General features: G+C 44.3%; 1 protein-coding gene across 1 annotated transcript; it reads left to right on the top strand.

Moving 5' to 3' along the window:
• The first annotated feature begins 46,075 nt into the window (after positions 1-46,075).
• On the top strand, positions 46,076-118,674 carry ADRA1A (adrenoceptor alpha 1A). Its single transcript, XM_060787261.2, is given in 4 exon segments — positions 46,076-46,496; positions 58,020-59,701; positions 117,343-117,548; positions 117,550-118,674. Coding segments are annotated over 3 exon segments (1,395 nt in total). The 5' UTR covers positions 46,076-46,496; positions 58,020-58,812; the 3' UTR covers positions 117,850-118,674.
• The last annotated feature ends 25,505 nt before the right edge of the window (positions 118,675-144,179 follow it).

Here is a 144,179-nt window from a genome sequence, read left to right as displayed (position 1 = left end):
ATTTAAACTAAGAAAAAGGCTTTCTAGGACCACCAAGTACTGTGTCTTTTAAAAGGCTTCTTTGAGGAAAAACAAGTGAGGTTGATTTAAAAAGAAAAGGGACTAAATCTACAAATGCACGCTTGACTCAGGCTTAAGTTTCAAAAAAACAAGGAAAGTTTATTTAATGTAGTACAGAATGAAGTGAATGCAGTTTCATAAGCTTGGCTGTTACAGATAAAATGTTCTTGAAAAGCGTAGCGGTTGCATGAGAATGGTTCTGTCTTTTCTTGGTTACAAATATAAACCCCAGCTATTCCTTCTCTAAATAGCTGGACCCAGTTTGCCACAGCTCACTTGGCTGGCAAACTTCAGGCAAACTGCCTATTCTAATCACGAACTCCTAAAACTCTAATCCTGCTCTAACTCTAACATCAACCAGACTGACTCCCTAAAAACAGCTTCTTTCTTTCCCTCCAAACAAGCCAACTCCGCCCCCCTTTAACAAACCAATCCTGGCTGTTTCCAGGCTGGCTCAGGCCTAGGCCACTCCCCCTCTCTGAACTGGAGTTTTCCCTAAACTAAGATGGCTCCTGCTGCCCTCTGCCAGGCCCTCCAAGCTGAAACCAACCAGCCCGCCTCTCCCAGGCCCTGCCACCCCGGCTGGCAAGGTAAGGGATCTTCACACTAATCAAGGTGGTCAGTTGAAATATTCACACCTAGCTCCAGCAGACAAGAGTCCTTTGTCTCACCCTGGTCATTCCACAGATATATAAATCCTTTTTCCTAGTTCCAACAGACCTCACTACCTCTGAGGATGCTTGCCATAGATGCAGGTGAAACATCAGGTGAGAATGCTTCTAGACCATGGCCATACAGCCCGAAAAAACCTACAACAACCCAGCGATTCTGGCCATGAATGCCTTCGACAATAGTCTAATAAAACGTTCAAAATTTCATTATTATTTCGTTATTGGCAATTTTAAAAAAAAACTTTATTTGATTAGAACCATGGATTGCCATGCCTACTGTATATGCATTTGCTAAGTCACTGTGATTTTGTTTATACAGTAATTTTGCTCAGGGAAAATATTGTATTTTGAACTTACTCAATTTTTATTCAGCTTCACATTATACTTTCTAATTAAAATGCTTTCATTGGGCGATATTTTTTGTCATTCATTACCTACGAGAAACCTTTCCCTACAGAAACCTCTTTTCTATTGATTGCAGCCCAAATCCTTCATCACCCACCATTTTTGTCTCCCTTCCTCTGGAGAAAATTGTCTTGCCTTGTAACCCTAATGGGAACAGTATGATATATTTAATTCTACTTCAAATGTGATTTTATTTGACTTTAATGCCTTGTAAGAACAGCTAAACTAATAGGTCATTGGCTGCTGGAAGGAGACACATTTTCCTGGTTCTCACACAAGATGTGGGATGAACAATGGCCACAACACATTTATTGATAACAGGAACAAGGGTTGGCAGCCAAGCATGGGTCCTGGATCATGATCGGGCAGCCCAATACTGCCTGATCCCGCACACACCAGGCACAATACCGGGCAGACGCAACTCGGCACCCCTCGGACCACCAGGCGTCCCCCCTAACCACTAGGGGGGATACCAAATCAGATCCAGGGCCCATGCCCCACGCCACAACAAGGGGTGGGTGGGAACCGCACCCCCCTTGCCACCAACCCTGGAGCCTGCTCCCAATAAAGGAAGCCCAAATGCAAAACTAGCCATCTAAAAGTCCTTTTCTGTATCCAAGTCCGTTCTTGAACGCTTGAGGGGTTGCATGTAATGCGGGCGGAACTCCTTCATCCTGCCGCCCGCTGTCCTTTCATGCATGCCTCAGTCCCCGGACCATGTCCTCAGCTTGCCTCCTTGGCATGCTGACACTTTACTGCCGCTGTTCCACGCCTGTCCTGCGCGTCAATCCTTCCTTCCTTCCTGCCCATGGCCGCCCTGTCGATGGAAGAAAAAGAACAGCCGGCAGATCGGGTTCCTTCGAGGAGAAGGCCCGGCCTGATATAAGATGCATAAGCTGAGGGTTTCCAGTGCCCCATGGTTTTATGACATCAACAGGGACACCACCTGCAGCAGCTGTGGTGGTCGCTCCTATCCTAAAGGAGTGCCCACCAAATTCCGCCCGAGGAAGGCCCAACTACTGGAGGGATCCTCGGAAAACTGCCATAAACTGGTAACGGGTGAGAGGACTGCCATCTCGTTGAATGAAAAGGAAGCCAGGAGTAGAGCCACTCATGTTCAGGAACCTGGAAAGGGACTGCACAGGGCACAGATGCCCTGGATCCAAACCCCGGATGTACAGGGAAACCCCTTTCCCCCTTTGGTCTGTTTTGGCTGTTGCAGGCCGAGTGCCTGCCGGGGAGCCTGGGGCAGCCTTATGAAGGCTGCCCACCAGGTGGGAGAGGCCAGCTCAGGCCTCACCTGTGGTGGGTGTGGTCGGTTGGCCATTGGCCCCTCGACCTGCCGGCAAGAAACCTTCCCGCCATCAGAGGGGGCTTCTGGGAGAAAGAAGCCCCCCTAAGGCAAGAATGGCAGTGGGGGATGCCCTGCCCCACAACTTCTTTGGCCCGGTAAGTCAGGCCATGCCTTTCCTCTTATAGCATATTACTCCATGTGAAAATGGAACAGTGGTAAAGCTCACATTGCACAGCACATCAGATGTATTTCTAACTATGCAGAAATAGCTTGGCCCAAAAAGCAGAAGATTAGTTGAGTGTTCTGGTGCAAGTGCGTCAAAATAATACTCAATATAATTGCAATATCAGGCAAAAAGCAGACTACCATATAGTTGCTCTTTAAAGTGCCACAAGAAAAGAACAATCAACATAATGCTATTATGCAATCAAATATTTTGTATTTTCATTAATGATATTATGGGCATTAATCTTCATGAGAATTACATAATGATCATGCTTTTCTCTCTCCTTCATCATCTTCAGCAGAAAATTTTCCTGAATTTCTACACATAAACAGTAGGGCTGGGCAACCACGGAAAAAAATTGTTTCTAAACTTGATTCGTTTTTGGGGGGGGGGGGTTGCATTTCGTTTTTTAAAAGAATTCAGAAAATTTTCTTTTAAAAAGTTCGATATTTACAAAATTTCGAAAATTACGAAACAATTTCGAAACAATAACGAATCGATTCGTTAATGGCGGACGCGATTGCACAATACGCTAAAAAACCCTCCAAATGGGACAGGGGGAACTTCTGAAGCTTCCCTCTCCCTCTGTTGTTGACTGTTGGTGTGATAAAACAAACAACAACTATAAAACTTGCACCAGACATACGGAAATAATAACGAAATAATAACGAAACGATTTCGAAACAATTACGAAACAATACGAAATAAATTTTAAAAATTCGTTTCGATTTTTAGTTGCTCCTGAATGGTTCAATATCGGATCGTAAGCTACTTTAAATACGAATTATTAACGAATTATGAAATTAACGAACGAAACCGCCCAGCCCTAATAAATAGGATTCATCGTGTTCTGGATAATGTCAGACTTCTCCTAAAAATATAGGTTTGAAGTTTGAATACAGTTGTTGATCCAACTAAGTTCAACTCTTAGCTCTAGCCAGGAGTACTTCTGTATAGTAAGGCTTTAGTTATGCTCATTCCTAGACATATCAGATCTGCCATAGTGACTGAGGACTCAGTTAGATCCCATTAGGATTACAACCAGCCCACCTTTGCAAGTTTGACTTGGAGACCCATGGAATTGATTAAATTGTTCTCTCTAGGTTTTCCAGTGCCACTCAGTGGTCAACCTCTACCAAAAGAAGGAGGTTGACCATGGCTGGAGGATCTAGAGCAGTGGTTCCTAGATGTTTTGGTCCTCCAGATGTTTTGGACTTCAGTTCCTCATGTTCCCAACAGCTGGTGAACTAACTGGGATTTCTAAGAATTGAAGTCAAAATAACTAGAAGATCAAGGGCTGGAAATCATTGATCTAGAACAGTGTTTCTCAACCTTCCTTATGCCGTGACCCCTTAATACAGTTCCTTAATACAGAACTGTATTCTTTCTTTGAGTGTTTGCATGTATTCCAAAGTTCCATGCATTTTGCAATAAGGTGGCTTCCCTTGGTTTGCAGCCACCTGCCTATCATCATTGGGTTTTTTAGTTCCGCCCCTTTCCCCAGGGTTCAGGAAGGAAAGGGAGCCATTTTAGCTCAGTCTTACAGTTGAAAGCTTAGCTACAGGACGTGAATCAGTTTCACCTGTAGAGAAGCTTCGTTTCTTATGAAATTCCAGGGGAAAACAGTTCCAAAGGACTCCAGCTGGAGAATCTACAAAGCCTTGACTGGTAGGTCTACTTGGGACCCAAGAAGCAGTTTGGAGCCGGGAGTACAGCCCACACCAGCAAAGTTTAACCCCAAGGAGGGGTGAAAAAGGGTTTTCCTCTTAAAGAAAAGAAACAGTTCACGAACCCAGTTGCCTGTCCCTTGTGGACAAGATTAAGAAAGCCACCAGTTGGTTAAAAGCTTTGAAGTATTTGTTTGACTTGTTGAAGATCTGAGAAGTATTTGATTGTTTTGTTGAAGACTTAAGCAATAATAAAGGACTTTGTTAAACTTTTCAAGCTTCTAAAGACTTTGTATAGGAAAATCCTTAGAGCCTCTCAACTGAGGCACCCTGACTTCCCGCTGGGCGCAAAGAGCACGCCCTGTTCAAAAGCCAATTTCTATAGGCCCAGTGCGTGACAGCATAACACCTCCACCATAAATCCAATTGGGATGTCCCTTTGGATTCTGGACAGAATATGAGTTCTCAAGACTTGTTCTGTCACGCGCTGGGCTTGAAATGAATTGCCTTTAAAACAGGACGTGCAACTTTAGCCCAGTGGGAAGCCAGGGGGCCCGAAGAGAAATTCTTAAGGATTTTCACCATAAACAGTCTTTACAGGGCTTGTGAAATATAACAAAGTCTTTTATTGGTGAACAATCAACAGAAACTTCCTTTGTCTTCAAAAGGTTAAACAAATGCTTCCAGGCTTTTGTGCAACTGGTGGCTTCTAACTGTTACTTTTACTCTAAAGGAAAATCCCTTTCCAAACTTCTCCCAGGCTAACTGTGAACCTAAACCTAACTGATGTGGGATCCACTACCGGGTTGAACTGCGTCTCAAAGCACTGAGTGGACCTACCATAGGCCTGTAGTTACTTCAGCTGTTTCCCTGGGAATCTTTGGGAATCCTTTTGCTCTTAAGACTGTTCTCCCCTGGGAAGTCTTAAGGGTTGAAGCCTTTGTACAGGAGAAAGTCTGTACACATCCTGTACATTGACTTTCCTTGCTCCCTGGCCGCTTATCACCAGGGAGGCCAGGGAAACTGCGAGATTTTAAACTAACAGGGAGGAGGGGCACTTTCCATTAACGAAGTAAACGAAGCTATTCAGATTTTTGCTATTTCCGAATAGCAAAAATCTATTCAAGAAAATTCGAGAAATAATTTCAAGAAAATTCGAGAAATAATTTTAAAATCGAAACGCCAGCACCCTCTATATACAAAACGAGTTTAGAACCATTTTTTTCTTGAGCAACCAAGCCTAATATTTATACATGGCTCTCATCATGTCTCCTCTCAGCTTTCTCTTCTGAAGGCTAAACATCATTTGAGTTGCCCTTCTGGACATATTCCAGCTTGTCAACATCTCCCTTCAATTGTGGTGCCCCAAATTGGACACAGTGTGATTCCAGGTGTGGTCTGACCAAGGAAGAATAGAGGGGTAGCATGATTTCCCTGGATCAAGGAATTTAACGAACAAAGCTCTTTGGAGAAAGTGGAGTGACAGCTCCCCCCCTCCCCATGGCTAGAACCGGGCACAGCCTCCAAGATGCTGAAGATGGGAAAGCCGATTATATATATATATATATACACACACACACACACACACCTCTATTTATGTACAGTTGTCTGTCTTGTCGGTGTCGGCATGGGAAATTCATGGTTCTAAATGCTTCTAAAGTACTTACAAAACTAGGGAGCACTGGTGCTTTGCTTCTAAAGTGGCGCTAAAGCTAGTGCTTTGCTTCTAAAATGTTGCTAAAGTTCTGGTGGTGAAAATTTCAGAACTCTAACAAAACTTTCAAAATTTCATTATTATTTCGTTATTGGCGATTTAAAAAATAATCTTTATTTGATTAAAAACATCAAGTTACAATAGAAGAATATATCAAACATGTATAATATCGCTTAAAATAGATTTGAGAAATGATAGGGAGTAGAAAAAGAAGAAGCTATAAGGACACAGAGCGGGAGACAGGAAGGATAGGGAAGTGGGAGCAAGGAAGGGGGTGTGATACAAAGATATAGAATAGTGAAATAGAGTAGGGATAGAGTAAAAGTAAGAATTCCTTGGCTTCCTGGTATCTTTTACGAGGTTTCTTCCTATTTCCTTCTTTTTTCTTTTACTCTCTTCTTATTTTCTCCCTCTTTTTGTTTTATCCATGGGCTTATTCTTAAATAAATATTTTTTATTTTCTTTTTTGATAAGTATGCTGTAACCTGTTTCCAGTTCATTTCTTCCCTTGGAATTCCCTTGTTCTTTGATATTAAGAATGTAAGTTTGTCCATATTCCTTATGTCCTGATTTTTTGTCAGTTATTGGCGATTTTTATGACAGAACCAATTAGGAACTGCCATTTATAATGAAATTTTTAAAGTTTTGTTAGAGTTCTGAAATTTTCACCACCAGATCTCTTTAAAAGCAAAGTACCAGCGCCCCCTAGTTTGTAAACACTTTAGAACCATTTAGAACCATGGATTGCCCATGCCTAGTTGTGATCCACTCTGAGTTCTTTTCAGGGTGAGAAGGGTGGAATATAAATACTAGGCCTGTTTGATCAAGAAAAAATTTGTTTCTAAATTCGATTCTTAATTGGGGTGTTTTTTTGTTTCGATATTTAAAATATTTACAAAACTTTCAAAAAAAATGTTTTGTTATTTACGAATTTTCGTAAATATTTACAAAACATTTTAGAAACAAATTTTTTCTTGATCAAACAGGCCTATGTAGGGCAAATAGACATAATGTTTGTGTGCTGGGGAGGGACTGGGCTGGCATGGCTGCAAATCCTGTTTCTTGCCATGGGAAAGGCAAATTGCTTCTGCTGCAGTGGCCCATCCAAGGCCCAGAGAAGAGGCCTGCCTTCCTGGCTCTCTCCCTGCGAGGCCCGGCCAGCCTTGCTTCCCCTCCCATTTGCGCCAAGCCCTTCCCTGCTGGGTAGAGGGGCCCCTCCTCACCTTCTCCTTCTTCAGCTTGTAGGGCATCCCGGACCGTGAAGGGCTGCCTGTGGCCCCGCGCTCGGCCTTTCTCTCGTCTCTCGCCCGCTTCTCCTCCTCCTCCTCGCCGCCGCCTCCCTCCTCCTCCTCCTCTTCCTCCCACCTGTGTTGCAGGAAGTGCCGGGAGGAGGAGGAGGAGGAAGAGGGCGCAGGAGCGCGCGCGCGATCCGATCCGCTCCGGCTGCTGCGCCCTCCTCCTCCTCCTCCTCCCCCCCGCACTTCCTGCAACACAGCTGGGAGGAGGAGGAGGAGGAGGAGGAGGGCGCAGCAGCCGGAGCGGATCGGATCGCGCGCGCGCTCCTGCGCCCTCTTCCTCCTCCTCCTCCTCCTCCCACCTGTGTTGCAGGAAGTGCCGGGAGGAGGAGGAGGAGGAAGAGGGCGCAGGAGCGCGCGCGCGATCCGATCCGCTCCGGCTGCTGCGCCCTCCTCCTCCTCCTCCTCCTCCTCCCCGCACTTCCTGCAACACAGCTGGGAGGAGGAGGAGGAGGGCGCAGCAGCCGGAGCCGATTGGATGGCGTGCGCGCTCCTGCGCCCTCCTCCTCCTCGCGCCGCCCCTTCGCCCCGCCCGCCCCATTTACTGCTGGGGTGCTTGGGAGCGCCGGATTGGCTCCCAGGCACCAGCACTGCAGCACAGCAGCCTCCATCCCATTAACGAGCGGAGCTTCAGCTCGTAAAAAAAATGGGGCTGCTGCTTCGATATTTTCAAACCCTTCCGGGTTTGAAAATATGTTTTGATATCGCTTCGGATATGCAAAAAATAACGATTTAAATACGAAATAACGAATTAACGAAACGAAACCGACAGGCCTAATAAATACTGTACATAAATAAATAAATAAATATGGGAGGGGTGTACAGCCTACAGTGCTTATGATCTGCACCTTCATCCATGTTTCATCATTGAGCAGGGCTTGAAAATGTATATTTACCTTGAGTTTGTTTGGAGATTCTAGCAAGGGAGTGCAGCTATCGTAAACCCGGGACCGAAGACTGGAGACCTCGGTACACTCGTTCTATACCTATAGACTGGAGACCTCGGTACACTCCTTCTATACCTATAGACTGGAGACCTCGGTACACTCCTTCTATACCTATAGACTGGAGACCTCGGTACACTCCTTCTATACCTATAGACTGGAGACCTCGGTACACTCGTTCTATACCTATAGACTGGAGACCTTGGTACACTCGTTCTATACCTATAGACTGGAGACCTCGGTACACTCGTTCTATACCTATAGACTGGAGACCTCGGTACACTCCTTCTATACCTATAGACTGGAGACCTCGGTACACTCCTTCTATACCTATAGACTGGAGACCTCGGTACACTCGTTCTATACCTATAGACTGGAGACCTCGGTACACTCGTTCTATACCTATAGACTGGAGACCTCGGTACACTCCTTCTATACCTATAGACTGGAGACCTCGGTACACTCCTTCTATACCTATAGACTGGAGACCTCGGTACACTCCTTCTATACCTATAGACTGGAGACCTCGGTACACTCCTTCTATACCTATAGACTGGAGACCTCGGTACACTCCTTCTATACCTGAAACGTCATCCTCTTCCACTGAGCGCGCAGCTTCGGGAAGGACGCACATGGAGCGGTGAGGGAGGAAGGAGACACCCGCCTAGCCAGCCAGATCAGACGAATCAATCCTGGCGATCAATGAGGTGACAGATCTCGCAGCCAGATCGCCCTCACATCCAAAAACTCAGGAGGAGTGCAAAGTTTATGATTCTTCACTCTCTTGGTTCCAGTATTTCCAAATTAAAGAAAATTTTAAATTAGACAAGAAGCAAGGCTTTGAAAAGGATGAATCATTCTAGGATAAAATATTAAAAGTTGCCACGAAGCTAATTAGGAAAATATACCAACAAGTACTCATATGGGCAACAGAGAAAGAGCAGGTGAAAGAGATTATGGCAAAATGGGCCAGAGATATAGGCCGCTTTATCAGCTTAAAAGAGTGGGAAGAGATCTGGATTAAAAAATTCAAATTCACTTACTCAATTGATTTTAAAGAAAACTGGTACAACCTTTTTTACAGGTGGTACCTAACTCCAGAACAACTATCAAAATTCAATAAAAAAAAGAATGGACGGGAAATGCTGGAAGTGCGGGAAAGCCAAAGGAGACTTCATACACATGTGGTGGAGATGTAAGATAGTTAAGTCCTTCTGGCATCAAATTCATAAAAAAATAGAAACAATTCTACAAATAAAATTTGAATTTAAGCCTGAATATTTTTTATTAGGCATCACCGATTTCAAAATGGACAATAATACAAACAAGATCTTTTTCTACTTCATAACAGCGGCAATGATATAGTTGGCCCAATTATGGAAATCCAAGGAAATACCCACTCCAGGACAATGGAAACTGGAAGCTCTTGACATCATGAATATGGATTTACTCACACAAAGAATATCCCCAAACAGCAATAATGCCAAGAGAACGGATTGGAATAACTCCCTAAAATATCTCAAAAAGGAAAATAAAGAAAACCCTCAGATACAACAGAAAGAAGAAGATCTCACATAAGCCTGAAGGAACAAAATCTAGTTGATAACAAGGCACTGGCCTTAAGTCAGAGAATATTTCTACATCCTGGATAACTTGGAAGTGCACTTCCCCAAAGACTCCTGCCCTTCCTTGAATGTGAGAGATGAGTGTATGCGTGTGCAAGGATATGTGTGAATGTGTTTTCTGTGTGTATGTACTAGGGCTGGGCGGTTTCGTTTCGTTAATTCGTAATTCGTTAAAAATTCGTTATTTTTTTTTATAACGGAGCGATAACGAACCATTCTGGAGCAACTTAAAAACGAAACGAATTTTTAAATTCGTTTCGTAAATGCTTCGGATTCGTTATGTATTCGTTTCGTTATCGGTTTGAGGTCGTTTTGTTATTATTTCCGCATGTCTGGGGCAAGTTTTATAGTTGTTTTTTGTTTAATTAGTGAAAAAAAATTATAATATCACACCAACAGTCAACAACAGAGGGAGAGGGAAGCTTCAGAAGTTCCCCCTGTCCCATTTGGAGGTTTTTTAGCATATTGCGCAATCGCGTTCGCCATTAACGAATCGATTCGTTATTGTTTCGTATTTGTTTCGTTAATGTTTCGTAATTTTTTTTTACATTTACGAAATTTTGTAAATATCGAACTTTTTAAAAGAAAAATTTCGGAATTCTTTTAAATATCGAAACGCAAAAAACCCCAAAAAACGAATCGATTTTAGAAACAAATTTTTCCGTTGTTACCCAGGCCTAGTATGTACGTGTGTGTGTGACTCTCCTCCCTCCACCCCTCTCTTCCCACCCTCAAACCCTTCACTTCTATTATTTCCACTGCTCTATCCCAACCCATTGTTCCCCCACTTTTTATGTATACAGAAACTTGCATTAAAATAAAAAAATATATATTTGCCAAATTTTTACTGAAATCCATTGTCTAGCTTGGAGTCAGCTGCTTTCACGCTGTTTTTTTTTTTTTTCCCAATGGTAAAAAAATCAATCCTGTTACGTTCACACTTTCTCCATCTCTTTGTCTCTCTGTCTTTCACACACATGTACCTCTTAGGAAAATGGGTGTTGCTTTCTCGTCACTTCCCTGACATTCATTTTTATCCCTTGAGAGTACTACCAAGAGAGCATCCATTGATTTCATATCTCTACTGTGTCACAGTTCTCTTCCTCCCCAGTTTGTAACTTGCTCTGTCTGGTTCGAATTGAAAAGTGCGTATTTTCTCAAGAATACCAGTTCTGTTCTCAGACTGAGACACTGAATGCTAAAACCGAATCTTGTGTTTATTCGGTCCCACTGGTGTCTGTTACCTGTCAAAATGTGCCTTCTGATATCTGCTGATTCACCTTGCTTCTCCGTGAAAATAAACAAGGCTCCCAGATATGCTCACTGAACAAGGGGTCATGGGTTAGATGATGAGAAATTACATTCCCACAAGATGTCAGATTCTGACTTGATTCATCTCTGTAATTTCTAATCCAATTCTCTCTTTGTAATTCTCTGTTTATTTATTTTTAGAATAGACTGAAGGTCTGCTTTTCATTCCTTTCTTTCCTGAAGCATGAACTGAAAGGGAAGTTCAGCGTAGGGGTGACTGCGTTGAAATGATTGCAAGAATCACAGACATCCAAAACTCCATTTTTTGAGAAACGGATTTGAGAAGTCAAGTTGGGATAGAAAGAGCACCTTTCCAAGAGGGGAAACAGAAAGGTATGTTAGTGTTGTGCTGGTATAGCTGTACCAGAAGGTCCCACATTATTTGCTTTGTATTAAGTGTTTGCTTGCAGCCTAAGGCTTGGGATTCTGCAGAAGGGTGGCTTCCTGTTAAAGTTTGCAGTTATAGGGCAGGCCCCCTGTCCATCATCGTTAAGTTTGGTTCTGCCCTCTGTTCAGGACAATTGAGAAGGGAAGGGTGCAAACTTTACAATCTCGCCGTTTCCCTGGCCCCCCTGGTGACAAGCAGCGATGCGGAAGGGCGTGGCCTTCAGGAACAGCTGTTCTTAGCCACGCCCACCTCATTCCCCTGCCATCCATCACCCTTCTCAGTCACCCAGGGAAGGGAAATTGCGAGATTTTAAAAGTAATCTCGCAGTTTCCCTTCCCTGGGCGACTGCGAATGGCGATGGATGGCAGAGGGAGGAGGTGGGCGTGGCTAAGAACAGCTGTTCCTGAAGGCCACGCCCTTCCGCATCACCGCTTGTCACCAGGGGGGCCAGGGAAAAGGCCAGATTGTAAAGTTTGTACCAGACATCCGAAAATAATTCCGAAAAATGGGTAAATTGTTTCAATTCGTAATTACTCCTCACACTATTCCAGCATGGCTCAAAATTGTTTCAAAAGTCATTTTAATACAAATTCATTCCAATTTTAGAAGCTTCCGAACCAGATCAACCAAGCCTAATAAATATGTCAGGGGAAGTCATAGGAAGGAGAAAGCAAGCTTGTTTTCTGCTGCCCTGGAGACTAGGATGAGAAACAATGGCTTCAAACTAAAGAAAGGAGATACCATCTGAACACTAGGAAGAACTTCCTGACTGTGACAGCGGTTCAGCAGTGGAACTCCCTGCCCTGGAGTGTGGTGGAGGCTCCTTCTTTGGAGGCTTTTAAGCAGAGGGTGGATGGCCATCTGACAGGAGTGCTTTGAATGTGATTTTCCTGCTTCTTGGCAGAGGGTTGGACTGGATTGCCCACAAGGTCTCTTCCAACTCTGTGATTCTATACTTTCTGAATGGTATTCCTTAGATGTCTTGGACCCACTAATTATATGGGAATTATATTTCAACTCTTTCAAAAGCGCCAGGTTGACAGTGGTTTCTCACTTAATCTCTCTTCCTTCCTTGTCTCCATCGTCATTAAACTAACTCTAAATTTCATACGCAACGAAACATCTCTCCAATGGCAGCTCCTACTTGACAATCTAACCTAACCAGTACATCTGCATTCTTTGGATAGCTAACCTAGCAATGAAGCTCTGTTTCCCTCCTGCCTCCTCATGCCTTCACATTGATTGGCATATCCTTCCTGATTCTTGTACTGTTTCTTGCTATGAAAACCGCAGAATCTCTCGCTTCCTCTGACCTCCCAAAGTGTTTTATTTCCTGTTGTTTCAAAGCTGTTCCGAGATGTGTTGTACCGAAACCAGATCAACTATAGGACTGTGCGGTGATGCTTGGGAGATAATTATCTCACAAACATTGTTCTGTCGCACGCTGGGCCTGTAAAGAATTTCCTTTAGAACAGGATGTGCAACCTTTGCCCAGTGGGAAGCCAGGGGGCCCAAGGAGAAGTTCTTAGAGGTTTTCCACCACAAATAGTCTTTAGATGACTTGTGAAGTATAACAAAGTCCTTTATTAATGAACAATCAAACAGAAACTTCTCTTGTCTTCAGAAAGTTAAACAAATGATTTCAGGCTGTTATGCAACTGGTGGCTTCCTAAACTTGCCCACGAAGGACAGGCAACTGAATTCAATAACTTCTTTACTTTAAAGGAAAATCCCCATTTTAACTTCTCCCAGGCTGACTGTAATCTAACCCTTACTGATGTGGGCTCCACTACCGGGTCGAACTCCTTCTCGAACGCCGAGTGGACCCACCAGTAAAGGCTTAGATGTTCTCCAGCTGGAGTTCTTTGGTCTTTAGGGCTGTTTCCCTGGAAAGCATTTGGACTCTTGAGACTGTTCTCCCCCGGAAAGTCTTAGGGGTTGAAGCTTTTGTGCAGGGGAAGCTTGCACACGTCCAGTACATTAGCTTACCTTGCTGTGACTAACTAAAAAATGGCTCCCTTCCCTTCCCAATTGCCCTGAGCAAGGGGCGGGACCAAAACTTAACGATGATGGACAGGTGACTTGCCCTATCACTGCATCCAAAGGAAGCCACCTATCTGCAGAATCCCAGGAACCCTGGACTGCAAGCAAACATTTAATACTAAGCAAATAAATTTGGAGCTCCTGGGTAACAACGGAAAAATTTGTTTCTAAACTCGTTTCGTTTTTAGGGGGTCCATTGCGTTTCGTTTTTTAAAAGAATTCCGAATTTTTCTTTTAAATTTTTTTGTTATTTACGAAATTTCGTAAATTTCGAATTGATTCGTTAATGGCGGACGCGATTGCGCAATACGCTAAAAAAACTATGCTAAAAAACCCTCCAAATGGGACAGGGGGAACTTCTGAAGCTTCCCTCTCCCTCTGTTGTTGACTGTTGGTGTGATAATTTATTTTTTATCACTGATAAAACAAACAACAACTCTAAAACTTGCACCAGACATACGGAAATAATAACGAAACAATTTCAAAACGATTTCGAAACGATTTCGAACCAATTACGAAATAAATTGAAAAATTCGTTTCGATTTTTAGTTTATTTATTTATTTATTTATTTGCTTCATTTCTATACCGCGTTTCTCAGCCTTGTTAGGCGACTCAATGCGGTTTACACAATGTAATTATCACAACACTAACAGTTAAAAAACATCATATACAATAACAAAATACACAATTATTATCAATACATAATGCCTCGATAACAAAACAAAATCCATTCTCATAATCCTTGTGTCATTCCTATGTTCAATTTACCGTCTTCCTATGTTCGATTGCACTGAATTAGCCAAACACTTGCTCAAAGAGCCAGGTTTTAACCTTCTTCCGAAACGCCAGCAGCGAAGGGGCCTGTCTGATGTCAGTGGGTAGGGCATTCCATAGCCGAGGGGCCACCACCGAGAAGGCCCTGTCTCTCGTCCCCGCCAACCGTGCCTGTGACGCAGGCGGGACCGAGAGCAGGGCCTCCCCGGAAGATCTTAGTGTCCGTGACGGTTCATAGGTGGAGATGCATTCGGAGAGGTAGTTGCTCCTGCATGACTCAATATCGGAGTGTAAGCTAATTTAAATACGAATCAATAACGAATTACGAAATTAACGAACGAAACCGCCCAGCCCTACTTGGTACAGCCGTACCAGCACAAACATCATCTCACAATTCTATCGTTGTGTTGGAGGCAGGATTCCAGGGTGAATTATCTCTTCTTCATCACCTATTTGCTCAGTTTGGGGGTTAAAAGAAACAGCTTGGGCATTTGCAGATATCTGAAGAGAATTTGTATTCTGAAGCTGACTTGCAAGAGCAACTGGAGAGCTAGATGGGAAAGAGGGAGCAGCGTACTGTTTGTTTCATGTTTAATACAGTTATTCGTGATCTGAATGTTTCTCCATGCACCAAAGCTGAGTGTTTACATTTATAAATGTGCGGTTTTGCAGAAAACAAAACAGCCATGCTATCAAGCGAGGGAATGTTTTATTTCCAAGGAGGCAGCAACACTATATTCTCTTCTAGCAATACCTATCAAGCAGTTGTGAGAGCTGAATCAAGTTTCTTTTTAAGCTACAGGAACCTAGAAGGATGTGTGCCAAGCGAGAATACTTTGGATTGCCTTGTATAGACATTACTTAACAGAAAAATTATATAAAGGGAGACAATTCCCAATATGTCTCAAGTGGTTAATGGCATGAGGCATAGAAAAGCTGACAGAAACAAAGAAATCAAGAGCATCTGTTTGGAATTAGTTCACAAGTTGATGCAGTCTACCAGACGACCCTTGCCTATACATAACAAAAACAAGAGCAAACAGAAAATCAGAGCTGTGGGATACTGTGGGAATCGGATGAGCAGGAGGATTTATCTTATAAAATAAATAAACAGATATAGGATTAGGGCTCATGCAATCCAAATACATTGCCAAGAGGAAGAAAAATATACCCATGGTGCTCGTCGTGCAAATTGGCACGATTTCTTGTATTCTGCATAATTGATTCCACACAATTCTGTGTTTTTCTTTTCAATATCATTTCTAATCAAAGGACTGGAAAGAACCCTGGGACCCAGCCTTCAATCACATTAGCTGCATGTCTTGACGTTTGAATTGGAACTGGTCTTGGCCAAACATTAAGGTGCACACTTTCAGATCAAAGCAGATGTGACATTATTGTATTTACTGAATTTATACCCCCACATTTCTCCCAAGAGAGGATTCAAGGCAGTTATAATAACTTCTAGCTTCTGATAGCCCCATCTTTCATGATTTTGTCCAATTCAATCCTTCCCTCATAAAATTTGCTTTTGTCATTTGGGAATTGTAGCTGCTGGGATTTATAGTTCATCCACAATCAAAGAGCATTCTGAACCCCACCAATGATGGAATTGAACCAACCTTAGCACACAGTTCTCCCATGACCAACAGAAAATACTGGAAGGGTTTGGTGGGCAGTGTCCTTTGGTTTTGGAGTTGTAGTTCACCTACATCCAGAGGTCATTGTGGGCTCAAACAATGATGGACCAAACCCTGCACAAATACTCAATGTGCCCAAATGTGAACACTGGTGGAGTTTGGGGAAAATAGAATCTTGACATTTGGGAGTAGTAGTTGCTGGGATTTATAGTTCACCTACAGTCAAAGAGCATTCTGAACCCCACCAATGGTAGAATTGGGCCAAATCTCCCATGTGGGCCACAGCAACGTGTGGTAGGAGACAGCTAGTAAATAATACTTGCTGTATGCCATATACTTGCTCTATTAGTCTTTAAACACCACACTAATAGAGTAAAATCAGCAAGCGGTTTATTGAAGGATATATGTGAGCAAAGTAATAAAAATGATAAAAACTGTATAGTTCAAAGCAATGTTATTCCAAGATAAAAGTCAGTCCATAAGCCTCCAAGTAACAAGGCAAAAACACAAGGTCCAAGGTAAAGAATCTACAGAGCAAGGTAGCATGAAAATCCAAGGAACTTGGCAAAACCTGAAACATGATACTAGAAATCCACTTGGAGAAACAAGACAGTCAAGAAGTGTCAACATTGACAAGAATAAAATGGAACTTTCCTTGGTATCAATATAAAGCCTTTCCTGGCCCCTGAAATGAAAGGAAAGCGTTTCACTTGCCTTTGCAACCAAACAAGGCTTTCTTATCTTATCTCTCTTCTCCTGGAGATGAATTGACCTCCTCCTGAGAACTATGCCTCCGTTTACAATAGTCTAGTTCATCCTCATTAAATTCTGCATCTGACAAATCATCCTCGGAGAAAGACTGGTGTGGCCCATTCCCAGGAATTCAGCCCTGTGCATCTGCAAGAAAAAAAGCTTCATTCATCAGACAGCTCAGGCTTATCTCCTCGGGCCCAGCAAAACCTTTATCCTCATTGACAACAGACACAGGCCTAGAAGAAACCCTCATCCCCATTGACATCAAAACTCTCATCCCCATTGACATCAGACACAGTCACAGGCTGAACTACAATACTATTCATGGTGGAAAGTTGGATATAAATTATGGCTGGAACTCCGTATGGGATTTATATAGGTGGACTTACAACTGCAGGAATTTCAGAAGAAAATCAACCTGTGCTGCATAATTATACCAAAAGTTTTGATTAGGTAGAAAATGAAAAATTATGAATCAGTGTGTCGCTACGTTTGATTGTCCTGTTACATTACCTATACTCAGAATAAGTTACTACCATCGGGACAGAATATGGAGAAGCTGAATGATTTCCAATGGCAAGGAGTTCATTATATCACCAATTAACTTGCATGCGGAACATATCATAGGTAAAGCAGGATAAGACTCAGAGAATGGAAATGTGAAAAATGAAAGAAGGAACATTAGGAATTTGAGCTATGCTGATGACATCATATTACTAGCAGAAAATAGCGAAGATTTGGAGCAACGAGGAAGAAAGAGCGATGGCACCTTTAGAGGTAAACATTACAAAAAGGAAGCAAAAAATGATGATCTCAGGTTATATTTACACGGTTAGGCATTGAAACGGTTCAAGGTTTCTATACTTTAGTCATTACTCGGAATGGAAACTGCAAAAAGATTAGAAAACTAGAATTTGGAAGGGGAACTATGAATGAACTAAGCAGGATCCTGAGGAGTAAAGATATATCATTGACTACTAAAGCTAGAATTAATCCATGCTCTCATAAAATCTGGATGGTGAAGAAATCCATTTATTTGAAATGTGATGCTAGGAAACAGTTCTACAGATCCAATGGACTGCTGGAAAAATAAATGAGTCCAAGACTGAGACCAGATTACTTCAAACAAGACTGTTGTTGTCTGGACATATCTTACTTACTTGCTTACTTAGGCGATCCCTCATTGTCTGAGTAGGATTGTCTTCCAAGTGTAGTGTCCTGGCGGCAGGTCTGTAGGTGACTGTGCAGCCCTATTCTTGATCTGCATGTTCTCCTGCAGTGAGGGAATTGGTTTCCAGGTGCAAGGTGGTCTTGGTCGGGGTTGGCTTGATGCACCTTCCTCTTGACACATTTCTCTCTTTCGTCCTCCATCTGTGTCTCTTCAAATTCTACAGCACTGCTGGTCACAGCTGAACTGCAGCTGGAGTGCTCAAGGGTCAGAGCTTCCCAGTTCTCAGTGTCTATGCCCATTTTTGAGGTTGGCTTTGAGCCTATCTTTCAATCTCTTTTCCTGCCCACCAACATTCCGCTTTCCATTCTTGAGTTCAGAGTAGAGCAACTGCTTTGGGAGACCGTGATCGGGCATCCGGACAACGTGACCGGTCCAGCGCAGTTGGTGATGGAGGACCATTGCTTCGATGCTGGTGGTCTTTGGTTCTTCCAGCATGCTGACATTTGTCCGCTTGTCTTCGCAAGAGATTTGTAGGATTTTCCGGAGGCAGCACTGATGGAATCATTCCAGGAGTTTCATTTGACATCTGTAGATGGTCCACGTCTTGCAGGCATATAGCAGGGTTGGGAGGACAATAGCTTTATAAACAAGCACCTTGGTATCCCTCTGGATGTCCCGGTCCTCAAACACTCTGTGCTGCATTCAGAAAAATGCTGCACTCGCAGAGCTCAAGCGGTGTTGTATTTCAGTGTCAATGTTGATGTTTGTGGAGAGGTGGTTGCCAAGGGAGTGGAAATGGTCAACATTTTCTATTGTTCACCATTAAGCTGTATTTCTGGCATTGGAGAGGGATTGGCTGGTGACTGCTGGAAGAGCACTTTGGTTTTTTCGATGTTCAATGACAGGCCAACATATCATAATTCACTAGAAAAGACAATGCTTGGTAAGATAGAAGACAGGTTTCTCGTTCATTGGGCCAACATATGTCAAAGTAGAATTGCTGGCAATTAACGCCAACAAATTGTAATGAGACTTGAGAGTTGCTTGCTCAGAACTGAACTGAAATATATGTTTTTAAAAATAATGATCATTAAGAAGGAACATTTCATGATTTCAGAAATATTCCATGATATTAAACTCTGATCAGGAATCTTCAATCACAAGAACCACTGTGGAAAGTATGATGGTGGACCTCTTTAGTCACAGGTCTGCAGTTTGGGAGTCCTCTTGGACTCATCACTTACGCTTGAGGCTCAGGCGTCGGCGGTTTCCGGGAGGGCTTTCGCACAATTGAGACTCGTGCGCCAACTGCGACCGTACCTCGTGAAGGCTGATCTGGCCAGGGTGGTCCATGCCTTAGTCACCTCCAGATTGGACTGCTGTAATGCACTTTATGTGGGGCTGCCCTTGAAAACGGCCCGGAAATTCCAGCTGGTCAAACGGGCACATTGTTAACTGGTGCTCCTTACAGAAAGAGGTCAACTCTCCTGTTTAAGGAGCTCCATTGGCTGCCATTCATTTTCCGGTACCAATTCAAGGTGCAGGTACTTACCTACAAAGCCCTAAACAGTTTGGGACCCACCTACCTGCGTGACCGCATCTCCATTTATGAACCCACACATTCTCTTCGCTCATCCGGAGAGGCCCTGCTCACGATCCCACCTGCGTCGCAAGCGCAATTGGTGGGGATGAGGGAGAGGGCCTTCTCTGTGGTGGCCCCCCGACTCTGGAACTCTCTCCCCAAGGACATCAGACAAGCCCCAACATTGGCAGTCTTTAGGAAGAGCTTGAAGATGTGGTTGTTCCAGTGTGCCTTCCCAGAATAGGAAACTCCAAGCATCATGTCCCAAATGCACTTTATTAGAGATTTAAGATTGTCTGCACACCGCACCTATCTCCAAAAAACCTATCAATTTCACCTGTAATGCCCAGCATTTTAAAAATTTTAATCATTACATTGGCCCGGCCTTAGTTTTAAATGTGTCATGGTGTTATTGTCTAATGCTAATTGTTATTGTTTTAATGTTTATTGCCTGTTTTATGAGTTTATTTATTATTGTATTCGTTATGCTGTTGTTTTATTGATGTGTTGGGCCTCGGCCTCTTGTAAGCCGCACCGAGTCCTTCGGGAGATGTTAGCGGAGTATAAATAAAGGTTTATTATTATTATTATTATTATTATTATTATTATTATTTAGCAGCTTTGAGCAAATGGTTTAGGACACTGAATGAAATACACGCAGAAGCTGTACACGCCAACTGTGTGAGCCATTTATTTAAGGCTGCAGCGTAGTCATCTGTTCCCATGGGACTTCCTTGCTTTAAAGGGTCTTAAACAAGATATATAGCCAGCAACTAATGGAAAGCCATATTTCTCCACAAACGGTAGTAAATTGGCTGGGCTGCACAACTTTCTCATGTCCCACTTTGAAATGCAATACGTTATGATGTTGCTGACACAGAGTCGTTGCCCTCAAGGCAGCCGCAGATTGAATGAGCTTTACGCGTCGCTTTAAATAGAAAAGATATATAATATCTCCTCACTTCTTTTCCACACACACAAAGAAAATGTATAAAATTTATATCTGAGAGAGAGGGAGAAAGAGGGAGAAGACAGGTGATTAAAATATAGATGTGTAGTTAAGGTTATTCATTGTAGTGTCCAACATTATAAACCTCAAAATTAAATGGCTTATTTTATTTATTTACTAGCGGTCCCCTGCCACGCGTTGCTGTGGCCCAGTCTGATGATCTGGAAAATAGAGTAATGAGAAAGTGTTGGTTTCTAATATATGTGATGTCTTTATGCTTGTGGGTAATCAGTATTTCTTGTTGTTTCTTTGTCCATGTTGATGTGGAGAGTGTCTGGTTTGCCTACAATGGAAGATGCGACATATCATTGTCCTTCTTTAGGAGTCACTTTCAATTCTTTGATAGTGCATCTGTCATATACATGTGTGTGTGTGTGTGTGTGTGTGTGAATGGCTGGATGGCCCTTTGTCAGGAGGGCTGTGATTATGTTTTCTTGCCCTGATGAAGGGAGTTGGACTGGATGGCCTTAAGGCAGCGTTTCTCAATCTGGGAAGTCAAGACCAAGGGGGAGGGTCACCAGGGGGTTGTCAGAAGGGTCACCAAAGACCACCAGAAAACACAGTATTTTCTGTTGGTCATGAGGGTTCTGTATGGGAAGTTTGCCCCAATTCTGTCGTTGGTGGGGTTCAAAATGCTCCTTGATTGTAGGGGAACTGTAAATCCCAGTAACTACAACTCCCAAATGTCAAGGTCTATTTCCCCCAAACTCCATCTGTGTTTATATTTGGGCATGTTGAGTATTCGTGCCAAGTTTGGTCGAGATCCATCATTGTTTGAGTTCACAGTGCTCTCTAGATATAGGTGAACTACAACTCCAAAACTCAATGGCAATGCCCACCAAACCATTCTAGTATTTTCTTTTGGTCAAGGGAGTCCTGTGTACAGGGGCGGCTCAACCCATTACGCAAAGTAAGCATTTGCAGTATAGTTGATTTTGCCCAGGGGTGCTCTTGAAGTGCTCTTGGGGGAAAATAGACCTTGACATATGTGAGTTGTAGTTGCTGGGATGTATAGTTCACCTACAATCAAAGAGCATTCTGAACTCCACCATTGATGGAATTGAACCAAATATAGCACACAGAACTCCCATGACGAACAGAAAATATATATCAGTGATTGGTTTGGGGGGGGGGGGGCAGCGCCAAAATACAGTTTGCTTGCCGTTGAAAATTACCTAGGGCTGCCTCTGCCTGTGTGGCAAGTTTGGTTCAATTCCATAGTTGGTGGAGTTCAGAATGCTCTTTGATAATAGGTGAACTATAAATCCTAGCAACTGCAACTCCCAAATGACAAAATCATATTTTTTGAGTGATGGTCACTCCTTGTGTTGTGAGACATTTTGTTGCCAAATTTGGGGTGATTTTGTTCATTGGTTCTTTTGTTTTTAAGGTATTCATTACGCACAGAGCATTTATATATATATAGATTTATTGATTTATTTATTATTTAAACTTATATGCCACCACTCCCCTAGGGCTCAGAGCAGCTTACAAGAAACAAACTCGAATTTAACACAATTTAAAACAACATATCAGAGATCGAAAGCCTGTCGAAACAAATATGTCTTACAAGCCCTGCGGAAAGCTGATGAATCCCACAAGGCACTGATTTCTGGTAGCAGAGTGTTCCAGAGTGATTGTGCCACTGCTGTAAAGGCTCTGTGTCTGGTTGCTATTAGACGCAAGGTTTTAAAACTGGGAATTTCCAATAAATCTTGGTCCTCAGAACGGAGAGAAATGTGGGGTTGGTAGGGGGTGAGGCGGTCCCTCAAGTACATCGGCCCCAGACCATGCAAGGCCTTAAAGGTGAGTACCATCCCTTTGAAAGTGATCCGGTGCTCAATTGGTAACCAATGCAGCTGTAGTAAGATTGGGGTGATGTGGCATCTCATCGGAATTCCTGCAAGAAGCCGAGCAGCTGCATTTTGGACCAGCTTGAGCTTCCGGATCACCAACAGAGGAAGGCCAATGTAGAGGGCGTTACAGTAGTCCACTTCTTGTGCACTTCTAATGAAACAAGAGAGCTAGTTTTGTTGTCGAGAGCAGGAAAAATCGAGGGTCCCAGTTTCATCCAAGCATGAAGGATGAGTGAGTTGAATCACGTTCTGCAATTATAATCAGAAACTTGCTTATACGAGGGTTGAATGAAAAGTAATGCCTCCACCTTCGTTACTTGGGTTTGGATGGGAATATTTTAATAAATCAAACACAGAAATAATCCTTAGAATGTGCTCTTTAACTACCACTATTCACTTTTCCACATAATCCCCAGACATAATCACCATATAATCACCAGGGTGCCAGAAACAATATCATACGAAAGCTGACTGGCACAACCTGGGGATCACAACCAGATACAGTGAAGACATCTGCCCTTGCGCTGTGCTACTCTGCTGCTGAGTATGCATGCCCAGTGTGGAACACATCTCACCATGATAAAACAGTGGATGTGGCTCTTAATGAGACATGCCGCATTATCACGGGGTGTCTGCACCCTACACCACTGGAGAAATTACACTGCTTAGCCAGTATTGCACCACCTGACATCCGCCGGGAAGTAGCAGAAAATAGTGAAAGGACCAAGGCAGAGACATCTCCAGCTCATCCCCTGTTTGGGTATCAGCCAGCACGTCAACGACTTAAATCTAGACATAGTTTTCTAAGATCTACAGAGACACTCGCTGGAACACCTCAGTAAGCGAGAGTCCAAAAGTGGCAGGCTCAAACCCAGCACCTCAACCAATGGCTGATACCAAATGAGAGACTCCCTCCTGGGCACACAGAAGACTGGGCAACTTGGAAGGCAATGAACAGACTGCACTCTGGCACCACGAGATGCAGAGCCAACTTTCAGAAATGGGGCTACAGGGTGGAATCCTCGACATGCGAGTGCGGAGAAGAGCAAACCACTGACCACCTGCTGCAATGCAACCTGAGCCCTGCTACATGCACAATGGAGGACCTCCTTGCAGCAACACCAGAAGCACTCCAAGTGGCCAGATACTGGTCAAAGGACATTTAACCAACTACCAGAATCACAAGTTTTGTATTTTTCTATTTGTTTGCTTTGTTCTGTTAGAAATGTAATATAATGGACTGGTTGCTCTGACACGACAAATAAATAAACCAGACAATTGGATACATTTCTGCCAATGATGAACAAATTTTCTGAAGCTGTCATGGAAGAAGTCGAGACTCTGTTTCCACAACCAGTGTCTCACAGTTCTCTCAGCGTCTTCATCCGAAGCATCATGATGTCCCCGCAGATCTTTCATTATCAAATGGAAGTCAGACGGTGCTAAATCTGGACTGTATGAAGGATGTCGTATGGTGGTGAGATCCAATCTCTGAAGTTTCAAGTCTGTGTGCTTTCATTTCAGGCGTCAGCATCCTGGATACGGTTTTGTCGTGGCTCCGGTCCTTCCTGGAGGGTTGATCCCAGATGGTGAAGCTGGGAGATCCCTGCTCGGACCCCTGGCCTTTGACCTTTGGGGTCCCGCAAGGCTCTATTTTGTCTCCCATGCTTTTTAACATCTACATGAAACTGCTGGGAGAGGTCATCCGGGGTTTTGGAGTTAGGTGCCATCTCTATGCAGATGACACACAACTCTACTACTCTTTTCCACCTAACTCCAAGGAGGCCTCTCGGGTCCTGGACGAGTGCCTGGCCACTGTGGCTATCTGGATGAGGTTGAACAAGCTGAAGATCAATCCCGACAAGACAGAGGTCCTCCTGGTTGATCGAAAACCGGATTGGGGTATAGGGTGGCAACCTGTGTTGGACAGGGTTACACTCCCCCTGAAGTCACAGGTCCGCAGTTTGGGAGTCCTCCTGGATTCATCACTTACGCTTGAGGCTCAGGCGTCGGCAGTGGCCGGGAGGGCTTTTGCACAATTGAGACTCGTGCGCCAACTGCGACTATACCTCGCAAAGGCTGATCTGGCCGGGGTAGTCCATGCCTTGGTCATCTCCAGATTGGACTACTGTAATGCACTCTACATGGGGCTGCCCTTGAAAACGGCTTGGAAATTTCAACTGGTCCAACGGGCAGCGGCTAGGATGTTAACTAGTGGTCAACCCTCCTGTCCAAGGAGCTTCATTGGCTGCCATTTATTTTCTGATCCCAATTCCAGGTGCAGGTGCATACCTACAAAGCCCTAAACTGTTTAGGACCAGCCTACCTGCGTGACCGCATCTCCATTTATGAACCCACACATTCTCTTCGCTCATCCGGAGAGGCCCTGCTTGCGATTCCACCTGCGTCACAGGTGCGTTTGATGGAGATGCGGGACAGGGCCTTTTCTGTGGTAGCCCCCTGACTTTGGAACACCCTCCCCAAAGACATCAAACAAGCTCCTACGCTGGCAGTCTTTAGGAAGAGCTTGAAGACCTGGCTGTTCCGATGTGCCTTTCCAGAATAGGAAAACTCCAGCAATATGTCCCAGAAGCACTTTATCAGAGTTTTAAGATTGCCTGCACACTGCACTTACCCTAAAATCCAACATACCACCTGTCACACCCAGCACTTTTTAATCTGTACCCATTACAATTTGCCCGGCCCTAGTTTTATTGTGTTATGGTGTATTGTTTTTGTTGTTTCTGTTATTGCTTTAACGTTTTGATTTGCCTTAAGTTGTGTATTTGTTATGCTATTGTTTTATTGAGGCCTTGGCCTTTGTAAGCCGCATCGAGTCCTTCGGGAGAGGTTAAAAGGTAAAGGTAAAGGTAGTCCCCTGACATTAAGTCCAGTCATGTCTGACTCTGGGGTGTGGTGCTCATCTCCATTTCTAAGCCGAAGAGCCAGCGTTGTCCGTAGACACCTCCTAGGTCATGTGGCCGGCATGACTGCATGGAGCGCCGTTACCTTCCCACCGGAGCGGTACCTATTGATCTACTCACATTTGCATGTTTTCGAACTGCTAGGTTGGCAGAAGCTAGGGCTGACAGCGGAAGCTCACGCCGCTCCCCGGAATCGAACCTGCGACCTTCGATCAACAAGCTCAGCAGCTCAGTGCTTTAACCCACTGCACCACTGGGGGCTCCTTCGGGAGAGGTTAGCGGGGTACAAATAAAGATAATAATCATAATAATAATAATAATAATACCCATCAGGCACAGATCTTCTTATAATTAAACAAAGCAATAATGTGACCCACACGTTCTTGTGAAATGCTGATTATGCTTGAAATTTCTCTCTGAGTAATACGACGATCGTCCTGAATCAATCTGTCAACCTTTTGCTTGTGAAACTCAGTGGTTGCTGTCACAGGATGTCCAACTCTTTGTTTGTCACGCAAGTCTGATGTTCCCACCTCAACATCTTTAAACTTTCTTGCCCAACGACGTACAATACTCATATCAACACAATCACCATCAACAGCTTGCATTCTCTGATGAATCTCCTTTGCGGTGACACCTTCTGCTGTCAAGAATTCAATGACAGCACGTTGCTTAAGTCGCACTGACCGAACATGTGCAGGGTTCCATACTTCACACTTTAACAACGCAACCATTCAATGCTAAGGCTTTGCACCAAAATGGAACTGTAGAGGAGAATCTACCGAACAAGCCAGTACCTGCCGCATACCAGTACTGCCATCTGTTGAGGAGTTACAAAGGTGGAGGCATTACTTTTCATTCAACCCTCATATATAGACTAGAGAACAGCTCAGTCGATTTCTGTGAAAGTTGGCCATATAAGAGAGGGAGACTGAAAGTAATCATGCATGCTGATTGTGAGACAGAAAGGCCAAGAAATTCTTTATTTTAATGTCAGTTTGAGAAGTGAGTCCAGCAAATTGACATGCTTTTGTCAAGATTCCTCTTTCCGCAGACCTTGTTGGCCGGTGTGCTCTTTTGTACTGGATCTTCCAAGAAATTGTTTTTCTGCATTGATATGCATTGTTTTGCATTTGCCAATTTCCAAATGATGAGAAGTTCCAAAGCAGCATAGCCCTGTAAAAATTCCCTATGTCTCAGGACAGCACTATATCACAGGTTTTAAACGGGCAAAAATTCCTGGGAATTCAGAAGAGGTCCATATACAGCAGTGGTTCTCAACCTGGGGGTCGGGACCCCTAGAGGGGTCGCAAGGGGGTGTCAGAGGGGTCCCAAAGACCCTCACAGACAGTATTTTCTGTTGGTCATGGGAGTTCTGTATGGGAAATTTGGCCTAATTCTATCGTTGATAGGCTTTGGTTGTAGGTGAACTATAAATCCCAGCAACTACAACTCCCAAATGTCAAGGTCTATTTTCCCCGAACTTCACCAGTGTTCACATATTGAATATTAGTGCCAAGTTTGATCCAGATACATCATTGTTTGAGTCCACAGTGCTCTCTGGATGTAGGCGAACTGCAACTCCAAAACCCAAGGTCAATGCCCATTAAACCCTTCCAGTATTTTCTGTTGGTCATGGGAGTTCTGTGTGCCAAGTTTGGTTCAATTCCATTGTGGTGGAGTTCAGCATGCTCTTTGAATGTAGGTGAACTAAATCCCAGCAACTACAACTCCCAAATGTCGAGGTCTATTTTTCCCGAACTTCACCAGTGTTCACATATTGAATATTAGTGCCAAGTTTGGTCCAGATCCATTTGTTTGAGTCCACAGTGCTCTCTGGATGTAGGCGAACTACAACTCCAAAACTCAAGGTCAATGCCCACCAAACCCTTCTAGTGTTTTCCATTGGTAATGGGAGTTCTGTGTGCCAAGTTTGGTCCAATTCCATCCTTGGTGGAGTTCAGCATGCTCTTTGAATGTAGGTGAACTACAAATCCCAGCAACTACAACTCCCAAATGACAAAATCAGTCCTCCTAGCCCAACCCCACCAGTATTCAAATTTGGGCTTATTGGGTATTTGTGCCAAATTTGGTCCCGTGAATGAGAATACATCCTGCATATCAGATATTTACATAACAATTCATAACAGTAGCAAAATTACAATTATGAAGTAGCAATGAAAATAATTTAATGGCTGGGGGTCACCACAACATGAGGAACTGTATTAAGGGGTCGCGGAATTAGGAACGTTGAGAACCACTGATATACAGAGTGCCCCTGGGCAAAATCAACTATACTGCAAATGCTTACTTTGCGGAATGGGTTGAGCCGTCCCTGCGTGTCCTAGTCTCCAGGGAAACAGAACACAAGCTTGCCCTCTCCTCCCTATGACTTCTTTTCACATATTTATACATGGCTAGCATGTCTCCTCTTAGCCTTCTCTTCTTCAGGCTAAACATGACCAACTCTTTAAGCCGCTCCTCATAGGGCTTGTTCTCCAGACTCCTCAGAAGCATTCCTGTCATATTTATTTATTTATTTATTTCAGGTACTTTTACCCCGCCCTTCTCAACCCCCGGGGGGGGGGGGGGAGACTCAGGGCGGCTTACAAAAAAGGCAGAATTCGATGCCTATACAATTTACACACAATGTACAAAAAACCATAGTTACCAATGAACATAATTAAAACAATCAAAACATCGATATACAATGCATCCTATAAAACTATTCACATGGTCAGCGTTTGTCTTTCAGACTTCCAAATTCCATTCCATTAGTCATTTCCTGGTCATTGTCCAATTCCTTTCTCTATCTGCCCGATTGTCCGAATGCCTGGTCCCAAATCCAAGTTTTCCGTTTTCTCCTGAAGGAAAGGAGTGATGTCGCTGATCTGATTTCCCCGGGGAGCAAGTTCCACAGGTGGGGGCAACCACCGAGAAGGCCCTGCTCCTCGTCCCCGCCAACCTCACTTGTGATAGAGGTGGGGTCGAGAGCAGGGCTTCCCCAGAAGATCTTAGACTCCGGGCTGGAACGTAAAGGGAGATCCGTTCGGACAGATACACTGGGCCGGAGCCGTATAGGGTTTTGTAGGTCAAAACCAGCACTTTGAATTGTGCTCGGAACTGGATCGGCAGCCAGTGGAGCTAACACAACAGGGGGGTGGTATGCTCCCTGTATGACGCTCTGGTAAGCAGTCTGGCTGCCTCTCGCTGGACTAGTTGGAGTTTCCGAACAGTCTTCAAAGGCAACCCCACGTAGAATGCGTTGCAGTAATCTAATCGGGATGTAACAAGAGCGTGGACCACCTCATCCCTATTCCACTGCATCCAGACTATATTTTAAATTAAGGTAACACAGAGACTATAGCAAGGGAGCAGAGGGATAATTTATTGTTGCCTCCAATTTGAAAGGATCCAGTATTCAGGAGATTTTACCCCAGTTCCCAATTTTAAAAAGAACTAGCCGATTTATAATGGAGGTTGCCGATTAGGAACCAAATTTACCACCAAGTTAGAAGGGAGGCTGTTCAATTGCACCTCCTCCTTTATTAAGAAAGTAATAACTTAGTAGTAATTACACTGTATATACTGTAGCGTGACTGGAGATAAAAATGTAGATTTATTTGGTTACTGTTCCCTGTGTTACTCTTCACCACGTGAGGTAAGTTGTAATATTGTGAGAAATGGCACTTTGTACCCAGAATGGACGGAGCTGAGGCAATCTTCAAATAAAAGTTAACAATTTTATTAAGTACACAGCGTGTGGTTGCAAGACATAACTTTTGTTATAGAACTTAGAACAATACTTGGTTAGTTGAATGTTACACTCTTTCAGGTTACACAGGATCTTCCTGAGGTGAAGCACTTATTACAAAATAAAGTTTCAATACAGGGATGTCTCCCTTATCTGATCCTCCCTTGATCAGATACTTAATAAGATTATTCTTTAGCCTTTCCTTAGACTAAAAGAATACTGGCTATGTTTCCCTTATCAGCCTCTCTAGCCTAAGAAGCTTCCAGTAGCTTAATCTGGCTTTCCAAAGCCTCGAAACTTTGCTTCACAATTCACTCTCTTTCAGCTACAACCTCCTAATCCTTTCCTCTGCCAACTCCTCACCGTCAACTCTTAACTCCTGACTGCTCACTCCTCTAAACCTAAACCCTAACTCCTGACTCCTCACTCCTCTAAACCTAAACCCTAACTGCTGACTCCTCACTCCTCTAAACCTAAACCCTAACTGCTGACTCCTCACTCCTCTAAACCTAAACCCTAACTGCTGACTCCTCACTCCTCTAAACCTAAACCCTAAATGCTGACTCCTCACTCCTCTAAACCTAAACCCTAACTCCTGACTCCTCACTCCTCTAAACCTAAACCCTAACTGCTGACTCCTCACTCCTCTAAACCTAAACCCTAACTGCTGACTCCTCACTCCTCTAAACCTAAACCCTAACTCCTGACTCCTCACTCCTCTAAACCTAAACCCTAACTGCTGACTCCTCACTCCTCTAAACCTAAACCCTAACTGCTGACTCCTCACTCCTCTAAACCTAAACCCTAACTCCTGACTCCTCACTCCTCTAAACCTAAACCCTAACTCCTGACTCCTCACTCCTCTAAACCTAAACCCTAACTGCTGACTCCTCACTCCTCTAAACCTAAACCCTAAATGCTGACTCCTCACTCCTCTAAACCTAAACCCTAACTCCTGACTCCTCACTCCTCTAAACCTAAACCCTAACTGCTGACTCCTCACTCCTCTAAACCTAAACCCTAACTGCTGACTCCTCACTCCTCTAAACCTAAACCCTAACTCCTGACTCCTCACTCCTCTAAACCTAAACCCTAACTCCTGACTCCTCACTCCTCTAAACCTAAACCCTAACTCCTGACTCCTCACTCCTCTAAACCTAAACCCTAACTGCTGACTCCTCACTCCTCTAAACCTAAACCCTAACTGCTGACTCCTCACTCCTCTAAACCTAAACCCTAACTGCTGACTCCTCACTCCTCTAAACCTAAACCCTAACTGCTGACTCCTCACTCCTCTAAACCTAAACCCTAACTGACTCCTCACTCCTCTAAACCTAAACCCTAACTGCTGACTCCTCACTCCTCTAAACCTAAACCCTAACTCCTGACTCCTCACTCCTCTAAACCTAAACCCTAACTGCTGACTCCTCACTCCTCTAAACCTAAACCCTAACTGCTGACTCCTCACTCCTCTAAACCTAAACCCTAACTCCTGACTCCTCACTCCTCTAAACCTAAACCCTAACTGCTGACTCCTCACTCCTCTAAACCTAAACCCTAACTGCTGACTCCTCACTCCTCTAAACCTAAACCCTAACTCCTGACTCCTCACTCCTCTAAACCTAAACCCTAACTGCTGACTTCTCACTCCTCTAAACCTAAACCCTAACTGCTGACTCCTCACTCCTCTGAACCTAAACCCTAACTCCTGACTCCTCACTCCTCTAAACCTAAACCCTAACTGCTGACTCCTCACTCCTCTAAACCTAAACCCTAACTCCTGACTCCTCACTCCTCTAAACCTAAACCCTAACTGCTGACTCCTCACTCCTCTAAACCTAAACCCTAACTGCTGACTCCTCACTCCTCTGAACCTAAACCCTAACTGATTTTTAACTGTCGTTTTTTCAAACTCTCCCCTCTAAGCTCTTCCCACTTCCCTCTCTCCTGCATCGGTCTCCATGGCAACGCACATGGAGGACTCCTCTGACTTAGGCCACTCCAGCATTACTGCAGCCAATCTAAACACAAAGACAGTTAAAATCATACAATTTATAATCAACTCCTGTACACTATATAGCAGGCATGGGCAAACTTTGGCCTTCCAGGTGTTTTGGACATCAAATCCCGCCATTCTTAACAGCTTCAGACCCTTTGCTTTCCCCTCTCAGCTGCTTAAGCGTTGGTGAGTAAGCAGCATAGACTTTCCACCACTGTGATTAGTGGATGGAAGGTGTAATTTCCAGGCAGGTCTTCTATCTCCACCGCCTCTCCCTTTTGAGACGATAAATACTGTGTAGGCAGGCTTTCCTTCCAACATGCAACCAAAGTAAAAGAGAGGAATCAGGACCCCCACCGTGGGAGCTCTGTGGGAGGCAGCGGTGTCTGTCTGTGCAGCAGAGTTTGGTAATTGCAGAGAGGAAGCCGAAAGGGTGGTGAAGCATCCCCAATCTGTCCTTAGGGTTTTCTCTCCTTGAGCGTGATCTTGTTCAGAGGATATACTGAGTAGCCTTGGTTAAGTAATTACCCATTTCACGGAGATCAATTAGATTTATAATGTTCTCCTGAGGAGGACAAGTATGCAAAGATAGCTGCAGCAGCAATGGCAATTAATGCAAGGGAGAAATTTGGAGATAGCGGCTTAGTAATTCAAGAACCAGCATGAGGTTAGAGCCCTCACACATGTGTGACAGTGGAGTTGCAATGAGGCCCCTTCTATGCAGCTATATAAAATTGACACTGAACTGGATTATATGGCAATGTGGACTCAGATAACCCAGTTCAAGGAAGGTATTATGATTTATTTGCCTTTTTTGTACTCTCTTGTACAAATCAGTTAGCAATTCACATCACAGAAATGTAGTCAGCAGGCAGAGGTGGCCCTAGGTAATTTTCAAAGGTAAGCAAACAGTATTTTGCCCCCCCCCCCCAACCAATCATTGATATATATTTTCTGTTCATCGTGGGAGTTGTGTGCCATATTTGGTTCAATTCCATCATTGGTGGAGTTCAGAATGCTCTTTGATTGTAGGTGAACTATACATCCCAGTAACTACACTTGCTGCACTTGCTCCCTTGCCTGGCCCGCTTTGGGTCCGGAGGCGTGCCTGAAGAATCCAGCGTGTGCACCAAAAGTCACCTCTTCTCCTGACTTTCTCCTCAGCCATTGGGACCAAGAGAGAGAGAAAGAGAGAGAGAGAGGTGGAGATACCCACCTTTCCTGAAGGTAGGCGCAAAAATAAAGGAGGGAGCAGAAGTGGGAGATACCTCCAGCCGGAGGGGCTCTCTCTCCCTCTCTCTCTCTCTTGGTCCCAATGGCTGAAGAGAAAGTCAGGAGAAGAGGCGACTTTTGGTGCGCATCCTGGATCTTCAGACACGCCTCTGGATCCGAAGCGGGCCAGGCACAGTGGCTCCGCCCCTTGGCCCACCCGCAGATTGTGGAGAGGAGAGGAGGCGGGTGGAGCACCGGGGGATCGGGAAAGGGAGCTGGTCATGGGGAAGGGATCTAATGCGGAGAATGATTGAGCGCCGGCTCTGCTCGTGCACCCGGTGGCCAGGTGGAGCAGGAACGAGAGGGGCGAGGCGAGGCTCAAGGGCCCAGCTCCTTTAGGAAGAGGATCGCCCGGCAGCAAGGCAAGAAAGCCGAGGCTCCGCCCGGACTGCTAGGGCTGTTGTGAGCTGAGGGGGTGCTCCTCAAGTGGTGGTTGAGGGGCATTTACAGAGGCACCTCTGCGCCCCTGGTAAAAAAAAGTGTTCTGCGACCGCTTACTTCGCGTAATGGATGAGCCGCCCCTGTCAGCAGGGTTCCCAGTTTTGTCAGCAAGTGTGAAGCACAAATGCTGGAGAATGAGGCAAGAGAGGGCCCATCCAGACAGTACCTTTATCCCAGTTGATTCTGCAGTAAACAGGAGGGTGGCCAGACAACATTCCCTGTAAATGCAGAAGCAATCACTGCAAAAAGCAAAAAAACATGAGATTTCAAAGTGTGGGAATATTGTGGTTTTGAGCTGAATATGCGGATGTTTACATAACTGTATATCCCTGTGTAATGATTCTTACCGCGTAGGCCGAAAGAGAAGCCTAGAATATTAGTGGGGAGGCCTCCATTTTGATTTCATTCCACCACAGAGGAGAAGGCAAAAACTTTGTACATCTTTCAACAAGAAGAGCAATTGTCATATGTTCCATAGTTGATGGTAGTTGGTGGTGGTAGTCCTGGTAGTTGGTGATGGAAGGGTTAATGTAAGTCTTGGTTCTAAAGGGCTGAGTAGTTTTTAAGTAACAGTTTACAGGTAAAAGCAATTAAGGGTGGAGGCATGCAGGGGATAGTTTGCAGCTGGGTGTTACTGAATTTAAGGAGCTAACCTTGGGACTCATCATTGGGAGAAAAGTATTGTCATATTTTGGTGGTGGATGCTGCTGGTTTATTCCCCCAGGTCTGTTGGATTTTCAGTATCCTGACCTGTCTCCTGTAATCTTGGAACCCTGGAAACTTGAACCTTTGGACTAGCTTTTGACTACGGTATAGACTCTTGATCCCTGGACTCTGTTATTGAACTCTCGCCGTTTGACCACAGGACTGGACCCTTTTGACTACGAGGTTATTTTTGCTATCAGTTTTTGTTTATTCTGTAGCTGAGTGCTATCTTTGTGTTTTATATTTTGGACTATAAAAACAGCCAGCAAGTAAGTGCTGTTTTAATTAAACTGTTTGTTAAAACTGGGAGTTTGATTCATCTCTATCGAAATAAGGCAGAGCCCTGGCAACGTGACAGAAATCAGGAACAGCCATGTACAACCCATGAACAGCACCCTGTTGTTTGATGCCACTTCCAGCAGAAGTCCCATAGCAGCCATTTTCGGAGCCTCCAAATCTTGCAACAAAGCATCAAGTCTGGACAACAGAGGCAGAAATCCTGGGACCAACAGGTCTGTATATGGACCACTTCTGAAGTCCCAGGAATTTTTTTGCCCCTGTTTAAAATCCACGATTTAGTGCTGTCTGGAAGTGCCCAAAGCAAGGAGGGAAAGGGAGAAATTTGTAAAGTGACTAGTTCTCCAAAGATGTTATTTATTTTATGTTTTATGGTGTCCAAAGCAAATTGAGAGTATACTGCAAGTCGCTTCTGGTGTGAGAGAATTGGCTGTCTGCAAGGACGTTGCCAGGAGCGCCCAGTAGCGCAGTGGGTTAAACCCCTGTGCTGGCAGGACTGAAAACTGACAGGTTGCAGGTTCGAATCCGGGGAGAGGCGGATGAGCTCCCTCTATCAGCTCCAGCTCCTCATGCGGGGACATGAGAGAAGCCTCCCACAAGGATGATACAAACATCAAATCATCCGGGCGTCCCCTGGGCAACGTCCTTGCAGACGGCCAATTCTCTCACACCAGAAGCGACTTGCAGTTTCTCAAGTGGCTCCTGACATGACAAAAAAAGAAAAGGATGTTGCCCAAGGGGACGCCTGGATGTTGTACTATCTTGTGTGGGGCTCCACATGGGAAGCTGGAGCTGACAGATGGGAGCTCACCCTGCTCCCTGGATTTGAACCGCCAACCTTCAGGTTTCAGGTTAGCAGTTCACCTGGCACAAGGGTTTAACCTCCAAAGCCATATTAGCGAATAGTTAGCACTTTTTGGCAACAATGCAACCCATCCGTCCATGCCGATAGCTTGCTTAACCCGATGCAGAGAAATTTAGAATTAAATTAATGCAATGTCGATTCCAGGAACTTGAAGACCATATTCTGTGACCTGGCAAGTGCTTGTACAAAATAATTGCTTTCTCATACAGTGTGACTGAGAGATTTGATTTTCCTCATCTCATTATGATACAATTTTCAGAAGTATCACCCATCTACTGAATTTTCCTGGGGTGGGGAAAACTCGAGCATTTCGAAGTGGAAGGCAGATAGCCAAAGGAAGGCTGATCTGCGGGAACGTTTTCTCCTTTTCTATTCTTTCACTCTTTGCATCTGCCTGAACAATAATTCAGAATGTCAGTTAAATGGTGAGGTGTTTTTACACAAGGAGCAGACCGTGTGGATGAGGGGCTAATAATAATTCCTTCCAACATCTTTCTTATGCCGTTTGTCATTATCCATCTTTGTTAAGTTAGCTCCATTTTACACATGGGTGGACGAGGGCAATAAAAGGAGAGAAGCTCAAGGTCACCCAGTAATGTGCCAACAGAACAAAAGTTGGGTTGCTGTATGACCATGTTTATTTATTTACTAGCTGTGCCCTGCCACGCGTTGCTGTGGCCTATAGTAAAACTTATCAAAGTTGAGGTAGATATCTGGACTATTATGAAAGAGAGGTCCCTACCTATTCCTTCCCCCTTTTCCTCCCCCTTTCTCTCCTTTCTTCCTTCTCTACCTCTTTCTTTCTTTCCTTCTTTCACTACTTGGTTTCATCCTTCTCTCTTTCCTTCATTCCCTCCCCCTTTCTTCCTTTGCCTTTCTTCCCTCCCTGTTTGCTTCCTTCTTTCTCTTTTTATTTCCTTTTATTTCACCGCCATCATAACAATAACAATAATGCAATGCATTGCCTCTGGGACCTGACACCTCTCCCATTCCTCCTAAAAGGGTCTCAGAGGAAGAATAATAGCATAATAATAATAATAGAAATAACAACCTTTACCCGCCACATGTTGCTGTGGCCAATCTTCCCTCTTTCTCTCCTTCTTTCCCTCCCTCCTTCCTTCCTTCCTTCCTTCCTTCCTTCCTTCCCATCTTTCCTTCTCCTCTTCTTTCTCTATCTCTTTCCTTCCTTCCCCCTTTTTCTTTCACTTCTGCTGTCTCTCTTTTCTTTCCTTCCATCTTTCCTTTTCTTTCCTTTTCTTCTTCCTCTAACTTTCCTTCCTTCCCCCTTTTTCTTTACCTCCCTTTCTCTTTCTTCCTTCTTTCCTTCCTTCCTGTCTTTCCTAGATTTTGACAGGGCGGGAAGGGGCGGGGTGGGGTTTGGAGGTGGCGTAAAGTAAAAGGAGGTAAGATTGGGGCAGGGGAGTGATGGAGCGTGGGGTTGCGTGTGTGTGTGCGGCAGCGGGGGGAGTGATGGAGCGTGGGGTTGCGTGTGTGTGTGCGGCGGCGGGGGGAGTGGCGTTGCGTGTGTGTGTGCGGCGGTGGGGGGAGTGGGGTTGCGTGTGTGTGCGGCGGTGGGGGAGTGATGGAGCGTGAGGTTGCGTGTGTGTGTGTGGCGGCGGGGGGAGTGGGGTTGCGTGTGTGTATGCGGCGGCGGGGGGAGTGATGGAGCGTGGGGTTGCGTGTGTGTGTGCGGCAGGGGGGGTGTGTGTGCGGGAAGCGGCGCGGCGGGGCTTGGAGTGGGCATGGTTTCCGCAGAGAGAACGTTGGCTGGAAGCCCATGTGCGTGCGCCAGGGAACTTGCGGCTGGGCGCCAATGCGCATGCTCAGTTGTTTTGCCGTTTTGTGAGTGTGTTGTTGTGTTGTTTTTCATTTTGAGTAGATATGTTTGTACCTTGTGGGTTGTGTTATGGGCATGGGAATTTTGGTTAAGTTTCGTTGGGGTTTTTTTGAGTTTTGTTCTTTTGCCGTTTTGTGAGTGTTTTGCTGTGTTGTTTTTCATTTTGAGTAGATATGTTTGTACCTTGTGGGTTGTGTTATGGGCACAGGGATTTTGGTTAAGTTTCGTTGGGGTTTTTTTGAGTTTTGTTGTTTTGCCGTTTTGTGAGTGCGTTGTTGTGTTGTTTTTCATTTTGAGTAGATATGTTGGTACCTTGTGGGTTGTGTTATGGGCATGGGAATTTTGGTTAAGTTTCGTTGGGGGGTTTTTGAGTTTTGTTTCCTCGTTGGATGCCCCTAACAAATTTATATATATAGATTTACAGTATTTGTAATAATAATAATAAAACTTTTTTTGTACCCCGCTACCATCTCCCCAAGGGACTCGGTGCGGCTTACATGAGGCCGAACCCACAATACATCAATACAAGCAATAAGAACAACAGTAAAGCAATTAAATCAAACTCATAACAAAAAACCAATATACAATGACAATAATACAGCACACAATTAAAATCTATGGCTGGGCCAAATGTAATTAAAGTTAAAAATAATGCTAGGCATGGATAAGGTAGGAGAGATGGGGTGTTAGTGGGAGCGTACAACAATCCTAAATCAATGTAAAGTGCATTTGGAGGGCACAATGCTGAGAATTCATTATTCTGGGAAGGCACACTGGAACAACCACGTTTTCAGGCTCCTCCTAAAGACTGTCAGAGTTGGGGCATGCCTGATGTCCTTGGGAAGTGAATTCCAGAGTCGAGGGGCCACCACTGAGAAGGCCCTCTCCCTCATCCCCACCAATCGCACCTACGATGGAGATGGGAGCGCAAGGAGGGCCTCTAGTTACTAATTAACTAAATGATATTACCTTTCACCCCAAAACAAATGATGCCTTTTCATATAATCCAGGCACTGCCGGGGTACCCAAGCTAGTAAATCTATATAAATAAAAATGTAATGTTCATTTGTGGGATTAACATAACCCAAAAACCACTGGATGAATTGACACCAAATTTGGACACAAGACACATAACAACCCAATGTTTGTCCTTCATTAAAAAAAATTGATTTTGTCATTTGGGAGTTGTAGTTGCTGGGATTTATAGTTGCTGGGATTTATAGTTCACCTACAATCACAGAGCATTCTGAACCCCACCAATGATGGAATTGAACTAAACTTAGCACACAGTTCTCCCATGACCAACAGAAAATACTGGAAGGGTTTGCTGGGCAGTGTCCTTTGGTTTTGGAGTTTTAGTTCACCTACATCCAGAGATCACTGGACTCAAACAATGATGGATCTGAACCAAACTCTACACAAATACTCAATATGCCCAAATGTGAACACTGGTGGAGTTTGGGAAAAATAGGCCAAGCCCACAGTACATAAAGCCACTGGGAGAGATCATCCGGAGTTTCGGACTGAGATGTTATCTCTATGCAGATGATGTCCAAATCTGTCACTCCTTCTCACCTGTCACCAAGGAGGCTGTCCAGACCTTGAACCAGTGCTTGGCTGCTGTGTCGGACTGGATGAGAGCTAACAAATTGAAATTGAATCCAGACAAGACAGAGGTCCTACTGGTCAGTCGTAAGGCCGAACAGGGCATAGGGTTACAGCCTGTGTTAGACGGGGTTACACTCCCCCTGAAGACGCAGGTTCGCAGCTTGGGAGTGATCCTGGACTCATCGCTGAGCCTGGAAGCCCAGGTCTCAGCGGTGGCCGGGAGAGTTTTTGCACAATTAAAACTTGTGCGCCAGCTGCGCCCGTACCTTGGGAAGTCGGATCTGGCCACGGTGGTCCACGCTCTTGTTACATCCCGATTAGATTACTGCAACGCACTCTACGTGGGGTTGCCTTTGAAGACTGCTCGAAAACTCCAACTAGTCCAGCGGGAGGCAGCCAGATTGCTCACCGGGGCGTCATACAGGGAGCATACCACCCCCCTGTTGTGTCAGCTCCACTGGCTGCTGATCCAGTTCCGAGCACAATTCAAAGTGCTGGTTTTGACCTACAAAACCCTACACGGTTCCGGCCCAGTGTATCTGTCCAAACGGATCTCCCTTTACATCCCACCCCGGAATCTAAGATCTTCCGGGGAGGCCCTGCTCTCGACCCCGCCTTTATCACAAGTGAGGTTGGCGAGGACGAGGAGCAGGGCCTTCTCGGTGGTGGCCCCCCACCTGTGGAATTCACTCCCCAGGGAAATTAGATCTGCAACATCGCTCCTTTCCTTTAGGAAAAACTAAAAACATGGATTTGGGACCAGGCATTCGGACAATCGGGCAGATAAAGAAAGAATTTTGACTATGATTAGGAAATGATTAATGGATTAGAACTATGGAACTCTGAAAGACGAAACGCTGAGCACGAGAGTAGTTTTATATGATGTATTATGTACTGGCTGTTTGATTGTTTTGGCTGTGATAATTGCTTTTAACTATGGTTTTGTATATTATGTGTAATTTGTATAGGCATCAAATTGTGCCTTTTTTGTAAGCCGCCCTGAGTCCTCCCTCGGGGGTTGAGAAGGGAGGGGTAAAAGTACCCGAAATAAATAAATAAATAAGTCAGTATTAAAGTGCATTTGAGGACATATTGCAAAGAGTTTTCCTTATTCTGGCAAGGCACACTGGAACAACCACATTTTCAGGCTCCTCCTAAAGACTGCCAGCGTTGGGGCATGTCTGATGTCCTTAGGGAGGGAATTCCAGAGTCGAGGGGCCACCACCGAAAAGGCCCTCTCCCTCATCCCCACCAATCACACCTAATCAAGACAATAAATAAAGAACACCATTCAGAAACAGGGAAATCCCAGACAACAAACAATCCTCCCAAACAGAGGATGCCTCCAGACAAGAGAGGCCAGGCTGCCTCTATGCAGATACCTTCACTGATTGACTTTGCAAACTTCATGGTGGCTCAGTGCAATTCAAGCTTGCTCAGTGCAACATTCACACTTGCTTTAAACAGACAAGGGTTCTTTTTCCCACCCTGGACATTCTATATATATATATACACACACACACACACACACTAGCTATCCTCTGCCACACGTTGCTGTGGCCCAATCTGTGTATACTGTGTTTTTGGTGTTTATGTGGGTATATGGTATTTGGTGTGTATATGGGTAAATATGTGTGGTTTTGTATATGTGGTTTTGCACATGCGTTGTAATGTATTTTTTTGTTTTTTGCATTTTTGGTTTTTCTGTGTTTTTATAAGTGATGGTCACTTGTAGGCCTGATAGGTATCTTGTGTCCAAATTTGGTGTCAATTTGTCCAGTGGTTTTCGAGTTCTTTTAATCCCACAAACCAACATTACATTTTTATTTATATAGATACACACTCCACTTGGCTCACTGCCAACAGAACCTCTGAAGATGCTGGCCATAGATGCAGGCGAAACATCAGGAGAGAATGCTACTGGCCACTGGGCAATAGAAGTAGAAATAAAAGTAAATGTAGAAAGAGAAGTTAATGTATGCCGCATTTCAGAAAGACAATGACTGGAACGGTGATTCGACGGACGAGACTGTTTTATCGTTTTAATGATTGTTTTATTGCTCATGAATGTATTTTTTAATTTAATTTATGTCTAATTGTAGTGTATAATTGTAATTGTTTGAACTGGCAATGAAGTTTTGCCATTACTTATGTGTAAACCACTTTGAGTCCCCCTCGGGGTGAGAAAAGCGGTATACAACACGCAACTCTACTACTCTTTTCCACCTAACTCCAGGGAAGCCCCTCGGGTGCTGGACGAGTGCCTGGCCGCTGTGTCTATCTGGATGAGGAGGAACAAGCTGAAGATTAATCCCGACAAGACAGAGGTCCTCCTGGTCGATCGTAAACCGGATAGGGGTATAGCGTGGCAACCTGTGCTGGACGGGGTTGCACTCCCCCTGAAGTCACAGGTCCACAGTCTGGGTGTCCTCCTGGATTCATCACTGTCGCTTGAAGCTCAGGCGTCAGCGGTGGCCAGGAGGGCCTTTGCACAATTAAGACTCGTGCGCCAACTGCGACCGTACCTCGTGAAGGCGGATCTGGCCAGGGTGGTCCATGCCTTAGTCACCTCCAGATTGGATTACTGTAATGCACTCTACATGGCGCTGCCCTTGAAAACAGCCGGAAATTTCAATTGGTACAACGGGCAGCAGCCAGGTTACTAACCAGTGCTTTTTGCAGGGAGCGATCAATCCTCCTGTTCAAGGAGCTCCACTGGCTGCTGTTCTTTTTCTGGTCACAATTCAAGGTGCAGGTGCTTACCTACAAAGCCCTGAACGGTTTGGGACCAGCCTACCTGTGTGACTGCATCTCCATCTACGAACCCACGCGTTCATTACGCTCATTTGGAGAGGCCCTGCTCGTGGTCCCGCCTGCGTCGCAAGCACGTTTGGCGGGGACACGAGACAGAGCCTTTTCCGTGGTGGCCCCCCGTCTCTGGAACACTCTCCCCAAAGATCTTAGACAGGCCCCTACATTGGCAGTCTTCAGAAAGAATTTGAAGATCTGGCTGTTCCGATGTGCCTTCCCCAACTAGGAAATCTCCAATACCAATTCCCAGAAGCACTTTATTAGAATTTAAGACTGCCGCACTCTGCACACTGCACTTGCCCTATAATATCACCTGTCACATCAGCACTTTTTAATCCTGTACCCTTTACTCTGGCCTGGCCCAGTTTTATCTTGTTGATGTATTGTTTATTGCTGTGGTTTTGTTGTTTTAATACTGCTTTAATTGTTTTTAATTTGCTTTGAGTGTATTGTTGTGTTGTGTATTGAGGCCTTGGCCTTTGTAAGCCGCATCGAGTCCTTCGGGAGATGCTGGCGGGGTACAAATAAAGTTTAATAATAATAATAATAATAATAATAATAATCTCTTCGATCATCTGCTCGCTCCCACCTTGATCGCAGGCACGATTGGTGGGGAAGAGGGATAGGGCTTTCTTGGTGGTGGCCCCTCGACTCTGGAACTCACCCCCCAAGGACATCAGGCATGCCCCAACTCTGGCAGTCTTTAGAAGGAGCTTGAAAACATGGTTGTTCCAGTGTGCCTTCCCAGAATAAGGAATCTCCCAACAATATGTCCTTAAATTCACTTTATTAATGCTCTAGGATTGTCTGCACGCCCCATCCCTCTCTGAAAAACTCTATCCTAGTTATGTTTTACCTGTCCATGCTCAGCATTATTTTTAAAATGTTATTTATTACATAGGTTTTTAAACGGCGGTTTGTTACCCCGGTGGCGCAGTAGGTTAAAGCACTGAGCTGCTGAGCTTGTTGACCAAAAGGTCGCAGGTTCGATTCCAGGGAGCGGTGTGAGCTTCTGCTGTCAGCCCTAGCTTCTGCCAACCTAGCAGTTTGAAAACATGCAAATGTGAGTAGATCAATAGGTACCACTATGGCGGGAAGGTAACGGCATTCCATGCGGTCATGCTGGCCACATGACCTTGGAGGTGTCTATGGACAACGCTGGCTCTTTGGCTTAGAAATGGAGATGAGCACCACACCCCAGAGTCAGACATGACTGGACTTAATGTCAGGGGACAATCTTTACCTTACCTTGTTACTGTTAGTGTCTATTGCTTATTTTTTGTTATGAGTTTTATATTATTGCTTGTATTATTGTTGATATTGTTTGTATTATTGATGTATTGTAGGCTCGGCCTCATGTAAGCTGCACCGAGTCCCTTGGGGAAATGGTAGTGGGGTATAAATAAAGTTTTTTTATTATTATTATCCAGAGAGAGCGCAGATGAGCTCCCTCTGTGAAATCGATAGGAACTTTAGAAGGGTCTACCCCAGGAGGAGAGACCCTGAGGGGCTTGGCAGGGGCGAAGAAGTGGCAAGGGCAGCGGCAGCAGCAAAGCTGGGCTTTCGACAATCAGCTGTTTCCTTAAAATTATATTTTTAAAGCTCAAAAGGTTAGAAGAAGCCTGAAATATAAAATGCAAGATAGCAGATAGTGTTAGAATTTAGCCAGGAAAAATATGCCATCGGATTGGAGTCGATCCGCCATCTCGCGGATACGGGGGCCCGAGGGGTTTCCGTATCCGCGGTTTGGGGAGCGCAGATTCGGCCTCCCCGGAACACCAGGGAGGCATTCTGGGCAGGCCTGCAGTCTCCCGCAGCCTGGAAAAGGTTAGTTTCATGCATTTTGATAACTTCAGGCAAGAAAGGGACACAAAGTATCAAGCTGGAGAGGTTAAAAGTTGCAATTTGATTAATCCTTATTTGGGGATCGGTTACATTGTTGGAGCTAGCAAAGGAGTGAAAGGAGAGAGCACAGAGCTGTATAGAGTCCCTGGTTGAGGCTGCTGCTGGGGCACATTTCATCAGTTTGGCCCAACTACATTGGGCCAAACTAAGTCCCACCCCGGAGTTTGAGATCATCTGGGGAGGCCCTGCTCTCGACCCCACCGCTGTCACAAGTGAGGCTGGTGGGGACAAGGAGCACGGCTTTCTCAGTGGTGGCCCCTCACCTGTGGAATTCACTCCCAGGGGAAATTAGGGCATCATCATCCCTCCTCTCCTTCAGGAGGAAGGTAAATACGTGGTTGTGGGACCAGGCCTTTGGGCAATCTGACAACTAGATAAGACAATCAGACAAGTAAGACTGACAGGACTGACAATGTGGAATTGAAAATTAGAACTATGAGATAGCGAAGGCTGACCGTTTCTGAGGAGGAATTGGGTTTGTATTTGGTTTTATTGGTTTTATGGTTGTAATGCAGGAATTGTTGTTTAACTGTGAATTGATGCTATTTTTGTTTTTGACTGTTATGTGATGCGGGCATCGAATTGTGCCTTTGCTTTTGTAAGCCGCCCTGAGTCCCCTTCGGGGTGAGAAGGGCGGGGTAGAAGAAACCGAAATAAATAAATAAATAAATAAATAAACTTCGCAGCCAGGAACTGTGGAACTCCCTGCTGCTGGTCAGACCAGCTTGAAAGCAGGGGTCTGGGATGTCCTCGACGACATCTGTCAGCTCCAGCTCCACATGTGGGGACATGAGAGAAGCCTTCCACAAGGATGGTAAAACATCAAAACATCCGGGTGTCCCCTGGGAAACATATTTGCAGACGGCCAATTCTCTCACACCAGAAGCGACTTGCAGTTTCTCAAGTCGCTCCTGACATGAAAAATAAAAATAAAAATAAATAATATGACCTTAAACAGGCCAAATTAATGGCAACCTGTCTGCCACTGATAAGCCCAGTCCTGTTGACAAAATACTCTTAGAATCATAGAATCATAGAATCAAAGAGTTGGAAGAGACCTGGTGGGCCATCCAGTCCAACCCCATTCTGCCAAGAAGCAGGAATATTGCATTCAAATCACCCCTGACAGATGGCCATCCAGCCTCTGCTTAAAAGCTTCCAAAGAAGGAGCCTCCACCACACTCCAGGGCAGAGAGTTCCACTGATGAACAGCTCTCACAGTCAGGAAGTTCTTCCTAATGTTCAGATGGAATCTCCTCTCTTGTAGTTTGAAGCCATTGTTCCGCGTCCTAGTCTCCAAGGAAGCAGAAAACAAGCTTGCTCCCTCCTCCCTGTGGCTTCCTCTCACATATTTATACATGGCTATCATATCTCCTCTCAGCCTTCTTCCGGGATTCCTGGCTACCTGCAAATGGCCTTGTATCTGACACTCATGCAGCCAGTTTTCGGAAACAGTTTTATAGGCTGCCTTTTCATGTTGACTATGAATGTTTTATTATCATCTCTGCAAGTTTCCCCGAGAAAACTTTGTTCTGGAAGGAGGCACATAAATTCTTAAATAAATAATCACATGGCACCAAATGCCCATATTAGCACAGGTCACGCCATTCCACTCTTTGCGTTTTGTCTTTACGACAGTATCTGCTGTGTCTAGAGAGTAACGGGGAAATATTCTCTTTTTTTCCTTGCCATAAGAATCTGCAGCTTTTTAAGAATACCTTGGTTGAGTCTTGATTTTAAACATAAATAAATATGAATATTTGAACAAAGCTAATATTTTTTTTCAGCTAAATAAATGACTTAAGTAAATAATAATTATAATTAATATCTTAAACTGTTTGCTTCTTTACCAAAATAGCAATTAACCAAACATTTTGAGAAGCACATAAGAAACTATATTTTTTATCTGCCACCATTTCACAGATGATAACTGGAGCCTCTTCGATATTGCCGTATAATTTAGATCAACAAAGCAGAAAATCCACATTATCTGCTTTGAACTGGATTATATGAGTCTACACTGCCATATAATCCAGTTCAAAGCAGATAATCAGGAAGGGGCCTGGAATGAGAGAATGCTTCTGGAAGATGGCCATACAGCCTGGAAAACTCACAGCAACCCAGTGATGGCAGCCATAGTATTAAACATCATTCATATTGGGAAAAAATTCAGTTAAATTCATTTAAGAAATTAAAAACCCTTGTAAAACTACAGTTTCCATAGAATTCAGTCATGGCAGTTCAAGTGGTGTCAAACGACATCATTTCTACAGTGTAAAACATTCTGTATTTTCCAGAAAGGGTTTTGTTTTTGTGGATAATATGGAGGTACTTTGGACTTCAACTCCCACAATTCCTAATAGCCGGGAGAGCTGAAGATTGCCCGTGCCTGAGTTAACCCATAGGATGGATCTACAGTGTAGATTTAATGCAGTTTGAATCCACTTTAACTACCGGCTGTTAGGAATTGTGGGAGTTGAAATCCAAAACAACGGGAGGACTGAAGTTTGCCCATGCCTGGGTTAACACATAACATGCATCTACAGAGTAGATTTAATACAGTTTGAATCCACTTTAACTACCGGATGTTAGGAATTGTGGGAATTGAAGTCCAAAACACTGGGAGGGCTGAAGTTTGCCCATGACTGGGTTAGCCTCTACGGAGCATCCATACTGTAGATATAATGCAGTTTGAATCCACTTTAACTACTGGTTATTAGGAATTGTGAGAGTTGAAGTCCAAAACACCGGGAGGGCTGAAGATTGCCTGTGCCTGAGTTAACCCATAGGGTGATTCTACAGTGTAGATTTAATGCAGTTTGAATCCACTTTAACTACCAGCTGTTAGGAATTGTGGGAGTTGAAGTCCAAAACACTGGGAGGGCTGAAGTTTGCCCATGCCTGGGTTATCCTCACTGTAGATTTAATGCAGTTTGAATCCACTTTAACTACCAGCTGTCAGGAATTGTGTGAGCAGAAATCCAAAATACTGGGAGGGCTGAAGTTTGCCCATGCCTGGGTTATCCACACTGTAGATTTAATGCAGTTTGAATCCACTTTAACTCCTAAGGCTCAATGCTCTAGAATCTTAGAAGTTGTAGTTTTTCAACCTCTGCGGCCTTCTCTGCCAAAAAGAACTGCAGCTCCTTTAATCCCATAGCTTTGAACCATAGCAGTTCAATTGGTTTCCAACTTCATTAATGAGAAGCAGAAAAGTCACAAGGAAGCAATGCAGAGCAGACAGCTGTCACTTGTGCCCCTCTTTCAGCGTTAATACGGTAAGCGTAGGGAGCATTACGGTAACACTGAAGCGCCTGCCAGCTGCATTTACTCCCAGCTCAGTCGAAGTTGACAGCCGAATAAACGGGAATAATAATAATATTCCTCCGAGGAAGGGAAGGAGGGTAGTGCCACCAAGCTGGCAAACAGTCCCTCTCAGCCATTGGGACAGAATATTGTGAGTCATCCCATACTCCCTGAAAGGAGGGAGAGCAAACAAGCAGGGCTGGGGCAGATTAATCCTCTTTTTTCTTTTTTTCCCCTTCCCTTCTTCTGGTATTAAGAGTATTCCAGCGAGCAGAGCAGATCAGCAAGCCATGCAGATGCATTCGTTTGGCAACAGGAGGTCCGCAGCCTTTCCATCTCTGGAGTAAGTAGGATTGGACACTAGTATTTACGCGTTCCCATCTTCTGCCTTTCTTCCTTTCCTCGTCTCCCTTTTTCCATCCTTTGGGGGGTTGTGTTTTGCATGCTTTCCAGCCTTTCCTGGTTCAGAGGAGTATGGAACAGAAAGGAGAAGAAAAAGCAATGTTTGGGGATGGATTTGTAAGGTTTTTCATTCCTAATGCAATTGATATTCCCTTTCCTGGCAGATGAAGTCTCCCCTGTCTCACTCATAGCAGATTGAAAATCCCTTACTACAAACCCCCAAATATCCCAAACCTTCCATATAGTGGTCCCCCAAATGTGGACACAAAACTCTACTACATTTAGGAAATTGTATATAGTTTTGTGTACACAATTTCCTAAATGTAGTAGAGTTTTGTGTCCACATTTGGACATCTTATTTCTTAGGTAAAGGTAGTTTTCCCCATGTGCTTGATATCCCCTTTCCTGGGAATTCTTCCAGGCAGATGAAGTCTTCCCTGTCTCACTCATAGCAGATTGAACATCTATCACAAACCCCTTACTACAAACCCCCAAATATCCCAAACCTTCCATATAGTGGTCCCTTTGTGTACACAAAACTATATACAATTTCCTAAATGTAGTAGAGTTTTGTGTCCACACTTGGATATCTTATTTCTTAGGTAAAGGTAGTTTTCCCCATGTGCTTGATATCCCATTTCCTGGGAATTCTTCCAGGCAGATGAAGTCTTCCCTGTCTCACTCATAGCAGACTGAACATCTATCACAAATCCCTTACTACAAACCCCAAAATATCCCAAACTTTCCATGCAGTGGTCCCTATGTGTACACAAAACTTTCATTCGGAATATTGTATACAATTTCCGAAATGTAGTAGATTTTTGTGTCTACACTTGGATATCTTATTTCTTAGGTAAAGGTAGTTTTCCCCATGTGCTTGATATTCCCTTTCCTGGGAATTCTTCCAGGCAGATGAAGTCTCCCCTGTCTCACTCATAGCAGACTGAACATCTATCACAAATCCCTTACTACAAACCCCAAAATATCCCAGACTTTCCATATAGTGGTCCCTTTATGTACACAAAACTTTCATTCACGCACAGAACGATTTTCGAAATATTGTATACAATTTCCTAAATGTAGTAGAGTTTTGTGTCCACACTTGGATATCTTATTTCTTAGGTAAAGGTAGTTTTCCCCATGTGCTTGATATCCCCTTTCCTGGGAATTCTTCCAGGCAGATGAAGTCTACTCTGTCTCACTCATAGCAGACTGAACATCTATCACAAATCCCTTACTACAAACCCCCAAATATCCCAAACCTTCCATGCAGTGGTCCCTTTGTGTACACAAAACTTTCATTCGGAATATTGTATACAATTTCCTAAATGTAGTAGAGTTTTGTGTTCACACTTGGATATCTTATTTCTTAGGTAAAGGTAAAGTTTCCCCTCTGACATTAAGTCCAGTCGTGTCCGACTCTGGGATGTGGTGCTCATCTCCATTTCTAAGCCGAAGAACCAGCGTTGTCCATAGACACCTCCAAGGTCATATGGCTGGCATGACTAAATGGAGTGCCGTTACGTTCCCGTCGGAACGGTACCTATTGATCTACTCACGTTTGCGTGTTTTTGAACTGCTAGGTTGGCAGAAGCTGGAGCTTTTTTATTTTTTTTTTGTCATGTCAGGAACGACTTGAGAAACTGCAAGTCGCTTCTGGTGTGAGGGAATTGGCCATCTGCAGGGATGTTGCCCAGGGGATGCCCAGATGATTTGATGTTTTTATCATCCTTGTGGGAGGCTTCTCTCATGTCCCCGCATGAGGAGCTGGAGCTGATAGAGGGAGCTCATCCCCCTCTCCCCAGATTTGAACCTGCAACCTGTCGGTCTTCAGTCCTGCCGGGACAGGGGTTTAACCCACTGCGCCACCGGGGGGCTAGAAGCTGGAGCTGACAGCAGAAGCTTACGCTGCTCCCTGGATTCAAACTTGTGACTTTTCAGTCAACAAGTTTAGCAGCTCAGTGGTTGCTCATCGGGAGCTCCAATCTTATTTCTTACATATATAAATAAACTAGCTGTGCCCTGCCACGAGTTGCTGTGGCCTATCGTAAGAATTTTCAAAGTAGAGATAGATATCTGGACTATTATGAAAGAGCGGTACCTACCTATTCCTTCCCCCCTTTGTCTTCCCCTTTCTCTCCTTTCTTCCTTCTCTACCTCTTTGTTTCATTCCTTCTTTTGCTTTTTGGTTTCATCCTTCCTTCTCTCTTTCTTTCTTTCCTTCCCTCTCCCTTTCTCTACTTCTTCCCTCCCTGTTTCCTTCCTTCTTTCATTTTTATTTCCTTTTCTCTTTCCTTCCTTCTTTACCTCTTTCCTGCCTTTCTTCCCCTTTTTCTTTCCTTTCTACTTTCTCTTCTTCCTTCCTCCGGTACCTCTTTTTTTCCTTCTTTTGCTTTTTGGTTTCATCCTTCCTTCTCTCTTTCTTTCTTTCCTTCCTTCCCTCTCCCTTTCTCTACTTCTTCCTTTGTCTCCTTTCTTCCCTCCCTGTTTCCTTCTTTCTTTCATTTTTATTTCCTTTTCTCTTTCCTTCCTTCTTTACCTCTTTCCTGCCTTTCTTCCCCTTTTTCTTTCCTTTCTACTTTCTCTTCTTCCTTCCTTCGGTACCTCTTTTTTTCCTTCTTTTGCTTTTTGGTTTCATCCTTCCTTCTCTCTTTCTTTCTTTCCTTCCTTCCCTCTCCCTTTCTCTACTTCTTCCTTTGTCTCCTTTCTTCCCTCCCTGTTTCCTTCCTTCTTTCATTTTTATTTCCTTTTCTCTTTCCTTCCTTCTTTACCTCTTTCCTGCCTTTCTTCCCCTTTTTCTTTCCTTTCTACTTTCTCTTCTTCCTTTCTTCAGTACCTCTTTCCTTCCTTCCTTTTCTCCCTTCCTTCCCTTTCCTTCCTTCCTTCCTTCCTTCCTTCCTTCCTTCCTTCCCCCTTTCCCTCCTACATTCCTTCCTTTTTTCCCTCCCTCCCATTCTTCTCTCCTTCCTTCCTGTCTGTTCTCCCGCAATACTATGGTAGAGTCCCTTCTAACTCTATTCTATGAGTCTATTTAATATAGTAATATTTTGAATTTAAACGTTTTTTTGTGGGGTTTTTTTCAGTGATTGTCATTCCTTGGATTGTGAGGAGTTTTGTTGCCAAATTTGGGGTCATTTGGCCCAGTAGGTTTTTTTTGTTTTTAAGGTACTCATTACGCACAGAGCATTTATATATATATATAGATGTAATGTTCATTTGTGGGATTAACGAAACTCAAAAACCACTGGATGAATTGACACCAAATTTGGAGACAAGACAACTAACAACCCAATGTATGTCCTTCATTCATAAAAAAACACTGAAGAACACAACAGAAGAGACTTTAAAAGCCCCAAAATGCTAAATGACGAAAAGCTACATGACAATACAGAAAAAAGGAAGAAAGAAGGAGGAAAGGGGAGGAAAAGAAAGAAAGAAAGAAAGAAAGAAAAGAGAAGGAGGGAAAGAAAGAAGGAAAGGGAGAAGGAAATATGGAAGCAAAGAGAGAAGGAAGAAAAGAGGTAGAGAAGGAAGAAAGGAGAGAAAGAGGGAGAGATAGAAAATGGGGGAAGGAAAGTTAGAGAAGGAAGGAAGAAGAGAAGGAAAGAAAAAAGGAAAGAGGGAGAGGAGGGAAGATATAGAGAAAGAGGGAGGGAAAGAAAGAAGGAAAGGGAGAAGGAAATATGGAAGCAAAGAGAGAAGGAAGAAAAGAGGTAGAGAAGGAAGAAAGGAGAGAAAGAGGGAGGGAAAGAAAAAGGGGGAAGGAAGGAAAGTTAGAGAAGGAAGGAAGAAGAGAAGGAAAGAAAAAAGGAAAGAGGGAGAGAAGGGAGGAGGGAAGATGTAGAGAAAGAGAGAGGGAAAGAAAGAAGGAAAGGGAGAAGGAAATATGGAAGCAAAGAGAGAGGAAAGAAAGGAGAGAAAGAGGGAGGGAAAGAAAAAGGGGGAAGGAAGGAAAGTTAGAGAAGGAAGGAAGAAGAGAAGGAAAGAAAAAAGGGAAAGAAGGAAGGAAAGAGGGAGTGAAGGAAGGAGGGAAGATGTAGAGAAAGAGGGAGGGAAAGAAAGAAGGAAAGAGAAAGAAAAAGGGGGAAGGAAGGAAAGAGACAGAGAAGGAAGGAAGAAGAGAAGGAAGGAAGGAAGGAAGGAAGGAAGGAAGGAAGGAAGGAAAGAGGGAGTGAAGGAAGGAGGGAAAGAAGAAGAGAAAGAGGGAAGGTTGGTCACAGCAATGCGTGGTAGGTACAGCTAGTATGGAAATAAAAATGCTCCCAAAACTTTTAAAAAGAATTCTGAACTCTTCTGGTTCCAAGCATTTTGGATTAGAGAAATTCAACCTCTACTCTCTTTGGGTTGCTGTGAGTTTTCCGGGCTGTATGGCCATGTTCCAGAAGCATTCTCTCCTGATGTTTCATCCACACCTATGGCAGGCATCCTCAGAGGTTGCGAGGTCTGTTGGAAACTAGGGAAGTAGGGTTTATATATCTGCGGAATGATATCCAGGGTGGGAGAAATAACTCTTTTTTGCTTTAGGCAAGTGTCAATGTCACAGCTTGACTAGCATTGAATAGCCTTGCAGTGACACAGCCTGGCTGCTTCCTGCCTGGGGGAATCTTTTGTTGGGAAGTGCTATTTTTATTTATTTATTTATTTATTTGCTTCATTTCTACCCCATCTTTCTCTACCCCAGAGGGGACTCAAGGTGGCTTACAAACCCGGCAAAATTCAATGCCACGCAGGTAAACAATAAACACAAGTCATCAAAATATAAACAGTCAAAACATATAAGCAGAATGTTTCAACAGAAAGGAGGAAACCATGAAAATGAACAAAATCTGGCTACCAGTATTAAAAAAAACCTCTAAAATTAAAACAGCAAAACAGCAGAGGGGAAACAATCAGGGACATCTAATCACCTCTCAACAAAAGATTGCTCCAGGCACTGCCAGGCTATCAAATGCTAATCAAGGTGGTCAGTTGAAAGATTCACACCTAGCTCCAGCAGACAAGAGTCCTTTGTCGCACCCTGGTCTTTCCAAAGATATATAAACCCTTTTGCCTAGTTCCAACAGACCTCACTACCTCTGAGGATGCTTGGCATAGATGCAGGCGAAACGTCAGGAGAGAATGCCCCTAGAACATAGCCATATAGCCCGAAAAAACCTACAACAACCCATATAAGCAATTCAAACATGTATCAATTAATTAAACAGATTAAACCGGTGTTAGCTGGCTCTGACTGTTTCTGCTCTGGAATTCCCCTGTTTTCTGAGTCTTGTTCTTTGTTTACTGCCTTGATTTTAGAGTTTTTTTAATACTGGTGGCTGGATGTTGTTCATTTTCATGGTTTCCTCCTTTCTGTTGAAATTGCTCACATGTTTGTGTATTTCAGTGACTTTTCTGTGCAGTCTGACATGGTGGTTGTCGGAGTATTTCTGTGTTCTCAAATAATATGCTGCATCCAGGTTGGTTCATCGGGTGCTCTGCTATGGCTGATTTCTCTGGTTAAATTAGTCGGCAGTGCCTTTCCTATTCCTTGATTCATGTTTGGTCAATGCTGTGTTTGATGGTCCCTATGAAACAATCAGGGCCAGCTAACACATCCCAACAAAGGATAACCCCCAGGCAGGAAGCAGCCAGGCTTTGAACCTGCAAGGCTATTCAATGATAATCAAGCTGGTTAATTACAACATTCAGACTTGCTTTAAACAGACAAGAGTTCTTTCTCCCACCCTGGACATCATTCCACTGATATATAAAAATTTTAAAATTTTAAATTATTACATTTAATTAAAAATCCTCCTGTGTTATTGTTATATGTGATTTATATTAATTTGTATTGCATTGCATTGTTTTGTTTATTGCTTTTTTCTGTTTTATTGATGTGTTGTTGGGCTTGGCCTCATGTAAGCCGCTCCGAGTCCCTTGACAAGCTGGTGGCGGGGTATAAATAAAGTATTATTATTATTATTATTATTATTAGTGATCTATATTAATTGTATTGTTTTGTTTATTGCTTTCTTGTTTTATTGATGTGTTGTTGGGCTTGGCCTCATGTAAGCCGCTCCGAGTCCCTTGACAAGATGGTGGCGGGGTATAAATAAAGTATTATTATTATTATTATTATTATTAGTGATCTATATTAATTGTATTGTTTTGTTTATTGCTTTCTTGTTTTATTGATGTGTTGTTGGGCTTGGCCTCATGTAAGCCACTCTGAGTTCCTTGTGGAGATGGTGGCAGGGTATAAATAAAGATTATTATTATTATTACTATTACTATTATTATTAATATTATTAGTATTATTAGTATTATTTTATGTGATCTATATTAATTGTATTTTTTGTTTATTGCTTTCTTGTTTTATTGATGTGTTGTTGGGCTTGGCCTCATATGAGCCGCTCCGAGTCCCTTGAAGAGATGGTGGTGGGGTATAAATAAAGTATTATTATTAGTAGTATTATTATTATATGTGATCTATATTAATTGTATTGTTTTTGTTTATTGCTTTCTTGTTTTATTGATGTGTTGTTGGGCTTGGCCTCATGTAAGCCGCTCCAAGTCCCTTGGGGAGATGGTGGCGGGGTATAAATAAAGATTATTATTATTATTATTATTATTATTATTATTATTATTTTATGTGATCTATATTAATTGAAGGGAGCCCCTGGTGGTGCAGTGGGTTAAAGCACTGAGCTGCTGAGCTTGTTGATCGAAAGGTCACAGGTTCGAATCCGCGGAGCGGCGTGAGCTTCCGCTGTCAGCCCTAGCTTCTGCCAACCTAGCAGTTCGAAAACATGCAAATGTGAGTAGATCCATAGGTACCGCTCCGGCGGGAAGGTAACGGCGCTCCATGTAGTCATGCTGGCCACATGACCTTGGAGGTGTCTACGGACAACACCGGCTCTTCAGCTTAGAAATGGAGATGAGCACCACACCCCAGAGTCAGACATGACTGGACTTAATGTCAGGGGACTACCTTTACTATCTATATTAATTGTGATGTGGCGGCAAAAAAAGCCAATGGGATTTTGGCCTGCATCAATAGGAGCATAGTGTCTAGATCTAAGGAAATAATGCTACCCCTCTATTCTGCTTTGGTTAGACCACACCTGGAATATTGTGTCCAATTCTGGGCACCACAATTCAAGAGAGATATTGACAAGCTGGAATCTGTCCAGAGGAGGGTGACTCAAATGATCAAGGGTCTGGAGAACAAGCCCTATGAGGAGCGGCTTAGGGAACTGGGCATGTTTAGCCTGAAGAAGAGAAGGCTGAGAGGAGATATGATAGCCATGTATAAATATGTGAGAGGAAGCCACAGGGAGGAGGGAGCAAGCTTGTTTTCTGCTTCCTTGGAGACTAGGATGGAACGGAACAATGGCTTCAAACTACAAGAGAGGAGATTCCATCTGAACATGAGGAAGAACTTCCTGACTGTGAGAGCCGTTCAGCAGTGGAACTCTCTGCCCCGGAGTGTGGTGGAGGCTCCTTCTTTGGAAGCTTGTAAGCAGAGGCTGGATGGCCATCTGTCAGGGGTGATTTGAATGCAATATTCCTGCTTCTTGGCAGAATGGGGTTGGACTGGATGGCCCATGAGGTCTCTTCCAACTCTTTGATTCTATGATTCTATTGTTTTTGTTTATTGCTTTCTTGTTTTATTGATGTGTTGTTGGGCTTGGCCTCATGTAAGCTGCTCCGAGTCCCTTGTGGAGATGGTGGCGGGGTATAAATAAAGTTTTACTATTATTATTACTATTATTATTATTATTATTATTATTATTATTATATAAACCTAGTTTCCAACAGACCTCTCAACCTCTAAGGATGCCTGTCATAGTTGTGGGCAAAATGTCAGAAGAGAATGCTTCTGAAACATAGCCATACAGTCCAGAAAACTCACAGCAACCCAGTGATCCTGAAAGCCTTCGGCAACACATTGTACTCTCTTTTATCCTTTTTTTTCCTCTTGTTGTTTTCCTTTTGCCTGTTCTCACCCCACTGAACAAAAATAGGATAAATTAAGGTTTAACAGAGCAATTCCACATCCTGATAATTAAGACTTGCTGAGTTCAATGGATTTCTTTCTGTCTAAACATTGCAGCCTGAATCTGATTGATTTTGAATTCAAACCCGCGAACCCATTTTCCTGAGGAAATTTTGATTAGATTTCATGCAGGGAAAGAATGGATAAGAATATCTTAACGCACCTCGAAGGATTAGAAAATCAAACGTGTCCACTTCATCGCCGGCATATATTGTCCTCGGTTTCCACCCACAAATGTGTAGGATCAAATTGTAAATGGTGGGATGAAAATGCAAGAGGCACCATGGATGTGGAACGTTTCTATGCAAAGCTCTAATGTTTCTCAGAAATGCCGAAATCCCTCATAATCAGCAGCTGGAGAATAGTTTTCGGAGCTTAATTTTGGTCTCTTGTTGGGGGAAAGAAACCTCCGATTGTGATTAAAACCAAAACAAAGAGATTTGGTCAAGTCTGAAACATGACATTGTCATTGTTTTATCTGCTAGTTGCAGATAGAATCATAGAATCAAAGAGTTGGAAGAGGCCTCATGGGCCATCATCCAGTCCAACCCCATTCTGCCAAGAAGCAGGAATATTGCATTCAAATCACCCCTGACAGATGGCCATCCAGCCTCTGTTTAAAAGCTTCAAAAGAAGGAGCCTCCACCACACTCCGGGGCAGAGAGTTCCACTGCTGAACGGAAGAGACCTCATGGGCCATCCAGTCCAACCCCATTCTGCCAAGAAGCAGGAATATTGCATTCAAATCACCCCTGACCGATGGCCATCCAGCCTTTGTTTAAAAGCTTCCAAAGAAGGAGCTTCCACCACACTCCAGGGCAGAGAGTTCCACTGATGAATGGCTCTCACAGTCAGGAAGTTCTTCTTCATGTTTAGATGGAATCTCCTTCCTTGTAGTTTGCAGCCATTGTTCCGCGTCCTAGTCTCCAGGGAAGCAGAAAACAAGCTTGCTCCCTCCTCCCTGTGACTTCTCACATATTTATACATGGCTATCATATCTCCTCTCAGCCTTCTCTTCTTCAGGCTAAACATGCCCAGCTCCTTAAGCCGCTCCTCATAGGGCTTGTTCTCCAGACCCTTGATCATGTTAGTCGCCCTCTTCTGGACACATTCCAGCTTGTCAATATCTCTCTTGAATTGTGGTGCCCAGAATTGGACACAATATTCCAGGTGTGGTCTAACCAAAGCGGAATAGAGCATGGGGAGCATGACTTCCCTGGATCTAGACACTAGGCTCCTCTTGATGCAGGACAAAATCCCATTGGCAACAACAACAACAACAACAACAACAACAACAGGGTGTTTGGGATGTTATAGGTTTTTTTCGGGCTATTTATTTGTCGTGTCAGGGCAACCAGTCAATTGTATTACATTTATAACAGAACAAAAGAAACAGACAGACAAAATACAAAATTTGCGAGTTTGGTAGTTGATTAAATGTCCTTTGACCAGTATCTGGCCCCTTGGAGTCCCTCTGGTGTTGCCGCAAGAAGGTCCTCCATTGTGCATGTGGCAGGGCTCAGGGTGCATTGCAGCAGGTGGTCAGTAGTTTGCTCTTCTCCGCACTCGCATGTCGTGGATTCCACTTTGTAGCCCCATTTCTGAAGGTTGGCTCTGCATCTCGTGGTGCCAGAGCGCAGTCTGTTCAGCGCCTTCCAAGTTGCCCAGTCTTCTGTGTGCCCAGGGGGGAGTCTCTCAGCCATTGGTTGAGGTTCTGGGTTTCAGCATGCCACTTTTGGACTCTCGCTTGCTGAGGTGTTCCAGCGAGTGTCTCTGTAGATCTTAGAAAACTATTTGTTGATGCCGCATTGAATTTTTGCTTTGATTGCTTTGCTTTGTTTTGCTTTGCTTGACTGTTGTTAACCGCTATGAGTCGCCTAAGGGCTGAGAATAGCGGTATACAAATGAAGTAAATAAATAAATAAATAAATAAATAAATAAATAGAATTGTGCCGGTTGTAAGCCGCCCTGAGTCCCCCTTGGGGGTTGAGAAAGGCGGGGTAGAAATGCTCTAAATAAATAAATAAATAAATAAACCACGTTTTTGTCCCTAGATTTTAAAATATATTTATTTATTTATTATTTCGCGTGCTTCTACCCCGCCCTTCTCAACCCCCGAGGGGGGACTCAGGGCAGCATACAAAAGGCACAATTCGATGCCTACACAATAATACAGATAAACATATATAAATAGCAATTAAACAATTATAACAGTTAAAAACAACCAATTATATACCACAGTCAATAAAATCAATCTCATGCTCAACGTTCGCCAGCTCAGAATCCATAAATTCATTCCATATTGTCCATTCTTATCATTTGTCGTTGTCCTCATTTATCTGCCAGATTACCCAAACGCCTGGTCCCAAATCCACGTTTTTAGTTTCCTTCCAAAGGAAAAGAGGAATGTCGATGACCTAATTTCCCCGGGGAGTGAATTCCACAGGTGAGGGGCCACCACCGAGAAGGCCCTGCTCCTCGTCCCCGCCAGTCTCACTTGTGATAGAGGTGGGGCCGAGAGCAGGGTCCCCCCCAGAAGATTTTAATCTCCGAGGTGGGACTTAGAGGGAGATGCGTTCGGACAGATACTCTGGGCCGGAACCGTATAGCAGTGGTTCTCAACCCTCATAATGCCGTGGCCCCTTAATACAGTTCCTCATGTTGTGCTGACCCCCAACCATTAAATTATTTTCATTGCTACTTCATAATTGTGATTTTGCTGCTGTTATGAATTGTTATGTAAATATCTGATATGCTGGATGTATTCTCATTCACTGGACCAAATTTGGCACAAATACCCAATATGCCCAAATTTGAATACTGGTGGGGTTAGGATGGGAGGATTGATTTTGTCATTTGGGAGTTGTAGTTCCTTGGATTTATAGTTCACCTACAATCAAAGAGCATTCTGAACTGCACCAAGGATGGAATCGAACCAAACTTCCCACACAGAACTCCCAGGACCAACAGAAAATACTGGAAGGGTTTAGTGGGTATTGACCTTGAGTTTGGGAGTTGTAGTTCACCTACATCCAGAGAGTACTGTGGACTCAAACAATGGTAAATCTGGACCAAACTTGACATGAATACTCAATATGCCCAAATGTGAACACTGGTGGAGTTTGGGGGAAAATAGACCTTGACATTTGGGAGTTGTAGTTGCTGGGATTTATAGTTCACCTACAACCAAAGAACATTCTGAAGCCCACCAATGATAGAATTAGGCCAAACTTCCCACACAGAACTCCCATGACCAACAGAAAATACTGTCTGTGATGGTTTTGGTGACTCCTCTGACATCCCCTCGCGACCTCTCCAGGGGTCCCGACCCCCAGGTTGAGAATCACTGCCGTATAGGGTTGCAAGCTGCAATGCCTTTGCAAGCTGTGATTTACATCATTTTTTCCCCATTTTTGTCTTATTTAGGAAGTAGCTGACTTGTCCAAAGAAGAGCATAGAGATAGAAGAACCTTTCTGCTTTGAGGTGATGACCAACATTTGATCCTGAGCAAAAGGGATGTGAACGAACGCTGAAACTATTACACCTTCTGCCATTTCGCTTTGCCTCGGAAGATCTGACATGGGAAAGAGCAAACCAAAAAAGGAACATTTTTGTGACCATCTGTTGTCCCACTTTTGAATATATATATAAACAATATGGAAAGGATATCAAAAACATGGGAGCCAAGAATGTGTTGATACCAGTTGCGCTCCATTTTTCCAATCAGAGAAGCACACATTGCTCGATTTCAGAGTCTGAGACTCTTTGTGTGACTCCAAAAGTATTGTCTTGCTTAGGAGCAGCAACACATGCACATATATTGAATGTGGATGCACATACAGACGCACCTCAGAAACAAGGAACAAGATCTTGGTCTCATTACTTAATATTATTGTCATTAAGCATCTAGCAAGGTATGGAGAACACCAAAGAAAGCATTCCAAAGAGAGTTTTTTAAAATGCACTTTTATTGTTGATTTGACCAAAAATACATATGTACCTAATTACAGTCGATGTCATGGGAGAAAAGTAACTTTTCAAATAAGTATAGGGTTTCATTCCTTGGTCAGCTTGCATGAAACCAGATCCATATTTTGTGTTCATCAACAATGTGGAAATACATTTTTTCACAAATATCCAATATTTGCTCTGGACTCTTTCAAAGAAAGAGCCGAGTAAATCGCAGATACATTGGATGAACATTAACCAGCGTTGATAATGAGCTTGAATGTTGAAAACATCTCCGTCCCTGCCTGCGTCAACTGCACCCAGACTGTGGAGGAAGTCAACGTTTTGAAGGCCATATTGCTAGGCGTGATCTTTGGGGGTCTCATCATTTTTGGGGTCCTGGGCAACATCTTGGTGATCCTTTCCGTCGCCTGCCACAAACACTTGCAAAGCGTAACCCACTACTACATTATCAATTTGGCGGTGGCCGACCTTCTCTTGACTTCCACTGTCCTCCCCTTTTCTGCTATTTTTGAGATATTTGGCTACTGGATTTTTGGGAGGATCTTCTGTAACATCTGGGCAGCTGTTGACGTTCTTTGCTGCACTGCTTCCATCATGAGCCTTTGTGTCATCTCTATAGACCGATACATTGGGGTGAGCTATCCGCTAAGGTATCCGTCCATAGTGACTGAGAAGAGGGGTCTCCTAGCTTTGCTGTGCATTTGGGTGTTGTCACTCGTTATATCTATAGGTCCCCTCTTTGGTTGGAAACAACCAGCTCCAGAAGATGAGAAAATCTGTCAAATCAACACAGATCCTGGTTATGTGCTATTCTCTGCTTTTGGATCTTTCTACCTCCCTTTGATCATCATACTGGTGATGTACTGCCGGGTGTACGTGGTGGCCAGAAGGGAAAGCAAAGGACTTTCTTGTGGCCTGAAGACCGAGAAGTCCCATTCAGAAGAAGTTACCCTTCGTATCCATTGCAAAAATGTGACCGAAACCACTGGATCTACCCCCAGCACCAAGCACAAATCCCATTTTTCCACGAGGCTGCTGAAGTTCTCCAGGGAAAAGAAAGCCGCGAAGAGCTTGGGAATCGTTGTGGGATGCTTCATCCTGTGCTGGCTTCCTTTCTTTTTAATCATGCCTATCGGTAAGTACAAGAAATTCAATGGTTCTGGGGAGAGTGACATTGGGTGGACTAGGTTATATTTATTTATCGTGTCATCAGCAACCATAGCATTGTATTACATTTCAAACAAAACAAACAAACAAACAGATTAAAAACCCCACAAATTTTGCAAACTTGGTAGTTGATTAAATGCCCTTTGACCAGTATCTGGCCACTTGGAGTGCCACAAATTTTAAGGTTGGCTTTGAGCCCATCTTAAAAAAATCTATTTTCCTGTCCACCAACATTCCATTTTCCAGGTTCTTGTAGGTTTTTTCGGGCTATATGGCCATGTTCTAGAGGCATTTCTCCTGACGTTTTGCCTGCATCTATGCCCAACCACTGTCTCCCAAAATAGTTGCTCTACTCCGAACTCAAGAACGGAAAATGGAATGTATTGTCGAAGGCTTTCACAGCTGGAATCATTAGGTTCTTGTAGGTTTTTTCGGGCTATAGGGCCATGTTCTAGAGGCATTTCTCCTGACGTTTCGCCTGCATCTATGGCAAGCATCCTCAGAGGTAGTGAGGTCTGTTGGAATTAGGACAATGGGTTTATATATCTGTGGAATGGCTGGGGTGGGGCCAAGAGCTCTCTGCTGAAGCTAGGTGTGAATGTTTCAGCTGACCACCTTCATTAGCATTTGAAGGCCTGGCTGCGCCTGGGAAAATGTTCTGTTGAGAGGTGTTAAGATGTGCCTGGTTGTTTCCTCTCTGCTGTTGTGCTGTTGTAATTTTAGAGTTTTTTAATACTGGTAGCCAGATTTTGTTCATTTTCATGGTCTCCTCCTTTCTGTTGAAATTGTCCACATGCTTGTAGGTAAGAGCACGGTTCAGAGTGACTCCCAGGTATTTGGGTGCGCTGCAATGCTTCAGTGGCCTTCCCAAGTGATCCTCAGAGCTCGGGATGCTTGTCTGTTCTTGAGATGTCTGTGTTTTAGATTAGGAATCCGCTGGTTTTTCCCTGTAATACGCAGTAAGAGCTTTGGAGAGCTTCTGTTCTACCATCTCAAAGCTCCCTGCTTGAGCAGTGATGGCACGATCATCAGCATAGATGAATCTCTCCCTTCTGGCAGTGGCTGGTCATTTGTGTAGATGTTGAACATGGATGGAGCAAGCACACTCCCCTGAGGCAGTCCGTTCTTCTGTTTCCGCCATCTGCTTCTCTGGTGCTGGAACTCAACAAAAAAGCTCCTGTTTTGTAGCAGGTTTCCTATGAGGCGAGTGAGGTGGTCGTCCTTTGTGAGATTATACATTTTTCTCAGGAGGAGGTGGTGGTTTACGGTATCCTAGACAGTTCCTGTGATCTGCTGCCTTTCAAAGCCATCTTCTATGTGCTGAGTCAGGTTCAGCACTTGCGATGTGCAGCTTTTGCCTTTTCTGTAGCCAGCTTGCTGTGGGATCAGACATGGGCCTATTTTTTCTGTAATTCTATGCAAAATAAGTCTCTCTAGAGTTATATAATAGGACCTGAGTATCCATAGATTTTGGTACCCATGGGGATTCCTGGAACCCTGGCAGATACTTTTTCATCATGTCAGAAGCGACTTGAGAAACTGCAAGTTGCTTCTGGTGTGAGAGAATTGGCCATCTTCAGGGACATTGCCCAGGGGATGCCAGGATGTTTTACCATCCTGTGGAAGACTTCATTCATTCCCTGCATGGGAAGCTGGAGCTGACAGACGGGAGCTCACCCCATTTCACAGATTCGAACCTCTAACCTTCAGGTCAGCAGTTCAGCCGACACAGGTTAGGTTCATATCAGTATACTTTGTTTGCATGTATTTGTGCGCCACAAGTTACAAGATTGTGCCACAAGTTAGTTTTTGAAACACTTTCAGACATAAAGAAAATTCAACCATGATGTCATCTCTTGAATGAGATGCAAAAATTGGAGAGGCCATTGTATTGTTGATTGCTCAAAATCAGTCCGTAATAGGGAGTTTGTTTGAAGAGTGATACCTTTCGAGTGGCTTAAAATTCAAATATCTAGGACGCAGCTTTGAATGTAAAAATGCAATTGGTAGTCTTTCTGAAGAATCCCAGACTGATGTAGTGATATAACTGCAGCAACCAACCAAACAAGACACAGGCACAGAGTCCTCGTTATGTTTCTTTTCACAGAAAATCATACCAAACTATTTTGAATTTTGATTTGGGGGTCAGCAAAGACCATGGTCTCTTACTTTCCTTCCCTCCCATTTTTTCTTGTTTTGAAATCATAGTTTCAGCATATTTTTTGTGTGTGTCAGGAATGACTTGAGAAACTGCAAACTGGTGTGAGAGAGTTGGCTGTCTGCAAGGATGTTACCCAGGGGATGCCCAGATGTTTTGATGTTTTACCATGCTTGTGGGAGGCTGCTCTCATGTTCCCGCATGGAGAGCTGGAGCTGACAGAGGGAGCTCATCCATACTCTCCCTGGATTCGAACCTACAACCCGTTGGCCTGCATAATGCGCAGATGTTTTGATATTTTACCATCCTTGTGGAAGGCTGCTCTCATGCCCCCGCATGGGGAGCTGGAGCTGACAGAGGGAGCTCATCCGTGCTGTCCCCCGATTCGAACCTCTGACCTGTCGGTCTTCAGTCCTGCTGGCACAGAGGTTTCACCCATTGCACAACTGGGGACAATGGGTTAAAACATGTTAACTATATTCCATTCTGCATAATGCGCAGATGTTTTGATGTTTTACTATCCTTGTGGAAGGCTGCTCTCATGTCCCCACATGGGGAGCTGGAGCTTACAGAGGGAGCTCATCCACGCTCTCCCTAGATTCAAACCTCCAACCTGTCAGTCTTCAGTCCTAACAGCACAAGAGTTTCACCAATTGCACAACTGTGGGCAATGGGTTAAAACATGTTAACTATATTCCATTCTGCATAATGTGTAGCTGTTTTGATGTTTTACCATTCTTGTGGAAGGCTGCTCTCACATCCCCGCATAGGGAGCTGGAGCTTACAGAGGGAGCTCATCTACGCTCTCCCTAGATTCGAACCTCCGACCTGTCAGTCTTCAGTCCTAACAGCACAAGGGTTTCACCCATTGCACAACTGGGGGCAATGGGTTAAAGCATGTTAACTATATTCCATTCTGCATAATGCACAGATGTTTTGATGTTTTACCATCCTTGTGGAAGGCTGCTCTCATGCCCCCGCATGGGGAGCTGGAGCTGACAGAGGGAGCTCATCCACACTCTCCCTAGATTCAAACCTCCGACCTGTCAGTCTTCAGTCCTGCTGGCACAAGGGTTTAACCCATTGTACACCTGGGGGCAATGGGTTAAAACATGTTAACTATATTCCATTCAGCATAATGTGCAGATTTGTACAACACTAATTGTTGTCCAAGAATAGGTAGTCCTTTTTTTCTCCTATTTAGGGAATATTTTGAATGAAAGATTATTTACAAATCCTGGATATTAGATTAGTTCTAGTTGAAGCCCAATAGAGCACTGCCATTGCCAACAAGTTAAATCCTTTGGTCGTTGTGGCCAAGTAAGCCAAGTCAGTACGTTGGGATGAAGGGAAAGAAAGGAATTAAACAGCCTTGAAATATTGAAGTATTATTTTGGGAAATACCAATGCCAAAGCTGGTGTTACGAGGCTATTCACATGCAGTCAGGCTCAATTAATTTAGAACATCAATCAATTTCCTTCCTTCTGTTCTACTCTTCTTGTTTATGAATTTGTTAACTGCATCTTTGGGGATTTTGGGATTGTAGGACTGATGTACAGGAAGGATACTTAAGGAGGACTATCTTTTTCGAAGGAAGAATTGGGGGAAAGAAAGTTATATGTGTCGTGAACAGAATGAAAACAGTTGAATTCTGATCCCAAAAGCTTCACTTATGTATTACACAAAGTTTGGTCCAGATCTATCATTGTTTGAGTCCACAGTGCTCTCTAGACAGAGGTGAACTCCAACTCCCAAACTCAAGGTCAATGCCCACCAAACTTACTATTTTCTGTTGGTCATGGGAGTTCTGTGACCCAAGTTTGGTTCAATTTCATAATTGGTGGAGTTCAGATTGCTCTTTGATTGTAGGTGAACTATAAATCCCAGCAACTATAACTCCAAAATGGCAAAATCATTTTTTGAGTGATGGTCACTCCTTGGGTTAGTAGGTGTCTTGTTGTCAATTCACTGGGTGAATTTGTTGTCAGTTCACCCAGTGGTTTTTGAGTTATGTTAATCCCACAAATGAACATTACATTTTTATTTATATAGACTAGCTGTACCTGCCACGCGTTGCTGTGGCCAACCTTCCCTCCCTCTTTCTCTCTTTCCTTCCCTCTTTCCTTCCTTTCTTCTTTTTCTTTCCCTATTACTCTTCTTTCTTCCATCTCTACCTGTTTCTTTCCTCCCTTTCTTTGCTCTTTGGTTACATCCTGACTGTGAGAGCCGTTCAGCAGTGGAACTCTCTGCCCCGGAGTGTGGTGGAGGCTCCTTCTTTGGAAGCTTTTAAACAGAGGCTGGATGGCCATCTGTCAGGGGTGCTTTGAATGCAATATTCCTGCTTCTTGGCAGGGGGTTGGACTGGATGGCCCATGAGGTCTCTTCCAACTCTAGGATTTTATTATCCTTCCTTCTCTCTCTCCTTCCTTCCTTCCTTCCTTCCTTACTTACTTACTTATCTTTTGTTCCTTCTCTCCTTCCTTCCCTCTCTTTTTCCTTTCACTTTTTTATTTCCTTCTCTCCTTCCTCACTTCTCTAACTTTCTTTCTTCTTTCCCTCCCTCCTTCTCTCCTTCCTTCCTTCCCCTTTTCCCTCCTTCATTCCTTCCCTCTTTCCCTCCTTCTCTCGTTACTTCTTGACTGTCCCTTCAATTCAATATTGTATTTATATCTTACGTAGAAAGAAGGAAAGGAAGAAGGAAGGAAGGAAGGAAGGAAGGAGGAAAGGAAATGATGTGGAAGGAAATGAAGTAAGGGAAGGAAGGAGAAAAGGGAGGGAGGGAGGGAGGAAAAGAAGGAAAGGGAGGAAAAGAAGAAGGAAGGAGGGAAAGAAGGAAAGGAAGGAGAAGGAAGGAAGAAAAGGAAAGAAAGGGAGAGAGGAAGGAAAGGGAGGAAAGAAAGGAAGGGAGTTAGGGAGAGAAGGAAGGTCCTTCACTCAAGCACCGTCGACCTTCCTCGCCTCCTCCTCCTCCTCCTCCTCCTCCCCTTCTTCCTTTCCTGAGGGCTCCGCTGCTGCCACTGCCACTCATCCACCCCTTCCTCTTCCAACAGGGAAAGGAGGAGGAAGAGACCGCCCTATTGACATAGCAGGGAAAGAGAAGGGGCTCCATGCGGCAAGCCTCCACCTCCACTCCACTCTCGCTTGTGTGTGTGTGTGTGTGTGTGTGGCTGTACACACACGCCTGGCTTTAATGGCCGGCTGTTTCCCCACGAGGAGGGGGCGTGGCCATGGGTCTCTTTGTGGACATGTAGTTTCCCCTTTGTGGACATGCAGTTTAGAAGTCCTTTCTGCTTTTTGTTTTCATTGTTTTTTTTTTTTGAGTGAAGGACATACATTGGGTTGTTAGGGACATAGTGTCCAAATTTGGTGTCAATTGCCCCCATGGTTTTGAGTTCTGTTAATCCCACAAACGAACATTACATTTTTATTTATATAGATTGTTCAGCCTCATGTGGATAAAGATGGCCTTAAACATATACTCCTTCTTTGTTTTCACACCATATTTGTTAAAGCTGGAACAATGAAAGAGTTGCACAATATTTTGAGTGGACTATCTGCTTGAAGCATCCTAACTTTGAATCCAACACATATGCTCTAACAATATGCTATCAATTGAAGATTTCTATTGAAATTCCCAAGGAAGTTCATTTCTCTACAGGTATTCCAGATAGAAACCAAGAGAGAACTTTATACGTTGCATATAGGGCTGGGTAACCACGGAAAAAATTGTTTCTAAACTCAATTCGTTTTTAGGGGTTTTTTTGCGTTTCGTTTTTTAAAAGAATTCCGAAAATTTTCTTTAAAAAAGTTTGAAATATACGAAATTTTGTAAAATTATGAAACAATTACGAAACAATTTCGAAACAATTACGAATCGATTCGTTAATGGCGGACGCGATTGCGCAATATGCTAAAAAACCCTCCAAATGGGACAGGGGGAACTTCTGAAGCTTCCCTCTCCCTCTGTTGTTGATTGTTGGTGTGATAAAATAAACAACAACTATAAAACTTGCACCAGATATACGGAAATAATTACGAAACAAATTATGAAACAATTACAAAACAATTACAAAAAAATTACGAAACAATTACGAAATAAATTGAAAAACTCCTGCATGGCTCAATATTGGATCGTAAGCTAATTTAAATACAAATTAATAACGAATTACGAAATTAACAAACGAAACCACCCAACCCTAGTTGTATAGTAAAATTGAGTTTTTAAAAAGCACAGATATAGCTGACTTCAACCAGTTTTGCAGCCTAGCTACTTTTATTGAAGTGCATAGATTTTCCCCGAAGGCAGGGGAGAATTGTATTTTCTTGACAGCTCTGTCTAGGAAAGGGTGAGAAATCCATTTTGTTTGCATTTCATAAGAGACGGTCCAATTTGTATCTCACCATCTAATGAAATTGAATATATCTTGCTGATGAAATATTTACATTTCTGATTCTCATCATGCATGTTGGGAAAAAGCCATGTGTACAAAAAAATTACTTTTGAAACATCTGTAGAATGAGTTGCACAATTGTACAAAAGTGAGGAAAATACAAAACTTGGGTGGATTTTCACATCAAGCTCCAAGTCCAAGTCTGAATGATACCAGCAGTGGAAAGGAGGAAAATTGATCTAGATCGGTGTTTCTCAACCTTCCTAATGCTGCAATCCCTCAATACAGTTCCTCATGTTGTGGTGACCCCCAACCATAACATTATTTTTGTTGCTACTTCACAACTGTAATTTTGCTTTTATTATGAATCGTAATGTAAATATCTGATATGCAGGATGTATTCTCATTCACTGGACCAAATTTGGCATAAAAACCTGATATGCCCAAGTTTGAATACTGGTGGGGTTGGGGGAGGGATTGATTTTGTCATTTGGGAGTTGTAGTTGCTGGGATTTATAGTTCACTTACAATCAAAGAGTATTCTGAACTCCATCAACGACGGAATTGAACCAAACTTCCCACACAGAACTCCCATGACAAACAGAAAATACTGGAAGGGTTTGGTGGGCATTGACCTTGAGTTTTGGAGTTGTAGTTCAACTACATCCAGAGAGCACTATGGAGTCAAACAATGCTAGATCGGGAGCAAACTTGGCATGAATACTCAATATGCCCAAATGTGAACACTGGTGGAGTTAGGGAAAATAGACCTTGACATTTGGGAGTTGTAGTTGCTGGGATTTATTGTTCACCCACAATCAAAGAGCATTTTGAACCCCACAAATAATAGAATTGGGCCAAACATCCCACACAGAATCGCCATGACCAATAGAAAATACTTTTTTTACTGATTGTCTTTGGTGACCCCTCAGACACCCGCTCATGACTCCTCCAGGAATCTCAAACCCCAGGTTGAGAAACACTGATCTAGATTAAGGTGCCACAGAGTTGTCCATTCTAACAACGTTGTCAAACCGTTTGCAAGTGTCATTGCAGTCATATTGTTGGATGAATACTAACCGGAGGTGCGGTTGATACATATATACTTGTTTTAGTATTAACTCAACTGGCTTTGACAGATCCAGAATCTCAGGCTTATCGTCTCACTTAATTTCAGCTGCATGGAATCCTTTATCCAATCAGTCTTCATTCAAATGTAAACATACATCTATATATATAAATCTGTTAGGTTGGTTCAACCGGACAGCAAAACTCCACAACCCCCCAACAAAACTGTACCAAAATTGCCATGCCCATAACACAACCCACAAGGTACAAACATATCTACTCAAAATGAAAAACAACACAACAACACACTCACAAAACGGCAAAACAACAAAACTCAAAAAAACCAACGAAACTTAACCAAAATTCCCATGCCCATAACACAACCCACAAGGTACAAACATATCTACTCAAAATGAAAAACAACACAACAACACACTCACAAAATGGCAAAACAACAAAACTCAAAAAAACCCAACGAAACTTAACCAAAATTGCCATGCCCATAACACAACCCACAAGGTACAAACATATCTACTCAAAATGAAAAACAACACAACAACACACTCACAAAATGGCAAATCAACAAAACTCACAAACCCCCCAACGAAACTTAACCAAAATTCCCATGCCCATAACACAACCCATAAGGTACAAACATATCTACTCAAAATGAAAAACAACACAACCACACACTCACAAAACGGCAAAACAACTGAGCATGCGTATTGGTGCCCAGCCGCAAGTTCCCTGGCGCACGAACACAGTTCCCTCTGCGGAAGCCATGCTCACTCCAAGCCCCGCTGTGCCGCTTCCCGCACACACACACACACACACACACCCCCCCCCGCCGCACGCACACATACAACCCCACGCTCCATCACTCCCCCGGCCGCACACACACACGCAACCCCACGCTCCATCACTCCCCCCGCTGCCGCACACACACACACAACCTCACGCTCCATCACTCGCCTGCCCCAATCTTACCTCCTTTTACTTCACGCCACCTCCAAACCCCACCCCGCCCCTTCCCGCCCTGTCAAAATCCTGGAAAGACAGGAAGGAAGGAAAGAAGGAAGAAAGAGAAAGGGAGATAAAGAAAAGGGGGAAGGAAGGAAAGTTAGAGAAAGAAGAAAAGGAAAGAAAAGGAAAGATGTAAGGAAAGAAAAGAGAGACAGCAGAAGAGAAAGAAAAAGGGGGAAGGAAGGAAAGAGGTAGAGAAGGAAGAAATGAGAGACAGAGGAAGGGAAAGAAAAAGGGGGAAGGAAGGAGAGAAGGAAAGAAAAAAGGGAATGAAGGAAGGAAAGAGGGAGTGAAGGAAGGGGGAAGATGTAGAGAAAGAGGGAGGGAAGGAAAGAGAGAAGGAAGAAAAGAGACCAGAAGAGAAAGAAAAAGGGGGAAGGAGGGAAAGAGATAGAGAAGAAAGAGGAGAAGGAAAGATGGGAGGGAAGGAAGGGAGGAGGGAAAGAAGGAGAGAAAGAGGGAAGGTTGGCCACAGCAACGCGCGGCGGGTAAAGGTTGTTATTTCTATGATTATTATGATGCTATTATTCCTCTGAGACCCTTTTAGGGGGAATGGGAGAGGTGTCAGGTCCCAGAGGCAATGCATTGCATTATTGTTATTGTTATGATGGTGGTGAAATAAAAGGAAATAAAAAGAGAAAGAAGGAAGCAAACAGGGAGGGAAGAAAGGCAAAGGAAGAAAGGGGGAGGGAATGAAGGAAAGAGAGAAGGATGAAACCAAGTAGTGAAAGAAGGAAAGAAAGAAAGAGGTAGAGAAGGAAGAAATGAGAGAAAGGGGGAGGAAAAGGGGGAAGGAATAGGTAGGGACCTCTCTTTCATAATAGTCCAGATATCTACCTCAACTTTGATAAGTTTTACTATAGGCCACAGCAACGCGTGGCAGGGCACAGCTAGTACTTGATAAGCATGTACATTTATGAATGGACTGTGAACCAAGGGCCATCCAGACCCTATGTCTGTGATCTGACACAGCACGTAGAGCACAGAGCTATATCTTGTTTTACAATGGTTGGGTTGTTTGAGAAGGAATATATGTCAAAACATGCTAACACCAACTACAGTTATACATCTTCTAGGTCACTTTTTCTCAACCTCGGTTGGAACCCCTGGGGGGCGTCACAAGGGGGGTGTCAGAGGGGTTGCCAAAGACCATCAGAAAACACAATATTTTCTGTTGGTCATGGGAGTTCTGTATGCCAAGACTTATTCAATTCCATCATTGGAGGAGTTCAGAATGCTCTTTGATTGTAGGTGAACTATAAATCTCAGCAACTACAACTCCCAAATGTCACTGAAGTTTGTTTCCACAAACTCCATCAGTGTTCCCATTTGGGCACATTGAATATTCATGCCAAGTATGGTCCAGATCTATCATTGTCTGAGTCCACAGTGAACTTTGGGTGTAGGTGAACTACAACTCCCAAACTCAAGGGCAATGACCACCAAACCCTTGCAGTATTTTCTGTTGGTCATGGGAGTTCTGTGACCCAAGTTTTGTTCAATTTCATAATTGGTGTATTTCAGGATGCTCTTTGATTGTAGGTGAACTGTAAATCAAAGCAACTACAACTTCCAAATGACAAAATCAATGTCCCCCAACATCACCAGTTTTCCTTGGTACCTGGTCAAGTGGTCCCTGGTCAAAGTGGTCCCTGGTCAAAAGTGTCCTTGGTCAAAGTGGTCCCTGGTCAAAGTGGTCCCTGGTCAAGTAGTCCCTGATCAAAGTGGTCCATGGTCAAAGCGGTCCCTGGTCAAGTAGTCCCTGGTCAAAGTGGTCCATGGTCAAAGTGGTCCCTGGTCAAAGTGGTCCATGGTCAAAGTGGTCCCTGGTCAAAGTGGTCCCTGGTCAAGTAGTTCCTGGTCATAGTAGTCCCTGGTCAAGTAGTTCCTGATCAAAGTGGTCCCTGATCAAAGTGGTCCCTGGTTAAATAAAGGTGTCCTTGGTCAAAGTGGTCCCTGGTCAAAGTGGTCCCTGGTCAAGTAGTCCCTGATCAAAGTGATCCCTGCTCAAAGTGGTCCCTGCTCAAAGTGGCCCCTGGTCAAAGTGGTCCCTGGTCAAGTAGTCCCTGGTCAAAGTGGTCCCTGGTCAAAGTGGTCCCTGGTCAAAGTGGTCCCTGGTCAAAGTGGTCCCTGGTCAAGTAGTCCCTGATCAAAGTGATCCCTGCTCAAAGTGGTCCCTGCTCAAAGTGGCCCCTGGTCAAAGTGGTCCCTGGTCAAGTAGTCCCTGGTCAAAGTGGTCCCTGGTCAAAGTGGTCCCTGGTCAAAGTGGTCCCTGGTCAAAGTGGTCCCTGGTCAAAGTGGTCCCTGGTCAAAGTGGTCCCTGGTCAAAGATGTCCCTGGTCAAAGTGGTCCCTGGTCAAAGTGGTCCCTGGTCAAACTGGTCCCTGGTCAAAGTGGTCCCTGGTCAAAGATGTCCCTGGTCAAAGTGGTCCCTGGTCAAAGTGGTCCCTGGTCAAAGTGGTCCCTGGTCAAAGATGTCCCTGGTCAAAGTGGTCCCTGGTCAAAGTGGTCCCTGGTCAAACTGGTCCCTGGTCAAACTGGTCCCTGGTCAAGTAGTTCCTGATCAAAGTGGTCCCTGGTCAAGTAGTCCCTGGTCAAAGTGGTCCCTGGTCAAAGGTGTCCCCGGTCAAAGTGGTCCCTGGTCAAGTAGTCCCTGGTCAAAGCGGTCCCTGGTCAAGTAGTCCCTGGTCAAAATGGTCCCTGGTCAAAATGGTCCCTGGTCAAAGTGGCCCCTTTTCAAAGTGGTCCCTGGTCAAGGAGTCTCTGGTCCAGTGGTCCCTGGTCAAAGTGGCCCATTTTCAAAGTGGTCCCTGGTCAAGGAGTCTCTGGTCCAGTGGTCCCTGGTCAAAAAAGGTTGGGTAATGCATAAGAACATTTATTTGTAATGTGTATATAATTTGATCATGGTGTTTCTAGATTTTCACAAGGACTCACTTTTAATTCATGTCTTGATGAACATTTGGATTTACCAACAACTTTTCAAATCAATAGCCACATCTAATCCTTGGCACCTGTTGCATGGTGAGCCACACTGAGAAGGATGGAAGTCCAGGATTTGCACCCTTTATCTAGAATTTCAAAATTGTCCACATGGATGGAAGAGCTACTGACACTTTTGCTTTGTGTCATACACATTAAAAAATGGACAGAATGACCTTCAAGCTGTGTATACAAGGTGTATGTGAAATGTTCATTTTTGTGTTTAGACTTGGATCCATCTACAAAATCTAAACTATGAAACACTTCTGATTTCAGTTAAGGGGTGTTCAACCTGTAATGGTCTTCTGAGATGTCAGTGGTGTTTGTGGAAAGGAATTCCTTATTGTTGTTGTTGTTGTTGTTGTTGTTGTTGTTGTTTTCAGTTAATTAACTTGCCCAGGTTTGTAAGACTGCCTGGTGATTTCTATAATCCAGGCTCCAATCCCACACACACTTCCTCGGAAATAAACTCCATTGAGTCCCAATAGCAAAGTTGGATAGAAAGGTTGGCAAACATGTCTAGGATTGTGCTCTCATTTGTTAATGGGATATTTCATTTCTGAAAGTAAGCCAGCTTCCAGTGATGGTGCTTCTTCCTTGAAACATTATAAAATGCTTTCGGCGAGAATCCTTTTAGCTAATGAAATGGACGTCCATAATTGTGTTTCTTTCTCCCTTGAGAGCGATCAGTGGGTTCTGACAAATGGCTCAAGGATGAAGCTTGCTCCACGGAAGGTGCACTCATGGAAAAACTAGCTCTTTTTGCTCTGGCTCTCATGACGTTGGAATGCTTGTTACCAAGAAGTCACAAACATACCCAAAAAGGATTGGAACGAGACATAATATCCTTCTCCACTACCACTATCTGGAGCCGGCAGTAAAGCCACTGCCATGAAGTCCTAGGGATGACATTTAACAAATCTTCCTCATTTTTGAAACTGACCTCATAGCCTCTATTACTTTGAAATCACATAATTAGTCTTTCAAGCCTGTTTCACTGGAATTCACTAGAATTTGTGGTTGAATTCCAGTGTCACGCAGAGGTGAGAAACATTACTTCATTAGAAACTACATGTCAACCCAACTTGCAAGATGATGGTCCTTATCTTATTCTTGGAGCAAATTAAAATTCAGGTGTGCACAAAAAAATAAACTAAACTAGATTCTAGACCCAGCAATGCTCCAGATAGATAAGATAGATAAGATAGAGATAGAGATAGAGATAGAGATAGAGATAGAGATAGAGATAGAGATAGAGAGAGATAGAGTGATAGAGAGAGAGAGTGAGAGAGAGTGAGTGAGTGAGAGAGAGAGAGAGAGGTAGAGGTAGAGGTAGAGGTAGAGGTAGAGGTAGAGGTAGAGGTAGAGGTAGAGGTAGAGACAGAGACAGAGACAGAGACAGAGACAGAGACAGAGACAGAGACAGAGACAGAGACAGAGACAGAGACAGAGACAGAGACAGAGACAGAGACAGAGACAGAGACAGAGACAGAGACAGAGACAGAGACAGAGACAGAGACAGAGATAGAGATAGAGGTAGGTAGGTAGATGGATCAGGAGGACTGCTGGAAGTTGCAGTGCAAGAATAGGTAGAGAAGGAAGAAGGGAGAAATTGGAAGGAAAAGAAAGGGGGCGAGGAAGGGAAGAGGAAGAGAAGGAAGGAAGGAAGGAAGGAAGGAAGGAAGGAAGGAAGGAGAGAAGGAAAGAAAAAAGGGAAGGAAGAAAAGGGGAAGGAAGGAAGGAAGGAAGGAAGGAAGGAGAGAAGAAAAAAAGGGAAGGAAGAAAAGGGGAAGGAAGAAAAGGGGAAGGAAGAAAGGAAGGAAGGAAGGAAGGAAGGAAGGAAGGAAGGAAGGAGAGAAAGAAAGGAGGAGAGAAAGAGGGAGAAAAGGTTGACCACAGCAACGTGTGGTGGGTCCAGCTAATTGCATAATAAAAAACGTATCTAGAAGCAATTAAAGTCCCACCGGATTCACCAGACTAGTGTTTCTCAACCTTCTGAATGCCGCGACCCCTTAATACAGTTCCTCATGTAGTGGTGACCCCCAACCATTACATTATTTTTGTTGCTGCTTCACAACTGTAATTTTGCTATTGTTATGAATCGTCATGTAAATATCTGATATGCAGGATGTATTTTCATTCATGGGACCAAATTTGGCACAAATACCCAATACGCTGAAATTTGTATACTGGTGAGGTTGAAGGGGAGATTGATTTTGTCATTTGGGAGTTGTAGTTGCTGGGATTTATAATTAACCTACAATCAAAGAGCATTCTGAACTCCACCAACGATGGAATTGAACCAAACTTGGCACACAGAACTCCCATAACCAATAGAAAATACTGGAAGGGTTTGGTACGCATTGACCTTGAGTTTTGGACGATCCCTCATAGTCTGAGGATGATAGTCCTCCAAGGTTGGTGTTCTGTCGGTGGTTCCATAGGTGACTGTGGAGCCCTTTTCTTGATCTGCATGTTCTCCCACAGTGAGGGCATTGGTTTCCAGGTGGAAGGCACTCCTGGTCGGGGTTGGCTTGACGCATCTTCCTCTTGGCACGTTTCTCTCTTTTGCCCTCCATTCGTGCCTCTACAAATTCTACAGCACTGCTGGTCACAGCTGACTTCCAGCTGGAGCACTCAAGGGCCAGGGCTTCCCAGTTCTCAGTGTCTATGCCAGAGTTTTTAAGGTTGGCTTTGAGCCCATCTTTAAATCTCTTTTCCTGCTACCAACATTCAGTTTTCTGTTCTTGAGTTTGAAGTAGAGCAACTGCTTTGGGAGATGGTGGTCGGGCATCCTGACAACATGACCGGTCCAGCGGAGTTGATGGAGAAGGACCATCGCTTCAGTGCTGGTGGTCTTTGCTTTTTCCAGCACACTGACATTTGTCCGCCTGTCTTCCCAAGAGATTTGTAGGATTTTCCGGAGGCAGCACTGATGGAATTGTTCCAGGAGTTGCATGTGACGTCTGTAAACTGTCCACGTCTCGCAAGCATACAGTAGGGTTGGGAGGACAATTGCTTTATAAACAAGCACCTTGGTCTCCCTACGGATGTCCCGGTCCTCAAACACTCTCTGCTTCATTTGGAAAAAGGCTGCACTCGCAGAGCTTAGGCAATGTTGTATTTCAGTGTTACTGTTGACTTTGATGGAGAGGTGGCTGCCAAGGTAGCGGAAATGGTCAACATTTTCTAATGTTACACCATTAAGCTGTATCTCTGGCAATGGAGAGGGATTGGCTGGCGACTGCTGGAAGAGCACTTTGGCTTTCTCGATGTTCAATGACAGGCCGAGCTGCTCGTATGCTTCTGCAAAGGTGTTTAGAGTGGCTTGTAGGTCTTCTGAATGCGCACAGACGACGTTGTCATCAGCATACTGGAGTTCTATAATAGATGTTGTTGTAACCTTGGTTTTGGCTTTCGGTCTGCTGAGGTTAAATAGCTTGCCATCTGTCCAATAGATGATTTCCACTCCAGTGGGAAGCTTCCCATCAACAAGGGGAAGTATTTTGGACTCGTAGTTCACCTACATCTAGAGAGCACTGTGGACACAAACCATGATGGATCTGGACCAAACTTGGCACAAATATTCAATATCCCCTAATGTGAACACTGGTGTATCTTAGACCTTAACATTTGGAAGTTGTAGTTCCTGGGATTTATAATTCACCTACAATCAGAGTATTATGAATCCTACCAGCGATAGAACTGAGCCAAACTTCCCTCACAGAATCCCCATGTCTTGCTGGTGTGAGCCTTTCTCCAGCCTCACATGCTCTCCCTCACCCACACATGTGCACCACACTGCTATGCGTGGAGCATGCCTGCTCTCCCCCCCCCCCCCCCCCCCCAAGAGTCTCAGAATCAGCCCTCCCCTTAGCTGAGAGGCTGGTCAATCAAGGGGGATGGATTTTGGTGGGAGGATTCACTGTCTGTTTCCAAAAAGGAAGAGAAGGACAGGCAGAGAGATCTTCAGCCTTCTCTGGCAAAGGAGTTCCTAAGATCATCAGAAATATATGTTTTCTGATGGTCTTCGGCAACTGCTCTGAAATTCCCTTGCAACTCCCCCCCCCCCCCGCCCCCGGGGTCCCAACCCCCAGGTTCTGGACCAAACTGAAATTCTTCAATTACTTGCTTGAGAGTGATTCTAGTGTTTGTTAAACTTTTGTTGGCTGGAGCATGCATATTGCAGATAACACTATCTGAAATGCTAGATTCTGCATCCTTGTTTCAGAGATCTGATCTGTAAAAGAGTCCATTAAGAGCACCACAACCTCATTTTAATGCAGATTGGGACCAAAATACCCATACTCTCCAATTTGGTGGGGATAATCCTGGTTAATCCTCAATCCTCTTGCATTTGCAGTTGCTTTTCATAGAATCATAGAATCAAAGAGTTGGAAGAGACCTCAAGGGCCATCCAGTCCAACCCCATTCTGCCAAGAAGCAGGAAAATTGTATTCAAAGCACCCCCGACAGATGACCACCCAGCCTCTGTTTAAAAGCTTCCAAAGAAGGAGCCTCCACCACACTCCGGGGCAGAGAGTTCCACTGCTGAACGGCTCTCACAGTCAGGAAGTTCTTCCTCATGTTCAGATGGAATCTCCTCTCTTGTAGTTTGAAGCCATGGCTCCATTGCGTCCTAGTCTCCAGGGCAGCAGAAAGGAAGCCTGCTCCCTCCTCCTCCCTAGGACATATTCCCCTCATATATATGTGCATGGCCCTCCTCATGTCTCCTCTCAGCCTTCTCTTCTTCAGGCTAAACATGCCCAGCTCTTGAAGCCGCTCCTCATAGGCTTGTTCTCCAGACCCTTGATCCTTTGAGTCGCTAGAGCAAAGTTGCCCAACATGACAAATTTTAACTACTGATGGAGTTTCAGGGGGTTAACTTGGTATGATGTGAGTTCACCCACAACCTTATTCATTTTGTAAAATAAAAAATGACTTTTTGAAATAACCCAGGCAATGCCAGGTACCCAAGCTAGTCTATATAAATAAAAATGTAATGTTCGTTTGTGATAGTCACAGAACTCAAAAACCCCTGGACGAATTGGCCCCAAATTTGGACACAAGACACCTAACAACCCAATGTATGTCCTTCACTCAAAAAAATTGATTTGTCATTTGGGAGTTGTAGTTGCTGGATTTATAGTTCACCTACAATCAAAGAGCATTCTGAACCCCACCAACAATGGAATTGAACCAAACTTGGCACACAGTTCTCTCATGACCAACAGAAAATACTGGAAGGGTTTGGTGAGCATTGACCTTGAGTTTGGGAGTTGTAATTCACCTACATCCAGAGATCACTGTGGATTCAAACAATGATGGATCTGGACCAAACTCTACACGAATACTTAGTATGCCCAAATGTGAACACTGGTGGAGTTTGGGGAAAATAGAATCTTGACATTTGGGAGTTGTAGTTGCTGGGATTTATAGTTCAGCTACAATCACAGAGCATTCTGAAGCCCACCAATGATAGAATTGGGCCAAACCTCCCACACAGAACCCCCATGTGGGCCACAGCAACACGTGGTAGGGGACAGCTAGTACTTAATAAAATATATAGTTTTCAAGTATTGTGCATTTCTGATAAGACGAATAATGTACTGGCAGGAAACCCAGAAAGAAAAAGACATATATTTTTGGCAAAGAATAAGACCCCAAATGAATAGGCTTCAAAAACTATGTGGTCTTCAAAGAGTTCTCATAGTGGGAAGAAAATTGCTAAAACGACTTGTTCCTTCCTTTGAGAAGAAAATCTGTGAAGAATTACATCCCTATAATTTTCTCCTTGCCTACATGATGATATTTCATAGGTTTTTAGGAGTTTTTTTTTGGGGGGGGTGTATTTTTCAGCCATTATTTCTTGCAACATAGTTTAACTACAAAATCAATCAGACATCCCTTCTTTACTGATTGAAGGAATAATTGTTATTTTTACACAAATTTGCAACCCTACCAAGTACTTGCTGGGTTTTTTTCCCATGCTGGATGTAAGAACACTTGTTCAGCTCCAGGGCTTTCTGGATAAAGCAGATTATCTAGATCTATTTCAGTTTGGTTCACAGTTTTGTTATGAGAGAGTGTTGGTTGTCTTGTTGGTTTACCTATGCTTCATAACTGTCAATTTGCTACTGTTCTGAATCATCATGTAAATATCTGATATGCACGATGTATTTTCATTCACTGGACCAAATTTGGCACAAATACCCAATACGCCCAAATTTGAATACTGGTGGGGTTGGGAGGGGAGGCTCCGACAGGAAGGTAATGGCACTCCATGCAGTCATGCCAATGGCCACATGACCTTGGAGTTGTCTACAGACAACACCAGCTCTTAGAAATGGAGATGAGCACCAACCCCCAGTGTGCCGTCACACCCAGACATTATAAAAATAAAACTAAGATGTGCTTCTCTCTTTGTCTGGGTGGACTGCTGGGGTCTTTCTTTAGAAGCTTGAGATTTTCAGCAATTGAGGCTACTTCTTAAACATCAATAGAATATTTATTTCTCAAAGTCCTTGCAGACTTGGCACAGCTTGTTAAAGTTACAAACAAAACAGTCAATTGGTGAAACCATAAAGATGGTCTTTCTTTGGGTTCTTGTGGGTTTTTTCGGGCTATATGGCCATGGCCTAGAGGCATTCTCTCCTGACGTTTCGCCTGCATCTATGGCAAGCATCCTCAGAGGTAGTGAGGTCTGTTGGAAATAGGAAAAAGGGTTTATATAGGGTGGGACAAAGGACTCTTGTCTGCTGGAGCTAGGTGTGAATGTTTCAACTGACCACCTTGATTAGCATATAATGGTCTGACAGAGCCTGGAGCAAACTTTTGTTGAGAGGTGATTAGATGTCCTTGTTTGTTTCCTCTTTGTTGTGCTGTTGTAATTTTAGAGTTTTTTAATACTGGTAGCCAGATTTTGTTCATTTTCATGGTCTCTTCCTTTCTGTTGAAATTGTCCACATGCTCGTGGATTTCAATGGCTTCTCTGTGTAGTCTGACATGGTGGTTGTTGGAGTGGTCCAGCATTTCTGTGTTCTTTCTTTCCTTCAGTTACTGAGGTAACCTCTCAGCAAGCCAACAAAGGCAAGAGGAGAGGATGCCCAGTTGGCAAGTAGTAGAGGGAAAGCCAATGGAAATAGTTCCAGAACCAAATTGCGACCTAGGTAACATAGCATATCTTTGTCAACTTTACCATGGATTTTAATTTTGTTGTTGATCCCTAATTCTAGAACAGTGATTCTCAATCTGGGGTCCTCAGATGTTTTTGGCCTTCAACTCCCAGAAATCCTAACAGCTGGTCAACTGGCTGGGATTTCTGGGTGTTGTAGGCCAAAAACATCTGAGACCCCAGGTTGAGAACCACTGTTCTAGAACAACGATGCATGTTTCAGCCACTGTACTTTGATACAGGTTAAACCACTGAGCTGCTGAACTTCTTGAGTAAAAGGTTGGTGGTTTGAATCTGGGGAGTGGGGTGAGCTCCCACTCTTAGCCCCAGCTTCTGCCAACCTAGCAATTCAAAAATACACAAATGTTAGTAGATCAATAGGTACCCGCTTCTGTGGGAAGGTAATGGCGCTCCATGCAGTCATGCTAGCCACATGACCTTCGAGGAGTCTACAGACAATGCTGGCTCTTCAGCTTAGAAACAGAGATGAGTACCAACCCCCAGAGTCAGACACGACTCGACTTAATGTCAGGGAAACCTTTACCTTTACTTTACCTTTATGCTGTAGGATACATATATTTCATTTCATGACACCATTTCACCTGCAGTGAAAGTGGTCTGTATGAAACATAATGAATTTAACATTTAGACTTGAGTCTCATCTCCAAGATATCTCATTAGGCACATATATGCAACTAGAAGTGTTGCAAAAATCTGGGGGGGGGGGGGGGGGAATGAAATCCAAAACACTTCTGGACCCAAATATTTCACATAAGGAAGATCCAACCTGCAGCCTTTGAAAATTTCTGGCTCCTCTTACATTTTGTCCTACCCAGAGGCAGCCCTAGGTAATTTTCAACTGTAAGAAAACAGTAGTTTGCCCCCCCCCCCCCCCCCCAAATCACTGATGTATATTTTCTGTTTGTCTTGGGAGTTCTGTGTGCCATATTTGGTTCAATTCCATCATTGGTGGAGTTCAGAATGCTCTTTGATTGTAGGTAAAACTATACATCCGAGTAACTACAACTCGCATATGTCAAGGTCTATTTTCCCCCAAGAGTGCCCAAGAGCGCCCCTGGGCAAAATCAACTATACTGCAAATGCTTACTTTGCATAATGGGTTGAGTCGCCCCTGGTCCTACCCAATAATATGCTTAATTCCTGATGCCTTAATGCTGCATGTACTGCATCGGAAGAATTGGTTTGATATCCACGAATGTTGATATGAACATAAATAATACTCTGAAGGATGCTGCCATGTTTATTTTTTTTTCCTCCCCCTTCCTTCCTCCTAAAGTCAACTGCTACGTTCAAAACTGCTCCATGTGCACTGACTGACTTTCAGATTTTAAGCAGACACAATGTCAATGCCAGGAATAGTTAATAATTTAGTGATGTGCCATGTCTCCGAACTGTGTGTACCCTCATGGACCTGGCCTGGCCATTGGACTTTGGGACACTTGACCAACCTCGGCAACATATTTACTTACTAGGTTGTCTCAATAAGCTCTCAACTAGGGTTGTGCATTCAGGGTAAGCCATGACCCATTTCATGTCCCGGCTTGTGGTGGGGGCCCCTATCCATTTTTGGGAGCTTCTCAAAATTGAGAGGGCAGGTATCTATTTTTGGTCTGGGGCCCTGAAAGATACATTTTCTATTGGACCATTATGGGGCGAATTCTCAGTGCATGCGATACGATACGTTTTATTGATTGGCCTATTGGCCGTATCAAAACATTTAACACATAACACAATTAACACATAGTCATACATAGTCATACATACAACATACAACCCTCGTTATAAAAGAAGTTAAAATAAACAAGCTGTTAACAAGATCTCGTTCAGGTCAAATGTCTGCGTCACCTCCACAGTTTACCCCAATTGATTCTAAATGTGCAATTCTCAGCTGTGTTGCTTTGAATAGAAAAAGGGCTGTTTTGTGTGTTATTTTAGGGTTCTGGCCGGCCAACAAAAATGAGGTTTTAATATATGGGTCCCAGTGTGTTTTTTGAATAATGTATGGTCCAAGGCAATGGTCTCTCTCTTTCTTATATAGCTCACAGTTGAACAATACATGTGTGATATCCTCCACCTCTGGTGCTCCACAAATACAAAATCGTTCGTTGTATGGGACTTGATTAAACCTTCCGTGCTTGTCCATTGTATCCAGCTGTTCAAAACGAGCTCTGGTAAATACCCTTCTAAGGTGTTTAGGCATTTCTGTTTTTAGATATCGAGCTGTTTGGAAAGTATGTTTAAAGCGGCCTAACCATTTCAGTGAGCCAGCTTTACTGAGGGTAGCGATGTCTTTTTGGCCTTCTATATCCAATACCCGTTGAGCAACTATTTTTGGGTCTAACTCTTCTAAGAGATTCGAATACCGAGTCGGAAGTCCACAGCTCCTGATGTATTTTGTCAGGAGAAACTAACCAAGAGGTCTGATGTTGATTTTCTATCTGCTCTAACAGGCACAGTTTGGGGAGTCTATCATTTTCCATGGCCATCAGTTTTGCCCAGTAGTTGTAGGCCCCTGATTTTGGATAAGCCATCCACTGTATATACTCCCAGTTCCGCTCTTACTGCGGCAGCTGGGGTCGTCCTGTCCACTCCTAGGAAACTTCGCAGGTGCTGTGATTGTGATTGCTCTAATAATGGTACCTGGTTTAGACCCCAAACTTCAGCTCCGTACAAGAGCATGGGAGTAACCTTTGCTTTATATACTTTGAGAAGTGGGTCTAAGGATCCTGGTTGGTTGTGATTTGTCAGTTTAAGTAGTTGATTTGCACGTACTCTTGCCCTAACACTCAGTGCATGCTTTAAGGAGGCTTCTTGCTTGACTGCTGTTTCTACTCTTGAGGAGGCACTCAGCTGCAGGTACTGGCAGGCGGGCACGCTTTCCAGGCCTGCATGCCAGCCCCACACCACACATGTACACTCATTGGAAAGGGAATACATGTGTGGCATGGCGTGCAGGCCTAGAAAGTGTGTGCACTTGGCCGTATTTGCAGCCAAGTGCCTCTTACTCTAGAATAAGAGCCACTCAGCTGCAGGCGTGCACACTTTCTGGGCCTGGATGCTATGGCACAAACATGCTCTCTTTCCAAGGGAAGAGTGTGTGTGGCATGGGGCCAGCATGCAGGTCATGAGAGTGTTTGCACCTGTCAGGACCTGCAGCCAATGCCTCTTACTCTAGAGTAAGAGGCACTTGGCTGCAGGCACTGCAGGTGCAAAAACTTTCCGGGCCTACACGCCATGCCACACACACACACACACAAACTCCTTGGAAAGAAAGTCTGTGTGTGGTGTGCAAGCCCAGAGAGCACACACGCCTATCAGTGCTTTCATTTGAGCACCTTTTACTCTAGAGTGTGCCGTCGCGCCTGGGGGCTAGAGCTCTTAGTGAAAGAGGCATGGACGTGACATCTTTCCCCAGGGGATTGCTTCTTGCCCTCCTTTAGGAAACTGGAACTCTCAAAGACCCAAAACACTGTAGATAACTCAAAATAAGTTTTATTGTTCACAAAGAGTTATTTCTTTAAAGCAATAAGCTGGAAACTTCAGAGGGGTGAAGGAAAATATGTTACAGTCTCAGTTAGTCCTGGGTCCAAGGAGTCTGAAGCTGAGAAGCCTTTCCAGGTTTCCTCTTTCCTCAATGGCTGTGAATGCCGGAGCAAACCACAACCCCAGTTCAAATGGCCTATGTTTGAAGATTCAGGATCTTCCTCGGGTGCCAAAAGAACTGGTTTGAAGGAGCTTGAGACTTCCAATGTGGTTCAGGTTGGTCTGAATATGAAGCATAAGTCTCAGGGGTAAAAAAAACCTCAGAATTGGTGCTGAGAAGTAATTTAATCAGGGACTATTAGAGCCAAGTCTCTTACTCATGCCCATGTGATAGAAACTCTGATGGCAGAAGGAGAGAAGGGAAGCACTCCCCTCCTCCAGGAAGAGGTGGAGCCAAACAATTGAGCTGAGGAAGCAATTTAACTGGTGCAAACAACACTGACTGATAGCTATAAATAACCAATCAATCCAACTATACATAGTTAAAGGTAAAGGTAGTCCCCTGACATTAAGTCCAGTCATGTCTGACTCTGGGGTGTGGTGCTCATCTCCATTTCTACGTTGAAGAGCCAGCGTTGTCCGTAGACACCTCCAAGGTCATTAGGCCGGCATGACTTCATAGAGCGCCGTCAGGTTGGCAGAAGCTAGGGCTGACAGCGGAAGCTCACTCCGCTCCCCGGAATCGAACCTGCGACCTTTCGATCAACAAGCTCAGCAGCTCAGTGCTTTAACCCACTGCGCCACCGGGCGCTCCCCAACTATACATAAGCAAGGTAAAAAGGCAGGATTAAGCATGATACAACAGTTTAAATCTTGCAACTAACAGTTCTACACATAGGTGGCGCCACTCGCGTCATCACAAGAGTAAGAGGTGCTGGGCGCAGGTACTGTCAGGCATGTGCATTTTCTGCACACATGCACACATGCACTTTCTTGCCAAGCCAAGCCAAGGAGACAAGTTCTAATCTAGGGGGTGCTCGGCTGCAGACAAGAGTAGACTTGGATCTGGGATCATCTCCAGCTTGCTTTTATTTTGAGCTGATTTTTGTGTGGGGAGAGGGCTTCCCGTTTTGTGCTCCCAACGAAATGAAATTTACTTATTATTTATTTCTGGTATTTCTATCCCGTTCCTTCTCAACCCTCCAAGGGGGACTCAAGATGGCTTACATTTGGCAGCAATTTGATGCCACTACATATAACACAGCAATATAATAACAATTAAAACAATAAGTAAAACTGGGTTGTTGTAGGTTTTTTCGGGCTATATGGCCATGGTCTAGAGGCATTCTCTCCTGACGTTTCGCCTGCATCTATGGCAAGCATCCTCAGAGGTTGTGAGGTCTGTTGGAAGTAGGAAAAATGGGTTTATATATCTGTGGAATGACCAGGGTGGGACAAAGGACTCTTGTCTGCTGGAGCTAGGTAGGATTGTTTCAACTGACCACCTTGATTAGTATATAATGGCCTGACAGTGCCTGGAGCAATCTTTTGTTGAGAGGTGATTAGATGTCCTTGTTTGTTTCCTCTCTGTTGTTGTGCTGTTCTAATTTTGGAGTTTTTTAATACTGGTAGCCAGATTTTGTTCATTTTCATGGTCTCTTCCTTTCTGTTGAAATTGTCCACATGCTTGTGGATTTCAATGGCTTCTCTGTGTAGTCTGACATGGTGGTTGTGAGATTGGTCCAGCATTTCCGTGTTCTCAAATAAAATGCTGTGTCCAGGTTGGTTCCTCAGGTGCTCTGCTATGGCTGATTTCTCTGTTTGGAGTAGTTTGCAGTGCCTTTCATGTTCCTTGATCCATGTTTGGGCAATGCTGCTGAGTTTGGGGGTCCCTCTGTAGACTTGTCCACAGCTGCATGGAATATGGTAGACTCCTGCAGAAGTGAGAGGATCCCTCTTGTCCTTTGCTGAACGGAGCATTTGTTGGATTTTCTTGGTGGGTCTGGAGATAGTTTGTATGTTGTGTTTCCTCATCAGCTTCCCTATACGGTCAGTGATTCCCTTGATGTATGGCAAGAACACTTTTCCTCTGGATCAGACTACACAGAGAAGCCATTGAAATCCACAAGCATGTGGACAATTTCAACAGAAAGGAGGAAACCATGAAAATGAACAAAATCTGGCTACCAGTATTTAAAAACTCTAAAATTACAACAGCACAACAACAGAGAGGAAACAAACAACGACATCTAATCACCTCTCAACAAAAGTTTGCTCCAGGCACTGTCAGGCCATCAAATGCTAATCAAGGTGGTCAATTAAAACATTCACACCTAGCTCCAGCAGTCTTTTGTCCCATCCTGGTCATTACACAGATATATAAACCCATTTTCCTAGTTCCAACAGACCTCACTACCTCTGAGGATGCTTGCCATAGATGCAGGCGAAACGTCAGGAGAGAATGCCTCTAGACCATGGCCAAAACGTACAACAATCCAGTGATTCCAGCCATGAAAGCCTTTCACAATACAATAAAACAGTAATAAAAAAAAACAGTATTAATAGCCATTACATCATTCCAGTCAATTCCATATCCAATTCCAGACAAAAGTAGCGGGAGTAACAAATTCTTTGCACAACTCTACTCTCAAATAGATTGTTGGTCCAAAAAAATCAAGATTTTGCATAATACTTTTGCAGACAAGAGATTCATTTTTCTATAATTAGAAGTGTTTTCTGAGAACTAGATAGCATTCCACATTGAACATCTTTAATCCAAGATGCTTGTGACCAGAAGCAGGGGGTGGATTATAGAATGCTTGTATATATGAAACTAGCTGTCCCCTGCCACACGTTGCTGTGGCCCAGTCTGTTGATCTGGAAAATAAAGTAGTGAGAAAGTGTTGGTTTCTAATATATGTAATTTCTTTCTGCTTGTGGGTAAGCAGTATTTCTTGTTGTTTCTTTGCCAGTGTTGATGTGGAGAGTGTCTGGTTTGCCGACTCTGGAACATACCACGTATCATTGTCCTTCTTTAAGGGTCCCTTTCAAGTCTATGATACTATATCTGTCATATACATGTGTGTGTGTGTGTGTGTGTATGAATCATATATATATATATCTATACCTATGGCTGGATGGCACTTTGTCAGGAAGGCTTTGATTACATTTTTTGTCCTTGTGAAGGGAGTTGGATAGGATGGCCTTAAGTATTTTCTATTGGTCAGGGGGGTTCTGTGTGGGAGGTTTGCTCCAATTCTGTAGTTGATAGGGTTCGGCACGAACTACCAATCCCAAATGTCAAGGTCTATTTCCCCCAAACTCCATCTGTGTTCATATTTGGGCATATGGAATATTCGTCTCAAGTTCGGTCCAGATCCATTACTGTTTGAGTCCACATTGCTCTCTGGATGTAGGTGAACTACAACTCCCAAACTCAAGGTCAATGCTCACCAAAGCCTTCTAGTCTTTTCTGTTGGTCTTGGGAGTCCTTTGTGCCACGTTTGGTTCAATTTCATTATTGGTGGAGTTCAGAATGCTCTTTGATTGTAAGTGAACTATAAATCCCAGCAACTACAAGTCCCAAATGACAAAATTAAAAAATTTTGAGTGAAGGACATACATTGGGTTGTTAGGTGTATGCCGTCCAAATTTGGTGTCAATTGGCGCACTGGTCTTTGAGTTCTGTTAATCCCACAAAAGAACATTACATTTTTATTTATATAGATGGGATTCTGAAATCTCAACTTAGTGTTCCTCCCTAACAATGGTGCCATATTATTTGGCAATCAGTGTTTAAGGCTGCAGTTCTATGAGCAACTGGAAATAAGTGCCATTACACTGTTCAATAATACTACCTTTCATGGGCTAACAGAACAAAGCAAACAAACAGACAAAATACATTATTTGTGAGTTTGGTAGTTGATTAAATGTCCTTTGACCAGTATCTGGCCACTTGGAGTGCCTCTGGTGTTGCCACAAGGAGGTCCTCCCTTGTCTATGTGGCAGGGCTCAGGTTGCATTGCAGCAGGTGGTCAGTGGTTTGTTCTTCTCCACACTCGCATGTCGAGGATTCAACTTTGTAGCCCTATTTCTGAAGGTTGGCTCTGCATCTCGTGGTGCCAGAGCGCAGTCTGTTCAGCGCCTTCCAAATCGCCCAGTCTTCTGTGTGCCCAAAGGGGAGTCTTTCATTTTGTATCAGCCATTGGTTGAGGTTCTGGGTTTGAGCCTGCCACTTTTGGACTCTCGCTTGCTGAGGTGTTCCAGCGAGTGTCTCTGTAGATCTTAGAAAACTATGTCTAGATTTAAGTCGTTGACGTGCTGGCTGATACCCAAACAGGGGATGAGCTGGAGATGTCTCTGCCTTGGTCCTTTCACTATTGGCTGCTACTTCCCGGCGGATGTCAGGTGGTGCAATACCAGCTAAGCAGTGTAATTTCTCCAGTGGTGTAGGGTGCAGACACCGCGTGATAATGCGCATGTCTCATTAAGAGCCACATCCACTATTTTAATGTGGTGAGATGTGTTCCACACTGGGCATGCATACTCAGCAGCAGAGTAGTATAGCGCAAGGGCAGATGTCTTCACTGTGTCTGGTTGTGATCACCAGGTTGTGCCAGTCAGCTTTCGTATGATATTGTTTCTAGCGCCCACTTTTTGCTTGATGTTCAGGCAGTGCTTCTTGTAGGTCAGAGCACGGTCCAGAGTGACTCCCAGGTATTTGGGTGTGCTGCAATGCTCCAGTGGGATTCCTTCCCAGGTGATCTTCAGAGCTCGGGATGCTTCTCTCTTCTTGAGATGAAAGGCACATGTCTGTGTTTTAGATGGGTTAGGGATCAGCTGGTTTTCCCTGTAATAGGCAGTAAGAGCACCTAGAGCTTCGGAAAGCTTCTGTTCTACCATCTCAAAGCTCCCTGCTTGAGCGGTGATGGCACGATCATCAGCATAGATAAAACTCTCTGTCCCTTCTGGCAGTGGCTGGTCATTTGTGTAGATGTTGAACATGGATGGAGCAAGCACGCTCCCCTGAGGCAGGCCGTTCTTTTGTTTCCGCCATCTGCTTCTCTGGCCCTGGAACTCAACAAAAGAGCTCCTGTTTCGTAGCAGGTTTCCTATGAGGCGGGTGAGATGGTCGTCCTTTGTGATATTATACATTTTTCTCAGGAGGAGGCAGTGGTTCACAGTATCATAGGCTGCTGACAGGTCTATGAAGACAGCTCCTGTGATGTGCTGCCTTTCAAAGCCATCTTCTATGTGCTGAGTCAAGTTCAACACTTGCGATGTGCAGCTTTTGCCTTTCCTGAAGCCAGCTTGCTGTGGGATCAGACAGGGGTTTATTTTTTCTGTAATTCTATGCAAAATAAGTCTCTCCATTTCTGTTAGAAATGTAATATAATTGACTGGTTGCCCTGACACGACAAATAAATACCTTTCATGGTAAACCTTTTTGTATCCTTTCTTTTAAATTCAAATATATAAAGCAAACACCAACATCTTGGTATTCTCCCATTTACTTGTTCATGTTTGATTTTCAAAAGCCACTCAAGCAATGCAGATATGGTGAATTAGAAAGTTTTATGGGCTCCTGGGGGAATAAAACGTTGAATTAAGATTGCGCGACAAGTAAGTGAAGCACATCTGCGAGGCTTCTTTTGATGTCTCCCATTTAATAGGTGACTCATCGCATGGTAGAGAATATGGGGCGTTCGTTTATGAAAAGAAGAAATGAACACCTCCTTCCTAGGCTGATTGACTATGTGATGACCATTATGTCTGAACTATAAGACAGAAAAGACAACTCTTTGAACAGATGAGCAACTACAGTTGATGCAAATGATGGCATTTAGAAGAGAAGGTTGGGAGGAGACATGTTAGCCATATATAAATATGTGAGGGGACGTCATAGGGCGGAGGAAGCAATCTGTTTTTCTGCTTCCCTGGAGACTAGGACACAATGGAACAATGGCTTCAAACTACAGGAAAGGAGATTCAACCTGAACTTTAGGAAGAACTTCCTGTGAGAGCTGTTCAACAATGGAACTCTCTGCCCTGGAGTGTGGTAGAGGCTCCTTCTTTGGAGACTTTTAAACAGAGGCTGGATGGCCATCTGTCGGGGGTGCTTTGAAAGCGATTTTCCTGCTTCTTGGCAGAATGAGGTTGGATTGGATAGCCAACAAGGTCTCTTCCAAGTCTAGGATTATATGATTCTTATATGAGTCTAGTATTATATGATTCAAATTCATTTGGCGGGGATGAGAGAGGGGGCCTTCTCGGCTGTGGCCTCCTGCCTGTGGAACTCGCTCCCCAGCAAGATCAGGTTGGCTTCTTCCCTCCTGTCTTTATGGAAAAAAACTGAAATCATGGTACTGGGACCTTTGGTTATGGAACTGAACTGGAATGGCTTATGGTTTTGACAAATTATGGAACTGAACTGGTCTGGCCTCATGGTCTTGACAAATGTTTTAACTGCTTTGAACCTAATGATTTATCTATTGTTTTAAACTATTGCTATATTGTTTTTTGTTTGTATTTATGGCATCGAATTGTTGCCAAATGTAAGCCATCCTGAATCCCCTTCGGGAGTTGAGAAGGACAGGTGTAATGATTCTTACCTCGTAGGCCGAAGGAGAAGCCTGGAATATCAGTAGGCAGGACTCCATTTTGGGAGTGTCAGCAAAGGAAGCAGACATCTTGGGATCGTAAAAGGAGAAGAGGGGAGGAGCTGAAGCTCTCTTTTGATTGGTTAGGACAGATGGGAGGAGTTTAGCCCTGAGAGGGAAAAGTGAGAGCTTGACAGAAAGAAAGGAGACTGATTTTTGGGTTTGAAGAAGAGAGATTGGTTTTGGAAACAGAAGAGGAGAGAGGTAGATTTTGGTATGCTTAGATTTTTCTGTCAGAGAGCATTTGTGACAGGCGATTCTGCATTATTGGCCAGGAAGGTCAAGGTAGACACCTGGGTGCTTGTGTGAGTTTTTACACAAGTGGTTTGCTCTCTGGGGTTAGAGTAGATTAGCTTATAGAGGACTCTGTTTAGAGTGTAGCTAATTGCTCTGTAGACAACCTGGTTAGGTTAGTCTGGGGAACTCACTGCTACTGTGTTATTGTAGAGTGAGGAGTTTTACTCATATCTAAGTCTAATATCCTGTTTGAAGTAACCATCAAGATTATTGTACCACAGTAACCAATTAAGCTTGTGTGCCTCATTGAAGAAGATAGAAGTTTGTTCTTATCAATAAATCTTTTATCTATTTCAACTTGTAAAGAAGCCTCAGTAGTGATTCATTCCTGTGAGAATATTTCTATCTGTTTTAACATCTTCACATCACAGTCATCTTAAGGAGCTAAAGAAGAGCTGGTGGGCAGGAAGAAGTTTACCTCAGGGGAATCAACTGTAATATCCTAAAGCAAATTAGGTGGTGGCAGCAAATCTACCAAAGTACCATAAAAACCGGGGTACTTGACAACTTTTTAGGCATGTAAATCCTTATAAAATTTTGGGGGTCATCTAGTACCCCAGGTATAAAAATAAAATAATAAAAAAATTACCGGTAGAGCCTCTTGGGGTGGATGCCTTGGCCACGGGCTCCCCCCCCCCCCCTTCCTCCTCTGTTGCCTTGGCACATGGCAGCCTCCTGGTCAGGCTCCCTGTCGCTCATCTCTTCGTGGCTTCCATGGGCAGGTCTCGTGAGAAGCGCCTCTTCTCCTGCGAGACACCGTTGTCTTGCGGAAGAAGAGGCGCTTCTCACGAGACCTGCCCGGGAAGAACAAGAATGGCCTGCGCAGAAGGGCTTTCCCCGCTGGTCAGGCCGCTCACCTTCTTCCTGTCCAGGTCTCGCAAGAAGGACAGGAAGAAGGCGAGCAGCCTGACCAGGGCGGAAAGCCCTTCTGCGCAGGCCATTCCCCTTCTTCCCGGGCAGATCTCGTGAGAAATGCCTCTTCTCCCGCGAGACAACAGTGTCTCGCAGGAGAAGAGGCGCTTCTCGCGAGACCTGCCCATGGAAGCCACGAAGAGATGAGCGACAGGGAGCCTGACCATGAGGCTGCCATGTGCCAAGGCAACAGAGGAGGGGGGGGGGAGCCCGTGGCCAAGGCATCCACCCCAAGAGGCTCTACCGGTAATTTTTTTATTTTTTTATTTTTATACCCGGGGTATTTTATTTTTATACCCGAGAAGGTGGAGGAGGAGTGCCGGAGGCCCTTCTTTCAGTCCAGGCTGGTGAGAAGTGCTGGATTGGGGAGCCGTCTTAAACGGCGAATATATCCCCAACTCTGTATTTTTGCTATTAAAGTTGGGGGGTCGTCTTATAGCCCCAGTCGTGTTTTACCTCAGAATATACGGTGCATACACGTTACCTCATGTACATATAAACACTCCGTGCCAGAATCATATTCCAGCATATTGGTGTCCAGTTGTGGGATTGGTATCAGTGAAACTGTTGACCAGTGGCAGGATATATTCATGAGTTATAATATCCATGATTTCTTTATAGTGGTGCCAGAAGGTGGGATATATTAGAAGATATATAATCCAACAGGCCCGTAGCCAGGATTTCATTTCGGGGGGGGGGGGGCTAAAAAAATTTCAGGGGGGGTTTCGGGGGGGGGCTGAGTTTCGGGGGGGGCTGAGTCTGAGTGAAAGAGGGTCTAGCCTAGCAAACCTTTTGTATCATTACCCCAATACCCCCATACATATGGGATATATTGAGAATGGTGATCAAATCATGATATTAATAAACATAACAGTTTAAATAATGCACCAGTAAGGCCTTTTCGCGAACCACCATGAGAATTTCGGGGGGGGCTGAAGCCCCCCGAGCCCCCCCCCCCCCCCCGGCTACATGCCTGTAATCCAAGATCTTTTATAACGGGATAGAAATGCCAGAAATATTTATTTATTTATTTATTTATGGCGCCATATGCTTTGTTAGAATATCTCTGTGGATCAATAGAAGGTTGGTTGAATGCTCACAAGAGTTGCATGACTTTGCTCACCTCCAGTGAATACGACCATTGTGCAACATTGCGAATGGCTTGTATGTGGTTGCTAGTCAGTGTGGAATGAGATAAATACCCAACAGGACGACAACTCAAATTTCTATGCTCTGGGATACTATCATCTGTGGTACTAGAGAAAATTGGATTTTGTGAGGATTGTGAGTGGAGAAAGGCCAAGCCAGATGGCATGCACAGTCCTGTCTTGCAACGATGAGGAGTGAGATGAGGAGGACAATATAAAAAAAAAGGCCGAGGGCATGACTCTTTTGCCAACCAACATTTGCTGCTTGTAGTGATTGGAAGACTCCAGCAATACATGGAGAAAGAGCTGCCAGACGTTCAAGCTGGGTTCAGAAAAGGCAGAGGAACGAGAGACCAGATTGCCAATATCCGCTGGATAATGGAGAAAGGCAGGGAGTTTCAGAAAAACATCTATTTCTGCTTCATTGACTCTTCTAAAGCCTTTGACTGTGTGGATCATAATAAATTGTGGCAAGTTCTTGGTGGGATGGGCATCCCAAGCCCCCTTCCCTCTCTCCTGAGGAATCTGTACAAGGACCAAGTAGCAACAGTCAGAACTGACCACGGAGGAACAGACTGGTTCAAGATTGGGAAAGGCGTACGGCAAGGCTGCATACTCTCACCCAACCTTTTTAACTTGTATGCAGAACACATCATGCGAGGATGTGCGGGGCGTGATGAATGCAAGCCTGGGGTGAAAATTGCTGGAAGAAACATTAACAACCTCAGATATGCAGATGACACCACTCTGATGGCCGAAAGCGAGGAGGAGCTGAGGAGCCTTCTAATCAAGGTGAAAGAAGAAAGCGCAAAAGCTGGGTTGCAGCTAAACGTAAAAAAAAAACCAAGATTATGGCAACAAGAATGATTGACAACTGGAAAATAGAGGGAGAAAATGTGGAGGCCGTGACAGACTTTGTATTTCTAGGTGCAAAGATTACTGCAGATGCAGACTGTGGCCAGGAAATCAGAAGACGCTTCCTTCTTGGGAGGAGAGCAATGTCCAGTCTCGATAAAATAGTAAAGAGTAGAGACATCAGACTGGCAACAAAGATCCATTGCCTAGTCAAAGCCATGGTCTTCCCTGTAGTCACCTACGGATGTGAGAGCTGGACCTTAGGGAAGGCTGAGCGAAGGAAGATCGATGCTTTTGAGCTGTGGTGCTGGAGGAAAGTTCTGAGAGTGCCTTGGACTGCGAGAAGATCCAACCAGTCCAACCTCCAGGAAATAAAGCCCGACTGCTCATTGGAGGGAAGAAGACTAGAGACAAAGTTGAAGTCCTTTGGCCACATCATGACGAGACAGCAAAGCCGAGAGAAGACAATTATGCTGGGGAAAGTGGAAGGCAAAAGGAAGAGGGGCCGACCAAGGGCAAGATGGATGAATGGCATCCTTGAAGCGACTGGACTGACCTTGAAGGAGCTGGGGGTGGTGACGGCCGACAGGGAGCTCTGGCGTGGACTGGTCCATGAGGTCATAAAGAGTCGGAGACGACTGAACGAATGAACAACAAGTGATTGGAACACAGTCCCAAGGACTGATGCAGGAAAAAAAAAAAGACTTGGTGCTAGATCAAGGCATGATTTTTAGTTGGTTATCCTAGCAAGGCACTTTAAAAAGGGAGCCAAATCAAAAATCTGGTCCTTGAACCGCCATTTGGATGCAATTCTGCTGCAATCACGAAGTACTTATGTTGATTTCCAGGCCATGGAAAGCTTCATCTGTTTGTTTGTGCAATTTAGATCTCTGCCAACTGGCCGAGAGGAAGTCAGGCTGTGTTTTGTTATTTTGTTTTGCCTTTGCCCTGGAAAACCCATTTCTAAATCATTTTTTCACAGAATATCACAGCTTTGATGGGAATATCACAACTGCGGAAAATAAATTCATGCTATGCGCTTGGCTCAAGCCGGAGCAAAAATCCAAACACAGCCTTTTCTGGAACTATTCATTCCCTTTGAAACGGTGCTCTATCTTCCAGCTTTCCGCAGATGAATACTGGAAAGTGGAATGATAAGCAGCATCCAAGGGTGGCCAGGACACTGTGACCAAGCAAGAGGAGGGCAAATATTATGAGGAAGGACAGGCAAAACAACTATTTTAGTCACAGAGGTGTTTGCACCAGTTGATGGGAAGCGTGAAAAAGAACAAAACCCTAATCAGTACGTGTACACGCATGAGCACAGGGTGATCAACAATAAATAAGTTATTTTGCAGTATATTATTCTGTAATCACAATGCCTTTATGAAACCGGTGCAAAATTGCAGCTTCTAGCTCAGAGCTACTCTGTGTGTTCTCACACCCATTGCTTATCCAATGCACATTACAGGCCAGGTTAAATTCTAAGCCTCCCTATGACAGAACCCTTGGTGAAGAATTACATCCCCAGTCAGAACCTTTTCTTTTCACCCTGTGCTTTTTTTTTCAATGAAAATCCCTACTCACTCTGAATGGCCACGTATACTGTTAGAAAAAACAGGGGAGACGAGGATAGTTGAGGCATATATCTATGGCTACCTGTATATTTGTATTTTATATTAAGGGGACTAGATGTATGTTGTATGTTATGTCTGCATTGTTTGTTTTTGATAAGGCCAATTGGCTAATCAATAAAATTGTTGTTGTTGCCTGTTAGAAAACACAAAAGATGATAAAAAAAAACAAAGATGGCAGGGACCTAACAGAAGCTGAAGAGATCAAGAGAAGGTGGCGAGACTATACAGAAGATCTGTATAGGAACGATAATAATATCAAGGATAGTTCTGACGGTGTGGTGAGTGAATTAGAACCAGACATCCTGAGGAGTGAGGTTGAATGGGCCTTGAGACGCATTGCTAACAAGAAGGCAGCAGGAGACAACGGGATCCCAGCTCAACTGTTTAAAATCCTGAAATATGATGCGGTCAAGGTGATGCATGCCATATGCCAGCAAATATGGAAAACACAAGAATGGCCATCAGACTGGAAAAAATCCAACTTATATCCCCATACCAAAAAAGGGAAATGCTAAAGACTACTCAAACTATTGTCGAAAGCTTTCATGGCCGGAATCATTGGGTTGTTGTAGGTTTTTTCGGGCTATATGGCCATGGTCTAGAGGCATTTTCTCCTGACATTTTGCCTGCATCTATGGCATCCTCAGAGTTCTGCTGGAACTAGGAAAAAGGGTTTATATATCTGTGGAATGACCAGGGTGGGACAAAGGACTCTTGTCTGCTGGAGCTAGGTGTGAATGTTTCGACTGGCCAAGTTGATGAGCATATAATGGTCTGACAGTGCCTGGAGGAAACTTTTGTTGAAAGGTGATTAGATGTCCTTGTTTGTTTCCTCTTTGTTGTTGTGCTGTTGTCATTTTAGAGTTTTTTAATACTGGTAGCCAGATTTTGTTCATTTTCATGGTTTCCTCCTTTCTGTTGAAATTGTCTTCCTTCCACCATTTGGAGTCATGGAGAAGAACTCAACAGGTTCCTGGACCATCTTAACAGTATCCACCCAAACATCCAGTTCACCATGGAAAAAAGAAAATGAAGGAAGACTGCCTTTTCTAGATGTCGTAGTCATCCATAAACCAGATCAACAATTGGGTCACACCGTTTACAGAAAAAACCCCACACAGAGATAGATATCTATATAAAAACTCCAACCATCGCCCGTCAAAAAAGAAGCACCATTAAAGCCTTGGCAGACCGTGCAAAAAGAATCTGTGAAGCCCACCTCCTTCAAGATGCTGAACCACCTCAACTGGGCTCTACAGGCCAATGGAGACTCCACCTCAGACATCAGAAGAGCAGAATGCTCTTTGATTGTAGGTGAACTATAAATCCCAGTAACTACAACTCCCAAATGTCAAGGTCTATTTCCCCCAAACTCCATCTGTGTTCATATTTGTGCATATGGAATATTAGTGCCAAGTTTAGTCCAGATCCATCATTGTTTGAGTCCACAGTGCTCTCTGGATGTAGGTGAACTAACACTCCCAAACTCAAGGTCAATGCCCACCAAACCCTTCTTGTGTTTCTGTTGGTCATGGAGTCCTGTGTGCCAAGTTTGGTTCAATCCCATCATTGGTGGAGTTCAGGATGCTCTTTGATTGTAGGTAAACTATAAATCCCAACAACGACAATTCTCAAATGACAAAATCATTTTTTTGGAGTGATGGTCACTCCTTGGGTTAGTAGGTGTCCTGTGGCCAAATTTGACAGCAATTCGTCCAGTTGTTTTTGAGTTATGTTAGTCCCACAAACGAACATTACATTTTTATTTATATAGATTACATATAAAGTCTGTCACTGCCTCCGCGTTTCCTCCCTCTATTTGCCAGATACCAATCAGTTCAGTTGCCAAAATATTGGGTTTTTTATGTTTAACTGCAACCCAGCTTTTGCACTTAGTTCTTGCACCTTGATCAGACGGCTCCTCGGCTCCTCCTGGCTTTCGGCCATCAAAGTGGTATCATCTGCATGTCTAAGGATCTAATATCCCTAGATATTCATTGAAAAACTAGAGCAAAAGGTGCTGCAGAACGTGCCGCAAAAAGTTGTTGTTTTTTTTTTTTTGCAGTTTACTAAACATTTTCCATATTTTGATGATAGAACCAATTAAGAAATGGCATTTATGACCAGGGAACGAAAATCATGTTGCATAATGTTATTGGCAATTTCAAAGTTCTCGTTAACATTTGCAATTAAAGTCCCAAGATTGAGGAATAAGAGGTATGAAAGAAATGCATGGGAGTAAGGCATAATACTCTTGGTTTATTTCTCCCCCCATATTTTTTATGGTTTACTTTTGTTAAGAACATGTTTTTCAAAACAGGAAATTTCAACACAAGCTGAAGCAGCCAAAGGCTCACAGCAAATCAGTACTATCCAAACCTTTTTCTCCCTCTGCGCCCACAAGTGGGAGATGTGCCACGGCTATTTTTAACAAACTTTGGCAGAGCATCAGGATTCCACTTAAAGTTCACCAGAAGGGAGAGCGCAGTTCAATTACAGGGGGGTCTTTCCCCCCACCCACCCACCCATAACTATGTATAGCTTAATAAATTGTTTCCTGAGTGCCTTTTTTACTTAATCCTCCAGTGGAATCGCTCTGATGAAACACGGCGAGGGGAAACTCAAGGTAAATTCATCATCGCTCTTTCACTTTCAACTAGCCCTGTGGAATTGTCAACCTTTTCAATTTAAATAAAGTGAGAGAAAGAACATCCTGGAATAGGTTGGTCAAAGTTAATGAGATTGATTACTCTGCTGCTGAGTACGCATGTCCAGAACAGAGAAGCATCCCGAGCTCTGAAGATCACCTGGGAAGGAATCCCACTGGAGCATTGCAGCGCACTCAAATACCTGGGAGTCACTCTGGACCGTGCTCTGACCTACAAGAAGCATTGCCTGAACATCAAGCAAAAAGTGGGTGCTAGAAACAATATCATACGAAAGCTGACTGGCACAACCTGGGGATCACAACCAGACACAGTGAAGACATCTGCCCTTGCGCTATGCTACTCTGCTGCTGAGTATGCATGCCCAGTGTGGAACACATTTCACCACGCTCAAACAGTGGATGTGGCTCTTAATGAGACATGCCGCATTATCACGGGGTGTCTGCACCCTTCACCACTGGAGAAATTACACTGCTTAGCCGGTATTGCACCATCTGACATCCGCCGGAAAGTAGCAGCCAATAGTGAAAGGACCAAGGTAGAGATATCTCCAGCCCATCCTTTGTTTGGGTATCAGCCAGCATGTCAATGACTTAAATCTAGAAATAGTTTTCTAAGATCTACAGAGACTCTCGCTGGAACACCTCAGCAAGCGAGAGTCCAAAAGTGGCAGGCTCAAACCCAGAACCTCAACCAATGGCTGATACCAAATGAGAGACTCCCCCCTGGGCACACAGAGGACTGGGCAACTTGGAAGGTGCTGAACAGACTGCGCTCTGGCACCACGAGATGCAGAGCCAACCTTCAGAAATGGGGCTACAAAGTGGAATCCTCGGCATGCGAGTGTGGAGAGGAGCAAACCACTGACCACCTGCTGCAATGCAACCTGAGCCCTGCCACATGCACAATGGAGGACCTTCTTGCAGCAACACCAGAAGCACTCCAAGTGGCCAGATACTAGTCAAAGAACATTTAATCAACTACCAAACTCACAAATTTTGTATTTTGTCTGTTTATTTGCTTTGTTCTGTTAGAAATGTAATATAATTTGACTGGTTGTACTGACACGGCAAATAAATATTACTACAGGGAATAATTCCATGTTTGTCAAAGGAGGTAGGGTTTTTGCATAGAATCATTTTAAGGTTGTGGTAGACCAGTGTTTCTCAACCTTCCTAATGCCGCAACCACTTAATACAGTTCCTCACCAACTAACTAACCACTAACCCTCAACCATAACATAAACCCTCCAGGACCTTAAGATCTTCTGGGGAGGCCCTGCTCTCGTTGCCCCCTTCGTTACATGTACGACTGGCGGGGATGAGAGACAGGGCCTTCTCAGTGGTGGCCCCTCAGCTATGGAATGCCCTCCCTAAGGATATCAGATCGCGTGCCCCCTCCCACCTTTCTAACATTTCGAAAGAGAGTCAAGTGTAAATAACTCCTTACCTTAAGCAGCTAGAATGTGGGCCTGGCGAAGCCCTGGCGGCCATCTTAGGATAAGGAAACAAGGAGACGCCATCTTAGTTAAGGGTTTTCTAGAGGGGGCATGTCCTAATCCAGGAAGCAGAGATTAGACAGCCAGGATTGGTTAGAAAATAGAGTAAGTAAGTAATTTCATTGATTAGCCCTTAGGCCATATCACAATAAGAAACAGAACAAGGACTGTCAAGACCTTGTCACACTCCACTTAGTAAGTTAAAATACAACACTTATAACAATACGGTAAATAAATATGATAAAATGTGATAAAACTGATAAACTTATCAAGCTGAGTATATACATCATATTTCATTATCACCCCTTAAATTTACCCAAATCAGCCCTACATATGTGGTTCTCAGACTTATTGTTTTGCTTAAGTACAGAGCTGTTTTATATGTTATTTTTGGTTAGAAAATAGAGGTTGGAGCCTAGCATTCAAAAAGGAAAAAAATGTACCTTTTGAACTGAGGCTTGAGTTGGCAGTTGGAAATTGTTGGTTGGGATTTTGTCGGTTGGTGATAATGGTTGGTTGGTATTAGATAGGAGAGCTGGGTTAATCTTTTGTGGTATTCAAGAGCTAGAGAAATTAGCTAGGAATACAGATAGTGGAACAGGACCGTGCTTGTGGTCTGTTCTTGTCCTTGAGGAAAGCTAGACCAAAGGCTATTGGCTAGGTTCCAGGAGGGGAAATTTTGGTTGGAATTATTATCAGTGATTAATTTCCTGAGATAATCTCCTGTTTTGTTAACATCAAGATTTAAACCCAGAACCCATCTAAGAATTGTACATCAAACGTAACCAGAAGCTTATGTACCAGTAACTTACTGAAACCACTACGCATTTGTACCAAGAGAAGTTTAAGCCTGTTAAATAAACATTTTATTATTGTTAGCACTCTATAACAGCCTCAGTGTGAACATCATTGTAATTTAAACCCTCTAAATAAAACAAACATTATCGTAACACAAAAGTGTGTTACTAAGTATACTCTTCACATACAACTCAGCCTTAATACCAAACAAAAAGGTGGCAGCGAAAACAATTGAAGAAACAGTTTCAAGATCTCTCAGTTGCCTCTTTCCTGTTAAAAATTCCCCTGCACCTATATATAATTTGGTTGGCAGCTTGTGGGATTCACTATTTTAAAACCCCTGTTCTTTTCCTTACTAAGTTCCTTATAATTAACGAAAATCGGCTGGTATAGTTTTCCCCAGGTTCCGTTCATGGCTTTTTGAGCAGGGATTTGCAAATACAGTGTAACAGACATAGGAAAATGGAATGGTTGGATGATGTGATTGGAGAATGTTTTTAACAGGAGACCCTAATGTTCATGGTTTTATTATCTGATTGTTTTTATTGTATTGAAATTGTATTTTATGGTCTTGGCACCAACTGTAAATCACCCCAAGTCACCTGCGGGCTGAGAGGGACAATATATAAATATAGTAAATAAATAAATAAATAAATATTTTTGTTGCTACTTCATAATTGTAATTTTGCTACTGTTCTGAATCATCATGTAAATATCTGATATGTAGGATGTATTTTCATTCACTGGACCAAATTTGGCACAGTTACTCAATATGCCCAAGTTGAGTAATGGTGGGGTTGACCGGGGGGGGGGGTTGATTTTGTCATTTGGGAGATGTAGTTGCTGGGATTTATAGTTCACCTACAATCAAAGAGCATTCTGAACTCCACCAACGATGGAATTGAACCAAACTTGGCACACAGAACTCCCATGACCAACAGAAAATACTGGAAGGATCAGCAGTTCAGCCAGCACAAGGGTTTCACCCATTGTGTCACTGCGGCTCCACCTTGGACTGTGGGATTTATAGTTCAGCTGCATCCAGAGAGCACTGTGAACTCAGTTGATGATGAATCTGGAGCAAACTTGGCACACAGACCCAAAATGGCCAACTTTGAATATTGGTGGGGTTTTGGGATGATTGACCTACAATTTTGGGAATTGTAGTTCACCCACATACTTATGTATTTTCTAATGGGAGCATTTGTAATGGGAGCATTTGGGATGATTTGTAATAATTATGTTACAAATTACCAAACTTTTTTTTTTGGTCATGTCAGAAGCAACTTGAGAAACTGCAAGTCGCTTCTGGTGTGAGAGAATTGGCCATCTGCAAGGACGTTGCCCAGGGGACGCCGGATGATTTGATGTTTTATCATCCTTGTAGGAGGCTTCTCTTATGTCCCTGCATGAGGAGCTGGAGCTGATAGAGGGAGCTCATCCGCGCTCTCCCCGGATTCGAACCTGCAACCTGTCGGTCTTACCAAACTGAGATTACCTAACAAACAATGCCTTTTGGTTTGCAGTCCTTCTGGCACAAGGGTTCAGCCCACTGCGCCATTGGGGGCTCATGAAAATTATATAAGTCTGAACCTATCCATTTATTAAATGAGTCTTGTTGTTCATTCGTTCAGTCGTCTCCGACTCTTCGTGACCTCATGGACCAGCCCACGCCAGAGCTCCCTGTCAGCCATTACCACCCCCAGCTCCCTCAAGGTCAATCCAGTCACTTCAAGGATGCCATCCATCCATCTTGTCCTTGGTCGGCCCCTCTTCCTTTTGCCTTCCACTTTCCCCAGCATAATTGTCTTCTCTAGGCTTTCCTGTCTCCTCATGATGTGACCAAAGTACTTCAACTTTGTCTCTAGTATCTTTCCCTCCAGTGAGCAGTCGGGCTTTATTTCCTGGAGGATGGACTGGTTGGATCTTCTCGCAGTCCAAGGCACTCTCAGAACTTTCCTCCAACACCACAGCTCAAAAGCATCGATCTTCCTTCGCTCAGCCTTCCCTAAGGTCCAGCTCTCACATCCGTAGGTGACTACAGGGAATACCATGGCTTTGACTAGGCGGATCTTTGTTGCCAATCTGATGTCTCTACTCTTTACTATTTTATCGAGATTGGACATTGCTCTCCTCCCAAGAAGTAAGCGTCTTCTGATTTCCTGGCCACAGTCTGCATCTGCAGTAATCTTTGCACCTAGAAATACAAAGTCTGTCTAGATAATCTGGAACAATTGGATTTAGGCTGGAAGGTGAAGAGTGGAGCCTTCAATAGATGCTCTATACAATAGGAAGCGGTGTTCACACACTTCCTCGCAATGTTTTGAATGCCATGGAGAGCTGCACAAACACACACGAGTGTTGCCTTGGCCAACGAGAAGTCAACCAGAAGAGGTGACTAAAAGCATGAAGGCAAGAAAGAGTTTCCTACTAAGGCCAGAACATCATCTATCCGTTGCACCAGCTCTAAGGTCTTCATGTTTTGAGTTGTTATTACAGGTGCCCCTTGCCTTCTTTTAGCATATTCTGTTGGATGTACGTGCTCATATGTAGGAAGTATCCATGGGAACTAGGAAATTCTAGGACCTTTTATTCATTTCTTTATTCAAAATCATTCCAAGGCAGCCAGCATTTTATGATACATAAGGTATAATTTAAAAACAGCACAGCAGCATTAAAATTAAAACATTTTTCCACAGAAAGAAGCATACCACACAGCAGGGAACACATTTTTTTCTGTGTCTACAGGTCCTAGAAAATTATAACATTCCTCATTAAGGTCACTTGGTGTTATCTAGAAATCTGAAATCCATACATTACTAATTCTCTGTTTGGAATCTTGAAAGGGCAATATCTTTGATTGTAAAAAAAATGTTCAAGTGTGTTTCTAAGTTTAGATAAAATGAACATTGGACTTTACTTCTATTTTGGCATTCTGGACTACAATGTTAAACTTACTGGTGGAAATTATTTGAGTTGCTTTGAAACCTAATGTAAGAAGGCATATTAGGCTTGTGCACGTATTAGGCTTCAGTGGTTGGATCCCTTCGGTCAATCTGGCTTGTTCGGCTTGGCTAGATGGCCGTAAAGGTAAGTGTGCTGGTACGACTCTACCAGGAGCTCCAACTTTATTTTCTTTCTGTTAAAGTTTGCAACCATAGGGTAGGCTACCTGTCCATCTTAATTAAGCTTTGGTTCCGCCCCATGTTCAGGACTCTGGGAGGAAAAGGAGCCATTTTTTGGGCAGTCTCACACAAGGTTGCTAAGCTATAGGACGTAGACCAGCTTGTCCCATAGTAAAGCTTCCTTTCTTAAGAGCATCCAAGGAAAAGAAACATCCGGGGATATAGAAACAGAAATTCCTGGGGAAAGGTCCCAAAAGCTCTGGCTGAGAGCTCACAGCTGAGAGCTCACAGAGGGAAACAGCCCTGAAGTTCTCAAAAAATTCACGGAGGGAGGACAGCATTATAGATCCACTGAACTCCAGCTGAAATATCTTCAAGCCTCAGCTGGTAGGTCTACTCAATATCCAGACGCGTTTGGAATTGGTAGTAGCACCCACACCGATGAAGCATAGATAGAAAGCAGCCTGGGAGAGGTTAAAAAGGTTTTTTTTCTACAGAGAAAGTACAGTTAATTGAAGTCAGGTGCCAGTCCATTGAGTACTAGACTAAGAAAGCCTTGAAGTGTTGTTTGAACTATTGAAGATTTGTTGTTTGTTCCATAATAAAGACTTTGTTGTATCATTAAAGTCTCTAAAGACCATCACTTCAGGAAAATCCTTGAGAACCTCTCTTTGAGGCACCCCTGGCTTCTTGCTGGGCTTAAAGTATACGTCCAAAGAAAAATACAGCTATTAGAGGCCCAGCATGCGACAGAACAGTAAGGGTTCAGGCATCACAATTTTTTGTCTGTTACAGGACCACATGGCAGCTGATCACAGCTTCTCCTTCCCTATTCGACACCACGCAGCATGGATAGGCTGCCACATGCTGCTTGCATAGGGTTTCTCTGTGAGCCCTGCCTGTTGGGCCAATCAGAATATAAGAAAGCCCTGATGTGTCTTACGCAAGCTGCGTCTAAGGAAAGGGTTCCAGAAAAAATGCTTCCTTAACCCCATTCTTCAAACCCTGACTTCCTCAAAAGGAAGATAAGAAAGGGTCACAGGAAGGATGCTTCCTTAACCCCGTTCTTCAAATCCAGACTCCCTTGAAGGGAAGATAGGAAAGGGTTGGAGGAAGGATGCTTCCTTAACCCCATTCTTCAAACCCTGACTCTCTTGAAGGGAAGATAGGAAAGGGTCCCAGGAAGGATGCTTCCTTAACCCTGTTCTTCAAACCCTGACTCTCTTGAAGGGATGATAGGAAAGGGTCCCAGGAAGGATGCTTCCTTAACCCCATTCTTCAAATCCAGACTCCCTTGAAGGGAAGATAGGAAAGGGTTGGAGGAAGGATGCTTCCTTAACCCCATTCTTCAAACCCTGACTCTCTTGAAGGGAAGATAGGAAAGGGTCCCAGGAAGGATGCTTCCTTAACCCTGTTCTTCAAACCCTGACTCTCTTGAAGGGATGATAGGAAAGGGTCCCAGGAAGGATGCTTCCTTAACCCCATTCTTCAAATCCAGACTCCCTTGAAGGGAAGATAGGAAAGGGTTGGAGGAAGGATGCTTCCTTAACCCCATTCTTCAAACCCTGACTCTCTTGAAGGAAAGATAGGAAAGGGTCCCAGGAAGGATGCTTCCTTAACCCTGTTCTTCAAACCCTGACTCTCTTGAAGGGATGATAGGAAAGGGTCCCAGGAAGGATGCTTCCTTAACCCCATTCTTCAAATCCAGACTCCCTTGAAGGGAAGATAGGAAAGGGTTGGAGGAAGGATGCTTCCTTAACCCCATTCTTCAAATCCAGACTCCCTTGAAGGGAAGATAGGAAAGGGTCAGAGGAAGGATGCTTCCTTAACCCTGTTCTTCAAATCCAGACTCCCTTGAAAGGAACATAGGAAAGGATTGTAGGAAGGATACTTCCTTAACCCCTTTCTTCAAATCCAGACTCCCTTGAAGGGAAGATAGGAAAGGGTCGGAGGAAGGATGCTTCCTTAACCCTGTTCTTCAAATCCAGACTCCCTTGAAAGGAACATAGGAAAGGATTGTAGGAAGGATACTTCCTTAACCCCTTTCTTCAAATCCAGACTCCCTTAAAGGGAAGATAGGAAAGGGTCACAGGAAGGATGCTTCCTTAACTCAGTTCTTCAAACCCTGACTCCCTTGAAAGGAAGATAAGAAAGGATCCCAGGAAGGATGCTTCCTTAACCCTGTTCTTCAAATCCAGACTCCCTTGAGGGGAAGATAGGAAAGGGTCACAGGAAGGGTGCTTCCTTAACCCAGTTCTTCAAATCCAGACTCCCTTGAAAGGAAGATAGGAAAGGGTCACAGGAAGGATACTTCCTTAGCCCAGTTCTTCAAATCCAGACTCCCTTGAGGGGAAGATAGGAAAGGGTCGCAGGAAGGATGCTTCCTTAACCCCGTTCTTCAAATCTAGACTCCCTTGAAGGGAAGATAGGAAAGGGTCGGAGGAAGGATGCTTCCTTAACCCCATTCTTCAAATCCAGACTCCCTTGAAGGGAAGATAGGAAAGGGTCGGAGGAAGGATGCTTCCTTAACCCTGTTCTTCAAATCTAGACTCCCTTGAAAGGAACATAGGAAAGGATTGTAGGAAGGATACTTCCTTAACCCCTTTCTTCAAATCCAGACTCCCTTAAAGGGAAGATAGGAAAGGGTCACAGGAAGGATGCTTCCTTAACTCAGTTCTTCAAACCCTGACTCCCTTGAAAGGAAGATAAGAAAGGATCCCAGGAAGGATGCTTCCTTAACCCTGTTCTTCAAATCCAGACTCCCTTGAGGGGAAGATAGGAAAGGGTCACAGGAAGGGTGCTTCCTTAACCCAGTTCTTCAAATTCAGACTCCCTTGAAGGGAAGACAGGAAAGGGTCGCAGGAAGGATGCTTCCTTAACCCAGTTCTTCAAATCCAGACTCCCTTGAAAGGAAGATAGGAAAGGGTCACAGGAAGGATACTTCCTTAGCCCAGTTCTTCAAATCCAGACTCCCTTGAGGGGAAGATAGGAAAGGGTCGCAGGAAGGATGCTTCCTTAACCCCGTTCTTCAAATCTAGACTCCCTTGAAAGGATGATAAGAAAGGGTCCCAGGAAAGATGCTTCCTTAACCCAATCTTCAAATTCAGACTCCCTTGAAGGGAAGACAGAAAAGGGTCACAGGAAGGATGCTTCCTTAACCCAGTTCTTCAAATCCAGACCCCCTTGAAGGGAAGATAGGAAAGGGTCACAGGAATCAATCAATTAAAATGCAATTGTTTGCTCAAAAAGCCAAGTTCTAACTTTTTTGCTGAATGTTAAGAGGAAGGGGGCTGATCTAATGTCCCTGGGAAGGGCATTCCACAGCCGAGGGGCCACCACTGAGAAGGCCCTGTCTCTGGTCCCCACCAAACGTGTCTGTAAAAAAGGCAGGACCAAGAGCAGGGCCTCCTCATATGATCTTAAAGTCCTAGATGGTTCAAAAGGAGAGATACGTTGGGACAAGTAAGCTGGGCTGGAACCGTTTAGAGATCTATAGGCTAAAGCTAGCACTATGAATTGTGCCCAGAAGCAAACAGGCAGCCAGTGCAATTGGCACAACATAGGAGTTGTGTGCTCCCTGAGCTCCGCTCCCGTTAGCAAACTGGCTGCCATGTGTTGGACCATTTGGAGCTTCCAAACAATCATCAAAGGCAACCCCACATAGAATGCTTTGCAGTAATCTATACGGGATGTAACCAGAGCATGGACTACCGTAAACCATTGAGTTCAATATCCCACCAAAACAGGAATGCTAGGTAGAGCCTCTCCAACAGGTAGCCATCTAACCCACTTGAATGGATGTGTCAATCATTCAAAAATCAATATTTTCCCAAAATTTAGCTCTCTTTCTCTGGATGTTTCCAAAAAGATGCTGAACTTTTATCTGCTGGGAATGCTCTCATTGGGGATCCTATATGAACAGTGGGTTAAATGTCCCTTCCATCGCTATAAATTGTGTATTCTTTTTAACATTTCCCAAAATGACGATGAAGGACGCAAATCGCCCGGAAAACTTTCCCTCGTCATCCAAGTTTTAACATAGATGCATAATTTATAGGTCAGTCTAGCATCATGCATGACTAACGATTCATTTTTTCCCCTTAATATACATCAATTGAATCCCACTGTTATTAAGAAGAAGAGGAGGAGGAGGTGACAGCTTGCTAATTTTTGCCTGCTGCGCTCCCTGAAAGGATATTTCTTACTGAAGTCCTTTTACTTCTAACTATTATTCTTCTGTGCCTGGGAATAGCAGCAGAAATTGGAAGCTGGTCTTTGAGCTGCTTTGCTCTCCACATTTTAATTACTTTGGTGGGAGAAAGCCATATGCTTCAATCACTGCTGAAGTTATAAGCTCTTACTACAGAGTTAGACAAAGACTATTTGGAGAAGGTGGGGAGGAGGAAGGTAGAGACTAGGAAAGGAGAAGTGTATGGTTTGTTACAAGAAGGAAAGTGCATGCTTTGTAGGCCTGGGCGGTTTCGTTCGTTAATTTTATAATTCGTTAAATATTCGTTATTTTTAACAATTACAAAATGATTTCAAAACTTTTTTTTAAACCCGGAAGTGTTTTTAAATATCGAAAAGGCATCCTCCATCTTTTTTACAGGCTTCCGCCCGTTTCGGAAATGACGTTTTAGGGATGGAGGATGCTGGGTGCGCCGGGAGCCAATCCGGCGCTCCCAAGCACCGTGGCTGATTGTGATTGGGCGGGCTGCCCTTTAAAAGCGGCTCCGCGTGGCCGCATTGCTCATTGCTGGGGAAGGCGAGGAGACGGGAGGTGCGGGAGGGAGGCTTGGCTTGCTTGCATTCATAGAATCATAGAATCATAGAATCAAAGAGTTGGAAGAGACCTCATGGGCCATCCAGTCCAACCCCCTGCCAAGAAGCAGGAATATTGCATTCAAATCACCCCTGACAGATGGCCATCCAGCCTCTGCTTAAAAGCTTCCAAAGAAGGAGCCTCCACCACACTCCGGGGCAGAGAGTTCCACTGCTGAACGGCTCTCACAGTCAGGAAGTTCTTCCTAATGTTCAGATGGAATCTCCTCTCTTGTAGTTTGAAGCCATTGTTGCGCGTCCTAGTCTCCAAGGAAGCAGAAAACAAGCTTGCTCCCTCCTCCCTGTGGCTTCCTCTCACATATTTATACATGGCTAACATATCTCCTCTCAGCCTTCTCTTCTTCAGGCTAAACATGCCCAGTTCCCTAAGCCGCTCCTCATAGGGCTTGTTCTCCAGACCCTTGATCATTTTAGTCGCCCTCCTCTGGACACATTCCAGCTTGTCAATATCTCTCTTGAATTGTGGTGCCCAGAATTGGACACAATATTCCAGATGTGGTCTAACCAAAGCAGAATTGAGGGGTAGCGTTACTTCCTTAGATCTAGACACTAGACTCCTATTGATGCAGGCCAAAATCCCATTGGCTTTTTTTGCCACCACATCACATTCCTGGCTCATGTTTAACTTGTTGTCCACGAGGACTCCAAGATCTTTTTCACACGTACTGCTCTCGAGCCAGGCATCGTCCCCCATTCTGTATCTTTGCATTTCATTTTTTCTGCCAAAGTGGAGTATCTTGCATTTGTCACTGTTGAACTTCATTTTGTTAGTTTTGGCCCATCTCTCTAATCTGTCAAGATCGTTTTGAATTCTGCTCCTGTCCTCTGGACTATTGGCTATCCCTCCCAATTTGGTGTCGTCTGCAAACTTGATGATCATGCCTTCTAGCCCTTCATCTAAGTCATTAATAAAGATGTTGAACAGGACCATTCATTGCTTGCATTCATTCATTCCCTGGGCTGGGAGCAGCCGGGAGGCTTTGCCTTTGCCCTGTTTTCGCCCTATTTTTCCATTTTCAAATATTTCTGAAAAATATCTTTCTTTTATTCTTCAAAAAATTCAAAAAATATTCTAAAAAAAGAAAAGACCCTTGTGTGCCTGTGTGTGTGAGTTTGTCCCTGTCCTGTGGCTGTGTTCGCTCCACAACAGGGCCAGCATTTTGTTAGTTTTCCATTTTTAAATATTTCTGAAAAATATCTTTCTTTTATTCCTCAAAAAATTCAAAAAATATTCTAAAAAAAGAAAAGACCCTTGTGTGCCTGTGTGTGTGAGTTTGTCCCTGTCCTGTGGCTGTGTTCGTTCCACAACAGGGCAAGCATTGTTAATTTTCCATTTTCAAATATTTCTGAAAAATATCTTTCTTTTATTCTTCAAAAAATTCAAAAAATATTCTAAAAAAAGAAAAGACCCTTGTGTGCCTGTGTGTGAGTTTGTCCTTGTCCTGTGGCTGTGTTCGCTCCACAACAGGGCAAGCATTGTTAATTTTCCATTTTTAAATATTTCTGAAAAATATATTTTTTTTATTCTTCAAAAAATTCAAAAAATATTCTAAAAAAAGAAAAGACCCTTGTGTGCCTGTGTGTGTGCGTTTGTCCCTGTCCTGTGGCTGTGTTCGCTCCACAACAGGGCAAGCATTTTGTTAATTTTCCATTTTTAAATATTTCTGAAAAATATTTCTTTTTTAACGAATCAATTCGTTATCACCTTAACGAATCGACCCCCGTCTCAATAACGAAGTTCCGGAGGTGATTTGCGCATGCGCGGGGGGTCCGCTATCTTAACAAATCGATTTGCTAATATTAACGAAATTTCGTAAATACTGAACTTTTTTAAAGGAAAGTTTTGTAATTATTTTAAATATCGAAACACAAAAACCCCCCAAATACAAATCAATTTTAGAAACAATTTTTTGCGTTGTTACCCAGGCCTAATGCTTTGTATGAGTAAGGGTGTAGGTTCGATCCCTGGAAGGATCTGAGATAGCAGAATTGTGAAAAAAAATGGCTAATACATTGCATTGAATCATGATGTGTTAGTAAAAACAGATGAGACTACACTGGACAGGATACTCTGGCGTATTCCTGCCTCAGAGCAGACCCGGATTCAGCATGTATCTGCTGATTTCAAAGCCAGTGTCCAGATTTATTTATTTTATTTATCGTGCCATCAGCAACCAGACCATTGTGTTACATTTCTAACAGAACAAAGCAAACAAACATTAAAAAAAACAAAAATTTTGCAAACTTGGTCGTTGATTAAATGTCCTTTGACCAAAGTCCATAGGTGACTGTGGAGACCTGTTCTTGACTCACATGTTCTTCCACAGTGAGGACATTGGTTTCTAGATGGAAGGCAGTCCTGGTCAAGATCGGCTTGATGCATCTTCCTCTTGACATGTTTTTCCCTTTTGCCCTATATTCGTGCCTCTTCAAATTCCACAGCACTACTGGTCACAGCTGACCTTCACTTAGAGGACTCAAGGGTTCACAATTCTTGGTGTCTATGCCACAGTTTTTAAGTTTGGCTTTAAGCCCATGTTTAAATCTCTTTGCCTGTCCACCAACCTTACGTTTTCCGTCCTTCAGTTATTGATTGATTGATTGATTGATTGATTGATTGATTGTGTCAGGAGCAACCAGACAGTTGTATTACATTTTTAACAAAACAGACAGACAGACAGACAAAACACAAAGTGTGCAAGCTTGGTAGCTGATTAAATGTCCTTTGACCAGTATCTGGCCACTTGGAGTGCCTCTGGTGTCACTACAAGAAGGTCCTCCATTGTGCAAGTAACAGGGCTCAGGGTGCATTGCAGCAGGTGGTCAGTGGTTTGCTCTTCTCCACACTTGCATGACGTGGATTCCACTTTGTGGCCCCATTTCTTAAGATTGGCTCTGCATCTTGTGGTGCCAGAGTGCAGTCTGTTCAGTGTCTTCCAAGTCATCCCATCATCTGTGTGCCCAGGAGGGAGTCTCTCATCTGGTATCACCGATTGATTGAGGTGCTGGGTTTGAGCCTGCCACTTTTGAACTCTCGCTTGCTGTGGTGTTCCAGCGAATGTCTCTGTAGATTTTAGAAAACTATTTCTTGATTTAAGTCGTTGACGTGCTGGCTGATACCCAAACAGGGGATGAGCTGGAGATGTCTCTGCCTTGGTCCTTTCACTATTGGCTGCTACTTCCCGGCGGATGTCAGGTGGTGCAATACCGGCTGTGCTGTCGCACACTGGGTCTGTGCACATGACTGTAGACAGGACAGTCTGAGTGCCCAATGGGATGCCGGGGCAGCCTCAGATTAAAGGCCCTTAGATTCCCCCAAACAGAATCTGTAGAATGCTTAAAGTAAATCCAACAAAGTTCTTTATTGATGAAAACAAACAGGTACTTTCAAGCTTTCTTAACTGTCTATTGGCTCTTGCAATCTTGTTGACAGGGAACAGGCACTATCTTCTTAACTGTAATTAACTAGTGGGGAAATCCTTACTTCTAATCTGGGCAGTCTGTACTTGCCTCTGTTGACGTGGGGCCCCTGCACCCGGTCCCAACTGCGTCTGGCTTCCGCGAGAGACCCTTACCAAGCAGAGCTTTGTAGACTTCCAGGGGAAAAGAAGGAGTTCAGGTTGCTGTGATGGCTGGCTGAAGTCCCTCAGGGCTGTATAACTCCAGTCAGGCTGTAGGCTGTATATCTCCCCGGCTAAGCCATAGAAGACGAAGCTTTCTACAGGAGCTCTTGGTATTATGTCCTGTGCAAAAGCTGCCATGTGAGAACAGAACCAAAAAGGCTCCTATTCCCTCCAAAACTCCAAAGGGGGGTGGGACAAGGGAACCTAACTATAATTGACAGGTGGCTTGCCCTATGATTGCAGCCAAAAGAAGCCACCTATCTGCAGAGTCCCTGAAACTTAGGACTGCAACAAACATTAAATGCAAAGCGAACAAAATTGGAGCTCCTGGTGCAGTTGTACCAGCACACTGGCTAAGCAGTGTAATTTCTCCAGTGGTGTAGGGCGCAGACACCCCTTGATAATACGGCATGTCTCATTAAGAGCCACATCCACTGTTTTAGTGTGGTGAGATGTATTCCACACTGGGCATGCATACGCAGCAGCAGAGTAGCATAGCGCAAGGGCAGATGTCTTCACTGTGTCTGGTTGTGATCCCCAGGTTGTGCCAGTCAGCTTTCGTATGATATTGTTTCTAGCACCCATTTTTTGCTTGATGTTCAGGCAGTGCTTCTTGTAGGTCAGAGCACAGTCCAGGGTGACTCCGAGGTATGTGGGTGAGCTGCAATGCTCCAGTGGGATTCCTTCCCAGGTCATCCTAAGAGCTTGGGATGCTTGTCTGTTCTTAAGGTGAAAGGCACATGTCTGTGTTTTAGATGGATTAGGATATGAGAGAAGCCTCCTCGCAGGATTGCAAGACATCCTCAGAAGCAACCAGAAGTGTCCAGATGATCTACCTGTTCCTTAGTTGGCCCATCTCAGTGAGCCACAGAGAGAGGCAGGAATGGAGGGTGAAAGAGAGAAACATGCCAAGAGGAATTTATTTATTTATTATTTATTTACTTTGCTTCTATACCGCAGTTCTCAGCCCGAAGGCGACTCACCGTGGTTCACAACACACAAAAAGAGCAAAAATTCAATGCATCAATATAAAAATCTAATGGGTCCTCCACCTCTGCAAAGGTTAGGGGGTGCAGTGAGCCTAAATCTGACCAGGAAGTGGTCGGTCCATGGCAACGGAAAGATGGTTAGCTCCTCAACACCGGCACCTTCCTCCCATCCCTGGCAGAAAACCAAGTCCAATGTGTGTCCTGCACTGTGGGTGGAGCCAGATACTTGTTGGGACAGCCCCATGGTTGCCATGGCAGATATGAAGTCCTGAGCCGCTCCTGAAAGGGCCGCCTCGGCATGGACATTGAAGTCCCCCAGCACGATGAGCTGCTGAGACTCCAATGCCAGGCTCGAGACCACTCCCGCTAGCTCAGGCAGGGAGACTGTGGTGCAGCGAGGTGGACGGTACACCAACAGAATCCCTATTCTGTCCCGGTCACCCACCCTCAGGTGGACACATTCAAAATTTGTTGACTGCGGGATGGGGGCCCCTGGTCAGAGGGATTGAATCTCTGTAGACCACTGCAACCCCGCCTCCCCGCCCTCCGGATCTCGGCTGGTGCTGCACGGAAAAACCTGGCGGGCAGAGCTGGGTCAAATTCACACCTCCAGTCTTGTCCAGCCAGGTCTCCGTGATGCACGCCAGATCTGCCCATTCATCCAGGATTAGGTCCTGGATGAAAGTTGTTTTTCCATTGACAGATCTGGCGTTCAACAGCACCACCTTCAATCCATTTGGGAAGGCACATCAAGCCAACCCCCACCGGGACCGCCTTCCACCTGGAAATCAATTTTCATGGTTTCTTCCTTTCTGTTGAAATTGTCCACATGCTTGTGTATTTCAGTGGCTTCTCTGTGTAGTCTGACATGGTGGTTGTTAGTGTGGTAAAGTTTCTCTGTGGTCTCATATAATATGCTGTGTCCAGGTTGGTTTGTCAGGTGTTCTGCTATGGCTGAATTAGTCTGCAGTGTTGCAAATGTTGTTTTGTTATCAGTAAATGTTTGATTTTTATACCCATTTTATATACTCATATATTATTTATTTATTTACTGTGCTTCTATACCGCTGTTCTCAGCCCGGGGGCGACTCACAGCGGTGTACAACATAGAAAGGACAGGGTACAAATTACAAGACACAATCTAAAATCAATCTAGCAATAACCAAAAACATCGTCATCAAAACCATCAACAATATCAGTAATACAAAAATACAAAAAGCCATTCGTGTCGTCTCATCATTAAACCACAATCCAGTATCATTTTCCGTTGTTCCATTCCTGTCGTCATTCCCAATTATTGCACTTCTTGTTCGAACGCCTTCTTGAACAGCCAAGTCTTTAGTTTCCTGCGGAATATCATCAGGGAAGGAGCCAGTCTGATGTCCACGGGAAGGGTGTTCCACAGCCGAGGAGCCACCACTGAGAAGACCCTGTCTCTCGTCCCCGCCAGGCGTGCCTGTGAGGCAGGCGGGATTGAGAGCAGGGCCTCCCCGGACGATCTCAAAGTCCTGGTGGGCTCGTAGGCCGAGATGCGGTCTGATAGGTATCTTGGGCCGGAACCGTTTAGGGATTTATAGGCCAACGCCAGCACCTTGAATTGAGCCCGGTAGCAAATCGGCAGCCAATGGAGCTGGTACAACAGGGTGTTGTATGCTCCCTGCGTCCCGCTCCTGTTAGTAACATGGCTGCCGCACGCTGGACCAATTGAAGCTTCCGGGCCGTCTTCAAGGGCAACCCCATGTAGAGAGCGTTGCAGTAGTCTAAGCGAGATGTAACCAGAGCATGGACTACCATGGCCAAGTCAGACTTCCTGAGGTACGGACGCAGCTGGCGCACGAGCCTAAGCTGTGCAAATGCTCCCCTGGTCACTGCCGAGACCTGGGGCTCCAGGCTCAGCGATGAATCCAGGATCACACCCAAGCTGCGAACCTGCGCCTTCAAGGGGAGTGCGACCCCATCCAGCACCGGCTGTAACCCTATACCCTGTTCGAAACCCTATACCCTATGAAAACATTTTTCTCGCAGAAAAGGGCTGAGAGTAGAAAAGTTTAAGGGGTCCTGACCTAGACTGAAATAGACCCATTCCAGCTTTCCAGATTTATACATATCCCCCAGTTTTGAAACAGCAAAGTCAGGAATCCAGCCAAATGATAACATGTAATTTATAATGATGTAATAATCCATGGATGTGCTTATTAATCATTTTAGTAGGATTATCTAGTTGGGTCTGCAATAGTAAAGGTTTTTTTTTACTTTTCATTCCAATCAGGATTAGGGAGTCACAGCCCTGCAGTAAATTAGTTACATGTCTTCCCCCCCCCCCCCCCCCGGAAATAAAGCCCGACTGTTCACTGGAGGGAAAGATACTAGAGACAAAGTTGAAGTACTTTGGCCACATCATGAGGAGACAGGAGAGCCTGGAGAAGACAATTATGCTTGGGAAAGTGGAAGGCAAAAGGAAGAGGGGCCGACCAAGGGCAAGAAGGATGGATGGCATCCTTGAAGTGACTGGACTGACCTTGAGGGAGCTGGGGGTGGTAACGGCCGACAGGGAGCTCTGGCGTGGGCTGGTCCATGAGGTCACGAAGAGTCGGAGACGACTGAACAAATGAACAACAACAACTCCCCCCCCCACCTTTTTTTTTCTCTTTCGTTTTTTTTAGGTCTCCTTTTTCTTGTTGTTTCTTTCTTTTTTAAAAAATATTTGATTGTAAAGTACTGTATATACTCAAGTATAAGCCTAGTTTTTCAGTCCTTTTTTAGGCTGAAAAAGCCCCCTTCGGCTTAGACCCGAGTTGAAATTTTCCATTATTTTACTCTATCTATATATATAAAAATGCTCTGTGCATAATGAGTACCTTAAAAACAAAAGAACCAATGAACGAAATCACACCACATTTGGCAACAAAACATCTCAATACGCAAGGAGTGACCATCACTCAAACAATTATGATTTTGTCATTTGGGAGTTGTAGTTGCTGGGATTTATAGTTCACCTACAATCAAAGAGTATTCTGAACTCCACCAAGGATGGAATTGAACCAAACTTTTTTTGCTGCCACATCACATTCCTGGCTCATGTTTAACTTGTTGTCCACGAGGACTCCAAGATCATTTTCATACGTACTGCTCTCGAGCCAGGCCTCGTCCCCCATTCTGTCTCTTTGCATTTCCTTTTTTCTGCCTAAGTGGAGTATCTTGCATTTGTCACTGTTGAACTTAATTTTGTTAGTTTTGACCCATGTCTCTAATCTGTCAAAATCGTTTTGATCATTTTGAATCCTGCTCCTGTCCTCTGGAGTATTGGCTCTCCCTCCCAATACTCCAGACACTACATTCCACTTTGGCAGGAAAAACAAAATGCAAAGATACAGAATGGGGGACAATGCCTGGCTCGAGAACAGTACGTGTGAAAAAGATCTTGGAGTCCTCGTGGACAACGAGTTAAACATGAGCAAACAATGTGATGTGGTGGCAAAATAAGCCAATGGGATTTTGGCCTGCATTAATAGGAGTCTAGTATCTAGATCTAGGGAAGTCCTGCTCCCCATGCTCTATTCCGCTTTGGTTAGACCACACCTGGAATACTGTGTCCAATTCTGGGCACCACAATTCAAGAGAGATATTGACAAGCTGGAATGTGTCCAGAGGAGGGTGACTAAAATGATCAAGGGTCTGGAGAACAAGCCCTATGAGGAGCGGCTTAAAGAGCTGGGCATGTTTAGCCTGAAGAAGAGAAGGATGAGAAGAAATATGATAGCCATGTATAAATATGTGAGAGGAATCCACAGGGAGGAGGGAGCAAGCTTGTTTTCTGCTTCCTTGGAGACTAGGACGCGAAACAATGGCTTCAAACTACAAGAGAGGAGATTCCATCTGAACATGAGGAAGAACTTCCTGACTGTGAGAGCCGTTCAGCGGTGGAACTCTCTGCCCCGGAGTGTGGTGGAGGCTCCTTCTTTGGAAGCTTTTAAACAGAGGCTGGATGGCCATCTGTCAGGGGTGATTTGAATGCAATATTCCTGCTTCTTGGCAGAATGGGCTTGGACTGGATGGTCCATGAGGTCTCTTCCAACTTTTTGATTCTATGATTCTGTGATTCTGTGATTCTATGATTCTATGATTCTATGATTCTATGATGCAGGCCAAAATCCCATTGGCTTTTTTTGCCAGCGCATCACATTGTTGGCTTATGTTCAACTTGTTGTCCATGAGAATTCCAAGATCTTTTTTTTAATTGCTGGGATGTATAGTTCACCTACAAACAAAGGGCATTCTGAACCCCACCAATGATAGAATTGGGCCAAACCTCCCACACAGATCCCCATGACCAACAGAAAATACTGGGTTTCATTATGGTCTTTGGTGACCTCTCTGATATCCTCTTCATGAGGTTGAGAAACACTATTCTAGATCTGGGTTGATGTAGGTTTTTTCAGACTGTATGGCCATGGTCTAGAGGCATTCTCTCCTGACGTTTCACCTACATCTATGGCAAGCATCCTCAGAGGTAGTGAGGTCTGTTGGAACTAGGCAAAAGGGTTTATATATCTGTGGAATGACCAGGGTGGGACAAAGGACTCTTCTCTGCTGGAGCTAGATCTATTCTAGACAGGCCCGTAGCCAGGATTTCGTTTTGGGGGGGGGGGTGAATTTTTTTCAGGTGGGGGTTTGGGGGGGCTAAGTCTGAGTGAAAGAGGGTCTACCCAGCAAACCTTTTGTATCATTACCCCAATACCCCCATGCATATGGGATATATTGAGTAGGGTGATCAGATCATGATATGAATAAACATAACAGTTTAAGTAATGCACCAGTAAGGCCTTTTCGCAAACCACCATGAGAATTTCGGGGGGGGGGGGGGCTGAAGCCCCTCAAGCCCCCCGCCTGGCTATATGCCTGCTTGTAGGTCTTCTTCTGAATGTGCACAGATGACGTTGTCATCAGCATACTGGAGTTCTATAATAGATGTTGTTGTAACCTTGGTTTTGGCTTTCAGTCTGCTGAGGTTAAATAGCTTGACATCTGTCCGATAGATGATTTCCACTCCGGTGGGAAGCTTCCCATCAACAAGGTGAAGTATTTTGGACTTGTAGTTCACCTACATCCAGAGAGCACTGTGGACACAAACAATGATGGATCTGGACCCCGAGCCCCCCCCCCCCCCCCCCCCCGGGCTACATGCCTGATTCTAGATAATGTCCTCTTGGATTCTTCGCTTACACTTGAGGCTCAGGTGTCGGCAGTATCCGGGAGGGCCTTTGCGCAACTGAGACTTGTGCGCCAACTGCGACCATACCTCGTGAAGGCTGATCTGGCTGGGGTGGTCCATGCCTTGGTCACCTCTAGAATGGATTACTGCAATGCGCTCTACGTGGGGCTGCCCTTGAAGACGGCTCGGAAACTTCAATTGGTCCAGCGGGCAGCAGCTAGGATACTAACCGGAGCTCATTATCAAGAGAGGTCTACCCCTCTGTTTAAGGAGCTCCATTGGCTGCCATCTGTTTTCCGAGCCCAATTCAAGGTGCAGGTTCTCACCTACAAAGCCCTAAACGGTTTGGGACCACCCTACCTGCGTGACCGCATCACCATCTACGAACCCCACGCGCCTCGTTACGGTCAATCTGGAGAGGCCCTGCTCGTGATCCCACCCACGTCGCAAGCGCGCTTGGTGGGGACACGTGACAGGGCCTTTTCTGTGGCGGCCCCGCCGACTTTGGAACGCCCTCCCAAAAGATCTCAGACAGGCCCCCACTCTAGCCGTTTTCAGAAGGAACTTAAAAACTTGGCTGTTCCGTTGTGCCTTCCCAGACTAGGAATCCCCACCCCAAGTCCTAGTAGCACCGTTAGCATAACAAATTGTCGCTGCACATCGCACTTTTAACCCTACGTGCCTCCTGCCATTCAGCACTTTTAACCCTTGTACCCCAGTGCGCCGGCCGAACCAGTTTTTAATAATGTCCTGATGTACTGCCATTGTTGTTATTTTGCTTATTGTTTGATTTACTTAGTATTGCGGTGTTATGTTATTTTGCTTATTGTTTGATTTGCCTTGTTGTTGTGATGTTATATTCTCTATTGTATTGTGTTTTGAGGCTTCGGCCTGTGTAAGCCGCATCGAGTCCTCCGGGAGATGCTAGCGGGGGTACAAATAAAGTTAATAATAATAATAATAATAATAATAATAATAATAATAACCTGAAATGGTGCTTTCTTTCTTCCTTTTCCGTCTGTTAAAGATTCTGTGCATTTTCTCTTTCAGGTTCTTTCTTTCCGGAGAGCAAGCCCTCGGACACTGTTTTTAAAATTGCCTTTTGGCTTGGCTATCTGAACAGCTGCATCAACCCCATCATCTACCCGTGTTCAAGTCAAGAGTTTAAGAAGGCATTCCAGAATGTCCTCCGAGGCCGGTGTCTTCCACGGAGATACTCGGCCAGCAAATACTCCCTGAGCTTTAACCACCACCATACCGAGCAACCACGTTGCAGAGACTCCGAAAGACGTTGTCTGTATCCCCGTCAACTCCGGAGAGAACTTCTACAAGATTTCCAAATCAGATGGTATCTGCGAGTGGAAACTTTTCTCGGCGGTGCAAAGCATGTCGACCAAGAGTGCGAGCTCTAAAGACAAGGCCAAAGTAAAGAGCAAAGGTTTCCTGCGGGTATGCTGCTGTGCTGGCACATCAGGAAACGATCACCCGAAGGGTCAGAAAGTGCCCACTATTAAAATACACACAATCTCTATCAGTGATAATGGAGAGGATGTCTGAAGTTGCATGTCCTTCCAATAGAACTGGCTGAGATTCATAGACTATGAGGAGAAGACTAAGAAGAAAGCCAACGATGGAGAATACTGATGTGCAGAGACTTTGGGCCAAACCCCATCTTTAGTGGAAAGCATGTCCACCAAAGTGATAGAAATCACACTGGAATCTGTGGACCCATTTCAGGCTGGACTCCTTAAAATGATGCTGATTGTTGAAGGCTTTCATGGCCGAAATCACTGGGTTGTTGTAGGTTTTTTCGGGATATATGGCCATGTTCTAAAGGCATTTTCTCCTGACGTTTCGCCTGCATCTATGGCAAGCATCCTCAGAGGTAGTGAGGTCTGTTGGAACTAGGAAAATGAGTTTATATATCTGTGGAATGACCAGGGTGGGACAAAGAACTCTTGTCTGTTGGAGCTTGATGCTGATAGTGTATTGTTGAAGGCTTTCATGGCCAGAATCACTGGGTTGTTGTAGGTTTTTTCGGGATATATGGCCATGTTCTAAAGGCATTTTCTCCTGATGTTTCGCCTGCATCTATGGCAAGCATCCTCAGAGGTAGTGAGGTCTGTTGGAACTAGGAAAATGAGTTTATATATCTGTGGAATGACCAGGGTGGGACAAAGAACTCTTGTCTGTTGGAGCTTGATGCTGATAGTGTATTGTTGAAGGCTTTCATGGCCAGAATCACCTGGGTTGTTGTAGGTTTTTTTCGGGATATATGGCCATGTTCTAAAGGCATTTTCTCCTGACGTTTCGCCTGCATCTATGGCAAGCATCCTCTGAGGTAGTGAGGTCTGTTGGAACTAGGAAAATGTGGTTTATATATCTGTGTAATGACCAGGATGGGACAAAGGGACTCTTGTCTGTTGGAGCTAGGTGTGAATGTTTCAACAGAAAGGAGGAAAACATGAAAATGAACAAAATCTGGTTACCAGTATTAAAAAAAAAACTCTAAAATTAGAACAGCACAACAACAGAGAGGAAACAAACAAGGACATCAATCACCTCTCAACAAAAGATTGCTCCAGGCACTGCCAGGCAATTAAATGCTAATCAAGGTGGTCAGCTGAAACATTCACACCTAGCTCCAGCAGGACAAGAGTCCTTTGTCCACCCTGGACATTACACAGATATATATAAACCCTTTTTCCTAGTTCCAACAGACCTCACTACCTCTGAGGATGCTTGCCATAGATGCAGGCGAAACGTCAGGAGAAAATGCCTTTAGAACAAGGCCATATATCCCGAAAAAACCTACAACAACCCACCGATGCTGATATTATTTCCCTTCTGTTTTTAAGATTCTGTGATTCATTTTATTTGATTTCAGATCGTTTGACAGTTTTGTTTACCAAGGAACGAAAACGGTGTTGTAATATATCCTATAACTGAGAACTGTCAATACGTGGTCTTGGTTTTCATCACAGGTACTTTTAATTGCAAACATTCATTTTTTGTGATTGAAAAAAAAACTATTTTCGAGATGGGTCAATTTGAGAAGAGATAAAAAAGGAAGCTTTTGAGAAAATTCAGAAGTTATTGTATTGTCGAAGGTGTTTCATGACCAGAATCACTGGGTTGCTGTGAGTTTTTTGGGCTGTATGGCCATTTTTAATTTTTTTTAATTTCATATCAAAAGCATTGCATGAATTAGTATAAAACTGATAAAAATAGAAGGCGCACAGGCGGCTAAATATCTTTTGACCAAAAACGGCAACAGCAATGGCATCGTCTGTAGCCTCCAACAATTCTTCCTCTGTACATCAGGCAGGGCATAGTGTACAAGCATACAAATGCGGAGTTGTCTGTTCTGCTCCACAGTCACGTTCTTCCTCTGTACATCAGGCAGGGCATAGTGGACAAGCATACACATGCGGAGTTTTCTGTTCTGCTCCACAGTCACATTCTTCCTCTGCACATGAGGCAGGGCATAGTGGACTAGCACACAAATGCGGAGTTGTCTGTTCTGCTCCACAGTCACATTCTTCCTCTGTACATCAGGCAGGGCATAGTGGACAAGCATACAGATGCAGAGTTGTCTGTTCTGCTCCACAGTCACATTCTTCCTCTGCACATGAGGCAGGGCATAGTGGACAAGCACACAGATGCGGAGTTGTCTGTCCTGCTCCACAGTCACATTCTTCCTCTGTACATCAGGCAGGGCATAGTGGACAAGCATACAAATGCGGAGTTGTTTGTTCTGCTCCACAAATTCTTCCTCTGTACATGAGGCAGAGCATAGTGGACAAGCATACAAATGCGGAGTTGTCTGTTCTGCTCCACAGTCACATTCTTCCTCTGTACATGAGGCAGGGCATAGTGGACAAGCATACAGATGCGGAGTTGTCTGTCCTGCTCCACAGTCACATTCTTCCTCTGTACATGAGTCTGTTCAGGGACTTCTAGGTTGCCCATTCTTGGTTTGCCCCTGGAGGAAGACCCTCTCTTGTGGGGGGCCATCTAGTTGGGATTTCCTTCTTTAGCTCCCAGAGGGATACCCTTGCTGTTGCTGGGGGGATGCCAAGAGGAGTGGTGGTTCTCATAAAGCTTTTCTTTGATTTGAGTCTACTGGGAGGAGGCTGCTAGCCATGTAGTGGGTGGCTTTCAGTGTTCAACCTTATTTCGCTCACACTTAGCAGCACATCAGTTTTGTTTTTGTTTTTTGTATGGCCATTTTCCAAAATCTTTCTCTCCTGACGTATCACCCACATCTATGGAGCCCCCGGTGGCGCAGTGGGTTAAACCCCTGTGCCGGCAGGACTGATGACCGACAGGTCACAGGTTCGAATCCGGGGAGAGGCAGATGACCTCCCTCTATCAGCTCCAGCTCATCATACGGGGACATGAGAGAAGCCTCCCACAAGGATGATAAAAACATCAAATCCTCCGGGCGTCCCCTGGGCAACGTCCTTGCAGACGGCCAATTCTCTCACACCAGAAGCGACTTGTAGTTTCTCAAGTCGCTCCTGACACGACAAAAAAAAAACAACCCACATCTATGGCAGGCATCCTCAGAGGCTGTGAGGTCTGTTGGAAACCAGGCAAGTGGGTTTTATATATCTGTGGAATGATGTCCAGAGTAGGAGAAGGAACTCTTATCTGTTTGAGGCAGGTGTGAATGTGGCAATTGGCCACCTTGATTAGCCTTTAATTGCAATGAACCAACCGGGACACAGCAGTTGTTTCAGTTCGGATTTGCTCCTCCCACTATTCCTGCATGGCTCAAAATTGGATCAAAAGGTAATTTAATCCGAATTAATTACGATTTTAGAAACTAACGAACAAACTTACCCAAGCCTATTGCTTACTTACTTACTTACTTAGGTGATCCCTCATTGTCGGAGTAGGATAGTATTCCAAGATCAGTGCAATTGTGGGTCTGTAGTTGGCTGTGGAGCCCTATTTTATTTATTTACTGTATTTATATACCGCCCCTCTCAGCCTTCCAGCAACTTGAGGCGGTTTACAAGGCAAAATTCAATGCCACAAAAAACACAATTACATTATAAAAACGTTAATGTCAATAAAATCATAACAACTACAATAAAACATAATTCAATAAATACTCAAATAAATACCCTATTCTTGCTCTGCATGTTCTCCCACAGTGAGGGCATCGGTTTCCAGGTGGAAGGTGGTCTTAGTCAGGATTGGCTTGACGTGCCTTCTTCTTGACACGGTTCTCTCTTTCCATTCGTGTCTCTTCAAATTCCACAGCACTGCTGGTCACAGCTGACCTCCAGCTGGAGCACTCAAGGGCCAGGGCTTCCCAGTACTGAGAGCACTCAAGGGCCAGGGCTTCCCAGTTCTCAGTGTCTATGCCAGAGTTTTTAAGGTTGGCTTTGAGCCCATCTTTACATCTCTTTACATCTCTTTTCCTGTCCACCAACATTCCGTTTTCCGTTCTTGAGTTCGGAGTAGAGCGACTGCTTTGGGAGACGGTGGTCGGGCATCTAACACTACCATGTCAGACTACACAGAGAAGCCATTGAAATCCACAAGTATGTGGATTTTTTTTTTGTCGTGTCAGGAGCGACTTGAGAAACTGCAAGTCACTTCTGGTGTGAGAGAATTGGCTGTCTGCAAAGACGTTGCCCAGGGGACACCGGATGATTTGATTTTTTTTATCATCCTTGTGGGAGGCTTCTCTCATGTATGAGGAGCAGGAGCTGATAGAGGGAGCTCATCCGCCTCTCCCCGGATTCGAACTGCAACCTGTCAGTCTTCAGTCCTGTCGGCACAGGGGTTTAACCCACTGCGCCACCGCGCTCCAAGTATGTGGATAATTTCAATAGAAAGGAGGACATCATGAAAATGAACAAAATCTGTTTACCAGTATTTTAAAAACTCCAAAATCAAAACAGTTAATAAAGAACAACATTCAAAAATGGGGGGATTCCAGACAAGAAACAGTCCGAGCCAGCTAATCACCTCCCAACAAAGGACTCCCCCAGGCGACAAGCACCAGACCTTGAAGATGCAAGGCCATTAAATCCTCCTCATGGTGGCCCATTGAAACATTCACACCTGCCTCCAACAGACAAGAGTTCTTTCTCCCACCCTGGACATCCCACAGATATATAAATCCTATTTTCCTAGTTTCCAACAGACCTCACAACCTCTGAAGATGCCTGCCGTAGATGCAGGTGAAACGTCAGGAGAGAATGCTTCTGGAATATGGCCACACAGCCTGGAAAGCTCACAGCAACTCAGAAGTTATTGATTTACTTCTCCTTTTATTGAAATGATTTTGCGTGTGTTAACATTTATGAATGTTAAGGAGCATGACCAACCACCATCCTCAGTTCTGAGCTTGAAAGCCCCCCCCCCCCCCCACCTTTAGATTGTGGGACTGAGAGTTTGGGGTCTGCTTTTCCAGGATGTCATCATATCCCATGTGGACAAGATAATTCAGTTGCTGAGGCTCTACTGTATTCTAGTTGAGAGCAGAGAACATAATTCATGCTATTTTCAGAATTGATTATTCAGCTAGGAATGACCCGTAAGTCCATTGGAACATTCACATGATGGCATCAGAGAGAAACAACTCCCACTTACAAAGTCTCTTTTCTCTCCCATTTTCTTGTCCCGAAGGTGTTTTAAATATCTTTGTGCATAGTTCAAAGGCTTCATTGACTCTGGGGTCATGACTGTCAACTGTCTTAAAAATGCTGTCTGTCACATTCATTCCTGAATTGCAATGTGTATGATGGAAAATATTCAACTGCAAGATCATTGTGTTTGGAATAGTAACAATGCCATGAAACTCCCTTCTGAATCTCTGGGACCTTTCATAGCTTTTTGACCTATGCGTGTTGACTAATTTGTAATGGCATCCTTATTACTCCCATGGCCCATTCTGTTGCTTCTTCCTCCTCCTCCTCCTCCTCCTCCTCTTCCTCCTCCGCCTCCTCCTCCTCCTCCTCCTCTTCTACCTCCTCCTCCTCCTCCTCCTTTTCCTCCTCCTCTTCCTCCTCCTCTTCCTCCTCCTCTTCCTCCTCCTCCTCCTCCTCCTCCTCCTCCTCCTCCTCCGCCTCCTCCTCCTCCTCCTCTTCTGCCTCCTCCTCCGCCGCCACCTCCTCCTCTTCCTCCTCCTTCTCCTTCTCCTCCTCCGCCTTCTCCTCCTCTTCTTTCTCCTCCTCCTCTTCCCCCTCCTCCTCTTCCCCCTCCTCCTCTTCCCCCTCCTCCTCTTCCCCCTCCTCCACTTCCCCCTCCTCCTCTTCTACCTCCTCCTCCTCCTCCGCCTCCTCCTCCTCCTCATCCGCCTCCTCCTCCACTTCCTCCTCCTCCACTTCCTCCTCCTCCTCCTCCGCATCCTCCTGCCTCCTATTCTTCCTCCTCTTCCTCTTCTCCTCCTATTCCTCCTCCTCCTCTTCTGCCTCCTCCTCCTCCTCCTCCTCCTCTTCTGCCTCCTCCTCCGCCGCCACCTCCTCCTCTTCCTCCTCCTTCTCCTCCTCCTCCTCCGCCTTCTCCTCCTCTTCTTTCTCCTCCTCCTCTTCCCCCTCCTCCTCTTCCCCCTCCTCCTCTTCCCCCTCCTCCTCTTCCCCCTCCTCCTCTTCCTCCTCCTCCTCTTCCCCCTCCTCCTCCTCCTCCTCTTCCCCCTCCTCCTCCTCCGCCTCCTCCTCTGCCTCCTCCTCCGCTGCCTCCTCCTCTTCCTCCTCTTCCTCCTCCTCCTCCTCCTCCTCCTCTTCCTCCTCTTCTTCCTCCTCTTCCTCCTCCTCTTCTTTACGTTGAAGGAAAACATACATTATGGTCTCAATCAGTCCTGGGTCCAAGGGGTTTGAAGCTGAGAAGCCTCACCAAGTTTCCTCATTCCTCAATGGCTGTGAATGCCGGAGCAAACCACAACCCCAGTTCAGATGGCCTATGTTTTGAAGACTCAGGATCTTCCTCTGGTGCCAAAAGAACCGGCTTGAAGGTGCTTGGGATCTCCTCAATGACGATCTGGACATAAAGCATGAGTCCCAAGGGTAATAAACCTCAGAACTGGTGCTAAGCGGTAACTTAAATCAGGGTCCTTTAGAATCAAGTCTTTTACTCATGTCCATGTGGTAGGAACTCTGATGGCAGAATGAAAAGAAAAAAGGAAGCTCTCCCCTCCTGCAGGAAGAGGTGGAGCCAAACAGTACTGATTGACAGCTACAAGCAATCAATCCATACAACTATACATAAACAGGGTAAAAAAGGTCAGGATTAAGCATGATACAACAGTTTAAATCTTACAACTAACAGTTCTATACAAAGGTGGCACCATTCGCACCGTCACAAATGGAATTCAACAAACTTGGCACACAGAACTCCCATGACCAACTGAAAATACGACAAGGGTTTGGCAGGCATTGACCTTGAGTTCTGGAGTTGTAGTTCACCAATTCCAGAGAGCTCCTATGATTTATAGTTCACCTACAATCAAAGAGCATTCGGGAACCCACCAACGATAGAATTGGGCCAAACTTCCCACATAGAACCCCGATGACCAACAGGGGTCACGACTCCTAGGTTGAGAAACACTGCTCTAGAACCACAGGCAATGTCTTGTCGAAGATTGCACGGAAATTTCCATAAATCCAAGGTTATCAGTCAGAGAGAGGCCCTTTTTTAAGACTTCAAACTTTGGAATTATTCCAGATTGCAAAGCCTGTGCACATTCATGTTAGGGATATATATATATACTGAAATATTGAATAGCTTTGGTATCATAGAATCATAGAATCAAAGAGTTGGAAGAGACCTCATGGGCCATCCAGTCCAACCCCCTGCCAAGAAGCAGGAATATTGCATTCAAATCACCCCTGACAGATGGCCATCCAGCCTCTGATTAAAAGCTTCTAAAGAGGGAGCCTCCACCACACTCCGGGGCAGAGAGTCCCACTGCTGAACGGCTCTCACAGTCAGGAAGTTCTTCCTCACGTTCAGATGGAATCTCCTTTCTTGTAGTTTGTAGCCATTGTTCCGCGTCCTAGTCTCCAAGGAAGCAGAAAACAAGCTTGCTCCCCCCTCCTCCCTGTGGTTTCCTCTCACATATTTATACATGGCTATCATATCTCCTCTCAGCCTTCTCTTCTTCAGGCTAAACATGCCCAGTTCCCTAAGCCGCTCCTCGTAGCGCTTGTTCTCCAGACCCTTGATCATTTTAGTCGCCCTCCTCTGGACACATTCCAGCTTGTCTATATCTCTCTTCAATTGTGGTGCCCAGAATTGGACACAATATTCCAGGTGTGGTCTAACCAAAGCGGAATAGAGCATGGGGAGCAGGACTTCCCTAGATCTAGACACTATGCTACTATTGATGCAGGCCAAAATCCCATTGGCTTTTTTTGCTGCCACATCACATTGTTGGCTCATGTTTAACTTGTTGTCCACGAGGACTCAAATATCTTTTTCACACTTCCTGCTCTCGAGCCAGGCCTCATCCCCCATTCTGTATCTTTGCATTTCGTTTTTCCTGCCAAAGTGGAGTATCTTGCATTTGTCCCTGTTGAACTTCATTTTGTTAGTTTTGGCCATTCATCTCTCTAATCCGTCAAGATCGTTGTGAATCCTGCTCCTGTCCTCTGGAGTATTGGCTCTCCCTCCCAATTTGGTGTCGTCTGCAAACTTGATGATCCTGCCTTCTAATCCTTCATCTAAGTCATTAATAAAGATGTTGAACAGGATCGGGCCCAGGACAGAACCCTGCGGCACTCCACTGGTCACTTCTTTCCAGGATGAAGAGGAAGCATAAGAGTCATAAGAGTCTCTCATGCAAAAGAGGTTACTTACTCCTGACATTTCTACTTTTAGATAGACAAGATTATTATTTGGACTCATCCTCAGAATAGCAATGATGAGTTTTGGGAATATCAAGAAATTATCCAGGAAACAAGCATTTTCAAATAGCACAAAATCAGCCTAAATCAGCTTGCAGGTAGACAAGCGAGGTCAATTTTGTGGGCATCAGGCTTGTATTTTCCCACAGAGAGCATCTGCCACTTCTATTGAGTTGATGCAAATTTAATTTGTGGTTTCCTGCAAATAATTTTGGAAACAATAATCTGGCATGTACTCCCCTGGTGCATCCTTTCTCCATTCTGGACTTCATAAAGTACCTTCGGCAAAGCAAATTGCTGTTCAAGTAGTTTAAGGCGGTGGTGTAGCTATGTCGATGGAGATTTGTTTCAATTGATTTGGGCTAAATTCAATCGCTTTACGTGAGATTACAAAACACAAATCCATCCCCCTGCAGCAAAGATGAGACAAATCATCACTCAGTTATTGACGTCAGTGAGAGTGCTTTCCATTAAAACGAGGGGAAAATGGAAACAACCCTGTCTCATTAAGCCAGATTGCCTGGATTTGGATAAGCAGAAATCTACAAAAGCGGGTCATAGCAATCCAAAGCTCTGAATGGTTTCAAATTGTGTACAGCTGAGTACATGAAGGGACACACATTGATTTGCTTCAACATTCAAGAAGATTTGATAGCGTTTCATTATCAAGGCGGAGGCCACAAGCGGGCACTAGAGAGAGAAGGATAGTCCCTTTTACAGGGAGGGAGATAATAATAATAATAATAATAATAATAATAATAATAATACACATGTGTTCATGCAGAACACATCATGCGAGGATGTGCGGGGCTTGAGGAATGCAAGGCTGGGGTGAAAATAGCTGGAAGAAACATTAACAACCTCAGATATGCAGATGACACCACACTGATGGCCGAAAGCGAGGAGGAGCTGAGGAGCCTTCTAATCAAGGTGAAAGAAGAAAGCGCAAAAGCTGGGCTGCAGCTAAACATAAAAAAAACCCAAGATTATGGCAACAAGAATGATTTATTTATTTGTCGTGTCAGAGCAGCCAGTCCATTATATTACATTTCTAACAGAACAAAGCAAACAAACAGAAAAATACACAACTTGTGAGTTTGGTAGTTGGTTAAATGTCCTTTGACCAGTATCTGGCCACTTGGAGTGCTTCCGGTGTTGCTGCAAGAAGGTCCTCCCTTGTGCATGTGGCAGGGCTCAGGTTGCATTGCAGCAGGTGGTCAGTGGTTTGCTCTTCTCCCCACTCGCATGTCGAGGATTCCACTTTGTAGCACCATTTCTGAAGGTTGGCTCTGCATCTCGTGGTGCCAGAGCGCAGTCTGTTCAATGCCTTCCAAGTTGCCCAGTCTTCTGTGTGCCCAGGTGGGAGTCTCTCATTTGGTATCAGCCATTGGTTGAAGTGCTGGGTCAACAAGAATGATTGACAACTGGGAAATAGAGGGAGAAAATGTGGAGGCCGTGACAGACTTTGTATTTCTAGGTGCAAAGATTACTCCAGATGCAGACTGTGGCCAGGAAATCAGAAGACGCTTCCTTCTTGGGAGAAGAGCAATGTCCAGTCTCAATAAAATAGTCAAGAGTAGAGACATCAGACTGGCAACAAAGATCCATTGCCTAGTCAAAGCCATGGTCTTCCCTGTAGTAACCTACGGATGTGAGAGCTGGACCTTAGGGAAGGCTGAGCAAAGGAAGATCGATGCTTTTGAGCTGTGGTGTTGGAGGAAAGTTCTGAGAGTGCCTTGGACTGCGAGAAGATCCAACCAGTCCATCCTCCAGGAAAGAAAGCCCAACTGCTCATTGGAGGGAAGGAGACGAAAGACAAAGTTGAAGTAGTCAGTTCTTGTGAGGTTTTTCGGGCTATATGGCCATGTTCTAGAGACATTTCTCCTGACGTTTCGCCTGCATCTATGGGAAGCATCCTCAGAGGTGAGGTCTGCTGGAGCAACAGTGGTAGAAGAAGAGGTGTAGGGTTTCTGTCTTGTTGGTTTCGTATCTATCCTTCTGGTGCACTCAAGGTTGCTTAAATTACTGAAATGATGGGTTTCCCCTTCTAGGCTTCTTAAATAGTTAGGAATTTTCTCCAGCTCATGGTTTCTGTGTTAAAACTTCCTTCTTCTGTTCTCAGCATACGATTCTACTCCACTATCCTGTTGCTTCTACCACTGTTGCTCCAGCAGACCTCACCTCTGAGGATGCTTGCCATAGATGCAGGCGAAACGTCAGGAGAAATGCCTCTAGAACATGGCCATATAGCCCAAAAAAACCCACAAGAACTGAGTGATTCCAGCCATGAAAGCCTTCGACAATACAAAGTTGAAGTACTTTGGCCACATCCTGAGGAGACAGCAAAGCCTAGAGAAGGGAATGATGCTGGGGAAAGTGGAAGGCAAAAGGAAGAGGGGCCAACCAAGGGCAAGATGGATGGATGGCATCCTTGAAGTGACTGGACTGACCTTGAAGGAGCTGGGGGTGGTGACGGCCGACAGGGAGCTCTGGCGTGGGCTGGTCCATGAGGTCACGAAGAGTCGGAGACGACTGAACGAATGAACAACAACAACAATAATAATAACACTTTATTTGTACCCCGCTACCATCTCCGCAAGGGACTCGGTGCGGCTTACATGAGGCCGAGCCCAACACAACAATACAAGCAATAATAACGACAATACAGCAGTTAAAATAAAAACATAGACAACAAAACACATTATCAATAAGACAACACACAATTAAAACTGTGGGAAGGCCAAATGTAAAGTTAAAAATTGAAAATAATGCTGGAGCATGGACGAAAGATGATAGTGGCGTTTGTGGAGAGCATACGAGCAGATCTAAAGAAATGTAAAGTGCTTTGGAGGACAAAGTGCTATGGGATCATTATTCCGGGAAGGCACACTGGAACAGCCACGTCTTCAAGCTCCTCCTGAAGACTGCCAGAGTTGGGGCCTGTCTGATGTCTTTAGGGAGTGAGTTCCAGAGTTGAGGGGCCACCACCGAAAAGGCCCTCTCTCTCGTCCCCACCAATTGCGCCTGCGATGCTGGTGGGATCGATAGCAGGGCCTCTCCAGATGATCGAAGGGATCATGCGGGTTTATTGTTAATCTACAATCAAAGGGCATTCTGAACTCCACCAACACTAGAATTGGGCCAAATTTGGCACACAAAACTCCCATGACCAACAGAAAATACTGGTAGGGTTTGGTGGATATTGACCTTGAGTTTTGGAGTTGTAGTTCACCTACATCCAGAGAGCACTGTAGGCTCAAACAATTGTGGATCTGGAGCAAAGTAGGCACAAATACTCAATATGCCCACATGTGAACACTGGTAAAGTTTTGTTAAAATAGACCTTGACATTTGAGAGTTGTAGTTGCCGGGATTTATAGTTCACCTACTACCAAAGAGTATTCTGAAGCCCACCAATGATAGAATTAGGCCAAACTTCCCACACAGAACTCCCATGACCAACAGAAAATACTGGTAGGGTTTGGTGGACATTGACCTTGAGTTTTGGAGTTGTAGTTCACCTACATCCAGAGAGCACTGTAGACTCAAACAATGATGGATCTGGATCAAACTTGGCACGAATATTCAATATGTCCAAATGTGAACACTGGTGAAGTTCAGGGAAAATAGACATTGACATTTGGGATTTGTAGTTGCTGAGATTTATAGTTCACCAACTACCAAAGAGCATTCTGAAGCCCACCAACGATAGAATTAGGCCAAACTTCCCACACAGAACTCCCATGACCAACAGAAAATACTGGTAGGGTTTGGTGGACATTGACCTTGAGTTTTGGAGTTGTAGTTCACCTACATCCAGAGAGCACTGTAGACTCAAACAATGATGGATCTGGATCAAACTTGGCACGAATATTCAATATGTCCAAATGTGAACACTGGTGAAGTTCAGGGAAAATAGACATTGACATTTGGGGTTTGTAGTTGCTGAGATTTATAGTTCACCAACTACCAAAGAGCATTCTGAAGCCCACCAATGATAGAATTAGGCCAAACTTCCCACACAGAACTCCCATGACCAACAGAAAATACTGGTAGGGTTTGGTGGACATTGACCTTGAGTTTTGGAGTTGTAGTTCACCTACATCCAGAGAGCACTGTAGACTCAAACAATGATGGATCTGGATCAAACTTGGCACGAATATTCAATATGTCCAAATGTGAACACTGGTGAAGTTCAGGGAAAATAGACATTGACATTTGGGATTTGTAGTTGCTGAGATTTATAGTTCACCAACTACCAAAGAGCATTCTGAAGCCCACCAACGAGAGAATTAGGCCAAACTTCCCACACAGAACTCCCATGACCAACAGAAAATACTGTCTGTGATGGTCTTTGGTGACCCCTCTGACACCCATTCGCGACCCCTTCAGGGGTCCCGACCCCCAGGTTGAGAACCATTGTCATAGATGCTCCGTTTTGGCTTTTATCTGCTAAGACAGTCCCTTAACAGGGTTTTCAACTGAGCTGCAGTGAAGCTAGATCATCCAGTACAGTACATTGGACATTAATCCTAAACTAAATACACCGTGCTTGAAGTGAAATGTTATCAGGAAGATGTCAGTATGTTTGGACAAGCTAAAATTAGAAAAGCCGCCCTCCCGCCGCCATCATCCTGAGGTGTGAAAGTCAAGGTCGGTTTGGCTTGGCCTCTTGGTCGTTTGCATAACAGGACATCGTTGCTCAACAGATGTCATAAGGAATCATATAAACAAGAACATTAAAGGATTAGATGCTGTTCCTTAAGTCATTTGACTCCAAATCTTGCGGCATTGGGTCAACCATTTATGTTCCCCCATTCAGAGAAGGGGCAAATATATTCTCCTTCGGGTTGTTATAGGTTTTTTCGGGCTATATGGCCATGGTTTAGAGGCATTCTCTCCTGACGTTTCACCTGCATCTATGGCAAGCATCCTCAGAAGTAGAGAGGTCTGTTGGAACAAGGAAAAATGGTTTATATATCTGTGGAATGACCAAGGTGGGACAAAGGACTCTTGTCTGTTGGAGCTAGGTGTGAATGTTTCAGCTGACCACCTTGATTAGCATTTGATTGCCTGGCAGTGCCTGGAGCCAACCTGGACACAGCATATTATTTGAGAACACAGAAACGCTGGACCACTCCAACAACCACCATGTCAGACAACACAGAGAAGCCATTGAAATCCACAAGCATGTGGACAATTTCAACAGAAAGGAGGAAACCATGGAAATGAACAAAATCTTGCTACCAGTATTAAAAAAAACTCTAAAATTAGAACACTACAACAACAGAGAGGAAACAAACAACGACATCTAATCACCTCTCAACAAAAGATTGCTCCAGTGTTGATGTGGAGATTGCCTGGTTTGCCCACGCTGGAACATGCAACATATAATTGTCCTTCTTTAAGGGTCCCTTTCAAATCTATGATACTATATCTCTGTGTGTATAAATCATATCTATCTATCTATCTATCTATCTATCTATATCTATGGCTGGATGGCTCTTTGTCAGGAGGGCTTTGATTACATTTTCTCGCCCTCATGAAGGGAGTTGGATTGAATGGCCTTAAGTATTTTCTGTTGGTCATGGGTGTTCTGTGTGGGAGGTTTGCTCCGATTCTGTCATTTGTGGGGTTCAGAATGCGCTTTGATTGTAGGTGAACTATAAATCCCAGTAACTACAACTCCCAAATGTCAAGGTCTATTTCCCCCAAACTGCATCTGTGTTCATATTTGGGTGTATTGACTGCTTGTGCCAAGTTTGGTCCAGATCCATCATTGTTTGAGTCCACAGTGCTGTCTGGATGTAGGTGAACTACAACTCCAAAACTCAAGGTCAATGTCCACCATAGCCTTCCAGTATTTTTTCTTGGTCATGGGAGTTCTGTGTGCCAAGTTTGGTTCAATTCCATCGTTGATGGAGTTCAGAATGCTCTTTGATTGTGGGTGAACTATAAATCCCAGCAACTACAACTCCCAAATGTCAAGGTCTATTTCCCCCAAACTCCATCTGTGTTCATATTTGGGTGTATTGACTGCTTGTGCCAAGTTTGGTCCAGATCCATCATTGTTTGAGTCCACAGTGCTCTCTGGATGTAGGTGAACTACAACTCCAAAACTCAAGGTCAATGTCCACCATAGCCTTCCAGTATTTTCTCTTGGTCATGGGAGTTCTGTGTGCCAAGTTTGGTTCAATTCCATCGTTGATGGAGTTCAGAAGGCTCTTTGATTGTGGGTGAACTATAAATCCCAGCAACTACAACTCCTAAATGACAAAATCAGAATTTTTGTGTGATGGTCACTCCTTGTGTTGTGAGACGTTTTGTTGCCAAATTTGGTGTGATTTCATTCATTGGTTCTTTTGTTTTTAAGGAACTCATTATGCACGGAGCATTTTTATATAGATAGATATAGGATTCCAGCCTGAATTCCAATACACATATTCCTTTGGAAAATGTGAAATAATTTAATTGCATAAGAATATGCACCAACAAATTAAATTCTCCAATATCCTTGACTGGTCGACCAAAGAAACAATCTAACTTGTGCAAAGTGTTCGCTACCACTGGCAAAAGCTAAAATGTTTCCTGTTTCCAATCACCTTCACAGCTGGCCAATCAGGCAACACAGAGCCTCCCTGCTAGCCCAAATATCCAATTTTGCCAGCACAAGTCCACCTTCACTAACTATCTTGTTCTCCCCGTGGGAAGCTCTGCAGGCAAAGGGTTCTATTGCCTTAATTGCGTGCAGTGGACAAAAGGTGCTGATTGAATTGGTAGACACCTGGGTAAATGTTTATTGGAGCTATTTCAGGAACTGTGTGAGAAGAGAGGGGGGATTCTGAACAGATGTCAAATGCTAGCATTCAGGAGGGGAAAGTTGGACAACACAGCCCCATTGGCCATTCCATCAAGCCTAGGGTCAGAAGCCATTAAAAGTCCCTCTGTTCTGTCACGCGCTGGGTTTGAAACGAATTGCCTTTAAAGCAGGACGTGCAACTTTAGCCCAGCGGGAAGCCAGGGGGCCCGAAGAGACATTCTTAAGGATTTTCACCATAAACAGTCTTTAGAGGGCTTGTGAAATATAACAAAGTCTTTTATTGGTGAACAATCAACAGAAACTTCTTTTGTCCTCAAAAGGTTAAACAAATGCTTCCAGGCTTTGTGCAACTGGTGGCTTCTAACTGCTACTTTTACTCTAAAGCAGGCATGGGGAACCTTTGGCCCTCCAGATGTGGTGGACTTCAACTCCCACAATTCCTTGAGGCTCGGCATTCGCCCCAAAGGCTTACCTTGGCCCAACGAGGTTTGTTTGGCTCTTTTTCATGGAGGACGGGCAGCAAAGGGGGAGAGACGAGCGTAACGTAGCTGTGCAGATGGCGAGGAAGGATGCGGAGCCCACAGACTGGCCTCGGAGGGAGAGAGCGGGCGGAAACCCCTGCGGGCAACGCGCCTCCTCGCCGCTTCGGCCCTTAGCAACCGCCCCGCATGGACCCCCTCCCTAGCAATGACGCCGGACGAGGAGGCGCATTGCCCGCAGGGGTTTCCGCCCGCTCTCTCCCTCCGAGGCCAGTCTGTGGGCTCCGCATCCTTCCTCGCCATCTGCACAACTACGTTACGCTCGTCTCTCCCCCTTTGCTGCCCGTCCTCCATGAAAAAGAGCCAAACAAACCTCGTTGGGCCAAGGTAAGCCTTTGGGGCGAATGCCGAGCCTCAAGGAATTGTGGGAGTTGAAGTCCACCACACCTGGAGGGCCAAAGGTTCCCGACCCCTGCTCTAAAGGAAAATCCCTTTCCACTAGGGCTTGGCGGTTTCATTCGTTAATTTCATAATTCGTTATTAATTCGTTTTTTTTATAACGAAGCGATATTGAGCCATTCAGGAGCAACTAAAAATTGAAATGATTTTTCAATTCGTTTCGTAATTGTTTTGTAATTGTTTCGAAATCGTTTCGTTATTATTTCCGCATGTCTGGTGCAAGTTTTATAGTTGTTGTTTGTTTTATCAGTGAAAAAATATATAATTATCACACCAACAGTCAACAACAGAGGGAGAGGGAAGCTTCAGAAGTTCCCTCTGTCCCATTTGGAGGTTTTTTTAGCGTATTGCGCGGTCGCGTCCGCCATTAACGAATCGATTCGTAATTGTTTTGTAATTTCCGAAATTTCGTAAATTTCGAACTTTTTTAAAGAAAAATTTCGGAATTCTTTAAAAAATCAAAACGCAAAAACCCCCTAAAAACGAATCAAGTTTAGAAACAAATTTTTCCGTGGTTGCCCAGCCCTACTTTCCACACTTCTCCCAGGCTAACTGTGATCCTAAACCCATGATGGTGAACCTATGATACGCGTGTCCATGCCTGTAGCGAGGGGGGGGGGGGGTTAGGGGTTCAACACCCACCCCCAAAAATGTTTCAGATTTTTTTTAAAAAACCCAGTTTACTCATGAATTTTAACTGGTTAACCAAATCCCCATGCTAAGTCTATGAGATGCAAAAAAATAAGAGTCCCTCCGGAACTGCAAACACTATCTCAAGCAAATATTTATTTGTTTGTTTGTTTGTTTGTTATTCGAACTTATATGCTGCCTCTCCCCTGGGGCTCAGAGTGGCTTACAAGAATGGCTAAAATGGAACACAATTTAAAAACAATTTTAAACAATTTAAAAGCAGCAATATCAGAGATCAAAGTCCGGTCGAAACAGATATGTCTTACATGCCCTGCAGAAAGCTGATAAGTCCCACAGGGCACGGACTTCAGGTGGCAGAATATTCCAGAGTGATAGTGCCATTGTTGTGAAGGCTCTGCATCTGGTTGCTGTTAGACGCAAGGTCTTGACCCTGGGAATTTCTAACAAATCTTGGTCCTCAGAATGGAGGGATCTCTGGGGTTGGTAGGGGATGAGGCGGTCCTTCAGGTACATCGGCCTCAGACCATGCAAGGCCTTAAATATTGACTTGCAGCAATAGCCGATGTAGTGAAGCAACCAAGTTGGGTGTTTGTGTGTTGAATGCTCTCATTAAGGAGGCCAGACTTGGTGGAGGTGGTTGACAGGGGCGATGCTGCAGGCTATTAAAGGATGCTCTGCCCCTGCTGTGCTCTTTGCTTCAGCGTGAGCTAGAAGGCAGGTTTCAACCCCCCCCCCCCCCGTGAAATTTTCAAAACCCCCCCCCCCAAATTTCAACCCCTCCCGAAATTTTTTTCTGGCTACGGCCCTGCGCATGTCAGCACTGACACACATGGCTATTTTTGATGACACGCGGCCACATGCAGCCGCATAGAGAGAAGTACACTATAGCGGGGTTAGAGCATTCACCTTGGGCAGGGTGGACAAAGCGATCACTCCTCTGCCCCTCAATGTAATGTAGATCAAAGGCTGACCCTATGTTGTATGTACAAGTGACCGAATGTTCTCTGTAGTATTCGCCGCCACCACCTCAGAATTACTGGCCTGAGGAACCAAAAGGGTGTGAATGTATTTAGGTAAAGGGTATTTGAGCTCTTGGTCTTCTATGGCTTCCTCCCTAGCTGACTGGACTTTAGAAATGTGTTGAGAGAATGAGTTCTGGGGGAAACATATGGATTGAGGCATACACCAGTTAACAGTAAACTAAGAAAGAGTTTATTTTAAACTTGATATTAACAACAACTCGTTGGAAATGAGTGGTACATAAAGCGTAATTCAGTTACAGAGGCTTAGTTGTTTAGACAGTTTTCCCTAAGAATGTAGCTTTGGGTTACTGTGAGTCTCTTTTAACTATACTGTTCAACTTCCTTTTGAAACAGTATATCACTGAGAACAGTCTCTCCTGTCTCACAGAATAATTAGTCTTTAACTAATACTCTCCTCAGAGCAATAAGCATCAAGTGAACAAGTCTTCTTTACTGACCCTCTGTACAGTAAACTTCAAGCCTTTGTCCCTATCTTATTCTCTCTGACTAAAAGACTCACTCCCAAAAGCTCACTTTCTCCTGTCTAAATTCTCCTCAGCTCCCCAGCCTCAAAAATCCATCTACCCTCTTCTCTGTTCAAAGCCCTTCTCTCCCTCTGTCAAACTAGACAGCTCCTTTCCCTCTCTCAACTGACTCCTCCCCTGGTGGCTATATCCAATCAGGAGTCAGCTTGACTCCTCCTCCTGCTCTGCTTGATCCACAAGAGGCCAGCTACTGCCATGCAGGCTTCGGCCTAGCCGACTGAAAGGTAGATCTATTACATACACCTTATAAGAGCCAATCTAATTCCATCCTTAAATTTGTAAAAGGCTCTACAAATTTTTTTAAGAATTTTATTATATTTTCCATAATACAATGAAAGAGTGAGAACAATAAAAGTAAAAGAAAAGAGAAGAAAAAGGAATAGAGTAGAGACATAGAAAAAGTGTCAAAAAAGTAAACAACAATAATAAAAAGATGAAAAAAACAGCTCCAAAAAATAAAAAAGCACACCAAAAGAAAAAGGATAAAAATAAAAATAAATGACTTCCATTCCATCTTCTTGGAAATTATCTTTCTCTCATGAAAAAATTTTCAACTTCTCAAAAAGAAAAATTGTCTCTCGTATTTAGTTTCCTTTTTGCAAATTTTCCAGATAGTTATCGAGAGGGTCCCAATTTGTCCTCTTTAAAATATTACTTGTGTTTTTCTTCAACAAGAAAGTCAATTCGTCCATAACTTTTATTTCTCTAATCTTCCCTATCCACTCTTCTATGGGTGGAATTGATTCCTGTTTCCATTCTCTTGCAAAAACAATCCTTGTGGCTGTCATAAAATATGTAAAAAGTTTATCTTCTTGTTCATTTAATTGTAAACCCAAATCCGTAAATCCTAATAGATAATATTCTGGTTTTTTCATAAAACTTCTTTTTAAAATCTTTTGTATTTCTTCAAGACTCTACAAATTTAACATCTGCATGTTTGAGCATTGTTCACTCCATTACTCAGCATGGAATATAAATTTTTCTTATTTAAACTATAAATATTGCAAAATTACGTTTATTTTTTCTCGAAGTTGACACCCCACCCAAGTTATGGTCAGGTTTTTGGCAAATTTTGACACAACAAGCCCATCACTGTCCTAAACCTAACTGATGTGGGCTCCACTACCGGGTTGAACTGCGTCTCAAAGCACCAAGTGGACCTACCAGTAGGCCTGTAGTCACTTCAGCTAGAGTTCTTAGATGTTCAAAGCTGTTTTTTCCCTCTGAAATTCCTCAGAGCTTTAGGGCTGTTTCCCTGGGAATCTTTGGGAATCCTTTTGCTCTTAAGACTGTTCTCCCCCGGGAGGTCTTAAGGGTTGAAGCCTTTGTACAGGAGAAGTCTGTACACGTCCTGTACATTGACTTTCCTTGCTGAGACTGACTCAAAATGGCTCCCTTCCCTTCTCAGTTGTCCTGAACAGGGGGCGGAAACAAACTTAACAATGATGGACAGGGGGCCTGCCCTATAACTGCAAACTTTAACAGGAAGCCACCCTTCTGCAGAATCCCAAGCCTTGGGCTGCAAGCAAACACTTAATACAAGGCAAATAAAGTGGGAGCTTCTGGTACAGCTGTACCGCACACCCTCCATCCATCCCAACTCCCATTGGCCTACCCTTGGAAAGCAGCAATTTTATTTATTTATTATTCAAACTTATATGCCGCCACTCCCCTAGGGCTCAGAGCAGCCTACAAAAACAAACTGAAATCTAACACAAATTAAAACAACAGATCAAAGGTCAAAAGCCTGTTGAAACAAATATGTCTTACAAGCCCTGCGGAAGGCTGATAAGTCCCGCAAGGCACGAACTTCTGGTGGCAGAGTGTTCCAGAGCGATGGTGCCACTACTGTAAAGGCTCTGCGTGTAGTTGCTGTTAGACACAAGGTTTTAAAACTGGGAACTTCCAATAAATCTTGGTCCTCAGAACGGAGGAATCTCTGGGGTTGGTAGGGGGTGAGGTACATCGGCCCCAGACCATATAAGGCAGCGGTTCTCAACCTGGGGGTCATGACCCCCGGAGGGGTTGCTGGGCCATTTTCTGGGGGTCGCAAAAGTGCCTCGGTTTGCCCCGTTCCCTCAAAATGGCTGCCGGCCCCTGTGCCAGGGAACGAGCCAGGCTTTCCAGGTCAGCTCCTCCACCTTGCGCGAGGCCTCTCCAGATGTAGGTGAACTACATCTCCCCTAAATCATTGTCAGTTCCTCCCAAACCCCTCCAGTGTTTTTTGTTTGACATGAGAATTCTGTGTGGAGGTCTCAGTGGTTTGTGGAAGTCAGAGCTGAATCGGTTGAAGGTACAGGAAATCCCATCATCTGTTTTCCATACTCCCCCAAACATATTTTTTTCTGATTAATCACAATGCTTTAATTATGTTGAATTTGTAACAATGAAAACACATCCTGCATATCACATATTTACATTATGATTCATAACAGTAGCAAAGTTACAGTTATAAAGGAGGAATGAAAATAATTTTATGGTTGGGGGTCACCACAACATGAGGAAACATATTTAGGGGTCACGGTGTTAGAAAGGTTGAGAACCACTGATGTAAGGCCTTAAAGGTAAGTACCATCACTTTGAAAGTGATCCGGTGCTCAATTGGTAACCAATGCTGCTGCTGTAATATTGGTATTATGTGGCATCTCATCGGAGCTCTTGCAAGAAGCCGAGCAGCTGCATTTTGTACCAACTTGAGCTTCCGGATCAATGTAGAAGGCCAATGTAGAGGGCATTACAGTAGTCCAGTCTTGAGATGACCGTAGCCTGGATCATCGTAGCGAGGTCGTCCCTGGACAGAGAGGGGGCCAGCCATCTAGCCTGCCGTAGATGAAAAAAGGTGATTCTGCTAACGTCAGAGACCTGAGCCTCCATCGTCAGCAGAGGGTCCATATTGAGTATTCATGCTAAGTTTGGTCCAGATCCATCATTGTTTGAGTCCACAGTGCTCTCTGGATGTAGGTGAACTACAACTCCAAAACACCAAACCCTTCCAGTCTTTTCTGTTGGTCATGGGAGTTCTGTGTGCCAAGTTTGGTTCAATTCCATCGTTGGTGGAGTTCCGAATGCTCTTTGATTATAGGTGAACCCTAATATATCCCAGCAACTACAACTCCCAAATGATAAAATCAATCTCCCTCAACCCCAACAGTATTCAAATTTGGGTGCATTGGGTATTTGTGCCAAATTTGGTCCAGTGAATGAAAATACAGTACATCCTGCATATCAGATATTTACATTAGAATTTATAACAGTAGCAAAATTGCAGTTATGAAGTAGCAACGAAAATGTTATTGTTGGGGTTCAACACAACATGAGGAACTGTATTAAGGGGTCGTGGCATTAGGAAGGTTGAGAAACACTGATTTAAGGCTTTATATGTAATGACCAGCACCAATAATAACATGTTCTGTCTAAGGGAGATCCAGCTGCCTACCCTGGATGGCGAGACACTACGTCCGTCACCTTCTGTAAAAAGCCTTGGTGTCTTATTGGACCCTCTGCTCACAATGGAGGCCCCGGTCTCTGCTGTGAGCAGATCTGCGTTTTTCCATCTGCGTCAGGCTAGGCGACTGGCTCCCTTCCTATCTAGGAACGACCTGGCTATGGTGATCCAGGCGACGGTCATCTCGAGGCTTGACTACTGTAATGGGCTACAGCATTACATTGGCCTTCCTTTGTCAGTGATCCGGAAACTGAAACTGGTGCAAAATGCGGCGGCTCGTCTTCTCACCAGGGTGCCGGCAAAGTGTTGTATCACCCCAATTCTACAACAGCTGCACTGGCTACCGATTGAGTACTGGATCACTTTCAAGGTGTTGGTACTAACCTTTAAGGCCTTACATGGTCTGGGGCCGGCGTACCTGAGTGCCCGCTTATCCTTCTACCAACCCCAGAGATTACTTCGGTCCAAAGACCAAAATTTGCTTGAAGTCCCCAACATCCAGGCTTATCATCTGTCCTCGACTAGGCAGAGAGCCTTCTCAATTGTGGTCCCTTATTTATGGAATGCCTTGCCAGTTGAAACCCGAAACATCCAAGAGCTACTTGCTTTTCGGAAAGCCTGTAAAACCTTTCTTTTCCGACAAGCTTTCAATGGGTGAATAACTCGGGACTATGTCTGTTCTCGTTTTTATTGTATTTTAAAGTTAATTGTATTGTTTTAATCTACTGCTGTAAACCGCTCCGAGCCAAATTGGGAGTGGCAGTATACAAGTCAAATAAATAAATAAACGTTAGGTTCTTGTAGGTTTTTTCGGGCTATATGGCCATGTTCTGGAGGCATTCTTCCTGACGTTTCACCTGCATCTATGGCAAGCATCCTCAGAGGTAGTGAGGTCTGTTGGAAATAGGAAAATGGGTTTATATATCTGTGGAATGACTGGGGTGGGGCAAAGAGCTCTCTGCTGAAGCTAGGTGTGAATGTCTCAGCTGACCACCCTCATTAGCATTTGAAGGCCTGGCTGAGCCTGGGAAAATGTTCTGTTGAGAGGTGTTAAGATGTGCCTGGTTGTTTCCTCTCTGCTGTTTTGCTGTTGTAATTTTAGAGAACATTTTCCCAGGCTCAGCCAGGTCTTCAAATGCTAATGAGGGTGGTCAGCTGAAACATTCACACCTAGCTTCAGCAGAGAGCTCTTTGCCCCCACCCCAGTCATTCCACAGATATATAAACCCATTTTCCTACTTCCAACAGACCTCACTACCTCTGAGGATGCTTGCCATAGATGCAGGTGAAACGTCAGAAAGAATGCCTCCAGAACATGGCCATATAGCCCGAAAAAACCTACAAGAACCTAGTGATTCCAGCCATGAAAGCCTTCGACAATACATTAAATAAATGTTGTTGTTCATTCGTTCAGTCGTCTCTGACTCTTCGTGACCTCATGGACCAGCCCACGCCAGAGCTCCCTGTCGACTGTCACCACCCCCAGCTCCTTCAAGGTCAGTCCAGTCACTTCAAGGATGCCATCCATTCATCTTGCCCTTGGTCGGCACCTCTTCCTTTTACCTTCCACTTTCCCCAGCATAATTCCCTTCTCTAGGCTTTGCTGTCTCCTCATGATGTGGCCAAAGTACTTCAACTTTGTCTCTAGTATCCTTCCCTCCAATGAGCAGCCGGGCTTTAGTTCCTAGAGGATGGACTGGTTGGATCTTCTTGTGGTGCAAGGCACTCTCAGCACTTTCCTCCAACACCACAACTCAAAAGCATCGATCTTCCTTCGCTCAGCCTTCCCTAAGGTCCAGCTCTCACATCCATAGGTGACTACAGGGAAGACCATGGCTTTGACTAGGCGGATCTTTGTTGCCAGTCTGATGTCTCTACTCTTTATTATTTTATCGAGACTGGACATTGCTCTCCTCCCAAGAAGGAAGCGTCTTCTGATTTCCTGGCCACAGTCTGCATCTGCAGTCATCTTTGCGCCTAGAAATACAAAGTCTGTCACGGCCTCCACATTTTCTCCCTCTATTTCCCAGTTGTCAATCATTCTTGTCGCCATAATCTTGGTTTTTTTGATGTTTAGCTGCAGCCCAGCTTTTGCACTTTAAATAAATAAATAAATAATATTCCCAATTATTTTATTCAATATTTTTTTCCAAAATCTTTGGCCCACAAGATCATTACTACTTTATTTCAACTACCTTCTAGGTTGTACTCTAATATATACCTATTTTGTTGTTTGTTTGTTTAGTCACTTCTGACTCTTTTCCCTTTCTGCAACTGTTTGCAGGCCACATGTACCACCACAACATACTAAACAGAAGGACAGAAATTGGGCGTTGCTGGAAATAAGCTCAGCAATGCAGGTTAATCGCACCTACTGGAGAATTACCAGATAAATTATTTGCCTTGATGGGAAGTGGCAAAAAACAGGGGGGGGGGGAGGCAGCCTGGGGCTTTTGGAAGAGTCAATGGCAAGAAAAACAGTCCTAGGAATTGAGTGGGCAGCTTGCCAAATCCTGGTGTAGATGATAATGAATTAAATGAGCAGATGTTTTGGCTCCATATGACACATGAGTGTATGTGAGTGAAAATAATGCTTGCTAACACTTTGTCTCTGTGTTGCAGTGAGGATTTGGACATGACACATAGAGGCAAATTGATATGTGTGGCTCTAGAGAGGAAGGACGTACCCAAAAGACATCCCCAGCCCGACGGTGGCATTTTCCTGCCTGTCTAAATGAGGCCCTACAGCATATAAATGAGGGCTTCCAGAATACAGCTTCTGCAGCTTTTTTAAACTGCAGAACTCCAAAGACAAAACAAACAACATAAACATTGTCTTCGAGCAGTGTTTCTCAACCTTCATAATGCTGTGACCCCTACATAAAGTTCCTCATGTTGTGGTGACCCCCAACCATAACATTATTTTCATTGCTACTTCCTAACTGCAATTTTGCTACTGTTATGAATCATCATGTAAATTACTGCTCAAGCAGGGAGCTTTGGGATGGTTGAACAGAAGCTCTCCGAAGCTCTAGATGCTCTTACTGCCTCTTACAGAGAAAACAAGCTGATCCCTAATCCATCTAAAACACAGACATGTGCCTTTCACCTTAAGAACAGACAAGCATCCGAGCTCTGAGGATCACCTGGGAAGGAATCCCACTGGAGCATTGCAGCGCACCCAAATATCTGGAAGTCACTTTGGACCATGCTTTGACCTACAAGAAGCACTGCCTGAACATCAAGCATAAAGTGGGCGCTAGAAACAATATCATACGAAAGCTGACTGGCACAACCTGGGGATCACAACCAGACACAGTGAAGACATTTGCCCTTGCGCTATGCTCCTCTGCTGCTGAGTACACATGCCCAGTGTGAAAAAGCATTGTTTGACTATGAAGCAAAAAGTGGGCGCTAGAAACAATATCATACGAAAGCTGACTGGCACAACCTGGGGATCACAACCAGACACAGTGAAGACATCTTCCCTTGCGCTATGCTACTCTGCTGCTGAGTATGCATGCCCTGTGTGGAACACATCTCATGATGCTAAAACAGTTGATGTGGCTCTTAATGAGACATGCCGCATTATCACGGGGTGTCTGCGCCCTACACCACTGGAGAAATTACACTTCTTAGCTGGTATTGCACCACCTGACATCCGCCGGGAAGTAGCAGCCAATAATGAAAGGATCAAGGCAGTGACATCTCCAGCTGATCCCCTGTTTGGGTATCAGCAGCACATCAACGACTTAAATCTAGAAATAGTTTTCTAAGATCTATAGAGATACTCATTGAAACACCTCAGCAAGCGAGAGTCCAAAAGTGGCAGGCCCAAACCTCAACCAATAGCTAATACCAAATGAGAGACTCCCCCTTGGGCACACAGAAGACTGGGCAACTTGGAAGGCGCTGAACAGAATGCACTCTGGCACCACGAGATGCAGAGCCAACCTCAAGAAATGGAGCCACAAAGTGGAATCCACGACATGCGAGTCCGGAGAAGAGCAAACCACAGACCACCTGCTGCAATGCAACGTGAGCCCTGCCACATGCACCATGGAGGACCTCCTTACGGCAACACCAGAGGCACTCCAAGTGGCCAAATACTGGTCAAAGGACATTTAATCAACTACCAAGCTTGCAAATTTTGTGTTTTGTCTGTTTATTTGTTTTGTTCTGTTAGAAATGTAATACAATTGATTGATTGCCCTGACATGACAAATAATAAATAATGTAAATATCTGATCTGCAGGATGTATTTTCATTCACTGGATTAAACTTGGCACAATATGCCCAAATTTAACTACTGGTTGCGGTTGGGGGGGGGGGGGGTTGATTTTGTCATTTGGGAGTTGTAGTTGCTTGGGTCTATAGTTCACCTACAATGAAAGAGCATTCTGAATTCCAGCAATGATGGAATTGAACCAAACTTGACACATAGAGCTCCCATAACCAACAGAAAATACTGGAAGGGTTTGGTGGGCAGTTACCTTGAGTTTTGGCCTTGTAGTTCACTTGCATCCAGAGAGCACTGTGGACTCAAACAAAGATGGATCTGGACCAAACGTGGCATGAATATTCAATATGCCCAAATGTG

This window comes from Anolis sagrei, chromosome 7 (genome assembly GCF_037176765.1).
Source record: "Anolis sagrei isolate rAnoSag1 chromosome 7, rAnoSag1.mat, whole genome shotgun sequence".
NCBI classification, from domain to species: Eukaryota; Metazoa; Chordata; class Lepidosauria; order Squamata; family Dactyloidae; genus Anolis; species Anolis sagrei.
This window is presented reverse-complemented; position numbering and strand designations above follow the sequence as displayed.